Source organism: Nilaparvata lugens, chromosome 3 (assembly GCF_014356525.2).
Source record: "Nilaparvata lugens isolate BPH chromosome 3, ASM1435652v1, whole genome shotgun sequence".
Lineage (NCBI taxonomy): Eukaryota > Metazoa > Arthropoda > Insecta > Hemiptera > Delphacidae > Nilaparvata > Nilaparvata lugens.
The window spans coordinates 62382091-62507914 of NC_052506.1; the positions used below are offsets into that span (position 1 = coordinate 62382091).

Here is a 125824-nt window from a genome sequence, read left to right on the forward strand (position 1 = left end):
GAAGAATGTGTTGCAAGGCTTCTAGAAATTCCAGGAGAAACTTCGAAAACTGAAATTTTTCCATTTTTGCTTGGTGAAAACTCATTCCACTGAATCGAATAAAAAAGCGACCAAAGATATGTTATAAAATACTAATAGGTATCATTTATTTTTCTTGTTGTTGCATTATTCTAACGATCTGCGGCCACTGTTGTTTATGGCGTGGCACCGTTCACACCGGGATCTCCATCTTTCTCGCTTCTACTTCTCTTCTTGCAATTGCTGTTTCACGCCATCTACCTGTTCCTGCAGGCAGGCTGCCATCAGAGAGTAGAATGTCTCCTCACGCATCGCCGATTCTGGCACTCGGGGCGGGCGGACGACTGATATCAACCCTTTCTTACTCACTCTTTCTCTCTCCTTTCTCCCTCTTCCTGTCTTCTCTCCAACGCAGTCTTCCATAAAGCCCTCCGTTGCCAGCCCAGCCATCATCCAATCCCTCGTGAATTTATTTTTCAAACAATACACCCTAATATTTCCACCGAGTTCTACTTTCCTTCACAATTTCTCGATCCCATCTCGACCTCTCTTCTGCTCGCATTCGCATAATGTGCTCTCCTTTTCTTAAGCCGTTGTTCGTTCATCCGCTCGTCGAGCAATCTAAAACTGTTTCTTCCAAACGACCACCAGTGTCTTCCCGTTGACCTTATAACTTTCTTTATTAAAAAATGTCTCAGCTCTTTTCTTATTAAAATATCGCACTACAGTTGTTGGACTCGCAAATATTTCAATATCCACTGAGTATTATGTGAGCGTAAAACCGGCGCCAGGGGAGTATCACACTTCTATGAATTGCATTTCTTTGTTTTATTTGATTAAAAGGTGAGCGCATCTCAACCTGATAGTCGCAGTGGAGACTTCTTCCGGAAGTATAGAGTGGAAAATTCAAAATTCTACTGAGAAGAATAATTCCTCGAATAATAGAGTTGAGAAATAGTCTGATGCATTTGTTTTCAATTTTTATCAAAAGAAAAATCTGGATAGAAGTTCCAACATTAAACTCTCCGATGTATATTAGCTATACTGTTTGAGGAGCATTTACTGTTAAGTTTCTTTAACATTGGAGTCATTCAAATACTGTGTTCAAACAATGTTCGTTCCACTGCTACAAAATGTACTTCGAGTACTTTGTACTTTAGAAATTCCTTTGCTCCAATGATAATCAATGTTATGTATTCTTTATTAATATTGTGTGTTTAAAATGTAAATTCCATCAATATTTGTTGAATTTCGTGTGAGACTTTGATCTTTTATTGCTTTTAATTCTAATTTATATTTTTAAGAATCAATTTCGAGTGTGTTGAATTTGTATATTGGAGAACGCATTTATAATTAATATGTACTGTAATGTACTTTGATTTTCCATCAATTTCAATTGTATGACTACAACTGATTGATAGTAATGTGTGATGTGTGATTGTAGTGATGTGTGTGTTTGTAGAGCTGCTGAGGCAGGTGGCTGGGGTTAAGTCAGCATCGCAGCTGAGCCTGTACGACACACAGGGGCGGCTGGTGAACTTGGGGGAGCCACTGCAGCCCAACTCTCCCGCCACCCCCTACCGCCTCCATCTCGCCGCCCCCACCACCGGCACTGACAACTGCAACGGTAAGCACTTCATAACAAACTACCATGAAAACTGTTGCAACGGTAAGCACTTCATAACAAACTACCATGAAAACTGTTGCAACGGTAAGCACTTCATAACAAACCACCATGAAAACTGTTGCAACGGTAAGCACTTCATAACAAACCACCATGAAAACTGTTGCAACGGTAAGCACTTCATAACAAACCACCATGAAAACTGTTGCAACGGTAAGCACTTCATAACAAACTATCATGAAAACTGTTGCAACGGTAAGCACTTCATAACAAACCACCATGAAAACTGTTGCAACGGTAAGCACGTCATAACAAACTATCATGAAAACTGTTGCAACGGTAAGCACTTCATAACAAACTACCATCAAACCTGTTGCAACGGTTAGCACTTCTTAACAAACCACCATGAAAACTGTTGCAACGGTAAGCACTTCATAACAAACTACCATGAAAACTGTTGCAACGGTAAGAACTTCATAACAAACCACCATGAAGACTGTTAGACTTCATTATTCATTGCTATGAAAATATTCTATTTATGGTAAACTAACTATTTGAAATATTGTGATCACATATGATATTGCAACACAATGTTATGAAAACTCAGTCTTCTCTGTTCATTGTAATGAAAACTCAGATGTCTCAAAACTAATTATATCTCTGAGTAAGAGCTATTAATTCAAAACCGCTACATTAGCCATATCCAACTATCGTAAACATTTTGGCCACAATAGATACTGAACTCAGGCTTCTCAATTCATTAAAGCTTCCCAAAATCAATTTGACGTTTCTTGCCAAATTTATGGATTGCAATAAAATTCTCATTCTATTTTTTAATATTATCAATCTCACTTTCAATAAAACATTTATTTGAATTGATTGAAAATTTGACTGTATCCACTCTGGGATCATAATACTCTGTGTATTTTAGTTATCAACTAGGCGTATTTTCTAGATTTTCTATATCCATCCATACTTCATTCTACATTATTCTATTTTGTCTTCCAGGGATGCTTGTTGATGAAGTTACAATGGATTTGGTGTGCTTGGAGAATAGGTAAGAAAATGTCAGAATTTAATAACTTAAAATATTATATTTCAATAATCGATTAGAAAATGGAAGCTAGTATGTTATTGTGATGATAATATCGAAATTGCTGAAAGGTTATGACTGATTCGCCCAGCTATGTTTGAATTGAACTTGAATGCTCTTCATTTCAGAAGATTGCAGAAATGTACAGTATATAATTCGTTGACTTGTACCTGCACTATCGGGACGGTGCTAGAAAAGGTGGGAGCGGTTGTTATGCACAAGTGAATGAGTATGAGAGCATTTAGAAATCCATTGTCACTCATCACCTACAACTACTCTACATTATGTTGTGAAATATTTATCCAGTGCTCTGCTGAATGCTATCTAAAAATGAGAAATGTCACCTTGTTGACGGGGATGAAACGTATCAGGGCTTTCGACCTGTTTGAATTAAATTTAGTGAACAATAAAGTTTCTATCGGAAAGTACTAGCAAATTGACATTGTCGCTTAAATCAACGACTAGAATAAATACAGCGCTCCTCTTATTACCTGTTCAGTTGAGTGATTCTGATTCCATGAAACTCGTTCAATAGTCGTCAACTGATTGAAAATGTTAAGTGATATCGAGTGCTGTTCATTCATTTTGATTTGCTATAGTTCAAATAATCACATTGCAATTAGAATTGATAATTTTGATTCTACAGATTCTACTTTTTTTTAATTCTATAGAAGTCAACATATCAAATGTAACTCGTGATGAGATGTGAAATTTCATGGAATTTCAATTACAATTACGAATTGTTCTGATGCTCTTTGAAAATCATTCGGAATGACTTGACTTCAAAAATTTCAGATTCTATAATAAGAGTTTGTAAGTATACTGTATTTGGCATTTACTGGAAACTGATTTGATAATTGAAGTTTTGATTGACATGTTAAATTTCAATTGATTTTCTTCAGCGAATTGTTCTTGCATTTTTAGAGTATCGGAGTTGGAGAATCAGCTTGCAGAAGGGAAGTCTGAGCCACCTTCAGTTGTCAAACAATTGAAAGAGGACATTGAGAAGTTCCGATTGAGGCTGGAGACAACTAAACACCTCAGCTGGCTAAGTAAGCTATAATATTCTCGAAAATATTTTTCAACTTGCTTCCGAAATGCTTATCAGTGTAACTAATCAAATGTCAGTGTAACTAATCAAATAGTGTATCCTATCACATTTATCCACCCTGAGATACCCTTATCTGATTGATATCACATGAGAAGTGTTCCATTATAAGAATAGAACCTCAACAAGAGGAAAACCACTAAGACCTCATTGAAAATTCACCATGAAGAAGATTAAAAAGAAATAGCCCATCGGGGAAAAGTGGGAAGTTACTGCTGGCGTGGGTGAACTTCTGCACACGTGGAGCTGTAAAGGAGGTAGTCTGAATATTCTTGAGCGAGAATCATCCCTTCTCTTCTTTTTCATAGTTTATCACAAGTTGAAGCTATACTTTTTAATATTTCATTTACTAAGTTTACCCAGAAAAATATAACTTTAATACTACTTCTGATTCAATGAGGATACGAATTGGAGAATTGTGATGAAATAATCAGAATTACAAAATTAGTTGAATAATTTATTGAGCCATTATAATATGGCTCTATAAATATGATACTTGTATTATGATGCTTATAATATGAACGCTCTTGAACGCTGAACTCTCGTGAGGAAGGTAATTCCAATTTATTCTCACATTCATCTTAGTATTCAATAACTTAATACAAATAAAATAATATGGATTCATTAGAAAAAGTCATATGATTATTTTTCAAGTGACATTTAAAAGTTATTTTAAATACAGATTATAACTGACCATTTTTGTCTGATACACTATTATTATGAATATATTATTCACTATGCGAAATATTCAGAAAACAAATCTACTAAAAATCATTATAGATTGTAAAATACTCTATTATCACTGAATTCCTCTACCATTTGTGAATTGTTGTTTGTTGAATAGCATGATCAATAAGTCAACTGTATCAAAACTGCACTCCAACATCATCAACATTCAGGACCCGCGATGTGTGAAATAATCATAAATAAATTAGCTCGAAAATCACAAAATACATACACCTCCATCCACTATTACCACTCTTGCTTGTCTCGTCAAATTTTGTGCTTTCAAGTTTTGCAATTATGAAATTTATTTAACACCAGTTGTATAATACAGTAGCGGCATTGAATGCATTAGGTCAACCGATATTTATATGCGAATCATAATGGGAACAGCCGATTTCCAGCTTTTGGTGTGAATCAAATCAACACAATTCGGGCCAGTCGGATGAGCGGTTTGAGAGGGGATGGGGGGGGGCGTGCTAATCATGGTAATTCAGAGCGCGGTGGCTGATTGTGAGGGATGGTGCAGCGAATTTCAGTGAGCCGTAAAGCCTTGGTCCGTGGTACCTGCTGCCGAGTGCCGAGTGCCGAGTGCCGAGTCCCGACTGAAGCGGCTACCGATGAATTGCTAAGCTCCGGTGATTAAAAGCACATCAATAATAGTCCACTCTGGCCGAGTCACATTCAACATTTCCACGTCCAAATTCATCCAGCGAAGGCCACAGTTAACCAGTGAATAGTGCTGAATGCAATCGCCCTCTGCCGTATGCGATGCGACCCCGTGGTTTGTTGTATTCGATGATATGTCACGTCGTCTTTTACTGCCATGTACTCGACAGTGCATTTCTGTTGGCTACACAATTGTCAAGTGTTAAATTTCACCTAGATCAAGGATGGATTTCCAACGTACCCTTTTAATGATATGTGGTGGTATAGTAATGGGTTGGGGAATGGAGAAAATATATAAAATTATTTCTCCGTAGGATGTTTCATTTACATAAGGTCATAAACAAGGGACATTGCTGAAGTATTGAATGATTCCATTTAGTAATACAATACACTCATATATTTCCACGTATGTCAGTCAACAAGCAATAATATCTGCTTTACGAGTAGCATGAATATATTATCTCTGAATAGATTTCTAATAAAGATGCAGCAATCTTGCTGTTTGTACATGTAATAAGAATCACATCAATAACTTACCATAAAGTATGAGTGCGCCAAGACAATAGGTGTTATATTTGAATCGAAATAATGATTCAGTTTGAAGTTTTACATTCTTGACACAAGAATATGGTTGATGATCAACGGGATTTGCAAAGTTAGTTAGGCGAAGCAAGCAATCAGAGATAAGCATATTGTGATTAAGGGCCAAGCCACATGAAGCGTTTTTTTTCAGGCGTTTTCAGACAAGTTGGCAAGGCAAGGCAGGAAACTCTCCAATTGCCTGATTGGGTTGGTGTTCGGGAATCAGTTGATAATCATCCATTCTAATCTGAAAATACCTAAGAAAACGCTTCTTGTGGTTTTACCCTAAATGTTGGGGCCTGAACACAGGAGGAGGTTTCTCACACTAGTCGGCACGGCACGACTGGAGAGCAAGCTCTCCGATTGGCTGATTCTCGATACGCCAACCCAATCAGCCAATCGGAGAGCTTCCGGTCCTATCGTGCCGTGCCAACTCGTCTGAAAAAACGTGTCATGTGTTTCGACCCTAAGGCTGGTTACACACATATTGTTTTTTGGACGTACGATTTTTCGCTGTTATCATAAATTCTATTTGATTAAACAGATGATGATGGTCAAGCTATGTTTAATCCGATAGAATTTATAAGGACGGGAAAAATCGTACGTCAATAAATCTATGTGTTTGTATGTATAACAGCTAGCTTAAGGCCCATTTCACACCAAAGCTGAGCCGGGCCGAGCCGAGCGGAATCGGCCGGAGGCGGATCGGCCGAGTGGAATCTGCCTGCGTTCGCACTGAAGCCGATTCATTCAGTAGGTTTTCTAGCCTTGTAGTGAGAAGTCACTACTAGTGACTTCCCACTATACGTGGGAAGATCGAACTAAACTGAAAGGAGGCAGAATCCGCTCGGTCGAAAACGCTCGAGTTGGGCGTCAAGCCGACTGCACAGATCCGCTCGGCTCGGCCCGGCGTTGATTTGAATGCTCCCGACTAAATCCTGCATTGTTAGCACGCACGCGGATTCCGCTCGGCTCGGCTCATCTCGGCCCAGCTTTGGTGTGAAACCCAACTAACAGTTAGAGCCAAGCCACAAGAAGCGTATTCTTAGGGGTTTTCTGACGAGTCGGCAGAGAAGGAAGTTCGTGTTTTTCGGCCTTTGAGCAATCATTCCCTCTGTAGCATATAATTTACATTCTTAAGTAGTCATTCTTTACCACTATATATTCTGCAGTTCTCAGTAGTAAAATAATTTTACTTTCAATATTTTGTTTTATAATCTAATTTTTCTCATGTATCCAGATTATTATATAAATCATTTTTGTTCATGAAATGATATTGATGTAGTGTAGCTCACAGTAAGAGTAAGAATAATTTCTAGTTTTTTAGTTGGAATCTGGTCGAAGATAAATTCAATTTTCAATCACAGTTCAGATTCTATTGGGAGTATGGAGAAAAGAGTACAATATGGAGAAAATGGTGAAATTTAAAGTTTTGATGATTTCGAAAGTAGAGGATTGCTTCATAAAAGGAAGCCTTGAACAGAAAAAAGAGAAAGATTCAGAATTGTTCTGAATAGCTGGTCGAGAAGGAAAGAAAACAGGTGGAATATCTCCGACTGGAATCGAAAGCATGTCATTGCTTTGAGAACCGATTTATACCAGAATAATTGCTGAGCCCGTCTTTCTTGTAATGCTATTCAGAAGGTAAACCTTTCATGATTTATGAGTGCTCTCAACGAGCTCTAAGAAAGAATGATTTCCCAAATCGGAATCTTGAGATTGCTTTTAGTAAGAATTTGGAGAGAGATATCTTCGAGAATTATTTCCAACTTTTACGTACCGTAGCTCACAAAATATAATTTATTTATTTTGCAAAACTTACCTTGCAACATTTTTTAAAATTCATTCTGTTAATTTCAAATTAGTTGCTAGAAGTTGTAGACCTGGTGAGAACTTATCTTATCAATATTTAGCCCATCATTATATTAGGAAAAAAATATTTCTAATTAGTCTTTCCAGACTAGATTGCAATGAAAATTGAAAAACAATTTAATCTACAAAATGTAAACAATCTCGCAAAATTTCTATTTACATGATCGTGATTAATTCAATTAATACCCACAATAATACGAACAAAAATCTACAATAACTATAATATTATTGATAGTATCCAACGTGCGATTGCGAAGAGAAAAACAATATTTCAATTCTCTTGGAACGGTGAGAAAAGTCTGACTTCATCACAAAATCTGATCACTTGTGACTTGTGTGTATTTTTTCTCTTGTGAAGCTAGATGCTTGAGATGCCAGTTTGAGTGTTTGTTAACTCTTCAGGCCAGAGCCAACACTTGGTTTTGTGTCTGCAAGTGCTTCCTATGCTGCAAAAAGACTACAGTGCAGTTTATACTTTTCAGCTGGACTACTCATTACTCATAAGGCACCTCTCCAGTCTCTTCATTTTAAATGACACTAATTAATTTGCACTTCAAATCTACTGTTCATATACTAGAAATATTTTTTATTTACTAGGAAATTGAGACAAACAGTTCCAGGCATGGAATTTGAAAAACTATAATAAATTGTTTGAGAAACTACCCGATTTATTTATTTATTTATTCATATACAGATACAATCCAGGTAAAAACAACAGGCATTCACCCAAAACTGCTCTAAACCTCAATTTGGAATACACAGCAGTCTACTAGAGGTTATGTAAACGATTGTTACGAAAGAAGCTTAATTTCAAGTATAATATATGAATAGTTACAACCTCATGAGGCGAAATTCAGGAAGAGAGCATCTTTATTGATCGAATTAGCCAGATTCATCCACGGAATAGTATCTGAGAATAATTGTGATTTTGATCACATTCATTTTGATAAGAGTTTGATATAGGCCTACGTTGAGCTGTACACAGTTCACATGTTTAATCTAATATTAAATCTGAAATACTTGTCGAATTTCGATGAAAATATAAAATGCAGACAAGAAATGAAGTGGAATATTTTTCATTCCATTCATTTTTTTCAAAATCTTCCCAAATTACAAATATGTCCCTTTTCCCTTTATTGTTCTTGCAATGTTCAATTCCTGTATCATGAGTTTTACGATTCATGGAGTTCTGTAATTCATACCTATTTTAATTATGATAATTTCCTATATTCTTTACTCAGAGAAAATGAGAATTTTAAATGACTAATGACTATAATACTAAATTTGTTAATTCTAAACTTACTTCGCTGATAATATTTTTACGAATTAATTATTTGTTTGAGCAGGCTGCTACAAGGAACTTCCCCCAAGCAACAGGCGATTGCAGTACAGAAGACAAAGTGATGCTAAACAGAAACTAGTGCGAGAAAACTTCCTGAAAATATGGTGAGTGTACGCTAGCAAAACCTTCAGTGTCTCACATGTCAAATAGTTTTTTCTCATCAAACGAATAAAATTCATCTATTCATCTTCACAATCTAATCCCAGTGTCATCATGAATGTTTTTTCCCGATTCAAGTATCAATTCACTTGATCAAGAGTAAAAGAATGTAAAGTATTTTACTTTCATCACTAAAAAACTAAGAATTTTTCCAAATTTATGTCTGCAACTTCCATTTTCATCTATAGGAGAGATAAAATTTGAGAAAATGTTCAACTAAGCTACTAGTGGCATGTAATTTTCTCTCAACTTTCAATAATTCTATCTAGTAATCTTATGGCCAAACCTAGTTTCGCAGTAAGTGGATTTCCACTCATGCCATAAAAGCTTCTCACAAGGTGAACAAAGAGGTAATAATGCCTTCCTTATGGTGCAAGTGCATAGCTGCATGACACCGGATAAACTATCAAAATGGCTCTTTCAAGATGAGATGTCATAAAAAGGATCTCATCTATGTTGCTGCTTGAGCTTTGGTATTGATGTAGCGTTGAATTAATGGGCCGTGTGTTGTTGGCGACTAAAGTGAAGAGCCTGCTTAAGCCTTTTCCGCCCCCACCCCCCCCCCCCACCTGAAAGCTCTTGCCGCCTGTATTGGATTTGAATCCAATTTTGCAGTGCCCATGCACAAGCCACCACTCCCCACTGCTACCCATCTACCCTCAATACTTGATTAGAACGCTGTAAATAGGTTACTCACGCAGAGACGCTATTAAACAGTGATTAAGATCGTATATTTTCCTTGCACCTGTTGTTCAATTTATCAGACGCTTATTTCATTCGAGTGCCCTACTACTTGGGGTTCGATAAAAAGCTTATCCAGGGTAGCTCATTCCAATGTCTCTCTCTTGAAGGGCTCTGTTGAAATAGCCGTACGCACAAGAGAAAAAACAATTGAAAGGATTAGTTTAATTCACACATTATTCATGAAATATCTAATCATATTCATATTTTTTAGAAAAATGATCTTATATAGTTCTTTGATCGATACCAATAATGTGAATAGTGCATTGTTCAAAACTTTTTTCAAATAAAATATTGCACTTCCAAATATGATTTCATTTTCTCGTCTTAGTATTATGTACCAAAATGGTTTATTTAATATCACCGCACTATTATATTCTGGATAAAGTGTTGATAATGATTAGGTGAATTTTTTTTTCTTTGAATAATTGAGTGTTAGAGAGTGGGGAAAAGTCAATTGTATAATAAGTGATAGACTCTACTCGAATTTTATCAAAGTTTGCTGAACGAACAAATCTGCCAGACCGATTCCTCCCAAGGTCTAAAACTTTCCCAAAGTTGGAATATTTCACCAACAGAAAAGAGTTGGCAGAATTTCTCTTTGAAACAAAGTTAATTATCAAGGAATATACAGATAAACTGTTTGAGAAACCGCACAAATTTCTTAATTCCAAGCTTTGGCACAAGTTTCGGCTACGCCAAAGTTTACTTGGAAATAAGTTTTTGCAAGTGCGTAATCATAGCGTCTCATCGCCAACAATTTACTTGAAATTAATTAATCAAATTGCTGTTTACTTGAGAAACAACTCTCATTCTTGTCAGTAAATTTGAGGTATAGTGAATAAGTTGTCGCATGCAACAGCAAAACCACAATGAATGGTCTTTGATAATGGGTCACATTGAATTTATCATATAATCTTGGAAGTAATTATGTTGTACTGATTTGAATCCGATTATAGACAGAGTAATAACATTTCCTGTTCTATTTTGATTGATACTATGTGGTGAGATGAAAATTATCATTTAAAGAAAATTTTTATTGAAATGAAAATTCAATAATAAAATTATTCCATTCAAATTCTAGTCAGTTATTAACACAAATAGTTGCAAAATTATAATTATTAAAAAGGAGCACGACGGAAATATCAGTGATAATATAAGAATATAAGAATCGGAAAAATTATCATAAAATTCCTAATTTTTTGAAAAATTTTCTATGTACTGAAGTACATAAGTGAGTCTATCACTTATTATACAATTGACTTTTCCCCACTCTTCTAACACTTAATTATTCAAAGAATAAAAAATAATAATTCACCTAATCATTATCAACACTTTATCCAGAATATAATAGTGCGGTGATATTAAATAAACCATTTTGGGAATTCTATTATTGTAAGAATTGACTAGAAAGAAATAGAATTCAAATCGCTGCATTTATGCACAAATTAATGTGATAAGTATTTCAGCTTTTATACCCTTTTTTGCATACCCCACATGATTTATTTAATCCATCATTTCGATACAATCAATAATATTTAATCCAAATTTAGTCCTGTACGATTATTCCGTATTATATAAAAACATTATCATTATCGACTATTTTTCACATGGGATTGTATTGTATTGAGTTCGTTACAACGCAACTATTTTTATTCTCATAGGTGGAAAAAAATGTCAGTTAACGTTTTTCACAGGAGAAGAATAACCTATTAAGAAGAATATCAACTCTGTGTTGGATATTTGTTCATCGTTAAACTTTAATAAAATCTTTATTTCAATACTGTATGAGATTTGCAACTACTTTAGATGATTTACTGTAATAATTATATTATTAAATATATTCTTTAATAAATATATTATTGTTCCTGTTATACGCTTTGTTTACTCAAACTTTTCGTGTATAATGTAGCTTTGTTTGTTGTATATATGTTACAGCGAGCAGTCAATTAGTGAGGAGGTGCGGCAATGCCTGCGTCTGCCGTCGTTCGACTGTTCAGAGTGGGAAGACCAGGAGATCCTCCTGCTTCTGCAGTTCATGTTTTTGGACTTCGATCTGCCCAAGAAGTTCAACATCGACATGACTACATTGCGCAACTTACTATTCTAAAAGAACTACAATATCATGATATATTAATATCATGTCCAATCAAAGAAAGATATTAAATATATATATATATATATATATATATTATATATATATATATATATAATATATAATATATATATATATATATATATATATATATATATATATATATATATATATATATATTCAAATATAAGATATTCTGGTCTTGAAATATAATGCAGTCACACAAATAAAAACGAACAAACAGAAATGAAAAGTAGCAGTAGTTGATACAGTATTTACTTAATGTAGGTACCTCAACATAATATTAATAATTTTACAAAGTCCTAGCCAGTTCATAGAACTCCTGGAAAGTGTAAATGGGGTTACTGATTAGGAATATCTTCAGCCTCTCTTTGAAAACTAGATTTGGCAAAGATCTAAATTGTTCAGAGAGCATATTAAAAAGCTTCACACCAATGAATAGAAATGTTTTTTGCGTGCTAGAATACTCGTAGCGGCTGGTGATCAAATTATTCCTACCTCTAGTCTGATGCTCATGGGATACTCCCTGCTCAACAAAACCATTCAAATTCTCCCTCACATAGGTCAGACACTGAAGAACAAAAATAGAGGGAAATGTCAGTATTTCCAATTCTTTGAAGCTCTCTTTGCATTGAGCACGTTTTGGCAGACCACAAATAAGCCTGATTGCCTTTCTTTGAATACGAAATAGTTTTGAGCTATATGCCTTTGACCCCCACAGTACAGCACCATAAGACAGGTGTGACTGAATGTGAGCAAAGTAAACTACCTTTAGAACATCAACACTGACACAAGTCCTTAACTTTCTTAATATAAATATTCCTCTATTAAGCTTTCCAGCGGTTTTATCAATGTGCCTGGACCAACTCAAACAGTTGTCCAGAGTGAATCCCAGAAATTTGGCTTCCTTTTCCGCATCTACCACCAGCAGTCTCCTATTATAAGTGAATCTCAAATCTTGAACCTTGTTGGAGTTCACGCACAGCAAGTTTGAGTTGCACCACCTCTCAATCGACTGAGTCACCTCTTGTGCAGCAGCATTCAGGGAAGCCTCTGTTGACATGCTCAGAAACACACAAAGATCATCAGCAAAAAGATAACTCTTAGCTGGAGGGTCAACTATAGTTGGGAGGTCATTAATGTAGATTAGGAATAGTATTGGACCTATTATTGACCCCTGAGGAACCCCATGAGAGACAGGCAAGTACTGAGATTCTGATCCATTGAATGCAACTTTCTGAAAACGATTGCTGAGATATGATTCAATCATCCTTATGGATCTGGACTGAAACCCATAGAATAAGAGTTTATCTAGTAGGAGGTTGTGAGAAACCGTGTCAAAAGCTTTCGACAAATCAAATAACTTAGCCTGATGGAAGCACTTATTCTCTAAGGAGTCCAAGCAATCCTTATAGAGATCCTCACCAGCTCTAATTGTGTTTCTCCCCACTCTGTACCCAAACTGAGAGTTACTAAAAAGGCCATTAATCTCAAAATAGTTTACTATTTGCATATTCAAAACACTCTCAAGAACTTTGGACACAGTGGTGGTTATATTTATCGGCCTGAAGTTATTTAAGTCGGATTTGCAACCTTTTTTATGGACAGGTAAGACTTTACTCAATTTTAAAGTCTGTGGAAAAACACCATCAATAATTGAACTATTCACTAAATTTATCAAAGGATCTATAATATAATCACAACCCATTTTCAGCATTTTTGGACTTATATCATATACATATGTGCTATTGCTGGCTTTCATTTTCCCAAGAACACGAATAACATCGTCTTTTTCAATCAAATCAAATTCAAACTTAGAAGAGGGTTTACAGTAACCAGAATTTAAAAAATCAATTGGACTACTTGTTGAATTCCTATTTTCAACCTCAGCAACAACTTTACTAATATTTTTTATGAAGAATTCATTGAACTGGTTTGAACTTAATGGACTATTGTTTTTCACCAACAATGATTTACTAGACTGTTTTTTAATTACATCCCAGATTGCCTTGCTTTGTTCTTTGATTCAGAAATTATCTTGTCATTCTTATTTCTTCTGATAGTCTCTAGTTTGTCCCTAACTCTTTTTGTTTCTCTTATATTGTATTTTATGTCATTATTACCAGTAGCAAGGTAAGCGCTGTACAACAGATCACAGGTGTTCTTTATAGCAAGCAGTTCTAGATTGTAAACCTTACTGGGTTTGGGAGCAGTTGATTTAATTTTAAGTATTTTCAATGGAAAAGCTGTATCTACTATTTTTTTCAATGTATCTAGAAAGAATGACTTTTTCAATTCTAAATTATTCTCTACATACAAACTAGTCCAATTCATTTAAATAAAATATTTTGGAAAACTGAAATGTTATTATCGTTTATGTGCCGTATTGTCTTCGTTTCATAATATTTCCTTTCGTCTGTTTAGTGGAGAGAGTATTCATGATAACCAGACCCCAATGGTCAGAAAACCATGTTCTCACAACTTCACATGTAAATGAATCTCAGGAATTGTAGTTACAATGTTATCAATACATGTCCCTCCATTAATGCACTGGGCCTAGTTATACTATTGAAACCCACCCTGAGACCAAATGAAACTAGAAGCTCTTTTAACCCTTTAATATTATTATCATCACTCATGAAATCATAATTGAAGTCTGCACATAAAATAAGTCTGTCAGTGTATTTAAAGGCATTTTCCAATACCCCACTTAGTCTTATTCATTATATTATAATAAATGAACAAGTGCTAGAAAAGCACTTGTGAACAAGAGCTAGAAAAAGAAATTATTCACTTATATTTTATTATATTATAATAAAATATTTCTATTAGGTTTGAAGTGGGGCGGAGCAACTTGATCGGATACAACTTTATCATTGTTTGTGATCAATAAGCTGACCCGTTGAAACATTTATTAATTGTCCCATATTAGTCATAGTATCGCCAATAATTGTCGTTTTTCCTGTAAATATCAACTCCATCATCAGGATTGGTGTCTCTGATCTTTGGATTTTCAGCTCAAAATAAAATGTCAATTTCGAAAGACTTATTACCATGTCATACTTGTGTCTTCCTACTTCTCCCTTATATTCTCCATGACGAGTGAAACTGTCCATATAGTTCTCTTTTATATTTAATCTCCTGAGTTTCTACAATTCTACTCAATTGTACGGCTCGCAATGGTTGGGAAAGAGTCTGATATATTATTTTATTATCTTATCTACGATGTTATTAAAAGCATGTTTATCAATGACCAATGACTATTATGCTCCTTTTATTCCTTCACTTTCTGAATAATCAATTCTTTATCAATGACTTGATGTGATACAGAGTACCTGTACAATACAAATATACTAATAAACTGAAATACTTATAGGTATAGGTACTGTAAAATGATACTCTGACAATAAACATATCATATTGAATGTTCTGAATCCTCCAGGGATGTATGTAGTACAACAATAAAAACCACCTTATAAATAACTGAAGTTTTCCTGCAGCTCATTTTGGCAGAGTTTTCGGACCTGCAAACAGTTTGAGTGACATCTCTTCCGTTCGATAAGGGTGTTGTCTGCTTTGATGACTTCCCTTTCTCTCCCACGGGCGTCTTCCTGTGCTTTTTCTCTCCATCCTTCTCTCTTCCACTTTCTTCAATATAAACTTGCCACAGACTTTATTATCTCTCCCCCTGCACATACCAACGCTTCTATTTTCCTTTACACCTTCGAAAAACAACAGTTCTGCAATTTACTCGAACGAACCCTTGACCAAGCTTTGTAGATTGCTCTATCACCCGTCTTTCCCCTTTCCACTTCTCAATTTTCTACTCCCACAACATTTTCCTGTTACAAATTCAGCCTCTCAATCCCATTATTACACTTATTTTCACCCCATCAATTCATGTCTGGTAGGAATGGGGACTTTTGATATGTTCTCCTAACTAGTCTCAACAAAGCTGCAAAGTCAAAAATTTTGTTTAAAACATTCCCTCCAAATTCCTTTGTCAATTGGTCTATTGTTGCAAAAATGGAGATTCCACACTCAACACTAAAGCTGCTGCAAAAGGAGTAGGGAAATTCGTAAAAGTGTGAAATAATACTTCAAATTGAAGAGAATTTGATGCTCTATAAGCTCATAATCAGCATGGATTTTTCCCGTCGTTTTTCAAAAGGTTATAAGAGCAAAAATAGAAAAAAATGATGGCAAACGTGTTTTTTTTCAAAAATGTCACACCTTCAAGAGCGGATGTCTCGAAACTAGGTGAGATTTAAAAACAAGTTATGAAATGGATATTGTAGGGAATTATGTGAGCTTCAATTTGTTATAGAACAGTTAAGTCCTTAGGAAGCATAGTTTTCGAGTTTTATGCGAGAAACCAAAAAATGGTACCTTTAAACCACCCCCACCCCCTTAGCAGATTGGATAAAGGTGGGGACTTTTGATATGTTTACCTCCTTACTACCCTTAACAGAACTGCAGGGTCAAAAATTGTCTTCCCAAAATTTCCCTCTATACCCTTTTTTGAGCATTCATTGCCTGGACTATTAATTAATTGGGCCTTATTAATTATTATTCATATTAATCACAACCTTAACAATATATTCTATAGGTTCTGTATTGAATTTTATGAGATTTATAAGCTCTATTGGATGATATGTCTTCGTTTGGAAATGGTCGAGGAGCTAGTTAGAATCAGAATTTTTGGCACCTCAATTTTAAGGTAAAAGAGTGAGGAAGAAAAACTTCAGGAAATTCACTCAGTTGGGGAGTTGACCACACCTAGTTACCAAGCATAATAGAAGGGAAGTTGTTTTTTAAAACCTTTTTCTCAGGTTACAACATTGAAAATTTGCCTCTCAATCTGACTAGAGCTATAGCTGTGTCGCGATATGGTTGTAACAATTTTCGATTTCCCTGTATGGAATAGGGAGTGCTCCCAACATCCCCATTTATCATGGCAGGATTGGCAGGGGTAGGCAAAGGAATTCATTCTGTGCTTTGCAGTTCTCGATCAAAATGCTATTCAATATTGTGTCCAACACATAGAGAGCCTTCCACTTGAACCTTTGTTATTACACACAACACAAAGATTCAATTCTTCAAGCTCAGTTGATTACATCTTGTATGGCGTTTCTGAGCTTTTCTCTGCTAAGGTACACTTCAATCAACTTTCAACTGATTAGAACACGATAAAACGATTTCTCTTTGTTCACGCTCAAGTAGCCTACCACCCTTTTGCTTGATTGCAGAAACAGCACTCGTATCACCAATTTATTTTCACAGAGAATTGAGTAACTTTGTACATTCTCGATGAAACAATGTAACAATGTCCATTTCAAACAAAATATTGTTAGTAAAAACGATGCTGAATTGAATTTCCTATCATTAAAGATGAAATCTTAATTTTGAATGAGGTATTCAGTAAAGCCATGCACAGTGTAACTGAATAGCTAATTAATATTGAAAAGAAATTTGAAAGAAAATAACATTCTAGCACATAACCAATACGGCTTCCAAAAAGATAAAAACACCAATGATGCATTATTTCAGGTAAACAAATACATAATAGAGTCAGTTAAAATTAAAAATAAAGTTATCATGACATTCCTGGACCTGGCTAAGGCGTTTGATTCAGTAGTACAAGCTTCTTAATAAACTTGAAGCTATTGGAGTTAGGGACACTTCTCTCCAGTGGTTCAAAAGTTATTTTTGTGAACGCCAACAATTTGTTCAGATTGATGGTGAAGACAGTGATAGGAATGGTGTAGACTATGGCGTCATTCAAGGTAGTACGCTGGGTCCAGTACTGTTCTTAATATATTAATAATATTTCCCGGCTCAATACTACAAGCAGGATATTCCTATTTGCTGACGATACAGTGGTTATTTCTACAGGTAGGGAATGGGAAGAAGTTTATGAAAATGCCACTAAAGATCTTTCCAAAATAAAAAAACTTGCCAGTTGTTACAAGAAACCAACCAGACCCAGGGCTGAGACAGGTGAAAATGCACTCATGTGGGGATGTTGGATCTTTATCATGTGCTTGCGGGGTAATTGACAGAGTGGATCAATATAAATATCTGGGGGTCATTTTTGACCATCAGCTGAGTTGGGCACCACATATGCAGTGTGTCAAGCAAAGGCTACGACAGATGCTGTATGGTCTATATCAGTTGAGCCAAGTACTTGATACCAGATTAAGTAAAAGAGTATACCATGCTTATGCACAGTCAGTGTTACAGTATGGTATCATTGTCTGGGGAGGGTGTCATCTGCTAGCCTGGAGCCTCTCTCGGTTACCCAGCGCACCCTTATAAAAAAATTCTTAAAAAAGAACCCAGATATCCCACGTCGCTGTTGTTCTCGGACTTCCCTGTGCTCAATTTAAGACAACTGTATATTAAAACACTTCTCACATATATCAGGAAACACAAAATAGAACTACTCAGCAATATTCAACATAACTATCAAACTCGACACAGAAATAACCATGGATATTCAACACCTCAATTATATCACGGAATAGAACTTAGGTCTCCTCACTATCTAGCACAAATCGTCTATAGAAATTTGCCCAATGATATCAGGGAGGCTGAGAGCTGCAGCGATGTGGTGTATAAAAGGAAGCTGTTTAAATGGTTGATTGGCATAGGTTGGGCTGGAACCGAGGGCTTACTTCATTCCTATGCTTCTTAAATCTCTACAATTAATAAATAAATTGTCACAGTCTTGAGTCCTCTTGCTCTTTTTTTTAGATCTTTCTTTCCATTTAAGCACTCTTCACAAATGGTCACAAAAACAGTGGTAGGGAAGTGCAATAGTCTGTAGATTGCACTCTATCATACTAGCATATAAGTTAGGTTAACTTAGTATTATGAATGTATATTATTTTGCTTATAACTATTTCAAACTTAATTTACTTTTTGTTATATTCTTGCTCATAGGAACTCTCCCCCATTCACAGATGTATAGTCTTCTTGGGGGATTCCACTTTTCAATAATGTTGCAAGTTTAAATAAAATAGTAAAGTAATTTATCTTTATATTCATTGCATTATTGTAACTTAACTATATTTACAAATTTGTAATTTCATGTGGAAATAAATTGAATTGAATTGAATTGAATTGAATTGAATAACACTGTTCACTCAGTTAAATTTCAACTATCAATTGAAGATGAAATGGAAAATATAGTACAGTGGGCCTTAATTAATTGATTTTTCATTTAGCCTACTCACAAATGGAATATTATTACCGGAATTTGAATAATTCATTCAATTGGAATACTATTACTGGAATTTGAATAATTTATTGAATTGGATAAATGAATCGGATTCATTTCGTTACTTGTAATGGAAAAATTCTGAGATTTTCATAATCAATTTTAATAGTAACCTATTAATTAACAATATTCTTATCTATGCAAGTCTTAATAGAATTGCTTATTTTAGTATCTTACTAAGTGCTAGGCTATAATAATGATAAAAATTATAACTTTGTGAATTAATATTTCAGATGTATGCGATGTGCTGGAGAGTCGATCTACCTAGTCGAATAGGTGACTTAGAAACGTTAATTCTTATCACTTCTTGTATTTGCCATGATCTCGATCACCCAGGGTACAACAATATTTACCAGGTAAGATTTCTATCAATGCGGTGTTCTATCTGCTTCCACTCCAGCTGATCCTTATTTATTCATATCTCATAAATAGTACTACATACCGTATCGACAATAATTATTATCATACAAATAATCATTTAAAATAAATTATATTAAATTTATATTATAATTTAAGATAATCGAATAATTACAGTTAACAACATCAAAAATACTATACCGATACCTTAATAGCATACTATACCTTACTCTGGCATACAGCAATAGGCTACTATTATTTTTCTCCTATTAAACTAAGGATCTTCATTATTGTGTTTCAACACTAGGCCTATCACGGACGATTCGTAAATGGCATACATTTACGATCAATAATAACACAGTTTTTATTCTATTACAAGGAATTACTATTACATTTTTCTTTTCTTTTGAACACTAGTTTCTTGGTAATTCTCCATAATTAAACTTTCAAGTAACCTTATCAAAATACTATTATAATTTGTTTGATTTACAACGGGTAGATTTTTTTTTATTAACTTAGTGCTTTTAAGGGCCGGTTTCCGAGCTCGGGATATAGCTAATTTCTAGACTTTAAACACCTGGAGTCATAAAATTGGCTTTCCGAAACGGGGCGTAGTCTTAGTCATAGTTAAAGTCAGGTTCTAATTAAGTTTCGAAAGAGTAGAAAATTGAACACAAAATAAAATAAAGAGAAAGTAGTGTAAAGCTCCAGCTATTTTGAATTATTTAGGAATGTTTCATTTCGTCAAGGATAAACGTTTCCAAGTATGGAAATGAGAAAATAAATATTTATTTTTCAGCAACTATTTACTGTGACTACGCCTCGTTTTGGAAAGCCAATTTTCTGACTCCAGCTGTTTAAAGTCTAGAACTTGGGCCTACCTAAATCCCGAATTCGAAAACCGGCTCTTAATCTCCGTATTTTGTTACAGATTAACGCCAGAACAGAGTTGGCATTGCGTTACAATGATATTTCGCCGTTAGAAAACCATCACTGTTCGATGGCATTCCGAATACTCGAGTTGCCAGAATGCAATATATTTCGACAGCTGGGCGCAGATATGTTCCGTGTGGTGAGGGAGGGGATTATCCGCTGCATTCTGGCCACAGACATGGCCAGGCACAACGAGATCCTCGCCCAATTCAGGGAGGCATGCGAAGAGGGATTCGACTACACCAATAAGACGCATGTGAATCTTGTGAGTATCTTACTGCAGCGATCCATTATTTATCCACCTAAGGATAGAATATGTCTATTCCTTGAATGCATATAGGTTCAAGTACCTGAATACGTTGAAAATATGTAAAAAAAAGAATTATTCATAACTAGTGACCCCCCTGAGTTGGAGAACTCGCTCAAGAACTGTTGTATTGAGAAGTCCCTCAAGAACTGTTGTATTGTAATCTTTGAGATCCGCAACTTTTAATTATACAGAGTTGATGAAAATCATATAAACAGCTGAATATATCTCTAACAAGAATAATTTGACATTGGGGATACTATTTGAAATGGAAAATTACTATGTCGCTTTAACATCGTTGACCCTCATATGAATCCAAATTAATTTTTGAAATGAGAAGGTGGTCTGGTCATGTGATACATGATTTTTTGATACAGAGTTTAAGAGAAAATGAATGGCGAAAACCGCACATTGATATCTCAAACCGTATCAGTTTGTTGATGTAAACAACGTTGTAAATTATGTTGTATATTAACCAGCGCATGAAGGACTGTCTGTGTGAAGGTTTCCAAATGGCCTCAGCTGATGTTAAGAATGAATTAATGGAAAAATCGTAGTAATTGCATGCAATGAATTCTTCCGCTGACCAAGTCACATCAATTTTTCTTATGCACTTTCAATGTTATTTTTACATCCCGAAAAAGGACGAAGAAGTGAGCCAATTTTGTTGTCCAACGAACGTGACCTGTAAAAACGTTTGAAGAATATGTGTTCAGAATTCGAAGCTGATTAATGTATTCTTTATAGAGTTATTGTATAACATACAAACAGGGACAACGACTTCGGCCTTCAGTAATTCAAAAGTAGGAACTCGCTAACGCTCGTTCAAAAACTCTAATTCCTTGATCAAATGAAGACTGGTTTGAAACGAAACTATTTCTAGGCGTAAAACGGAAAAAATCCCTAAAGATTTTTAAAAAACTGACGTTATAAGTTCAAACACAAAGTGGAAAAACCCTACAAGTATATTTAGCTCAAACGGACAAATCTGTAACTTAGCTGTTCGAGTATACGTCGTATCTGTTCTATAGTTTTCTGTTATATCCTATCCAAAATAACTTCTTTAATGTTGTTTTCCATCACGAACTGCTTATTATTAAATCACTTTTTGCTATTTTGAAAAAACGACTAGCAGTCAGATATTTTACAATAAATGAATTAATCACTCACTGTGACAACGAGATCTTTCGGCAGGTCCGCCATCTTTTTGGTTGTCACCAACAGTAGCTGAATTAAACAACCAAAATAACTAATTATCGGATGTCCATAAAACTAAATCGAAATTGTTGAGCTCTTTATCTCGATCTATTTGTTCTATCATCTTGATCAGTATTGATCTTACCACTAAATTTCTTTGTAATTTCGTTAATGAATGAATAATTTTTTACAATTTCAGTTATGTATGGTGCTTATTAAAGTTGCTGACATTTCCAATGAGGCGCGCCCGATGGAAGTAGCTGAGCCATGGTTGGATAAATTATTGCAGGTAAGTCTTGCAGAAAACTCATCCCTTCCTTCAAAAATATTATTTGATTATTCGATTGTAGAGCACAGAATTACGGTGAGAGTGATTTTGAATTATACAAGTAGAATGTGAAAATCAGAAGATTAAAAACAAAAATCCCTTCAAATTTTGATTATTCCGAAAATTTTACTCTTGTTGAAAAATTGTATCCCAGTACTCATTCAAGCTATAAAACTTCGAATGATTCCATTTCATTAGTAATGTTATTATCCAAAGAAAAGGCAAAAGTCATTTTTTCTGTCAGATGACTCGATTTGGCGAAAATCATAGAACTTTTTGTGTAGTTGAGAAGTTGATATTGTTGTCATTATTCATAAGAAATTGTCAAAACCACATATTTTATTAAAAGTAGAAAGACCGGTTTCGGTTGTTACACCATCTGATAAACATTTTTATTTTTATTATTAAGATCATAGAACCCTGGTAAAGTAACCGAAAATCCGAAGATTTTGGGGCAACCTGTAAATAGCTCCAGAGCTAAAAGGTTAACGTTTTGTATTTAAGTAGTGAAATACTCCAGAATTATTGCATGAAGAATTCAGCTTTTTCGGAATTTATTCCCTAAATGGTTTCAGACCCATAACTGTAGGCCACATATCTCTCACCATCATTGTCCAATAATCCTAGGTCTTATATTGCTATCATCCTAAAAATAATTCTTCAATGTTGAATTAAGATGATTCTTCAATGTTGAATTAAGATGATTCTTCAAAACTCTCCATTTCTTCAACACGTCTTTTTCATGTATTTGCAGGAGTTTTTCACTCAGAGTGATGCGGAGAAACAGGAAGGACTGCCAGTGACTCCGTTCATGGACCGAGACAAGATCACCAAGCCGAGTTCGCAGTGCAGCTTTATTGGATTCGTCCTTCTCCCGCTATTTGAAGCTCTTGGAGATCTTTTTCAAGAACTTCAGGTCAATTTAACTGTCACTGCTGTGTTGTAAAGAGCAAGTAATAGCTTACCATTTTAAATTCAAACTAATAACTCACATAAAAAGAAAACGCTTCCTCAAACAAATATAATAACCCTCATTTCTTCTATTCAAATTCATTTCTTGAATTCATTTATCAACTTATTATTCAGAAGCTATATTGTTTTCAATAAACAGCTTTTAATTTGAAAAATGACTGTTATCTATAAAACTGAATTACTCGTTTTTCTAAAAACTCAAGCTTTCCTTAATTATCAATAATTCATGTTGCTTCAATAACTCTAAAAAGATATTTGGAAGTAAATCTGATTATATTTCATGATAATCTTTATTATATATAATCATGATTTTATTTTCATCTTAATCAAAATTCGATAGAGGTTCAGTCTTTGAAACAAATAAGTCTTCAAATTTTATCAATTTTCTGAAGTTTATTGCTCTTTTATGTTTTACAAGATTTCGAGAAGCATGTTGTGTTTAGAATATAACTTAGATTGGAATTTTTTTTTAATTTGTATCAAATCTCAAGTAGTTGAGGGTTTTCAAAGCTAATGATGGTAGTAAAACTCTTCAATTATTTAAAAGCTATGATTTTCTAAATCAAATATACAAATTCGTGATCAAGGGCACGTCTTCCTGGATAAATCGTGTCAAATCATTCAAAAACATAGCACATGAACTGTAAGCAGCGTCATACTCCAGAAGTTTTCATCAAAAAGTCCTCTTATTGATAGAAGCTCCTTCCAATGAGCCACCTTGATAATGAGTTTTTGAAGACATTGACTGGGCGCGCCTTAAATGAGTTCTTTCACTAACTGAGAATCTCACAGTTCAACATTCGGACAGCCAACACTGGAAAAATGTCCTTCACTCTTGACAGGCGACAGCGCGGCACAACCATCCCTCGAGCTCCATGTAAATGCACATTCTCCCTTCTAGTAAATGGGCAGATGTGTTTCTTGACATGTAGGAACAAAAATGATAACAGTTAATTCATCAAAAAAACTACTTAGTAGCCTTTAAAAGAATGCATTATAAATCGACAAATTAATATAGATTGTGAGAGTCTCCCAATTGATATAACTAGAATGCTTTTTATTTATTACCAATAGTCACATGTAAATTTTATCTGGAATAGAGTTCACGGTATATCAACAAAAAATACTGAATAGCCCTGAAAAGAATGCATTATAAATCGACAAATATAGATTGTGAGAGTCACCCAATTGATGTAACTAGAATGCTTTTTATTTATTACCAATAGTCACATGTAAATTTTATCTGGAATAGAGTTCACGGTAAATCAACAAAAAATACTGAATAACCCTAAAAAGAATGCATTATAAATCGACAAATATAGATTGTGAGAGTCTCCTAATTTGTATGACTAGAACGCGTTTTATTTATTATAAATAGAATTTTAATCTGGAATAGTTGACAGTGAATGAACGAAAAGTGGTTGTGATTATTGCAGGAGATGCTGGTGGAGCCGGTGAGATACGCACTCGACTACTACAGAAGACTGAACGAGGCGGCCAAAGACGAGCACCGCATGCACCGCAAGAGCATCGTGGCGGCCAATCTGGGCGGAATGTCGGCGGCGCTCGACAACTCGAGTGTGTCTGTGCCCACGTCGCCCACGCGGCCTCCCCCGCCCAATGACATCGTCAAGTCCAGCAGCGGCACCAACGTCCGCAAGCCTTCCATCAGCTTCTCGCAGATGGTTTGTGATCGTTTGTTGAAGCATCTAATTATTAAATTACACGTTTTTATTTTTCATATTCAGACCTTAGGCTTCATTTGTCCCATGGACAACATTAACATTTTTATACAAATTTTTGGAGATGAATAGTACAGGCTCAGCCTAGTTTTTCCTTCAATGTCAGAATTAGCCTATATTATGATTATAGTGTTTTGTACAATAAATAAATAATTTATCATTCTTCAGGATTCAATAGCTAATGAGGAAAGAGTCAGGCTGGGGGATCGTATACCACTGATATTGGGCCGTACCCGTAAAAAACTTGGTCGTGATGATGAGATGTTGGGCTGAAAATCTGATGATCCTCTGCTCAGCTGGGTGTGAGGGAATAGAGGGGAGGTGAGGTTTATAGAGGAAAAGGATTTATACACTTACGTGACGGAGCTCACCCAAATGCACTTTTCATTAGGAAGCCTCACCCATTTCCCAGGAGCCCAGCCCTACATTTTGAGTTGTAGGTCTGATTTCTTAATTGCCTCAAAAAGACGGGGTCAACTGTTCTGTTATGAGGCGAATCTTCATTGGATCCTCAATGTAACTACCTCTGCTCAGTCGGAGCTCATCGCCCCTCCTTCGGTATGCTCGCTTCTCTGGTCGGTGATGTACAATGCATCCCAGGACTCTAGGTTGCACTCCTCGACCTAGCTTGGCATTGTGGTGGTTGGTGCGGATTGGTTTGGATGCCAGTAGAGACGTATGAGGATTCCAGCCCATAGTATGAAACCGCTTCCACCTCCTATAAGAGAACATCCTCGTCTTCAGTAGGGGCGGGGGTCAGCGAGATCCCTTGACAGCTTCAAGTCCCTTCTCCTGATTCAGAGTCAGGATGATGTTCCTTGATCACAGGAGGGCTTACTTCTTCGACCCCAGTCGTGATCACCCAAATCTGTGACTTCACAAGGGTTGGATATTTCACATGCATGCGTTGTACTGCCTCCTCGGGGGGGGGGGGGGGAGACGTTCCTCAAAGGTCATCTGTTTACGGAAGCAAAATAGTTTATATACAATAACCCTCTCGATCTTCCATTGAGAAAGATCAATATTCGTGCCTCGATACAATTTGTGCTGGAAAACTGGGTTTTTCTCAGGCATTTCACTGATGTGATTTTTTGATAAATTTGTCTAGTGCTCCAGCATGGCAGAATCCATTACCCACATGGGATCAAAGATGTGTATAATGGCATTTGTGTGGTAAACGATGGCGAGTAACCGGGAGAGTGGTCCACATAGGAGAGTCTTCGCGCTCATAGTCCAGTGGAGTGCCCCGTCTTGAGTTCTGGAAGGCCAGATATCGACTTTGATATATATTAGCCCAATATATCTTATTCAGTTGACCTAGGAAATAATACAGGAGAGGAAACTGAATATTGTTATAGTATATTGTAATAAAATAAAATAAAAATCGCCATTATGATAGCCGACTTCCGCCAAGATAAAGAAGAGAAGGTACATACATGAAGAAGAAGATATTCTAATAGGCTTGGCGTTGAGACAATTAAACTCTACTCTTAGAAACAGCTTAGAAAATAAGCTTGTGAAAAAATAAAATGAATGCATCACTTTGTATTTTTATTGTGAAACTGTGAACGTAAAGGCAAATACAGAGGTGCTTCTGTTTGCTTTATCTGCTTACGTCTGCATGCAGAAGTTTTTTTACTCCATCTGTGTGTTGCTGTGTGCGTTGGCCTTTAATTGGCTGCCGCTATGATAAAATAGTGATGGAAATATTAACAAAACAATAACAATAATAGAACTCACGAACACGACTACTAGAATGCTATCCAGAGTAGGTGGGCGAATAACATTAGAATTCAATTCAATAGTAGACATAAGACATACCGAACTCGTATTATCACAGGTTTACCCATCTCCAGACTTCTCTCATTGTACTCCTAGTTTTCACTTCTCAACTAATGCAGACCATAGGCTACATTCATCTTTCTCGAAGAATGCCAAGTGTATATCTTAATGAATGCTATCGTTTTTCTATAATACAATTCAATTGTTGTTTTCTAACTTAGTTTATTATTCTATTGTTTTTTCAGTCCCGTTGCGAAGATGACAGTGAAGAAATACTTGGTAGTGAAGAGGTGCTGCCCGATCTCAGTGAAGACTCCGATGAAGAAGAAACTGTTACTGAAGTAGCCGTCAGTGAGAAAGCTCTCAAGTTCAAAATTTCAACTGAAAGTTCAAGGTGAAAAAAATATTTTCGTGATTCTACTTAATATCTTGCTACCACCTTCTTAAGATAATCTAAAATATCAACTTCCTTCAAATTTATACACAAAGAATGAAGAAAGATTGACGATAACGATTCATAATGACAACCTACGAAACCACTAACATTGATTCATGAAATACTCTATAGATTAGGTGACATTATAATGTGATTCATGAATCACTTTAAACTTTTAACCTCTAAATATGTTTAAATACAATGTAACCTGTTGACCCTAACGCTCACACTAATTAGCACACTACGATAACCTGTTGATACAATGTTGATCAAACATGAGTATGTATAACCATAGAGAAACGAAAGCATGAGATAGCATACCTATACCAATATCTTCTTATGCTATCTATTTGACAATACATACATGTTTGATCAAAATTGATTCATTATGGAGGATTCTCCGAGATATAAAGTTTAAAGTTTCAGTAATCACGATTGATGTGCATTTTCCAGTAGCTCCGGCCGCAAAAGCTACCCGGGCAGCCGGAAAGGAAGTCGCGAGAAGACGTACCAGTTGGCAGAGCAGGAGATAGCGCGGGTGCTGAGGGGTCACGACCGCTCGATCCGCAGCAGCGACAGTGGCGAGAAGCGCAGTTGGTCGTCGGGCGAGCAGACCAGTGCCGACAACTGCTGTCTGTCGGCCGACGGCGCAGGCAAGCGAAACATCAACGAGGACAGCAAGGACTCACGCAGCTACTCGCTGGCCGAACAGGAGTGGCGGCGAGACCTCGTGCACGGCCAGTACAACAAGAAGACCCGCTCCATCTCGGCCGGCAGTCCCGAAGGCCTCAGAGAGTTCAGAAGCGCCCGAGAGTTCCGCGAGGTCCTGCAGCGGCGCAGCTCACCAAGCAGTCCCAAAGACTTCAAAATGGAGAAAGACTCTCCCAGAAGGGAAGAAAGCCGCAAGATTGAAGAAATCATTGTTGACAGAGAATTGAATAAGTTGGATGTGATTAAAGAAGGCTGTGCACAAGGTTGTGTGGATTCGGATGTTTGTCTGAAAGATGAAATAGTAGTAGTTGTAAATAGTAATGGAAATAATCAGTTACCTTGCATGATGGTTGCTGACAACAACGGTAACAATACCGTTAGTGAAGAAGTTGTGTCAGGTAGCTCCAAGCTGGACGAGAACTCTGATGGAGTTCGAGACACGTCGAAATCAACGTCACCCGACTTGGCTCCTGACGAAAAAGTACAGAAAAAGTCGCCGTCCAGTCTGTTGAGACGTTTGAAAACATTCAGCGAACGGTTCTCGAAAAGTAGTGACCTGGGATCGCCAAAAGGGTCGGTTGAGCGAGTGGTGCACATTCCCGCTTCACCGGCCTCCCTCAAAAACCAGAAGGTCGAGGAGAAAGTCGTACTGGAGAGTGAGAGGCGCGCAATGACACTTCCGAAAACCACCAAAAAGAAGCCTGGAAGCGGCAGCCGACCGAGTAAGGGCTGGAAGGGAATGCTCAAATCGAAAACGTCCATCGACAAGGAGTCCAGTAGAGCTGATGATGACAAAGAGAAGCCATTCACCGAGAATGTACTCGAAGAGAAAGTTGGCAATGGCGTAACTCCACCAGATGAAGACAAAGGTTAGATTAAATAATTTATCATTATTACATAACAGTAATGTAATATTCTTCTCATAAAAACTGAATTGATTCCACTTCAAATCTCTTCTTGATGGAATTTTACGGAAAAATAGATAAATTCCATTCATTCAATCGAGTGATTTGAAAAAATCCACATGCTTCAATCAATTATTTATTTATCAATACAATTATGTATAGTATATTATAGTCAATAAGGTGATGTAACCGCCCCCAGATGGGGTCTCTAATACTAAAGGGCGAGTCATGAGACTTAATTAACAACAATCTTTTTCTTTTATTTAACTTCTAAATTTTATTGACGGAACTGAATACTAACAATTTTGATAACAAAGAATCTGTAATATTTCATTGCACGTTCTATAACTCAAGAAAAATGTATGTAAGAGTTTGCTTACTGATCGGGGATTCTAATTGTTAATGAAGCACTTGATAGGAACTTATCTTTTCCACTCAAATTATGTTCCCCTTCCACCAACAAGACGACGTTCCACGTGGAGACAGAGCACACAATTCCGTGGAAAAGAAAAATGCAAGTTTGAATTATTCCCAAATACTATTGTATTTTTCATCGCTAACGGAAATACAGTTCTGTGAGAATACCTCAAGCCTGCATAAAATTAAAAACTGACTGTCCCGGACGCAAGTTAGCAAAATCTTGATGTGAGAAAATTGTTTTTCAACTGAAAAACAAATTACTTACGATAAAAATTGATACAGGAAATCCACTAAAGAGTCTCATTGACAGAGTTCTAATTCTACACTTTTCAAATAAATTTATCTCAATATCATCACCATTACAGTGACATACACATAATCACGCACTTCACATTTCTAGTCCGAGAAAATACTCATTGAGAATAATTGGCAAGTGCTTAGCAATGTTGCTAGAAAGCTAAAAAAACACTTTGATGTTTAATAATTTCAATAATATTGAATTTAAAAGAAATTGTTTATCCTAAAATTTGAACAAGCTGCAAGCTAAATTTACCAAAAAAGAATTATTTGTCTCCGGATTTTCAGAAAAAGATGATCAAGCTCGATATTTGCAAAGTCTAAAGTTATTTTTCAATTGATGACTGTACGAACAATAGAAAATTTAGATTAAATAATCAAAGGACACTCGATGCCTGCGCTTTAATTTTTAATTTCCCATTTTGGGTATTCCAAGACGTTACTTTTTACTCATACAGCGGCCTCCACCTATTTTTCCTCGGGAGCACGCATATTGCAAAAGTTGAATAATACATATAAGTTACTGGTACAGTAATCTCTAGATTAATTTTAGTAAAATTCTTCATTATATAACTTCATAATCAAATATATAAAACACAAAGAAGCAATTCGTGATCATGGTAGGCTTCAATTCCTAACTTATATTTTTTATGTACCTCTAGTTGAATGCTGGATAATTTTTCTAAGTATGACTTATTATTCCTATGTGACTTATTATTTTATCCCCATCATTCTTGTATCATGATTTTTCATAGAGCTTTAAAATCCCCACCCCACGAACTATAAAAGATGTGTAGCTGAAACAGTAAAAGTTACTAGAGTAGTAATCATTATCATGTGCATAACTATTATGTGGAGCCTAAAATTAAATAGCCTATCTTCGTAATGTTATGTAGGTAGTAAATTGATCGTAATTGTTTGTAATAATGGATAGACATTTACTAAAAAATGTATATTATATTGATTGTTATGGCTGGTCTTAGTAGGTGCATATTATATTGCAATATGTTGATATATCAACTACAATCATAGTTATAAGTCTAGACCTTCTTGTACACTATATTTCTAGTTGGAGGATCGGATTTCCTCTGGACCACTTCACAACTATTTCATAATGACTGGTTAAAATAATTTAGAGTTTCGCCAATTATCTGTAATAATTCCCTTATCAAAGTGTTATCACTATTTTATATTTTAATGAAGTGCAAACGAATGCCTAGGTCAGGTTTAATACTGAATGAAAGGTTCCTAAATATTTCAATTACAATTGATCGGTTGTGTGTTTTATTTGTTCATAGGTAGGTCTGCTATCCTAATATAATGTGTGGAAAATAAATTTAAAAAGACAAGGAAATACTGTAATAATATTATAGACGACAAGGTAGGAACTCAAAAATTAAAACTGTAAACAAATACCATAGATGGTAGATAACAAACCGATCTATAATATTATAAAGGAATGGATTGGCTTATAATGCACGGGATAGGAAATAAACGAATAACGCATCATCAAGTCTGAACTACTGAACTGATTAACTTGAAATTTTGCAAAAAGATTCCTTATTTACCGGGGATGGTTATAGGCCTATTTTCAGTTCTTCAAGATTTAAGTAGGGTAGGCCTACGTCAAGTTCACAATTCAATTTTTCAGTACGTCAAGTTTTCAATTCGTCAAGTTCCCAGTTTGTGATACTTTGCTTCATCTATCTATCTATAATATTATAAAGGAAGGTATTGGCTTATACATGTACGGGATAGGAAATACACGATTGACGTATCATCACTTGCGTGAACTAATGAACTGATTAACTTGCAATTTTACATAAAGATTCTGAATTTACCCTGCTTTAGGCACATTATATTACCGCGATATAAGCTTGTTTTCCTATAATTTTTCCTATTTTCCTATAGGCTTATATATAAATATAAACATGTATATTACGGTACCTAATTAATTAATTTCAATTTGATAATCGATACAAGCTTATTCAATTTGTACAAATTTTACGTAATTTTGATTAAATAAGTTCACGAAACAATAAAAGCCCAACCAAACAGAGCTTTCTCAAAGTATATAGGCCTATCTAGTGTAATTGGTAGAAAGCGGCGTGACATGAGTGAAAAGTTGTGGGTTCGAGACCAATTAAACTCATATTTTTGAAGAGATTTCCAACTCTTGTGAAGATTATCAATTATCAATTTTGACAAAATAATAAATAATTATTCTATTTTTTCATGTTTCCAGGATATAATGAGATTGAATTTTAATTAGATTGTATTATCTAATTGAGGAACAAATTTATCAATCAATGCAATTTTTTTAGATAGATTCGAAATTGAATGTTTGCATTACTTTGGTACCTGGTCTGTAAAAGTTGAAGTTCTCCTCAATAATGGTTGATGGTCACTTTCTTATAAGAGACTTAGGCCTATGTTATCACATAATTGTTAAAAAGTTCACATTTGAAGAAGACATTTTCTATGATTTCTATTCTTCAATAAAAATCAACCTAAATCTTTTACCCTATTCTTGAAATATGAGACATATCACGTAAAAATGTATACCTAATGGAATGAACAATAATAATTTCAATCCTACATTTGATTAGGCCTACGGTAGTAAATTTTTTTGTGAGTTTAAATTTAAAGGCTGGATTGAAGAAGGTCCTACTAGGCCTATTATATTACTGTATAAGAATATCAACTTGATAATGTGGCATATCAGAAAACTACCTTTTATGTATTCTTTATTTAATGTATACTACCTTTAATGTATTCTTTATTTCTTCTTTCCATTTCAGACAAATGAAAGGTACGTTTTTGGCATTTCAGCAAATGTTACAAACTGAGTATAACGCCAATAATTTCAACTGAAAATTCTCATTAGAGTCATTCCAATTGCAAAACTTCTATGTCATTCGACATTTTTTCTCAAATACAAAAAATAATGTACCTAACTGACAACAACTTACTCCGTATAAAGAAGGTGAATGTTGATACAGTACTCAGATAACCTTGAAAAGTACCCTTTTTTAAATAGTTTATTTACAATTTTAAGAAAGGGTACTTTGATTTTTATTTTTTCTTTCTATTCAAGAGTAGCCCTAAGGGAAGAAGATAATTCGAAGGAAAGTACATACAATTGATTGTGTGTTTCGATTTGAAAAATTAATGTAACACTGTCATACGTTTGTCATGTCCCCGCCCCCTATTATATATATTGTAAGAAAGTCTGTCTTGCTCATTGTCAAGTATAAACTAAGGTATTTAATTCAGTTCTTGAATACGTTACTGTATTCTGAAACATCTTATTTTCATTGTCTTCAAAGTTGATGTGGAATGATGTTGTTATTTCGGTACCAAACTATTGTAGAATATAGGTATAACTCTGTACAATATAATGTTAAAGTATGAACTATATGTTTCTACTGATGTTCTCACTGCCATATCGTTTTGTATAGTGGAACCCCAGTGTTGCTGTTTTCATATTAAATATATTTTATAACTTATGTGGATTACCAAAAAAGATCATGATGATGACGATGTTACTAATTCATAATAAGATTATTGAAGTCTAATATTGTAATGAAAACAATGTTGACACATTCAGTGATAGCATATCACAAACCCATTCAATAAAACACTACAGTTCCAATCATCCAAACTAGGCTAAATATTACTTACTTCCAAGACAATTTAATCACTACAATTATATAGCCTAGTCCAGAGATGCCAATTCAATCATCCAAATCGATATTGTTTGGAATCAAACATTTTTAAACACTAAATTAACGTATTATTAATCATTCATGCATAGTTAATTTGATCAAATTCTGAAATAATTTTGAATCAGACGCAACACGTACGTTTTTTGCTATTATATCGAACAGATTACAGATGAGCATTCTAATTTTTCCAAACTTCTTTTAATATTTCAAAATGATGCATTTATGCACACATACAAACAGGGCTGCTTAGACTTCATCTATTAACTTTGTGTTCAGCATTATATGATAAATGGTTGTTACCTTTTTTTACTCATTTTATTTTTTATTGAAACTTCATAAATTTACTTAAATTTGAACATGTTTAGTAGATGGGAGTGGTTTAAATGGAGAAGATTAATCTAAATAAACGGTGTTCTATTCTATAATAGACGTTGGTCTAAAACCACTGTCATAAAGTACCTGAAAGTGTTTCTAACCGATGAAGTGTTCTATTCTGAAGATAATTGCATTTTATCAACGACTGAAGTTCATTTTGTATTTTTATATGCCTGACTTCTGAGGAAATGAATAATAACAATACAAGCGGAAACTATTACTGAAATAATGTAATATGAGAATTCAACAATTTTCAATACCTACTGTTCGTGTATAGCATTGTTATCGACAGAGAATGTTAAAAGGAATTAATATAACCATAGAGAAACAACAGCGTAAGCAGATATCCCATGGTATAGGGCGTTTATATCGCAACCTTTACTGTTATCTCAAGCCGATTATTGTCTATTTTACTGTTTTGACCGGGTAAGAGTGTATGAACGGTACAATATGAGAGACTACCAGCGTCATAAAGCTTCACAGAAAAGAACTACGTGGACTATCAGCTTGAGATAACAGTAAAAGTTGCGACATAAACGCCCTATACCATTGGATATCTACTTATGCTATTGTTTCTCTATGATATAACTCTCACCGATACCGTTCAGGTAGATCAATATACTTCGGATATGTATTTTGGATATATATATCCAAGATTATATTTGGAAGATATTCTTCTAAAATATACTGAATCGTCTAAAATTAATCCACTAATATCTTGCTATCTTTTCTCTTTGCTAATATCCTGATTATATTGCACATCTACTCACAGGTGTTTATTGCGGTTAAAAATTAATCATGATGAAATTCGGGTGAATATTACAATCGTTGGAACGTCTAGTGCTATATGAAAAAATTTCTTTTTTCTCTGAATGGGGTTCAAATTATGATTTTCCTCATTTCCTGTGGATAACATATCATATCAATGCTAATCTGGTTGGTGATATTATAACTCTAGAGGCGGAAATTTGTTCTTTCCACTGAATTTAATTGCCATTAACTATTATTGTGCATAGATAATATAGAAAGCCATCGAATGAAGATCTTACAGCACCAGAAAATTGCATGATGATCGCATAAACATAATACGATAACTTATAATCATAAATAAATCGATGAGCTACATTGAAAAATTCACAAGTATATCAAGCTGGAACAATCTTTGAAAACGAATTTTGGATAAGTATAAATAGAATCTTCCCAAATATCCTCCTTGAAAGAAACTATAATTTATCTATTGAATATTGTTACTAGGAAAATGTAGATTGAATATTTTTCTATTCTTTGTCTTAATAGGTACCGTACTTTATGAAGGATTTTCTAGTATAGTTTTCTCCTTAAACTCTGTTTATTGATCATCATTCAATACTCAACTGTTTCCAACAAATTTGATGCAAAACTATAGGAAGTACAGTATAATATATACGATGGAGACTTTAACGACTAAATGTTTTGAAAATAAATCTGACAGTTTATTGAATCAATAATGATTGTTATACTAATTTGAGAGATGTGATGATTTATTATATGTGTCTATGTACTATTTCAAAGACTAGTATGAGGTATAACTAACTATGTGTTGTACGTATTTAGATAGCAAGTTTCCTTGTAAATAATGAAACACTTGGCCTTTGAAACCGATACTTCTCTGTGAAAAATCTGAATTCCTAAAGACAATACATCTTATCAAGTGTATCTTTACTGTAGTATTGCCACCTTAATAATTATATAAAATTGTCAGTTTTCTAAACAAAATGTTCAGTTAATGTAAATGATGTCCTCAAAATTATCAATCACCTATGAATGTTGTGGAACGATAAAAATATGTGTGATATGAAAACGAAATATATATAATATATAGTAAGTCGTAGATTCATTTTTCAATCACTATTTTCCTTTCCTTACAAATGAAATCCTACGCTCGAAAAACTAAAAGGACTTTTTGAATGGAATCTTTTACACTATTCAATGGTACGGTATCTCGTCACTCTTTGAATAATCATAGGGTACTACTCTTACAATATACATATAGACGAAACATTGAATATTATTCTTTTTTTAGACAAAGTGATAGTGTTCTATTTCTTTCTTAATCATATATTTATTTACGAACCTATTGCATCAAATGAATAAATTATTATAATAATATTTACTTTATTATAATCTTATAATAATACTTATTCACTTTTGATAACAGTATTATTAATCGAGTCTTTTGTATGATCAGAATTTGGTTATAACATTTAAAAACTATAAAGTCATTGAAAAATCATGAGATTTTTTGTAAAAGTTCATTTCTTAGGCGTTCAAGTAATTTACAAACATTGCTTATGTAACAAAGCTCAAGCGGAGCTTTACTCTGCACGGAGTGTTTTTTTTATATAATTGGAATTTGCAAAACCTCCTACAAAGGGCTCAATGCTTTTCTACTCTTGGTGGAGAGGGGGGTGGAACCAGTAGCGTATTGCCAAAATTTTGTAATCGGGAACAATTTTGGAGAGGTTTTTGGATCCTCCCCTTTAACTTCTTATTCTTATTTAGTCAATCTAACTAGAATTTATTGATTTAAATAAATGTTGAAAATTTCTTTCTTTACTGCCTTGTTGATTCATTGGAATTTCAACATGATAGAATGATAAACATTATGACAGTGTAGATATTTTCTATAATTATTTTGCCAATAAAACTCATGTAGGCCTGTAGGCCTATTTGTATGTTTTTCTTAATCTTATTTTGAATTCAAGGTTTCTAGTATTGTCTGATATGAGTTGAATAAAACAACATTATACTATGATAAGTTTACAATATGAAAATTTTCTATTGTTGGACTTTTACATACACATCGATTTTTGACGTAAGATTCAAGTTTTGTACGTCCAAACACCAATAGTGGCGTAAAGAAATGTCTTTACCCACTCATTGATCATCAAACTTTATCGTACGGACGCCGTGTGCGGTCGTCTCTGTTGTGTTGACTATACACGACCGCCGTCTAGTGGTCGTGAAGACAGTGGCGCATCTGACCAAAGCAGTGTCTTCATGTTCATACACATCGAATTTTGTTCAAACGTCCGACGTCAGATTGGCTTCACTTGAGGGCCAACTAGAATTTTGAGAGCGTCCATGCTGACAAGCAACTGAATAAGCGAAAATGTACCGGTACTTCCACGATATAAATATTATTGATCTTGCTAAGAGTATAATATTATATTTACACGAACGGCCGGTTTCCGAGCTCGGGATTTAGCTAAGCTCTAGACTTTAAACAGCTGGAGTCAGAAAATTGACTTTCCGAAATGGGGCGTAGTCGCAGTTATTATGATAATCTTTATTTTCACATTTCTATAACTGGAAACGTTTTTCCTTGACGAAACGAAACATTCCTAAATAATTCAAAATAGCTGAAATTTTACACCATTTCATCTTTATTTTATTACGTGTTCAATTTTATAGTTTTTCGAAATTTAATTTAAAACCCGTTAGTTGTTTTACTGCGACTACGCCCCGTTCCGGGAAGCTAATTTTCTGACTCCAGCTGTTTAAAGTCTAGAACTTAGCTAAATCCCGAGCTCGTAAACCGGCCCTAAAATGGTCTTAGTTTAAGTAAATTTTTAGTTGCCATCGATATAGTAAAATGCGTGTGTTTATTCAATCAATGTACGGCTACCGTTGGTTTAAAGCTGATAGTGGATTTTAGGTAACCAGAATGGACCACCAATAATATTCCTTCGAGTGGAAAACTTGTGATTCAATAGCGACCTCTGGGGGATCACTAATACTTCTACTTGTGTCCATCGATTTCTGCAGCCCAGTCTCGTATCCATTGCCCCAAATAACTACATAGGTAGGCATATCAAATATAGATCAATGGCCTATCTAGGGGGGCCTAATTGAAATTGGCTTCCAATGTAATATTCTTCCATACATTTTCTAAGCGGAAAATGTACGAATAATATAAGTGTTGAGTGCTAGAATATCGCAATGATAATTAATTATGGGCTACAAAGTGAATGGTCTAGCCTACTGTGTATAGGGACTAAAGAGAAACAATACGGTTCTTCAGATATCGGTCTTTGATGTAGCGTAAGTCAACTGTGTTTCTTTCTACCATCTAACAATAAAAATGTCAATATACATTATTATATTGATAATAGTTTATTTAGTTTCATGCAGGTGATGGAGACGTAGTTCCCTTAAACGTAGGTAGTTCTCTACTTTAAAGCATCTTTTTCTAGATGCTAGTTAGGTGAGACCTATCGACCAAGCGATTTCAGGGCGCGCTGAGGGGATTGCTTGCTGGTTGAGAACCCATTGCGTATTACATCAGTGAGTCCTTAATGTTGGACAACACACTGGTGAGTTCGTATTTTTGATTTTCTGTTGTTTTGGCTAGCTATTAGGTATTAATCTTTCTCGCCTTGTGGTCTTGTGATCACATTATGGACCTAAAATGCTAAAATAGAGTACGGTAACCACAAGATTTTCCAGCTACGGTCAAAAATCGTAAATACCACCGGGGACAGGAGGACACATCCAGGACCTCCTATTCACTACTGTATCCTATACTATTAAACGAGCAATTTCTGTTTATATGTTTAGATATTTAGATGTTTATATATCTGTATGTGACCGGATCTCGAAAACGGCTCTAACGATTCTCACGAAATTTGGAACAAAGTAGATTTATGATATGAAAATTCGATTGCAGTAGGTCTCAACCCTGGGATAACTCGCTGAAGGACATCAAAAGGATAAATACGTCCTTGGAATAACAGCTGGAAATTTTTTCGTATGTCGATACCGTAATGGAAGAGAGTGAACGAGTGCATAAATGTGAGGGATCATCCAGATGATCTCACGAGAAGAAAAATTCAGCAAAACTTATTTTCGTTCATTTCTCTTTTTTTATAAAACATGTTTACTTCAGAAAGTCCAATCTAGTTACCTAGATGGATATTCTATCCATTTAGTTGCCATATATACTACCCACCCTCAATACTTTATTTATTTTATTTTGTACACTTGAGTAAAAAACATAGGTTTGAAAACTATACCGGTAAAATTTGTTTAAAAGTTGTTTTGGAACCAATATTTCAACATGCTCTCTTTGACGATTCCCCGGCCACCAGACTGCGGTGAAGACAGGACAAATAACAAGTGAGTAAGTAGGCTGTGCGAAGCACTGTTTTTAATTCATGCCTCTCCCCAAGTTATAATAGTAAATTTAATACGCAAAAGACTGAAGCCATTATTGTAAGTGAGTTAGCGATATTATTTTCTCTCTGTATGATGAACGGCCATGACTTCGAGTTTCCCAGGATAGATATTTCAAAATTGTGGCTCCGCGTCGTCGAGGAATGTAGATAATGGAATTATCTCTCAAACTTAGTCTCCCTGTCGCAACATAGAGTGCAATAAGGAGTAAAACTGCAATATATTACAATTATAACAAACTAATGATTTTGCTGTTACTGTTTGGTCCTAAGGCTCTAGAAGCTACGCGATGATTGGTCAAATTGATTCCCTTCGCCCAATAGGAGACCTCTGTTTTTAAATACAGTAGTGGGGTGATTCCCCAGCCGAGAGACCATATTACGTTTCGGAGGATACTTTGCTAGGAGCTAACGAGAGTAAAGATATAGTCATTATGTTTCGCCCTTTTTGGGAAAGTTTATAATCTCATTAGTTAAGGTGAGAGTTGGTTTATTTTCATTAAAGTTTAAATTTTCTAGTAGTGCCACGTCCTGAAAAGTTTGATTGTGTTTCTTCATCATGTACAAATAATAATTGTTTCTTCAAATAACCGCTAAGGTACGTAAAATAAGGTTAAAATATTATTTAGGGAATTAATTGAAACTACCATCAGAGTATTGTATCAACAAAGCCTTTTATTGTTCAATGTAATAATATTGATTGAGAATAGTCCTTTTGATTTTATTAGGTAGTGATTGAATATAATAATATTTTTTTCTGAAGAAGTACCTACAGAAAGTAGAGAAGAAAGTTTTCAGTAATGTTACATTTGAGTTATTGTTTCTAAAGATATATTATTGTAGAGTACTGTACTGCTGAAAATCAGGAAGATAATCTTTAAATTGGAATGTAATTTTGAATATTATTTATGTCAAGTTAGAGACTTGCTAAAGTTTTATATTTTTCTGACTGTGTTTTCTCATGGCGTTAAGGCTTTTAACTGAACGCCAATTTATTAATTTATACCAGAGCTTTTGAATTATTTGTGAAGGAAGATCTATTATTAATATTATTCTGATACAAAGAATCAGTACGGTAGTTTAAAGATAAAAATCTATATAAAATGAGGATTCAAATAGAATGAGAGAATTCAAATAATCTGTAATCAATAGATAACTCCTTTTTTAGCTTTTGATGAATTGTAGGAAGAGTTAGAAATTAATGCTTTAATACATTTATTTACAGCGGTTCATGTGTGACCCCAAAACAACTTCATGTACCGTACCACCCCTTTGGTTCCGCAACTTTATGTAACACTGCTTCAAGACACCCGTCCAGATGACAGGTCTAAGGACGTAAGATGACGTCGCTGTCAAGCCAAATTCAATCGGTAAAAGTTCACCTACCGCTACTCTTGAACAAATTAAAAAAATAAAATCACTTCCTTCAATTTCTGAAAAGCTTTTCAACTTTCAAACAATAGCGCTATATAAGATACCACAAGATGGCGTATTTTGCAGTGCATCACTCCAAATCCAGGTGGCATTGCGGCAAACGTATATCAACTTCTTTTTGGAATTTGGATTGGGTCAGGAATCCTGTTCAGGAATCAGGATGTCTGCAACGGAAGGAGAAAAACTTTCTAAAAGGTTATATTCTTTTAAGTTAATTCATTACAACTTTGCTTCTACTTACTATTTTATAATGTACACGTTTTTCATATGTTTCATTCATCTCCCAACTAAGAATCTTACCGTATAATTATCCACGTTTTGATTTGAGGTTATGGTTACGGTTCAATTACTTTTTTAGTTTGAATACCTTCTGTAATTTAAAGTTTAGTTGCATTTTTTGCACTGCGACATATTAAATATTATGCTTACTTTTTCTGAATTCTGATTAGAAAATAGATCATACTATTCATATTTCTAAGGAATCAAAATATCCAGTTATGATTATGATGCAACGATAATACTTTTGGTAATGTTACCGTACCATGTTACCTGCCGTGTATGTCCGGCTTTGAATCAAACATATCACTTTAATTTGCTGCTAAAGACGCATCCTGATTGCGTTTACCTTATTGAATTGAACTCCTATCTCTGCGGTTGGAAGGTATTGATCTACATCTGCAATAAATCATATGACAAAAATGTTTTATTATGATTAATATCTTTCTTATAATAAACTTTTTCCAATTATATTAGTCAAAACCTTAGTTTTGTGATTATAATAGCTCGTATTACATTCAGACACCAGTTTCTCAGCAATTAGTGGGTCGCCAAGCGTCCGGGGGTGTCAGCTGTATTGGTACTTATTGCGCTCATTACACTAGGGAGTAGGGAGTAGGGACTAGGGCCACGGAATACATTTATGTATTTTGTGCTATGGTCGCCAGATTCTGAGTCTTACTCGTGTCACCAGGCCGGCAGTCGGTCTTGGCAACTCATCAGGAACACTTTGTGACTAATCTGTCGCTGCTCATACTGAACACCACCAGAAAGATCAGATTTGGTGTGTCTATGGTTGCTCTCTGGTGATAGTGACCCACTAGTAGCTAAAATGCAATACAAGCTTTAGAAATCTGACAATCAATCCTATATGCACTGCACACTTCAGCAGTAGTATCCATCCATAGAAGCAAATTGAACAAATTAAATAGGAAGTCATAAATCTCAGATCTAATGTGCAATATTTCAAATGGTCATAAGTTGATAGTCTCTGGGAACATAATTTATTAGCCTTTCAATAATTTTAATTTATTAGTTTCAAAGATTTATTATTTTCAGTTGTTTTGTAATTTAATATAAATTGCTAATTAGCATCATTCTTTTAGTTTTGGATTAAAATATTCCAGGTTATACTGCTGTCAATATTTCAAAATGTGACGAGTTAGGAAAACGGTGTCTGGTATCTTTGCCATGCTGAATATGATATCTATAATATGTAGAGGCCAAATTGGTCTGCAGTCATTTCAGAAGTCTGACTTGCTACGTCCGATCTCCACAACTTATAAATGCTGGAGCAAAGGGTGGGTTTACGATATGTGGCTCTATACTTAAGATTATGTAACTTATTATGTTGTCAATAACTTGATTAATAATAAAACTGATAAATGTTACAATACCTAGCCCATAAAAAAATGTCTGCTATTTCAAACTCATTGGTGTTTTCGCTATGCGCTAGATATGGATTGAATCTAAATCTTTATCCATCTATTTACTCTTGAAGTGAATCATTCATCAAGTTTTATTATATATAGCATGATTGGTCTATCAGCCGAATGTTGATATTTTGATAAAACTAAAAGAAACACATTTTCTGTTTGCGTTAAAATGCTGTAAATTCTATGAATGTTTGCCAATTAATTATCATTAACCAAGATTTGTATGATGAGAATGTGTATATTTCATGTGAATTGTGTATTTTGTTATGGTACACCTAAATTAAATTTGGAAATATTTATTTTGGAACTCTATATGGAGATTTATCATTTGATTTGGTCACTATTCAAATTCATTTTTCAGTGAATTGAAACGTCGGCTGAAAGCTGAACAAAAACAGAAAGAGAAGGCTCAAAAGGAAAAAGAGAAAGAACAGAATCAACCAGCATCTAATGCGGCTGCTGCAGCCAAGCCCAAGTCAGCTATCGATGAAGCGGATATCAGTCCTAATGTAAGAAATTTTATTTCCATTTATTTAATACATTTTTCATTTTTTTCAAGTAGATGAGTTTGTTTAATCAGGCAAACAAATGTTCGTTATATCCATGACTAGTTTTTTCACTGAATGTGTATTTATTTTGTAGAATGTGTCATGAAGTAATTTTGGTAATGTAATTTCTCCGCTATACTAATGCAAAAATATCGTTTTTGAAAAAAAACAAATATTATAATATCTGTGTGTTTCATTTGTTCCATAATTTTAATCGTCAACTGATCTTCATCTCACTTGACCTAATTTAATTTTCTAAACAGGAATTCTTTAGGCTGAGAAGTCTGGCTGTGGAGCGGTTGAAGGAAACCGACGCTCATCCTTATCCACATAAGTTCGTAGTGACGACATCCCTGGAGGAGTTCATTGAAACCTACAATCATTTGCAAGATGGCGCAATTGTTGAAGATAAGGAAGTCAGCGTCGCAGGTATTCTATCATTTTTAACCAACTCAAGTTTAGATTTCCCTTTAAAATGGAGGGATGATGGGTATTGATGGATGCCCTAGGACCCTAGGTTATTTAGCTTTCACCAGTGAAATCTAAAGAGATCTAGTAGATTAGTAGATCTATAATGAGATTCATGCTGTAAAGTCAGTGCAAATGATAAGAAGGCATAGTTTCCAATTCTCTTTTTCCACCGCCTTCTATAGTAGGTAGCTGTGATTCAAGTCATCCCTGTATATCGTAATAATATTAATTATAGATTCTTGTTAATATGATCAGTTAAATCTCAATTATGTTTTCATCAAGGAAACATATCTTTCCACGATTTAATAATTAATTTTCGTAGTGATTGCAATAGATATAAAGTCTATGTGGGAATATATATTCCCTTGATTTCTTTTTTTTGTAATAGGCCTACTGTATCGTATTAATTTATACTGTTGTGGAAATAATTAGAATTGAATTTGATTTGAAAATAGCACATTCAAATGTGAGAGATAGTGGATAGTATTGCCAACTAGCGGTAATCCTTCAGACAAGAGTACTCTATGCTTATGACTTACCTGACCAAACACATATGGGAATAAAATTGCCCATTGCTGTTGTTTCTTTTTGGATTCCGATTTCATTCTCTTCCTTGGCAAACAAAGGCTTATTCCAATAATTTCATAAAATTAATCAGTGGTGTAATTTAATTGCAATCTTTCTTCCATATTTGATAAATAATGAAATATCAACATGGAAGTAATCTTTTTGGTCAAATTACTCAATCTTTTGCAATTTATGATGAACTTTGTTTGCCTAAAGATTGGTAATTGATTTATTAATGGATATTTGGTTAGGATTAAATTATCTGATGGTATTTTTTCGAAATAGGAAGGGTTCATGCTATTCGTGAATCTGGAGCCAAGTTGATTTTCTACGACTTACGAGGGGAAGGAGTCAAGATACAAGTGATGGCCAATGCTAAACTGTACAGCTCCGAGGCTGAGTTCAATACTGACACTGAAAAGCTTCGAAGAGGCGACATTATAGGATGTGTTGGTCATCCAGGAAAAACTAAAAAGGGCGAATTATCAGTAATACCGAAGAAAATCACTCTCCTCTCGCCTTGTTTGCACATGCTTCCTCATTTGCACTTCGGATTGAAGGACAAGGTGAGTTTCTATTGCTGTATAATTGTATAATATCGGGGCACCGAGCTTCGCTCGTTATTTTTATTTATTGATAAACAGAACAAAATTCTCTAAAATGATCGTGTTTATATTCCACAGCTGGCTATATACGTCATCTTATGAATTTCAGGGATGCGATATTTTGATTTTTCACATACTCACCTTTTTACTATCCACAGACGACGAAAGTCTCAGCTGTTTCAGCCAAGGATGAATTGACTTTTAATAAGACTTTTAATATCTTTCAGCGATTTCTCCCATGGATGAGGCCTAGTGCAAACGAATTTTTATATCATAAACCCACTATGCTCCAAATCTCGTGAAAATCGTTAGAGCTGTTTTGGAGATCCGTTGAACATTAATAACCAAATATAAACTAAACAGAACTATACAGAACTTACTATACAGAAATTGCTCGCTTAATATAATAGGATGCTAGATTCTATTCACTTGAGACTAGAATGATGTGTGTGCTTCTATCGAAACTTGATTAAAATCCTTCTGATGAAAAGTTTTTTCAAGTCGTTAAACTCAATATTATTGGAAACTATTAGAAAAACTATTTGATTTATTTTACATGAAAAATGAATCAGTCGTTTTCCCAGTTCGAGTAGGTTGTTGTTGGTGGAAAATTAGTGTTTACCACATATAAATCAAGCTATCAGGCAACACATTACTTATTTTACCAGATCAAATGCAAATTGACAAAAAAAAAATTTTCTGAATGAAATCTTTCTTTTCTTTTTTATTCAGCGCTACAGCCCTAGGTGAGCTCTGGCCTCCTTCACAACACGCCTCCATTCTTCTCTGTTCATGGCTCTTTCTTTCCATCCTCTCACCCCCATCTTTCTCAGGTCATCCATCACTTGGTCCATCCACCTGTTCCTTGGCATACCTTTTTTTCGTCTGCTATGAAACTTGCTATTGAATACTATTTTTGGCATTCTAGCCTCACTCATCCTCATCACATGCCCCAACCACCTTATTCTTTGGGCCTTAACGAAGCGTACTATATTTTCTCCTTTTATTAATGTTTCTATTTCTTCATTTTTTCTTATTCGCCATTGCTGCTCATCAACCTGAACGGGACCGTAAATTCTTCTTAATATGGATCTTTCAAAGATTTTTAACGCATTTTCGTCAGCCATATTCATCACCCAAGTTTCTGCCGCATATGTTGCCACTGACGAACCAATGTTTTATATATTGTTATTTTGGTGCTCCTGCCGACCAACTTACTTTTAAATAATCTAACATTGGCATAGTAGGCCATATTAGCTGCTTGAATTCTTTCTTTTATATAAGCATTATTACCTGTGGCATTTATTGGGCATCCTAGATACTTGAAGTTCTCTACACCTGCAAACTTTTTGTTATTCACTTTCTGAATAAAATGGCTATTGAAAATTTGATATTACTGTATTTATGAACTTTTTATTTGAAGGATTATCATTTATTGACTTTAAAAACATTGAAAAATCAATTCAAATTTTGTTTTATTTATGTATTCATCATTTACAATCAACCTAAGGACAAAAACCAGGCTACAGTCCAAAACTTCTTTTCATAAAATAAATTGTCCAAATGAAGGTTAAAGGTTTTGGCTAGTTTAATTCACCCAATAAAGGAGGTTATAGCTGTAAAAGAAAGTAAGTTATTCATATCAACTAACATAGGCCTATACAGTATTAAGAAAAAATGGCAATGAGGGGCATGGGGTTACTTTCAGATTAGAAACTCGCTACATATTGTTTTCAGTATAGACATGGAATTCCTAAGTGATTTATGGTTTATTCATTTCTACTCCAACATTGTATACGAATGAAGAAATATTAAATTTCTGATGTTATTTTCAAGATAAAGAATCTCGCCTATTATCTAGTTTCTAGTTGTGGTGAAGGTGTTTTCAAAAAAGAAAATTGTCTCCATTGTCTTTTAAAACCTTTCAATTATAATGATCTCTACTGATATGTTTTTTTAATGTAATTTATGAAATTGAATTTTCAAACCAATCTGAATCTTGTCTATTATAGGAAACTAGGTATCGTCAGAGGTATTTGGATCTGATTCTGAACGAGAAAGTGAGGCAGAAGTTCCTGGTGAGAGCGAAAATAATAGCCTACGTTCGAAAGTATCTGGACTCGATGGGCTTTTTGGAAGTGGAAACGCCTATGATGAACATGATCGCCGGTGGGGCCACCGCCAAGCCTTTCGTCACCCACCACAACGACCTCAACATGGATCTCTTTATGAGAATTGCTCCTGAGTTGTATCACAAGGTAAATACACAGTTCATGAACTTTCTGCCTTCTCTGATACACAAATTTACAATAACATGACAGATGAATTAAATTATTCACATACTATAAGACTTAATTACAGTACAAACTATAAAGAATGTCCCACGAAAGTTGTAACAGCCGAAAACCATACATTCTACATGAAATTCGCTATAAGAAATGTCCAGTGAAATGTTCTTATTTCAACCTTGGTTTTCGAGAAATATAGATTTTTTGATACTTAAAAAGACAATAATTAGAAAACTATCAGTCAAAATCAAATGTTAATTGGTTAGGAAGAGGAAAAAATATCCAATTAAGTGCCGGTTGCACAAAAGCAGGTTAAATTTTAATCGTGATTAATTCAACGAGAGCCAATCAGAGAAGCCATCTTATCAAGAAGGCCTTCTCTGATAGGTTCTCGTAAAATTAATTACGGTTAAAATTTAACTGGCTTTTGTGCAACCGGCACTAAGAGTCTTATAATTTGCTCCTCTGTTTGATGATTTGAAATTTTTATGAGCGTTCAAGCCGATTTTTTTTATTTCAAATTTCATGTAAAATCTATGGTTTTTGGTTGTTATACCTTCCGTGGTACACCATGTATAATAATTTGATGAAAAACTTCTTAAATTTAACACAAGCAGTTCAAAAAACAGGAAACAATTTTTTGAAAGTGATACATCACTTAATGCATTAAACATTTTTACCTTCATGTTATAGTTGATTTTAGCTTCATCCTGTCGAAGTAATTATCTCGTCCTACAGATTCCTTTCTGATAAAAACAAGTTACGTAATGTCAATATTAAACTTGTTACAGATTCTGGTTGTCGGTGGAATTGATCGAGTCTATGAGATAGGCCGACAGTTCAGGAACGAGGGAATCGATTTAACTCATAATCCTGAGTTCACGACGTGCGAGTTCTACATGGCCTATGCCGATTACAATGATCTTATGGGTATCACTGAGTCCATGCTTTCTGGTTTGTATTGTAACATACTTTTATCATTAAATTTCTACCATAGGTTATTGCTGATAACTTTAAAATATTCAATTTTTATTTAATATTAACTATGGATGCTGCATAACGAGATAGTCCCGGGCGAGGGTTTTGATCTTACAAACCCACACCGACGTGTTTTGCACTGCTGGTTGGCATTCTATTCATATATTTATACATTTAGTGACCACAAATCCTAAGGATAGTTTCCAACTCATTCTTTTAGCACTAAAATTGAAAATGAGTATTGTCTACGTAAATAAGTAAAATTCATTATGAAGTCATTCTGAGAAGGTTGGGTTTTACAAAAGATTTGAAACGGCAATCGTTGAAGTAGCGTTTGGTAATAATTACATTACAGCAGCTGTATATCGGTATGATTTTTGAGCTTGAATATCTCCTGCCAGAGTCGTCTTCGGATGTAGCATCTACATCAACTACTCTAGATGAGTGCCTGCTGCTAGTGCTTACAATTAAAAGTTTCATTGTTTTATTAGTATATTTCTGGAATATATTACATATAATATTACTGTTGATGTACTACACTGCATTTTGCATATTATATTTTTATAAGTGATATTATATTTTTATAAGGTATATTTTGATACAAATCTTGAGAGATTTATTGAAACTACAAATAACTTGATCAACAAACTTCTATTTTTAATGGACTATAATATCTAAATTTGTGATTTTTAATGTGGTTGGACTATGTTATTTTCATTCGGCAAACTGTAAATTGTTCTCAAAAGTATAAAATTATTTAAAAAATACACGGTATTATTGTGCAAAACATTTTATAATATTTATCATTAATTAATAAATTTATAGTTGCACATATCTAGTCTTATTCAGTATGGTTAACTACCACACATTAATATTAAATTATGATTATATTCTGCCCTCAGGTATGGTCAAGAGTATTTTTGGATCATATAAGGTTACTTATCACCCGGATGGAGAGGAAGGCGAAGCGGTCGAAATCGATTTCACACCACCTTTCCAAAGAATAAAAATGATACCCTACTTGGAGCAAGCTCTTGGCGTGGCGTTCCCTCCGCCTGAGCAACTTCTCACACCAGAATCCAACGAGTTTCTGAGTCAGCTGTGCATCAAACATGAAGTGGAATGTCCAGCGCCTAGAACCTCAGCTAGATTGTTAGACAAGGTTTGTACTAGAATTTTTAGAAAACTAGTCACCAGTGACAGGTGAAACAGAATAACTGAAACTTTTTAAAACGCCATAAAACATTGAGAAGGGGAAAAATGATTTAATATATAAATTTATGAAAACTTGAAACTTTCCATTCAAGGATCATTAATTACATTCATTTTTTTCTAATTACAACCTTTAGATAGTTTCCACCAGCACAGATACACTCACTCTTGAAATCTGTTTTAGGTTGGCCACTAACGGTAGAACATGCATGGTCATCAGCGAGAGGCTTCTAGCATAAAATAAACAACCAATAACAATAAATAAACCACTGGAAAATTACAAAATTATGATGCTAGAAAAATAATTTAACCTCAAATAGAGCAGCAAAGAATAAATGAACAACAAAAATCGGAGACACAAAAACCAAACCCACAAAAAATTTAGCTCGAAGCCTTTCGTCGTGATCACTGCTGTGATGTCACAACAATGTATGTCGACTGTGTATCACGCATGTCTATAATTCATGTTCTATGGTTAGTGGCCAGCCTTAGATTCCTTATCGATCGCTGCAACATTTCAACTGGGATATTGTGATTTTCATTCAAAATTATATGTTTTAATACAACCACAGTTAGTTATTGTTGGAGTTGTGAAAAATTTTGATTAGAGATAATTTCACACAAAAAATAATCGCTGGCGGACAAATTTGGGGCGATCCATTGTGCCAGAAAACTTGACCGAATCGTGATTACACGGTTGCCAAACTATACGCATGTGTTTAACTGCCATTGACTGCCGTGCAGTGTGGATGTAGCACACAATTTTTTTACGTTGAGACGTTTTAGCGATCGATGAAGAATCTTCAACACAGATTTCAATAATGTATTCATGCAGGAGGCAGCCTTCTAAAAGAAGTAGGTAATTAAAAAAAAGATGAATGTCATTAATGAATCTTAAATGGCAAATTTTGCTTCTACCCTTGGAATTCTATTATACATGACCATTTATTTTTTGTATAAATGACCATTGATATTTGAATTGACCATTTGTATTTGTTTAATTATATAATTTAAATTTTATAAATCATTGGAAGAAAATTTTCTTTGTTATGAGATACCACTGTCATCTGGATTGAATCTGGCTAACATCAAGCAAGATCGATTTCAATATGTGATCGGTGTTATGCTAAGTTGGTTTTCTTATCTCAAGATTATTAATCCCGTTTCGTGCACCGTGCAATTATGCAGTATCATATAAATTCAACACCTTTCTTCCTACAAAATAAATGTGTAGGCTACTTATGATCCTATATTAAGAAACTATGAAGCAGCTTTGTAGAAATAAAAGATCACACTATTTCATCTTTCAATCAAGAATCTTCAGAGTGTTGACGACGCACATTCATCATATTCTAGTCGTACACACGCATGCAAAACAAATATAACCAAATAATGAATAATATAGTCGAATATATTTATATCACTGTGTATAAAGTCTGTTTTATTATTCTCTTGATGTGTGTTCTGTTATCTTCCGCTTGAAATCTGCAATAGATTTTTCAATACTTAGTAGTTTAGCTTATTCTGCAAGGAAGATTTCTTCATTGCTCCGAATTGTTTCTACATCGTTAAATATTACTTGATTCACTTGTATGCTTTCTATTTGTAGTTGGTTGGTGACTTCATAGAAGAAAAATGTATCAATCCTACTTTCATCTGCGATCACCCGCAAGTGATGAGTCCATTGGCCAAATGGCATCGGTCTTTCAAAGGATTGACCGAGCGTTTTGAGCTTTTCGTCATGAAGAAAGAAGTGTGCAACGCCTACACCGAATTGAATGATCCTGTCGTGCAGAGGGAACGCTTTGAACAGCAAGCAAAGGTCAGTCCAGTCAACTTTTAATCAATCTGGATATCTCAATATTGGTGCTTAGAATACAATCAATTTTCTGCTGAGTTAATTACCAAATACATTTTTCTTTATGTTAGAGAGAATGCTTTATTACAAGAATGACTAACTTGAATATCCAAAATAATTCTTTTTCAAATTTATTGTAAGCCATAGTAAGAGATCTGGAAGAACAATATGATTCTTCTCAAAATGATATTTTGAATAAATTCAAATTTTAGAAGGATGTGTAGAAGTAGAAGGATCATTAATCTTCTGTTAAAAATTATGAGTGGTTGCTAATTGAGAAACATTACACAATGCTTAATGATCTGAAATTGTGCAATTTTACAATTAGCTAATTCTCTCGAATTAGACCATATCATATAAAAAACATATGTATTATTCTTTATCCACTATGCTAATATCAATAGTTCAAAATGAAGTTGTTAAGCATTTCCCTTTTTATCATATTTGGAAATAAAACTTTTTACGATAGCAAGCCTGTTGATTTCAATTAATGAAGAAATGCCCTTCCAATTGTAATACTCCACAGTTAAAATTATACAATTCACACAAGAGTGTCTTTTTTAATAAAAATCAATTTTATTGTACAGGATAAGGCAGCCGGTGACGATGAAGCACAACTGGTTGATGAAAACTTCTGCACAGCTCTTGAATACGGTCTTCCACCGACGGCTGGATGGGGCCTGGGCGTTGATAGGCTAACTATGTTCCTAACTGATTCAAATAACATCAAGGTACTTTTACAAAAGTTATAATGTATTCGTCAATAATAAATATTCAGTCAGACCTAACTAATTCCATCATTAACTATATTTATTTTATTTCATTTTTACAGCAAGCACTGATCATTGGAATGATATTGGGAGAGGAAACAAGCAAACCTTTTACTAATCCTCTCTCGAATTAGACCAATATCATATAAAATACATATGTATTATTCTTTATTCACTATGCTAATATCAATAGTTTAAAATGAAGTTGTTAAGCATTTCCCTTTTTATTACTTTTTCATTCTCAAGTGAAATCGATATTTGTTGTCTCTTGACCAGATATTTTAGAGGATTTAGAAGATGTAGATTCAGAAGGCAAAACTATTGTAAGGAAATGAATACATAATGAAGCGGCACCCTAACATGCATAGATAGAGAAAACTGTACTAATTCTCTATTCGTGTTCTATAATAGAGCACAGCTTAACCTTGGTTTACAAAAACAGCATTAAAAGCAGTACAGATTATTCTGCCATGGATAAAAACTACAAGAAGCATCGAAACTAAATATTTTAGTTCAATGAGAATAGACTGGTAAAATACAGGGTCTTTCTAAATGATGGACCCATTTTCAAAAATTGGTATTTATTAAAGTAAAAATGCAAAATGGACAACCTTTATACCAATGGAAAGAGAAAGTTTCAAAGTTTTTTTTAATATCTTACAAGTGATCAATGAGAAGCCTCCGGCTGCTGCACAATCTGCGGAACCGTATCACTGCTGCCGTGCACTCAATAACACCAGATACGCTTTCTCGCGTGTGGGACGAGTTTGGCTACAGCGTAGATGTTTGCCGTGCAGCAGCCGAAGGCCACATTGAAATCTTGTAAGGTATTCAACTTTGAAACTTTATCTCTCCATTGGTATAAAGGTTGTCCATTTTGCATTTTTACTTTAATAAATACCAAGTTTTGAAAATGGGTCCATCATTTAGAAAGACCCTGTAGTTTATTGAAACAATGCTTTAATAAAGTTGGTTTCAACAGCTTCAAGCCTTTTTGAAGATGGTGTCCTATTATAGAATACATTCTCGATAATGAAGACTCCTGTTATATTGTAGGTTTTAGAAATTTGTAATTTTTTCATGTTACATTCAGACTAGAATAAACGTTTCTTAACCAGAATAATCTTAACTAAAATGGTTATTAACTAGAATAATTGAACAATCATCACTTGTATCTTTTTTCAGGAAGTGCTATTCTTCCCAGCTATGAAACCAGAAGATAATAAACCAAAAAGTGAAGAAGTTGCAGAAAGTGATCAGAAAGGATCTTCTTAGTTTTCTGTTCAAGTATTCATCTATTTATTGTAAGTGGATTGAGAATAAGAATGGATTTCTGTAATATCCAAAGAATGGATATACTTTTAATTCATTTTTGGTGAATAAAAATTGTTGAATCGGCATCATTTTCCTCAATTCTAAATATTACCACTCAACTCGCCATATCACATCATTGTTTTTTCATTTCTTAATTGATGCCAAAAGGCCAAGACGAGTCAAGGCCCAGCCATCTCTAGAAGAAAACTGCAGCTTCCGAAAACTGTAACGTCACATAGTAGGTTCACTCACAGAGCATTCAGATACGTTTAAAACTTATCTCAAACAAAAATGTTATAGTAATTGTCATTAATAGTAATAACTAGACTTGGTTTGGACCTAGTGAATAGCATTGTCAATTTTTTGGTGCTAGACGTTGCTGTGCTTAAGGTGAAGAGGAGATGCAGAAGTTTCTAGAGGTAAGGAAAGAACTGTACCTGTACCTATTACACAATAGTTTCAGGTTTTCTCTTTCCTTTGGAGATAGAGGTGTGTGTTCTCATCTTTCTTCTCCCGATCGTCTAAAGGACTGAAGTCCTAAATAATGTCAAGAAACGTCTTCCACGAGGTTGTGATATGCGTTAGACATTTAAATCGAGGACTTTGTCAACTGTTCAGTCACAAAGACGATTTAGTGACATTTTTGAACCGATTATAGATTATGAAAACGATGCCAGCACGACTCGGAAGGCGAACTTTCAGATAATTTTATTTTCTGGCTGAACTTTTTCAACAATAAAATGCCTCATGTGGAGATCCTATTCAATCAATTACAAAAAGGATTGATTCACTGCAAATGAAGAGAAGTGTTCCGTCTGAAGTGGAGAAAAAACTAACGTGTTTATTACAGCTTGCCCGCTTTAGCTACAACTAAATTCAACTAATGAGCATAGCAGTGAATATAGTGGGCATTTGGGTGGATATGTTTGTTTTACAATTACCTGCACACCATTAACACAGCCAGACATAACCGAAGTACTATCGTACTATGGTAGCTCTGTTCGATGGATTTTCAGGTGCTACAATTCTTTCAAAATACATTCTGGTGCTGATCCACCAGAATGCGATCATCCATTCCCGTCCCCAAAAGTTTTTTGGGAAGTATCCCCAAAACATTTCATAGATTTAGTTGCATATCGAGTATCTAACAAATACTAATTGGTTTTTCACTGATATATCCGTGGCTTCATCCGCTTGAACAGCAAAAAACTCGGTTTGTTCCATCTTAGTCCGGGCGCAAATGTAGAAAGTGAAATAGGCTATTGTCCCTGAAAAATTTATGTTTCAAGTTTTTGAAGTTAAATAATCACGAAAATAGTAGTTCAAATGAGACGATTCTATCGAATATCATAGATTGGTTAATTCTAAACACTTTGGTGGTAAAATCAATCCGATATCTCTCACATTAACTGAATAGCAAGCGATATGAAAATTTCTGTCAATAATGACCGCCATCTCGAATTTTTTAATGATGTCGAATATTTTTGTTGTTTCCATCAGAAATATTCTTATTCGGCTTGTTGTAACGAAGAGATTGAGGCCATTTTCAAGTCTCTATCTTGAAGTAGTCATGAAAAATCGGTTTTATAGTTCTAGCTTGTTATCTTATGTGTATGGAAAAACGCTCCAGAAATCATGCAAGGTTTTCTTTGGATGGCGCTGGAGAACACATTTGTTGACGTACAGCGCATGAAGAAACATCGTTTTGAAGCTCAAGAAACGATCTAAATTTCCTAGATTTGATATTTCTCCGTATTCCTTGTACAAAAAAGTTATAATAGAAAGAAATTTGAAAAACCTATTTTTTTTTTGCTTTTGAGGTTATAACTAATAAAATATGCGTTTTAGAGGGAAATTGTATGGAACAAAATTTGTAGAGGGAGATTATTAAAATATTTTCGTTTAATAAACGGTTAAATATCTTGAACGGTTATTGAAATACAAGCGATGTAGCAAAATTCTGAAAATTTTGGCGGCCATCTTGTTTTCGAGGTGTTTGCCTGTGATTTCCACTTATCATCATCACGATCCTTATTATGCTAGACCTAACGAAGAAATTGAGACATCTTCCACGGCTGTTACCCAAAAATGACCACGGAATGACATTTGCGCCCGGACTATCTCTTCAAGGATCAAATGTCGAGCTACAGCTAACATTGAATCAAAGAGCTCGTTCTGGATTGTTTTTGAAAGACCTTGAAATGAGTTCTTTTCTGACAAATGCTTTTTAAATATGCTAAGAGCAAGCTCAAATAAGCCACAAAATTTGATATACTCAATTATACGATTTGAAATGTACCGGCTATGTTTGCCATTTTCATTATGTTCATTAATCGACTGTCTATAAGCTGAACTTAGCTGGCTTTGAATATTCACTGACCCCAAAAGTGATTACTCTATCTCACAGTTCAAATATTTTTCACTGCAAAATGTTTTTGTACGAGCTCACTCCTACAGTCTAGCTACATTCGCAGTCTAGCTTTATTCGCGGCAGCAACATTTTTGAACGATTCATATCAACCGTCTTGACTTTTTAGAAGTAAAAAATTATTAAAACTAAAAATTTGAAATAAAATGGATTATTGAATCTCTTTAATTATTAAATTTGCCTTAAAATGGCAGTGTCTGAGCGCCTCTCTGCTGCTGTAGCCGCCCCTTTATGCAAACGTTGTATTAGGAGAGCTTCAATTTGTGAGATATTCACGAACAACACACATATCACTTGTTGATTTATATAAATAATTATAAATACATAATACATCGAGTAAAACCGTTTCATAAACTACCATTATAGTATACAGAAACCCTGGAGAAAAGTAATAAAAATTAGGCATCTAGTTATGAAAAAACAAATAGCTTGAGAAATTATAAATTTATTTCACACTCACATCAACTCACATTTAATTCCATACAATAATAGTTATATAAAAGATACAGTTGCAAGCAATAACGTACGATTCATCGACGCTTGAATCCATACTTTTTCCGTTCGTAGAATAGATCCGTTTTTGAACTTCCAAGGTTTACTATCTTGGGGCATCCATCTCTCTGAAAAAAATAAAATAAAATCAGCATGATGTTAATCAGACGAATTCATAAATGTATTAGGGACATGACATCTAAAATAACCAAAGTGACAAAAATCACTCAGTTGTCCAGTTTGTAACAATAAAGTGAGATAGTTCTTTCTCACACTCTGAACAGTTAACTCATTACTTTATTGGCACACAATAATATACGGTACTTGAATGGCTGAAGATTTATAACGCTAAATGAAGAAAAAAAGCAATGGTACAAAATGTAATTATTATTATAATGCAAAAAAATATAGTGTAAAAAACGTTGAAACTTAGATGCAGTACACACAGATGCAACTTATTTATTTGAATTTCACAATGGTTTCCGACAAAGACTATGTTATTTTGAGGTTGAAAAAAGGACGAGAAACAAACATATAAGTTTAATCCCTTGACCGTAAGTTGGAAGCAGTTAGTCCATTAATATAAAAAAAAGCACCAACTAAAAGCTAGAAAAGGCTAAAAGAATAATTAATTAACTAGTAATAGGATTTTAAATAATTAAAATGTTGTCGAGTTAACAGGCTACTGAGGAGCGTGGAACGAGTTTTAATAATATCGTAGATTTTCAACCGTTTCTATAAAATATTTCAAATAAAATTTTTGAGTTTCCTCGAAACTCTTTGTGCACTGATCTGTAGTGAGATTCAGGTTATAAATTCAGTACCTAATTAACATTGGTTTGGCATCCTTGTCTGTCAGTTATGGAAAAAGAAAGTGGCGAGACTGTCGTCCTATCATCTTCACTAACTATATAAAGTAAATCTCAATAAAAGTTGAAATCATGGAGAAAGCATGCACTCATGCACATGCATGCTTATTCCATGCTCTAGGCCTATTGGCTTCACTGAAAACAAATTTAAAGCTTCATGAAAAACGTTTCCTAGGTGTGCATCCTGTCTTAGAAACCTGAGTCGATTTCTGGAATACATAAAATATTATTTTTTTAAGAATTAACATCACTAGGCCATTGCTTATGCCATTTACACAAAATAGTAAGGTAATATAAATGGTATGTTCGATGTTATTTTTTCAGAAGCTAATCAAATCAAGTGAAATTAATAAAACTTGAAACAGCCTGCTAACAGGGACATAAGAAGCTGCTACGGTAACGCGGGATTGGAAATGATTAAATCTCAAATGAACATGGTATTTTTAATACAGAGTTTCCGCGACAGCTAGAGAATGCTTAGTTGACGATAATATTGAATCTAGGTGCAGGCTGCGAATCATGCTTCCATTTCAACTTGACATATGCATCTCCATTTTATTTTCGATGCATTATTGTTTGTGGATATTTATTTATCATTGTCGATGTACATAGTGTCCCACGAAGAGGTTTACACGTTTGATTTTATATTACCTGCCCATTCATGCACCGAACGTTTTCAAATTTTACACAGTTTACAAAGAAGGTTCTGAAAATATACTGAGAAAATTTCAGCTCCCTAACCTTCGTAGAAACAAAATGGCGGCATATTGAAAATATTATCAATTCGCTTTCTATAAAAACTACTTTCATGAGTTATCTGATTTCTTTACTACGTTGCGTTAGTCTTGCCTCAGTTGATGCTACCAGAAATGGATCAAGCAATCTTCCAATGGTGTTCCACCTCATTTCACAAATCATGTTGAGCAATTACTAAATGACAAACTTCATGGCCGTTTGTGGAAGTGATTTTTTAGATTGGCCACCCCAATCACCAGATTTAACTGTTTGTGAATAATTTTTATGGGGTTACTTGAAGGATAAAGTTTTTATCTTTATAGTTTTAGCTTCAATAATTTATTATGTAATGATGACGAACAAAAATTAACAATAAAAGAGGAACTCTCCGGTTACCGCGGAGTTTCTTTGTGAGAGCTTACGAATCATTTCTTAAGTGCTGTTATCAGTGTGTTGCTATGGATGGGTATCAATTTGAATAATTTTGGACTTCAAGTTTTCATTTGACTATGATCTAGTTTTATCATTTAGTCAGTCGTATTGCCCTAAAGTGCAACAATAAAAATATTTTATAAAACCATAAACACGTTTTTAATGTTTTTGAAGTATCGTTTTTCAATTAGCCGCCATTTTGTTTCTACGAAGGTTAGGGAGTTGAAATTTTCCCAGAATATTTTTAGAACCTACTTTGTAAACTATGTAAAATTTAAAAAAGTTTGGTGCATGAATGGGCACGTAATATAAAATCAAACGTGTAAACCTCTTCGTGGGGACACCCTATCTCGTATCTCGATTATTTGATGATTATCGTTATAAGGGTATAAGTTGAGATTGCCGAATTAATATTCGACTATTGCAATATTGACATTGGACCCGTACCGTACGCAAAATGATTTATTCTGCGTTCAGATATTGGGACTAGTTATTACTGAACATAATACCATAGAGAAAAGAAAGTAAAAGAAAAAGTATTTTTTATTTATGATAATACGTAATTGTATATGTGTGTTCGTGTGGAAGTGTTCAAGAATGATGATAAATTGACATATCGATTTTTTTCAATATATTATATTCATTTATTATGTTCCTTATCATATACTATTTACGTTTATATATTACTATTTTATTATATAATATTAATGTACCCAAACAAAGTAGCCTATAGGGAACAAAAATTATTAATTAGAAACAAAAATACAGAAGTAAAAATAAAAGTTGCTCAAAATTTTGGCTTTCGATGTCAGAGCTTCTTAGTCACTATTTTAACAAGATTGTTACACCTCCAAACAACCTGACAAACTTAGACTCAATTATATCTACTGATAGTAGATATTGGATTTTGATTTTAATAGAAAGTATAATTTGTAGTAAGAGATTGGAACATTAGAAATACAAACATCTTTCTCTTGTATTGTGCACTCTTTGCAGTAGTAGGCATCTGATACGCCGGGACCTCCACAGATCACACATCGGCCCTGATAAGAGCCATAGTTGCATTCGTCGCAGATCCTCACCAACGTACACGGGCGCACGTACGAGTCACAGATCACACATTTACCGTCGCATTTCTCACACAATCGACCAATAGCTGCACAAAACGAAACAAAAAATCAATTATTACTAATAATAATAACATAAAATGCACTTGATCTCTTGCATTTCAATAGAGCTAGTTGTTGAAAATATCATCACATGAATCTAAATTAGCATTTTTATACAACTTAAAATTATTATTGTTCAAAATATGACATTTTTGAACATTCAAGTTATAGACAAGATCTATCCTTTTGAATAATATACATGAGCCTATATTGTAGTACTTATCAGTATTATCAGAATCTATAAGGGCAGGTAGCACATGCAATAATTTCGTAGAAGGAGACTATGTTACAGAAGTTCATTAAAATGTGATAGAAAGAGATTGTGTGCATGTATCATATAACCATACATATAGGCCCATGCATATGCGCAGAATCGCCTACAGAATGCATTACCTCTTAAGATGCGTACAGTCTTATGCGCCACGAACACGCGAATTTCGCTTTTCAGCAGCTGACAGCTGTTGATATGCTTATTATATCTACACAAATACTGTTATGACAAGCATAATAAACATTTTCCTATTTCTGTACAGATATAATTATAATAAGCATAGCATCAGCTGATGAAAAGCGAAGTGCGCGTGTTCGTGGCGCTAAAGTCTGTACGCACCTTTATGGGCGCGTCAATTCAGTTCCTATGCTGTTTACCATAGCCATGCGTCCTGTTAACGAGCGGAAAATATTCTGTGCATTCATTCCGCTAATATAGTTTGAGCCTTAAGGTCGGCACACACCCAGCTAAGTGTAGCTAAAAATACGTCTTCGGAAGACGTAGCCGTCCTATCTTCCAATGTTGAAAGATAAAGTGTAAATTCGAAACCAAGACAACTGGTTTAAACTGGACACATTCGTAGTGAGGATTCAACATTACTTACTTACTTGATACTTGAGGTCGTTGCCAATGACTGGGGTTTCCAGATAGGCAGTGTCGGAATTCTCAATAAAATGACCTACATGGTCATTCACGCTGTGGAGTTGCTTGACTCCCAAAAAGAGGTTCACTGTAAAAATCCTGCAGTGAGTAGAGTGGCTTTTCCATGAGTTTATTTTTCAATGTGGTATAGAACCAAGAGTCCCGTGTTTCCTGAATTTGTCTAGGAAGGCTGTTAAAAAATATTATTGCCTGCGAAGGAAAGCTATTGTAGTTACCCGTCAGTCGGCTCCGGGGCACCTTCAGTCTAGTGGCATGTCGCATATTGTGGCTGTGTATATCACACCTTTTTTGAAACTACTACAGGTTATTCTTGATATACATCAGCGAGCATTAAGAGATAGGACGTCTTTCGAAGACGTATTCCTAGCTACACGAAGCTGGGTGTGTGACGACCTTTAAAGGTGCAATTCCTTAGCAACGAATCGAACGTCGTATTTCATATTGTCCAGTAGCCTATTTCTTTTCGTTATTTGTGTTTATTATCTAAAATTATCAAGACATTCCTAACAATATCATCATATTGTCATTCAAAATCAAACACCTAACCTCCCTAAACTTTCCTTCTACATTAAAGCATAATTAATCGGAATTTTTCTTCATACAGTATGTTCATCTAATTTTATATGAAAGACAATTTGAAATCTAGCCAATCTGAGGTTGAGGACATGAAAAATAAATTCATAATTTATGATTGATTAGATATGAATCGTGAAAGCAATATACAGTAAAACCTTGATACTTCGCCCTTTGTAATTCGTAATTCTCTATCATTCGTAGTGGAAGCTCGGTCTCTTGAAAAACCTCTATAATTTGTAGTAAAGCAATGTACACCTATTTCGGTTCCATCGATAATAATTCGTAGTAGAATAAAGCGCTGGTTTTCCTTCGACCTCGCTCTATAATTAGTAGTTTTAAAAGCTATGACTATCTACAATTCGCATTTGCGATTTGGTGCAGGTGGTGCTGTTCTTCAGGCCCTCCAGTCTCATTTGAAGGATTGAAGGCAGGTCATAAAGTATCTAGAAAGAGCTAATTCAAGGGCTCTGCCTATAAGTCATGGTGACCCACAGGGTTCGGTGTTGGGACCCGTATTATTTTTGATCGCAATCAATGATCTTGATCTTGAGGGTAGGGCACTGAAGTTAGCGGATGATACCACATTGATATCTTCTAACTTCTAACCCAGGTGCAGCAGGAGGCTGATGTAAAGTGGCTGAAAAAAATAAGTTACTGAATGTGGACAAGACACAAGGATTGGTTTGTAAACTGAGTCGCAGTCAGGCCATCAGCACTCACAGTCTGTCTCTCTTTGGATTCATCATCGATCCTGGGTTCCATATTGAGGTCATTGAATATTTATCATTCTAAACTTCGAAAGATTTCTTCATCAATATCTATAACTAGGCTCCTCAACTTTCTCCTCTCCCATCATATTATTAAGTAGAGTTTCATATTTGAACATTACTTCGAGTTATAATTCTCAACAGCTCTAATTCATCACAACCCGGTCGTGTGTTAATGAGAAGGATATTTTATATCCTTCTTAGAGAATCGAGAATTATTTGTTGAAACACCGCCGATTTATGAAGTTACATTACATTGTTATATTATTGTTATTCTAATTGCATTCTACCTTTATTCTCATTGATTAATTATATTCATACTTTTGAAATTCGTTGAATAACTAGCATTATCGTCATTTAATGTAAATAAGTGTATAAACCAGTAAATATTGTAACATACATAAATAAAGAAATCTAATCTAATCTAATCATAGCCTTATTTTCGTAGTAAACGCTTAATCCCGTCAACAATGAATTAGGCTATTTATAAAGGTTCTTCATTAGTAATCAATTCATTCATCTGCCGAAATGCCGCCATCACATAAAAATCTAATGAATTAATAGATTTGTTCTCCAGCCGACTTACTAAGAGACGCGCGGCTGCAGACGTGCAGCTCGAGTCGTTGTTAAGGAATTTAAACGGTGTTACGGGATTAGAAAGAAAATCAAGCGAAGGAAATATTTTCTATGATTACAACAACAGAGATTAGTCAAAATTTTAGAAACATAAACAAAGTAACTTAAATGTACCTAATGCAAATAACAAAAGATTACTAAAGAACAAGAAGAGCTACAAATCTACACCCTCACCCAACGTAAAAGTAATACTGTAAATATTTTAAATTCAACTTGAAAATGAATAATAAATGGAATGAGTGTAATGCATTATTGCAATCTATTACAGTATTAGAATTGGTTTAAAATAGGTGTACGGTGTACTACCAGCGGTACTTAGGCTAGATAAATTATCTAGATGATTACATTAAAATTATAGTGTGAAATCTGATCCACAAAGAAAATAATATTATTCTAACCTGAATTGTAAATATTCACTTTATTTTATGAAACAAATACAAATAACTTAAAATTAACTAGAATTTACAAAACAATGTTATCCTCTACTTACCAACACCGGGCTGTTTACGACAAAAGATCAAGTCAGGATGATGTTTAGCCATAATATATCTTTTAGAATAGTTATATTATTACTATGTGGATTGAAACTAATCGTAATTAACAGGGAAATTTTAAAAACGGTATATTTCTTCAAGTACAACAAACGTTTGAATGAAATGAATCTTAACCTATAAATTAAATTCAAACAATCATATCGATCAAATCATGAAATAAAATTTTGATGTCGACAGTTTTGACTATCGATATTTTTAGTCCGATATCATCATCAGCAGCAGTATACGATATATGGGTATAATAATTTAATGGTATAGTGTAGTCCACGTTATAATGGCAGTGGATAAACTTAGAAGAATAGCGATGCCGATTCTGTGCATTAATTAATTATATTTCTACACCGTCAAGAACATAATTGTCATCGTTGTGGACCTAGAAAAGGATAATACCACCGGCTTTGTCGAATGATAGACAAGGATAGCAAAACCAAAGTTGATCAAATACTGTCATTATAACGTGGACCTCACTATAGAGTTGGTAGTTTCGATCCGAAAATGAAATAAAAGCTAAATCTCTCACCATCGATAGAACCCTCCTTGAGGGTCATTCTCCCAAAAGTCCCAAGAAATCCCCTTGGAGCTTTCCCCCTAGCCACCCTCAAAGTTAAAAATGAAGGTAATTACGGGAAATCAATTATCTCAATAACCATTGATCGGGAAGAGTCCAAATATATGTCATTCGATTCCTTACATTATGGACTACAATATTAGTGATATTCATTTTTTCAATAAAATGAATAGTTTTCTTGATTAAATAATATATATGCAAAAATTTAGGGAGTTTGCTATTTGATTTTTTTGTTTTCTTCGATTAACTTCGAAGAAAGTATTTAAAAAAATGAGCCAAATAAAGAAATAATTAATGTAGCCACTCTCATTGCAAATCCATTTATGTATATTATTATGTATTTGCGATTCGATTTGACGCCGTGGAAGGGGAAACAGCCGACGCGGCTGACTCCCTTCGCCATAGTAAACAGAATAGTACCGTTAGTACGGTACTGCTTTCTACATTGCATCTAATTTACACTATAGCGCTCAATACAATTAATTTTGTCTATTGTTTTGACATGCGCTGAATCTAGATTTTCATTTTTCAATACTCTAAAAAAATATTATAATTTTCTTGATTTAACACGCTGTTGATAAACATCAGGATTTCGTTGTCTGCTCACATAATTTATTATATTAATTTGAAGAGTGTCTACTCAATACGAGTCAGATTTATCACAATTTGATAACTCTAGTTTGAGATATTGATGTTTTTCTATAAAGTTTGATGATATAAATGTGTCCGACTCCTTCATCTTATCCTTATTTTGTGAAAAATAAAGATTCAAAATTTCATTTCATAGCTTTTTTGTGTTTTTTCTTGTTTGATTACTCTTTACAATTTGAACACTTGATGATGGAATGCATATCATCACATCATGTGAACAAAGAAAATAAAATGTTAGGCCTACCTTTGATACTATATGATAACACTGTACTCCTGATGAGTTGAAAATTTTCAAGCTGAAAGTGGGTTAATTTGTTGCTCATTCGGTTTAAATATTAAAAAATGTTACCAAATATTACCAATATTATCACATACAGTGAGAACAAATTATTCTGAAGCTTTCTATTCTCACTGAACATAAAGAGGCAATACCAAGCCAGAATTGCAATTTCGTTCACAATCATTATTATCAGAGCATTGAAATTGATGCTATGTGAATTTAACTATGGGATTATCCCCATATCACAATTTCCCAATTTTATCCTTATCGTGATTTAGAATAAAGTAGTTTATGTCTATGATCGTGATTTAGAATAAAGTAGTTTATGTCTATAATCACAAAAATGAATGTACAGTACCTATAATAAAACAACATTATGTAATATTATACTATATTTTAATATTACAAATAACAAAATTTCTTGTAATAAAGCAACTTTTTCTAGGTACGAATTTCAAGGCTCTCAAAAAATAAAGCTTCGTTTACACCAAAGTTATTTAAAAAATGTTAATAACTTAATCCTTATAGATTATATTAGATTGAATATAACTTATCATACACATGATGAACATATGTGTTTGTCAAGTTCCGTTCAATCTAATAGAATCTATAAGGATTAAGTTATTAACATTTTGTTAAAAACTTTGGTGTAAACCCAGCTTAAGGTAATCAACTTATTTAGGATTATCATGTTTATGAATGAAAGCGAGACATATATAGATTAAGACATTTATAATTAAGACATTTTATAATTTATTAGTCAAACTGAAATATAAAAATTATAGACAATGCATAATAAATGAACTCAAATTTAAAATGATAGTATCAAGCCGAAATGAATTGAGCAACTGAGTTCCAAAGTGCACTGTGATTTCCTTTTACAGTACTTCCAAATGGATTAAATTGCTTGACTCTTCAATGTAACAATTATTGTAAAAACCCAAAGGAATAGCACTCAAATTTGAATTTTCAGATCATGGAATTCATAACAAACTAATTCTTGAGAGAATAGTGGTGAATTTAAAACAGTGCATGTAACATTTATACAAAGGGATACAATGAAAAACAACATCGATTAATTTAATACTGGACTCATCAAATTCATATTACCATACCGGTACCTTTAAAGCTTATAAAATGTAAAACCAACATTTTCAATTTTCTCTTCTGGAGCAAAACATCGATAGAAAATAAAGAAGAGCCCATTATAACCACAAAATACTTGTACTAGAATTCACTTGAACTAACTCACTACAACCCTTCAACAATCACAATGAACTAGAATGGTATAAAAACTATAAAATTGATAATCAGGTACATTTTTCAAATAACTTCACCCAACTAAATCCGTGAATGCCAAGTCATAAGAAATAATGTTCAATACTTCAATAGATTTAATTTGAATGCTTCAACATATAAATAGAAATTGATCTATTCTTTTGGTGCCCGAATCAAAATCAATAAACATTAATCGACATCAAGAAAAGCTTCTCCCAACCTTGTAATTCCAGTATGATTCTCCTCATGCTTTACTTCCATTTATGAAGTTCTCATTAATGCCCTTGTGTAATGAATGACAAGATGGGTGGAGTTGAGGCATTGATGTGTTAACAAATAATAGAATATGATGAATCATCTTAATTCATCTTATACGGTAGGCTACTTTGTACTTGGTTCATGATGGTATACTATGACTACTTTGTACTTGGTTCATTTGTATGCTTGCATGATATGTAGATTCAACTAGTAATTTAAGTACGGAAGATGAGCTACTTTACAGAGAGAATCATAGAAAGTTTCAACTCAGCAAACTCTTTCCATGATTAATTTAGTATCAAAAACTTGGAATATACAATCTTCGGGGACGAACTTTCACTTTCCACTCTGTAAATGTATTCACAGTGAAGTGACCATAACCTAAAACCTACTATTCATGGATATTTTTCTCCTACACATGATGACAAAGAGATTGATACAATTTTCAAGTCTGTACCTTCAAGGATTATTGAGATACACGGTTTTCTAATTATTGTCAGGTTTAGCATAGGCCTAATATGGAGGAAAAATGTAACTTTGGCTGCAAACCATACTTTTCTCTCTTCCAATGACGCTCCAGAAGTGAAAAATGGACTTACAGCCCTCAACTAGATGTCATTTTGAAGCTTTGGGAATATTCTACAACACAGTCTCAGTAATAGTAGGTTATGTTCACTGTGATTACATTTACAGAGTGGAAAGTGAAATTTCGTCCCCGAAGATTGTATATTCCAAGTTTTTGAAACTAAATTAATCATGGAAAGAGTAATTAAAATTAAATTAATATCTAGATAATTATATTTTGGGTAGCTATTTAACACTTTGGTGGTTGAATGAATCCGATATCTCTCACTATAACTGAATAGAAATCGATATAAAAGAATTTATCAGTTATGACCGCCATCTTGAATTTATCAATTATGAAAGATATATTCGTTGCTTTCTCATCAATATTCTTATTTGGCTAGTTGTAACAAAGAGATTGAGACCATTTTCAAGTCTTTATCATGAAGTAGTCATGAAAAAATCGATTTCATAGTTCAGTTTTAGTGATAGTTGATTGTGTCAGCGGCTAGAATGACATCATAAAAAAATCATAACTCCAGAACAAAAGGTGATAAAAGCTTGAAACAAACGCGAATAGATCATAAATTCTATTTCAAAGAAGTTTTCTTTGGCACTTTATATCCAAAAATTGTCATTGAAAGTAGTTATTCAGAAAAAACTCTCGTGAAAAATTGAATGTTTTTGAAAATGTGCATTTTTGTAGGGTAATATCATGTTTTAGGTGGAAATGTGTGATAATAAAACTTGGTAGAATAGTTCATTGTGATTCGATTCGCGTTTACTGGAGGACTCTATAATGGATGGTAACCATTCTATGACCGTTTTAATTAATGCTGGATCCGCCATTTTGAATCGGCCATTACGCGGCCCAGTCGCGACCCCCAAATGCGCATCAAGTGGTTCGGATATCCTGAGGTACCCTACAATCAGAATGTTTGGTTATGTTTTCATCTTCACAAAGTGCCCACGAAATCCTTGACTAACTGGACTGTAAATTTTGACATATATATTATTTTATCAAGGAAACTGTTTGATTTATGTGTTGAAGATATTGCAGATCTGATGTGGGTCAGTGATTTTTCTCCCCTCAATAGTCAGGAGGAGGTTTTCTTTATGTTTGCATTTCAGTTTATTCCTTTCATCGTTTATTGTTGTCCATAGCGCTTTGGGTTTATTTACTGCTTGGTGAATCTTTCTGCTTAGCTGTAATTTCTTTTTGTTTTTTACTTCTTGATCATAGGCTTTTTTCTTTTCTAGGTATGTTACTTTGTCATCTGTTCTATCTGTAAGTGTGTATTGATCATTAGCAATCTGTGTATTTCTTTTTAGCATTAACGTTTCATTATCCCAGAAGATATGATTTTTAGTTGTTTTCATCTTCTTTTAGAAGATAAGTAAACAAACATTCAAGGATGAAACACTTGGTTTGTTCACTGATGCTTGTAACCACTCAGTTGGAGAATGCTTACAACTGGTTGAAAGCGTATGGCAACCACTTGCTTTCTTTTCAAAAAATTATCTTTGAAAGAAAGTTGCTGGCCAGTATACTATGGCAACATCTTGCTTTCTTTTCAAAAAAAAAAAAATATCTTTGAAAGAAAGTTTAACTATCGCTAGCTACTTGTTGTTTATGTAGCGGTACAGCATTTTCGCCACCTTCAGAACATCCCTTCACTATCTACACAGACCACAAACTCAACCAATCAACTTCCACCAATTCAAATCAACTAATTATTATTCATCTCTTATGTTAAAGGTATGTTAAAGGTACCCAACTTCAGAAGATAATACCAGAGAATTCTTCTCTATCATTGGAACGTTTACCCATTCCTGGATCACCACTTACTGTGCTCTGTGATGTATCTACAGGGAAACCTTGACTGTTTCTTACACAAACTTTTAGACGACAAGTCTGTGACAGCCTCCATAACCTGAGTCATCCGGGTTATGGAACCAAAACCCGGGTTATATGGGCCATGACCGGGTTAAAGGAAACAAAATTTCCACAAGGAGCATGAACATGTTGAGTAATCTTTGATCGTTGACAACCAGTACAAGCACGAGCCCAATCTCGACAGTTCTTGTTCATGTTTGGCCAAACAAATCTGTTGCTGACTAACTTGAGTGAAGCATTGGGTTCGGGATGACTCAGGTTATGGAGGCTGTCACAGACTTGTCGTCTAAAAGTTTGTGTAAGAAACAGTCAAGGTTTCCCTGTAGATACATCACAGAGCACAGTAAGTGGTGATCCAGGAATGGGTAAACGTTCCAATGATAGAGAAGAATTATCTGGTATTATCTTCTGAAGTTGGGTACCTTTAACATATTTTATATCCGTCGAGAACTCAGAGATGATAAGCCAGCATACATCCTTCAAGACGACTCACCTCAGCCTTCCCACCCTGTTCCAGGAAAAAAGTGAGCTTCAAAATTTCGGATGGCCAAATCTTCTGCCCAGGGGGGGGGGTAATGTGGCGAATCATCTGATATTTGCCACCAGTGATTAACAACCTGTTTTCAACTTGCATTAGTTTGTTTATTAATTGTATTAATTTATTTAATATTTTCTCAATTCAATTTTGTCATCTCTACATTAAATTTATCCAGTTTTCTAATCATTCATTCAGTTTTATTCAACTTATTTTATCATAGGAAATCCACAAACCAAATTTCCTATATACTTGAACTTGAATGTAATTGAGACCGGATTGAATAAAATAAAACCACATAACTGTGACAACATACTTTTAATTTCAACAATAAAATACATTCAAAATTCTAATTACATACACATTTTTATGAATGCACAATATCATGCACTCAATGACAATTTATTGATATTTCAATCACACTGAATGATTTATTATGAATATTCTGTTATAAACTAACTATAAAATTTCACCCAATAACTAATTTATTCCTTTGAATGGGTGGGTACACTGATATAGATCCCACACAAATTCTTTTGAAAGTTTCTTTAAAGATTTTTTACACAGATAAACTAACTTAAATAGCACAGACTCATACTTACGACTTCCATTTGACGATAACCGAATAATATTGCGTGACAATTCTCTTTAATAAAAGTAGTTTTGAAAAACATTGATAGGCCTATATTTATTACATACTATTTTTAGAGATCAATTTCCTCTCACTCTCTTACCTTATTGTAATGGACGGAATGTTTTTGTTTTCTACCTTCATCATCCTCTATATTGATGAGGTTTATGTTGGTTTACAGTAAAATGATAATGATTTCTATAATAGGAACATCAAGTTTGAAATAATAAATATCAACTCAGGTCAGGTATTGGTCCCGTCGGATTAGGCGTGTTCAGTCTTGATCAGAAGGTTGAAGTAGAACCAATGGATCATGCTTCAGTTTGAGATCATGAAGTTCAATGTGTTCTGAGCACATCGGGCAGTTCTCTCCACTTTCAACGAGCCTAGAACATTAGTAATGAAAGGATATTGATAAACTAAACTTCATTTGATAACACTTCTATGAAATTTTTAACATTATCCATGATTGCAATTCACATTTTCTGAACACATACTGTTGCTTTGCCTAGTAAATTATACAGCCAAATTTTCTATTACGAAGCATATCTCAATATCTGTGATCACAATAATCAACCAACAAGAAAAGAAAGAAATAAAAATGCAACATTCTTCACCAAAACTGATTCTCTAATTAAGTTCAGATAAGCGTTTCTTTTAATACAATAATTTAATGAGTAAATATTCACAAATTGATACATTAAAATCTATGATTCAGTAAGACATTAAAAGTTGATAATAATAGCAAATTTATGAATTTATTATAGCAAATTTATCCATTTATCCATCCAGTGGAGTACAAAAACTCATAAGTGTAAAGTACAAAACATATGCAAGGTATATGGGGAGATCGTATGATTTTCATATACAGTAGATTATAATTATATGATTGAAATGGAATGAGTAATAATTTATTGGAAAGCGAGCATGATTATGCTGATTAAGCAAATTATGCTGAAAGTGAAGCGAATATTACCCATATTAAAAAAATATCTCAGATGCTATTAAGAAGAATCAAAATAATTGAAAAAATGGATGTCTATAATCTGAATAATATTGTTTGAGCAGCATCTACATGTTGGCTCAATGAAGGCCAAGTGTGTGAATGGGTGGTTTGCCAATGCTGGCTGCCGCTGGCCTTGATTGGGTACTGGTCACATTGCAGGCTAAGCCAGCGACTGGGCCAACATGAAGATGTGGCATAATATAGAGCAGGGAGCACTTAAGTCATGGAGACATAAACATGTAAATCAAGTATCAGGAGGAATGACTAATTGTGAAAAAGACACTAATCCCATACTAAAGAACTTGAAGAGAATCCCCTGTTGAATGTCGAATAAAAAAACACTGAAATTTGTTAGATAGGGTGTTCACAATCTCAAGAATAAGAATTTAATCGAATGTAATCAGTTAACGCCAGTAGATATAAAAGGCGCCTTTATTTCAAGGTCATCCAGGCGCCTCAAGGTCATCCAGGTCAACCAACCCTAACCTCAAGGTCATCCAGGTCAACCACCCCTAACCTCAAGGTCATCCAGGTCAACCACCCCTAACCTCAAGGTCATCCAGGTCAACCACCCTAACCTCAAGGTCATCCAGGTCAACCACCTTTACCTCAAGGTCATCCAGGTCAACCACCCTAACCTCAAGGTCATCCAGGTCAACCAACTTAACCTCAAGGTCATCCAGGTCAACCACCTTAACCTCAAGGTCATCCAGGTCAACCACCCTGACCTCAAGGTCATCCAGGTCAACCACCCTAACCTCAAGGTCATCAAAAAAAAAAAAAAATTGAAAAAAAATTAAAAAAAAAATTGAAAAAAAATTAAAAAAAAGAAAAAAATTAAAAAAAAAATTGAAAAAAAAATAGAAAAAAAAATTAAAAAAAAAATTGAAAAAAAATTAAAAAAAAGAAAAAAAAAAAATAAATAAATAAAAAAAAAAAATTAAAAACACATAAAATCGGGAATAAATGGGAAAAAAGGGAGAAAAGTGGCGGCGTGTCCATGAGAGCACAAGAGCACGTGAACCCCCTATGAAATTGCTACAATAAATTAAAGTTCAAATCAATAGAAAATTGATTGAAGTAATAGTAATACTCAAATTTCTTGTAATATTAAAACAATAAGGAGCGCACCAAGCAAGGTACACGCATTGAGATAACCTTTTGAATTACGCGCTACAGCAAGCAGGATCACTGCTCCAAGCGTTAGTATGGGTTCAAATGGTAGCTGGGCGAGTTCAATTCCCTCCCCGTGGGGGGTGGGAGACTATTTACATTAGCTTTACGGTGAGCTGCTTTCCAAGCAGCTCATAGCTGTGATAGTGTGCTTTGCATTGGCGCCATTGCCTTCTAGAGCCGTTTCCACTTATGAACTGTTCTAGCTGGCACTGGCTCCTACTTTGTTTACTGTTTGCAGTTTCGCGTTCGCGCTACATGTGTTGTCGATTTTGAGGTTAATTCTTGTTTCTTCTTTCTTGTGTTTTGAAAAGTGAGAATGGAGGGTTCAAGAAAGGTTTCAGTTAGCTATTTAAAAGAGATAGTGTTCTCTAATTTATCAATCGAGGAAAAAATATCGATTAAGGAAAGTGGTAGGCCTACACCGACAATTGATATACATCAGACTTCTACATCGAAATCCAGGACATACAAGAGAGATTTCAAAGACCAACAATATGAAAAGACATCTTGGCTGTGTGGTTGTGAAGAAACTAACAAACTTTATTGTTTTCTGTGCTTGTTGTTTGCTCGCGAAAAAGGCGATCCAGCATGGATTAAGAACGGTGTGTGTGATTTAGCTCATTTGACTCAAAAAATTAAAAAGCATGAAAACTCACATGCGCATATTAGTGCTTCATTGGATTTCAATTTACTTGGTAAAATTGATGTTCGTCAACAGCTTGATAGTGCTTATCGTTTGAGCATCAGAAAACATAATGAGCAAGTCACCAAAAATAGGTATGTGCTTTCCAAACTTATAGACTGCATTAAATTTTGTGGTGCATTTGAGTTAGCTCTTAGGGGTCATCGAGAGGACGACAATGCTTTAAATCCGGGAATTTTCAAAGGCCTTGTGAATTTTACTGCAGAGCTTGATTCGGCTTTGAAAGAACATTTAAATAGTGCTACAGTTTTCAAAGGCACCTCCAAAGACATTCAAAATGAATTGCTGGACTGCATGCTTTCTGTGTGCCAAGAAAATATCAAACAGGAGATTAAAAATGCTCAATATGTTCCTCTAATAGCAGATGAGACAACTGACATTTCGTCTGCATTTCAGTTAGTTTTAGTTTTTCGGTATATTTTATCAAATGGTCAACCAGTAGAGAGATTTTGGAAGTTCGATAATCCTGAGGGTCATGATTCACAATCGATTGCAAAATGTATTTTTTCAAGTTTGGATACTGTCATAACAATTCCAGAAAAACTCATTTCTCAAAGTTATGATGGTGCAAATGTGATGAGTGGACAACATGCTGGTGTGCAGACAATTGTGCAACAAACCTATAAGCATGCTTTTTTTGTGCATTGCTATGCACATCAACTCAATTTAATTGTAGCACAAGCAGCGAGTCAAAATCAAGATGTAAGAATTTTTTTCTCAGATTTGAGTGATATTACTAATTTTTTTTCAAATTCTCCTCAAAGAATAGATGTTTTAGACAGAGTAGTCGGCAAACGTGTACCTAGGGCGTCAGCAACAAGGTGGAATTTTAAAAGTAGAACTGTGAATACAGTTTTGAATATAGAGAAGAGCTAATCGAGTGTATGGAGGAGATTCAATCCACATCAAAACAACCTTCTAGTATTATAAAAGCAGGTGCTATTGCTCGTCTTCTCAAAGATAATAGATTCATTTTTTGGCTCTCGGTTTTTCACAGGCTAATGCCTCATGTTGACATTTTATATAATCAGCTGCAAACAGTTAAGACAGATGCTATGAAAATCAAATCAAATGTTGAACATTTTATCAAAGCTGTTGAAGAGGAAAGAACTAAAATGAATGATTTGATGGAGATGGTAGCAGACTGTGCAGGAAGTGTGCCCAAACGTTCAAGGCGCGAAGAGGACACCTACCTCAGTAGAACAGTGGCTGCCAAGGAAACCTGTGACATCATCACCACTCAAATCAAAACCCGGTTCTCATTCACAACATTCTATTCAGCAATCTGTTTATTGGACTCACAAAAATTTGAACATTTCAATAAGGATTTCCCAGATACCTTGCTTGAAGATACTGTTAAGGTTTACTCATTTCTTGAGAAAAATCGCCTAAAAACAGAACTTGAAATAATTTTTAGAAGAGTAGACTTCAGAAATTTGCTTGGTGCTGTCAGTTTGCTACAATTTTTCATTGAAAATAACTTAACTTCGTCATTTTCCGAAACCTATAAACTTTTGTTGATAATTTCAACCATCCCAATGACAACAGCTGAAGCTGAGAGGTGTTTTTCTACACTAAAACGAATCAAGACGTTTTTGCGCTCCACAATGAACCAGGACAGGCTATCAGCATTAGCAATGCTGACTATTGAGAAGGAAATGATAGCAAATATCATTAACTTCAATGAGAAGGTGATCGATGTTTTCGCAGCAAGGAAGGAGAGGAGGATGGATTTTATTTTCAAAAAATGCTCTGTAAATGCCAACTAGAAGGAGGGTGAGTGTTAAAAAAGTCTCTAAAAGCATGTTAATCCTTATTTCTTTGATTGGAAATTATCTTACATCGAGGAAAAATTATTGCTGTTTTCTGTATAATTTATGATTTGTACATGAATTATTCAATGGGAGTATGGGAGTACATCTTCTAGGTTGAGAATCCTGAGTATATCTAAATACTTATTATTATTAAACGAAAATCCAAATTATTATATAGGTACTTAATATAATACAACCCATTAGAATATTTTGTTACCTACGTAATAATATGATAGGCCTAGTACTCTTCTAGGAATAAAAAATTACATTCTACTACGTGAAACGAACAAAATTCACTTGAAACATGGGGTTTAACAAATTATTAAAGATCTAGATCTTGTTGCTCATGTTAAATGTGAACCCCCATTAGTATTTGCACGAGCCGCCACTGACAGTAGATTATAATTATATGATTGAAATGAAATGAGTAATTTATTGAAAGGTGAGCATAAATTATGCTGAAAGTGAAGCAAATATTACCCATATTAAAAATATATCAGATACTATTAAGAAGAATCAAAATAATTGAAAAAAATGGATGTCTATAATCTGAATAATATTGTTTGAGCAGCATCTACATGTTGGCTCAATGAAGGCCAAGTGTGTGAATGGGTGGTTTGCCAATGCTGGCTGCCGCTGGCCTTGATTGGGCACTGGTTACATTGCAGGCTAAGCCAGCGACTGGGCCAACATGTAGATGCGGCATAATACAGAGCAGGGAGCACTTAAGTCATGGAGACATAACTATGTAAATCAAGTATCAGGAGGAATGACTAATTGTGAAAACTACACTAATCCCATACTAAAGAACTTGAAGAGAATCCCCTGTTGAATGTCGAATAAAAAAACACTGAAATTTGTTAGATAGGGTGTTCACAATCTCATGAATAAGAATTTAATCGAATGCAATCAGTTGACGCCATTTGCGTTTGAAATGTTTCCGCTGTATTTACATGTAACCATTTAGGAGCTAGCTGTACAGGTTGGAAGTGGAGCGCTTATCGTTCAAGCTCCAGGAAGCTAGTTGCCTGGGGGGAGTTAGCTCTAGCCGGGGTTTGCCGGCCGGAGTTGCCTAAAGGAATCGCCTGGAGGAGTTTTTGCATAGCTGTTGGGCAGTAAGCAACGCTCGTTCGTAAGCATAGTTTGGCTTGGCATTGGAGAAATTCGGCTCCAATCCAGCCTCTTGAATTCGTTTTCTCGGGAAATAATTAGTGTATATTCCCAGGAGAAAATTCGGTCTCCAAAATTAAAGTTTCGAGAAGTTAGCACCGTCTAACTAGCGTGGACAAACTGTTTGCCAAACAAATATTCCTAATTTTTCATCTAATTTTTTCAAGTTGAAAATACACTAGTATGTCTCAAGAAAACCAGTGTTTGGACACAATGTGTAAATAGTGAAGGAGACCAGTATGTATTGCAGTTTCGAAAACCCCGTCAGCTCCTACTTTTGTATCCTCACCTACATCCACCCCACCTTTAATTGGAGACTGCAAGGTACCGTATCGAGCAAGGGTTGTAACCTGGTTCACTTGATGAGCTAATTCTTTCTTTCATGTATGTTGTGTTGTTTGCGCGAGATTCCTGAAGAGATATTTCTACATCGTTTACTAATTAATAAAAGCAATATAAAACTTGTAATACCCTTTTATTAAAACATTTTAAAAACTTTAAAACATGTCGTTAAAATGTTTTAAAGTTTTTAAAATGTTTTAATAAAAGGGTACTATAAGTGTTATATTGTTTTTATTAATTTGAATAAAGTAGCCCATATAAGTGGTGATTTTATCGTTTACAAATTATACAATCATTTCACTGGTCACATTGACATACCAGTTAATATTAGAACCCGAAATTGAATTCGTTAGAGGCTTGGCGTCTACAAAATCATTGGAGCCAGTATGTTTCACTCATATCAATATAGCAATGAGTACCGTATTCTTCTAAAGTGATCTATACAATTTTAGATGATAAAATATTCAATTAATTATCTGTCAAATTGGTAACAGTTGTTTGAAGATAGCCTTTGTAGAGAATTCCTCACTCTAGAAATGTCGAAGGTGATTATTTCTGAGCTGAGTTATAAAAACATATTTTAAATAGTAAGTACCTTGATCGTGATTTATCAATTCATGTTATTGTAGAATTTCAAAGGAATGAATCACACATTTAATTTAAAATCATCAAATTGTATATTCTGCCAGTTTGATCTTCTGTACCAAAAATGAAGACCTATGTCGTTCTTTAGGTAAATGAGGACAAATCTAATCATTTTTCATAAGTTTGCAAAAGAGAAGCGTAGAAGATGCTTTAAAATAATGATTGTTCTCACAAAACTCATGAACTTCGACATTCAACTTTATAGGCAAAAAGTAAAGCTCAATAATTATATCAATTTGATAAAGTTATAACGATAAAGTATGATAATTAAACGCAATGCTTACTGTAGTAGTTCAGACCGTATGGCAGGGAAACGACAGTGAGGACAGACAGTTAGATCCCCTTTCACAATGTGACGACCCTGAAAGAAATTATTTCATATGAGAAAATATATTTCAATTCAAAATAAAATATAAAAAATAATTACAAAGACAGACAGGTAAGCATTAAATGCGATTGAAAAACTATTTTACACGTCATATCTATAATACAATGATAGATGAAACAATTTACTCAAGTAGTCAACTATAGCTATCAACTCGTAGCCTTTAGACACTTTTCTAGAGTTTGGCTTACGATAAGCGATGAAAATTGCTTCATTCTAATGCGCAAATTATGTAACGGTAATAATAAAAACACAAAAGTATTTTGGGAGCCAAAAAATACAAATAAAATCCCCTGTAATTGTATAATGCACCACTTTTTTCAATTAAATTTGAAAAAGAATGATTGTGATTGGAAAATTTTATCTCATGGAGATCTTTGGAGAATGAGAAATCATTCCTTCATTCATGAGTTTCATTCCTTACATTTGCATGAACTGCTACACGATCGTAATGATAAGAAACAAGAGACAAACTGTAAACTTCATCAACACACTCTATTATAATATTCGAGATAATGACAAAATAAGAAATCACTTCTTCATAATCCGAAGCCCACGAAAAATTCTTAGATAAAATATTTTTTGCGAGAAACAGCAATAAAGAATTCAATTGACATCTGGGGAGAGAATGTTCTTAGAAATTTGTTGAGAGTTTGCGGTAATTTGGAGTATTGAGGCCAGCTTTAAATATTATAGTCTGTTGTTCAGATTTGATTAAATTGAAATGGAATAATACGTTTTAGAAAATAAACTGTAAACGAATGAATGAATCTCTACCAGTTTTCGGTTCATCTTCCAAATATTATATTCAGGATATTTTTTGCTTCGAAAACAATAATTTAGTATTCTAAGGGCCCTTTGCACAGTGTAAGTTAAAGCTAAAGCTTAAACCAAATATGGATTTTTTTTAAACTAAAATTCCGTTTGCACAGTATCAGTTTAAACTCTGTATTGAGTTTAAACTCTGGGAAAGTTTAAACCTCCAAAGCAGGAGGTTTAAACCAAATAATTTGTATTAACTTGACATCTGTAAAGATTTGATGGGGAAACAGCTGATAGTGAATTATTTTTCGACGGTTGTTTTTAATGCTTCTGTAGACGATAATAATTATTAATTTAGGTTATAGTGAATCATTATTTGAATGTAAAAATAATTATAATGGAGGAATTGATAAAAGTTTTTAATGCGATTGATGAAGATGACTGCAAAGACATTTTAAAACTGAGAAAAATTGGGCAAAAACGAATGATTTAAATTTCTGGGATAATACAAAAATTTTTCAACGGTTTTGCTTGAGTAAAGCAACTGCCAATCCAGTATTTGATTAAATAAACCACTTGATAGAAAATAAGACAATTTTCAACAGTAGTCTTTGATTAGGGAACATATTTTTAATAACTCATAACTGAGATATTTTGATTTCGAGAGATTTCTAATAAACGAGGAAGACCGTAGTAGATTTAAGAGTAACAAAATCGCTTTTCTAAAAACATTCTGAGATATATTTTTTGCCAACTAAATATAAGTTAGTATCTAATAGTAATATAGCATTCATCATTTTTTGATCGCTTCTCACTTTTATTACTGTACAGCTTACGGCTCTGTGGATTTTGAACAAGGAAATAGTAGCTACATAACCTTAATTTTCTGATACAATTTCCTGTAAAAACAGCCTTCATGACATGACAGCCTACAATAACGAAGACATTCTATTACCAACTTAACGCTAAACTAGTTTAACTTAAACTGGATTAGTAAATGCCCTGAGAAAACCGATTCAAGTTTAAACTTTCAGATTAACATAAACTCGATTAACTTAATCGAGTTTAGCAATCTATACTGTGCAAACGGCCCTTAGTACTGTAATTGGAAATTGAAATAACTAATCTACATTAATACAGTAGTTAACTGATTTGAAAAAGCATATGTCTTGACAGACACATGCAGTTTATAAATAGCATTTGTTGAATTGTTTAAGAGTGATTGTCTTACCTTATTTTGAACTATCATATTTTATCTAAATATCCCAATATTGATTTTCTTCTCTCCGTCTTGATAGACACATGCAGTTTATAATTGAAATCTGTTGAATAGTGTGAGAGGATGGCCTTGCCTCACCTAATTTTGAACTAAATATTTTATCTGAATTAGCTCAACACTCATATTTTTCTCCCCATCATTATTTTCTACCATGAATATTTATACAAATGAAGAGTTTTCCCCCACACACGTACCAATAGTCTATGTGGGGATATATTTATTTCCTGAAATTCAAGCCTATGATTTCCTGGGAGGGCCTGTATCTTTATTTTATAAATATCTTCTTTTTCTTCTTCTAGTTTGGTTTTACAACCCAGTACAGGTCACAGTCTCACTCAATGTTCTCCTCCAGTCATCTCTGTTCAATGCAGCACGTCTTCATCCCTGCACTTCAACCTTTGCCGCATCCTGGTCAGCCAAATCCATCCATCTTGTCCTGGGTCGCCCCTCCTCCCATTTTATTAATATAGTAAAATATTATTATATGTATAATGCATATTTATACATATCATGTATATTTTTGAATACTGCAGAATTTTTTTTCAACAATAATAATAATAATAAATAATAAATTATTATTGTTGAATTTTTTTTCTGCAGTATTCAAAAATTAACAATAATATTATTAACATTATAATATTAATAACATTATATTATTAACAATAATAAAGAATAATGGCGTATTGAATGAGCGCTGACCGTAGCAATGCAGAAGGGTATGTTGTTCTTGCACTGGTTGCAGTAGAGCTCGGTCTGAGGCAGACGCTGCTCGCAGAAGGGACAGGGCGACACCGGTTCCGGTTCGTCAGCGGCCAGCTTGTTGTTGGCGCCACGCGGTGGCTTCCGCACAACGCCCTCTATCTTCTTCTTGTACTTGGGCTCCACCTGCACAACCAAAGACCACCACCACTTTTATTTCATTACAAGTTCACATGTATGAACATATGAAGAAGATTTGAGATAAATCTACACAATGATTTTCAAATGGAAGAATGATTAGAAACATGAATAGTGTGAATAAAAAATATCATGAACATTGGAAGATTCGCAAAAACTAGACCCAGAGGTTGTTTGTTAAGGTTGATAAAATGAGGTCCACGTTATAATATCAGTGGAAAAGATAGGACAACAGAGTTACCGATTCTCTGCCGAATATATATCCGGTATATCTGTAACATTAACTGTTTATTTTTGATGAAAATCATGAATCATATTTTATTAGTCAATAAAATATATTTTTCAATGATTTGATATAATAAATTTTCACGATTGAGATTGAATATTTTGTTGATTAATTGAAAAATGATCTGGCAACGTAGCGGAGCTAGAAAAGGATAGCAGCACCAATGTTAATCAAATGCTGTCATTATCATGTGGACCTCACTGTAGCTAAGTGAGCAAATTTGTGATGATTTTGGGTTTGTAAAGCAATTAAAGTTGCTGCTAAGATTGAATTTGTCCTTGATAATAGAAACTTAATCTATTTAATTACCATTAACATCAAATATTCTACAGCCAAAATCCAGAGCATTATTATTTTGGAAAGCAATACTTTTCTTACAACGGTAAAGTTGTGAAACTTATTCAACCTTACTTGACCTATAAGGAATGTGAGAAAATGTCGTCTATTGCATTAATACTATTGAATTGCACTATGTTAAGCGGCCCATAGACCTGCAATATATAAATATTGTACCTACTTATAACCCCGTGTGGGGACTTGCCAGTTACCTCCATCGGGCGCGTCCCTGTTGGAATCGGGGAATGCTCACCGGCCCTGCAGCCAGCAGCGTCGGGGGGTAGTGGTGAAATAAAATAGCCACCGTGAAAGAAAAACTGGACTGGTCCTCCAGGTTGGGGGTTGGGGTAGGGCTAACAATCCTACCCCGTAAAAAGAACTACGTTACGAAAACCACTAAATGTGCCTCGGAACAGGACAGGAATTACAGGATTGATTTGGAAACAGACAATGACTTGATTAGGAAACGGATGGAAAAACGAAAGAGGAGAAGAAGAGATATGTTGATTGCTTCTTGGAATGTCACAAGTTTAAATAGAGCTGGTAGCACAATGAGACTGAGACAAGAACTAGAAAAGTATAGAATTGGAATTGTAGCTCTACAGGAAATAAGATGGAAAGGGAATGGAATAATGGACCTAGGTAATCATACCATATTCTACAGTGGACACGACCATAACACATTTGGAACAGGATTTCTTGTACACAAGAACTTTAAGGACAAAGTTATAGGATTCAAAGCAATAAATGAAAGGATTTGTTTGCTGAGAATAAAAGAAAAATTCTTTAATATAAGTTTGATATGTGTTCATGCACCCACCAATGAAGCAGATGGAAATAATAAAGATCAATTCTATGAGAAACTGGAAAATGTCTATAAAGATACCCCTGAGTATGATGTTAAAATAATCCTTGGTGACTTCAATGCTAAACTTGGACGAGAACAGTGTTACAGGCCAACTATTGGACCCTACAGCCTACACAATGAAAGCAATGAGAATGGCCTGAGAATGATTGATTTTGCAGGAGGAAACAACATGACCATTAGTAGTACCTTTTTTAAACACAAGGACGTTCACAAAATGACGTGGTTATCCCCAGATGGACGGACAAAAAATCAAATTGATCATGTTATGATTGACAGACGTCACGGCTCAGATATCCTTGATGTGAGAAGTCTTCGTTATAAGTTTGATTTGGTTGCATTGCAAGAGGTGAGATGGAAAGGCCAAGGAAGAATTGATAAAAGCAACTACTCTCTCCTGTATAGTGGTCCAGAGCAACGAACTGGGATGTTCGGAACAGGGTTCATTGTGGCTAAGAAATTGAGAGGAGCCCTGATGGAGTTCGAAGCATTAAATGAGAGAATGTGTCGAGTACGCCTTAAGGGAAAATTCAGAAATGTTTCTGTTCTGTCAGTCCATGCTCCCACGAACGAGAAAAATATTGCTGAAAAAGAAGTATTCTATGAACAATTGGAAGAAGTATGTGCTGAAATATCTAAATATGATCAATTAATCGTTATGGGAGATTTCAATGCCCAGATTGGAAAGGAAAGTTACTTACAACAAGTGGCAGGGAAGTATACTCTTCATGAAAAAACAAATGAGAATGGGTTTCTTCTTGGTCAGTTTACCATCAGAAATGACATGCAAATTAGGAGCACTCAATTCCCACATAAGAGTATTCATCTTGGAACTTGGAAATCACCAGATGCAACAACAATCAATCAGATTGATCACGTGATAGTTGACTCCCGTAATGCATCATCAATCATTGATGTAAGAAGCTGTAGGGGACCTAATTGTGACTCTGACCATTTCATTGTGAAGGTAGTAGTGAGACAGAGGCTGTCAATGCTGGCGGGTAAACAAAAGGTTGTGCCTATAAGATGGGATGTTGAAAAGCTGAAGAGTGAAAGAGTCCGTAGTGAATACCTCAGACTAATACAGGCAAAAACTTTGAGCTCTTCAGAAGCAGATGGTGTTGAAGAAGTATGGACAAAGCTAGCCAATGGCCTGAAGGAAGCAGCAAATGAAGCAATTGGTCAGAAAAGATGGAAAAGGAATGAGGGATGGTACGATAATGAGTGCAGGGAAGCAATTAGAGAGAAGAATGAAGCCAGATCTCGAATGATACAACGAGAAACAAGAAGAAATTATGAAGATTACAAGGAAAAACGAAGAATTGCCAATAGAACATGCAGGACAAAGAAAAGAGAAGCTTTGAACAAACAGTTAGAAGAAATTGAAAGCTTATATAAACAGAATGAGACGAAAAAGTTCTATAGAGCGATGGAAAGAATAAATAAAGAATATAGACCAAGAATTATTTCATGCAAGGACAAAAGAGGGAGAGTTTTGAATGGAGAGGATAATATCATGGAGAGATGGGCAGAGCATTTCAGAGAACTGTTAACAGTAACAGATATCAATGAGGAGAATGTACATGAAGGAACAGGGGAGCCACTTAGTATTGAAGCGGAGTTTGTTGCAGGGCCAACATTAGAGGAAACAGAAATGGCTGTAAAGCACCTAAAGAATGGAAAGGCAGGTGGCCAAGATAATATATCGGCAGAAATGATAAAGTATGGTGGTGATGACACAGTCAAGAGAATACATGAGCTGATAAGTATGATATGGAGAGATGAAACTATGCCTCAAGATTGGAACATAGGTATAATATGTCCAATTTATAAAAAAGGCGATAAACTGGACTGTAATAACTATCGTGGAATAACTCTTCTCAGTGTAGCTTATAAAGTCTTATCAAGTATTCTTAACAATAGAATTAAGGCCTACACAGAACAAGTGCTTGGAGAATATCAATGCGGATTCCGGCCAGAAAGGGCAACAGCAGATCAAATCTTTACAATCCGGCAAATCGCAGAAAAATTTTATGAGCATGACCTGGATTTACATATTTTATTTATTGACTTCAAGCAAGCCTTCGATAGCATAGTGAGAAGTGAGCTATGGAAAACATTGGAGCAATACGCCTTACCAAAAAAGCTCATTAATCTAGCAAAAATGACAATGAGTAGGACTGCAGCAATGGTCAAAATTGGTAATAGAAGGAGCAGCACTTTTGAATTTAACACAGGTGTCAAACAAGGCGATGGACTATCTGCAATCCTATTCAATATTGCATTACATAGAGCTATTGAAGGATTAGACAGGGGAAATATTTTCCACCGAATGTATCAGGTATGTGCATATGCGGACGATGTAGCAATAATTGCAAGAAGGAAAGATGTCCTACAGGAAACGTATTTGTTGCTAGAAAGAGAGGCGAATAAGATTGGCTTGATAGTGAATGAAAGAAAAACGAGGTACATGAAAATATCAAGTAGTCAAGCAAGAAGAGTTCCACAAAACCTCCGAATTGGAAATAAAATCTTTCAAGGTGTAAGGAACTTCAGCTACTTGGGGGTTGAACTAAATAACGAGAACAAGATGGGTTACAGCATAAAGCAAAGAGTATTGGCTGGAAATAGAGCATACTTCAGTAACATGAAACTTTTGAAGAACAGGCTCATATGTAGAAACACGAAACTTAAAATATATGAGAGCCTAATTCGACCTGTTGTAACGTACGGCTGTGAATCTTGGACGTTAACAAAAGAAGACAAAAACCATTTAGGCGTTTTTGAAAGGAAAATCCTAAGAAAGATTTATGGTCCAGTTAAAGAAGGAGAGGAGTGGAGGAGAAGAACTAATTCAGAGCTCGAGGCATTGATGAAAGGCCGAAATATTGTAAAATTTATAAAGGCACAGCGGCTTAGATGGTTTGGACATATCTGTAGAATGAACGAAAACAGAATGCCTAAAATAATATTCAAGGAGAGGCTACATTCAAGAAGAAAGATAGGAAGGCCGAGAATAAGATGGGAAGATGAATTGACCATATGATTTTGACTTGGAGAATTTTGAAACAGATAATCACGATATCAGTTTAAAATAAAAACAAAAAAGGCAAGCTTGTGTAAAAGACTTTGTTTTTTCCGGTTTCCCTAGCAACGAATTCGAATATGATGAAACCTGTTCGTGTCGAGGGGGCGTTCGGTGCTATGCGGTTGCTATTCGGTACCGAATTCAAACCGAATCATCGTTTCACACTTATCGGAATTTGCCGAAACCGAATCGAAAACGAAACGAACCGAAAGTGTGTGAAAGTAGCGTCTCGCCAGCAACGAATTGAAACCTGATGGAATTTATTAGTGTCAAGTGGGCGTTCGGTTCAATGCGGTTTCTATTCGGTACCGAATTCAAACCGAATTACCGTTTTACACTTATCGGAATTTGCCGAAAACGAAACGAACCGAATAAATGTGAAACTAGCCTTATGATTTAGGTATTCGTCAATTGTATAAAAAGCCTATTTTTTGAGCCATTGTGGTACTGTAGATGTAAACTTTTTTTGTGGTAAATTTTTTATTGTTGTGGGTAATTTATTGAATAATAAGTATTGTTGATAATTATAGCGTTTGAATGTTTTTTGCAGTCTGATGTATGGGGTAATTAGGTTATTCCTATTTCTAGTTCTATGTTCATGCTGATGGCTATGTCTTGTTAATAGAGTTAGGTTTTTTTAACATGGACCAGGTTACAATAAATGTACATTGAAGGGAGAGTCATGATTCCAAGCTCGATAAAACTATTTTTACAGCTTTCAACACTCCTTAGACCAACAATACAGCGAATTGCTTTTTTGCCAAATAAATGCCTTCTTCATATCACTAGTGTTACCCCAAAGACGGAGCCCATAATTGATATGGGAATGAAACAAACCATAGTAAGTCAGAATAAGTAGGTACCTCCCTACTGATACAACATTTTAGTTTTCTTAGTGGGTACATAACTCTGGACAGTTTCTTACACAGATGCTCTATGTGGCTACTCCAACTCAATTTACTGTCTAGGACAAAACCCAGCAGTTTAATCGGCTTCAGGTACTCCTGGTGCTCCCTGCTTAAATTATTTCTAAGCGTGAATAAAATATTTTCTGTTTTACTCTCATTGAGAGTCAAACAATTAGCAGCATACCACTCCCTGCAGCGTTCAACCGAGGAGTCAAGCCTATCAAGTACAGCCTCTACACTAGTTTTAGAATCAAGTATGGTAGTGTCATCAGCATAGAGCACAGATAAACATGGAACATTAACACTAAAATCATTCATAAAAGCTAAAAATAGAAAGGGTCCAAGGACTGATCCTTGTGGAACACCTGCCAATACTTTTTTTGGTTCTGAACATTTATTATTTTGCCTATTCAGTCGAACTATTTGTGTTCTGTCACTAAGGTAACTTCTGATCAATTTAAATACCTTATCTCTAATGCCATAATGTTCAAGCTTGCTGCAGAGAACACTGTGAGAAATTGTATAGAAAGGTCTACTCAAATCCAGCATTTTTACTCCAACTATCATATTTTTCTCGAATACCTGAAGAATAGAATCTACAATCTTTTCTACAGCCATAGTGGTTGAGCAATTAGGTCTGAGCCAAATTGGTTTTCATGTAAAATAGAGTTGACTGTCATGTACTCATAATTTGTTGGAAAATACAGGTTTCAATGATTTTACTTATTTGTTGAACGATTCACCAAAAAGAATGCGTAACCAACTTCTACATACTTTAATTGATGATTAATTAGTCTTTTTCAATTATTAATATTGCCTAGGATATTTTTAATAATCGAACTACGGTAGGGCAGGTATACATTATTCGTTTTCACTACACCAATCAAAACGATACTGTAATACAAATGGTGTAGATCTGTTCTAACTCAAAAATAACTATTCAGAGTTACAAATAAAATCAGCACCGATAATACAAATAAAATGGCATTTTGAAATAACTCTAAATACGGCTTTAAAATTTCATCAACAGAGTGATTGCACACTCCCTATTGGCCGTATTCACACTTACCGATTGTCAGTCGACAATCAGAACTGTCCTCCGATTGGCTAATTCTCATCAACATCTGATTCTCAGCCAATCAGAGGGCAATTCTGACTGTCGGCCGACTATCGGTAAGGGTGGAAACGATTAATCGCGGGTGCCTACTAGCCTAATCACGTATAAAACAAAATTAAAGGATGATATCGTTCTTTAGTTGAATTAGTATATTACAATTGACTACTAAGTTCATGGAGAGGATATTTGAAAATAGTTTTCATCGTGCAATGTTTGAAACAATCATCTCAGATGATGAGATGAGATTTGAATTAATTCAATTTATCCACGTGAATACAAGTACCAAGAAAATTTTCAAGTACTCCAATTCAAACCCACTATGAGATATTTTCTAATAATGTTATATTTTCTATAAGAAAAGAAAGTCTTCATTAGACAACCAAATAAAATTCATGATATCCCACCAAAGGTGTAACAGCCGAAGAATTTGCGACAAAAAATGCTTAGTTTTCGATATATATTGATTTTTCGATATTTTTTAAAAACTTCAATAACTAGAAAACTATCCGTCAAAATCTAATTCCAAGGACATTGTTGGAAAGAGGAAGGAATTTCCAAGATTCATATAATTTGTTTCTCTGACGTTTTTCAACTTTTTATGAGCGTTCTGTTTGAAATATGGCTTTGAACTCGACGAATGTACTTTTCAACTTTGAGCGCTCATAAAAAGTTCAAAAACGTCAAAGGAGAAAATTATATGAATCTTATTGAAAATTCCTTCTTCTTTCCAACCATATACTTAGAATTCGGCGGATAGTTTTCTATTCTAGTTACTGACGTTTAAAAGAAAAAAAATGGAAAAATCTATCTCCAAAACTGAGGTCCAATCAAAAATCAAATTTATTTATTTTTATAAAAAGTTTTGGAGAACGATTTTTCTACTTTTTTTTTTTTTTTTTTTTTTTTTTTTTTAAAAAACGTCAGTAACTGGAAAACTATCCGCCGAATTCTAAGTATATGGTTGGAAAGAAGAAGGAATTTCCAAACGAAGAAGGAAAAATCGTTCTCCAAAACTGAGGTCGATAAAACAAAATTTTACTGGACATATTTTGTTGAAAATTTCATGAAGTATGGACTTCGGCTGTTACACATTTCGAGAGATACCCAGTATATGCAATCTAGAAACTAATGAAGGTTGCAAGATTGAACTGACGTGATGGGAATTTGGAGATGTTGTCGGCGACCCTGATGAGCATCCTGGCTGCATTGAGGTGACTGCCGCGGCGCACATGCAGTCGCACCAGGATGTAAGAGTGCAGCAGCATCAGGTTGCTCACCAGCTCCGTGCTTATCCTCAGATTGTTTTCGCGCAGCTCTTGGCACATGCCCAGAAGAACATCGTGTGCGCTTCGATAATTACCTAAACATCAATAAATATTATTTAGATATAGTTAAGACAACATTTAGATATATAGATAGATATAATTCTAACAATAATATTCGCAACTAAACGTATCTATATGTTGTGATTAAAAAACTCTTCCAATGAGTAGAAAGGGTTAGCATACGGAACTTCAAAAATATACTTTATGAACCGAGTAATGGGGAGATTCGTTATTAGAAGTAAAGAATATAAAATATGAAAAGTCTAAAAGTAATCGGTAGGATAGATTTCAAGTGTGAAGATCTAGATAGCTTGAAGCTTAAAAAATCATCTAGTAGTTTTGATTTATGAGAAACGAATAAATCTTTAAGAATGAATAAGCATCATTAATGAATGATCAGTGGTTTTAAATATTCAATTTTTAATCAACGTGATAGTTTAATATTATTAAAATATATTAAACAAGTTGAACATTTTTTACAACGTTTTAGTTGATTAACTATTACTAGATTTAATGCTATTCATAATATGAAATCATTAACCGTAGTAAATCATGAATATGAAATCACTGTAAAATCATGAGGTTTTGGTAAAAACTATGAAGTTTGGCCTCTATCTATATGTGTTGCCTTTAGTAGAATATGAGAACTAACTGAAAAGTATACTGTAGAATAGTGTTATCGGATGGGCACGTTTTAAAGTGTCGGTCCCGGCTGAAGTATGACAGTCGTAAGGTCCATTGACAGCTTAAATGATATATTCAGACGAGGTGGAGCTCCCCACCAATATACGAATATTATTATTATTTAACTATAGAAGTGGCGCAGTGGTGTAGCCGTGTGTTTAAATAATGTGACCGTAGTTGGCTCAAATAATATTGTGAAGAAACTTTTTGCTACTAATTTCAACTGTACTACTATTGAATTATTAATTAATATTATTTCATGTTGTGGACAATGTGAGATAATTTATCTCTTTTTAATACACTCAATTCACAATTCTTAATTGTCATCATGTGAATTCGGTAAATGCTACAGTTACTAGTTTTACAATAGATAGCATATTTTTGATAAATACTGGAAATTATATGGGTAATACGAAAACATGCCAACGGGTGATAATAATTAGATAATGGAGATTTTTCCGAATGACTAGTATAATATTGAAAGTAGCTTCTAGTTATCAATATTACATTAATTTAATACATTGGAAATAAAAGTAATATAATGTTTTAAATATAATACTACTATTGCGATCTTACCGTTCACTTGTTCTTCTCTGGCAATTATAATGGCCGTCTTAGCTGCATCCATATATTGTCTACGAGCCATGTAAAGCCTGAATATGTATTTCGGATCCTGGAAAATGTACGACAGTTAATTCATTTTCATCAACATGGAAACTATCAATTATGGACAAAGCCATTAACAACTTTCAATTAAATTTTCGAGATTCGACGTTACCATAGATATAGCCTCATTAGTTATTGCGATTACGAAGTAATTTTTAATTGCGAAGTAAGTTTTAAAATATTTTCAATTATTAATACAATATTTTTCAGTTACCAGTGATGATTTAGTGAAGTATTCTTATTTAATTTGCTTTTCAACTTTTTTAAATTCTAAATTCCTAGTTTATATAATTATGCTTTGGACTGATAATTGGACAAAAATTATGAAATGTGATCTAACCTATTTTTAGACAATTTCTATCAAAATTTGGGAAAGGAACAGTTTTGGGCTTTAAGCCTGTTGTTCCTTTCCCAATCATTCATAGTTGAGAATGATATTGTAACCTACGTATCAATGTATTACAAATGGTATTAAACTTTCAATAATGGAAGTATATAGTTATAATTGGTAGTTGTATCCCATTATGATAATGGAAATTGTTATTGTGCAAAATTGAAGCAATATTCATCAACAATAAATCATTCAGTAGTTTTATAAAACACAACTTTTGTTGATATTGTAACCGCCCCAAGATGGGGGTAGAAGAGAGATCTCTATATTCCAAAGGGCGAGTCCTGGGACTTAAAATCAAACTTTCGCATTCTATTAAACTTATAAATTTTATTGACTGAACTAGCTACTAGAAATAACTACTTCAAAATATACTTATCCAAGAATAATACATTTTAACAAATTAAACACACTAATTTTGGGCCCTCGAGGCCCGAGGCTACCTCTGGATTTTAATGTTGATTCGAACTTGAGTTGCAACGCAAATTATGCACCAACGAGACGACGCTTCACGTGGAGTCGGAGCATAATTCCGTGGGAAAGGAAAATGCAAGTTTGGAATATTCCCCAAATACTCGTGCATTTTCCATCGCTAACAGAAATACAGTTCCGTGAGAATACCTCAACCCTGCATAGAATTGAAAACTGACTGTCTTCCCGGACGCAAGTTAGCAAAATCTTGAGAAAATTATTTCTCAACTACAAAAATAATTTCTGATGATGAAATTATTTCTCAACTGACTAGAAAAATAAATTTCTCACTATAAAATTTCACACAGAAAATTCAACTAAATGATCACTAGAATCTGATTGTAAAAGTCCTAATCCTACACTTTTCAAATAAACCAAATCAATGAATTTATTTTCAATGTTATCACCATAACAATATACATCATTAAAAAGGATAATAAATTAGATACTTACTCTAGCCACTCCATCAGCTTCTCCAAGCAACAACTCGATCAGTTGATTGGCCATTATATCATCATCCAACGTGCCCACAACATCAATTGCTAAAGAGATTGCTTCTTCATCATCTGGATTACTTCTAGCGGCAATGAGTAGATTTTTTAGTGCCTGCATCGAACATTAACAAAACAATCATACATCGACATTATAAGCGCCTTATAAACTCATTTAAGAAATTAAAACATCTTCAGTTAAGAGGTTTTAAGTTCTCTAAAAAGTGTCTTACTTTTATTGCGTTTATAAAAACAGCGTGAAGAACTCCTGACCTGACCCCATATTTACAGAATAAGATCGATATATAGCACCAACAAACCTACGTTTTGCACTTAGCTACGCCACTCAATGGATTTTTTTTTGTCAATCGAAAATCAAAGATTGTCTTCAGTCCTCCCTCCAAAATAATTCATGAAAATTCATAACCTTGAATATAACTGACTATAACTGATGATGGATTGCTAGATGCATAGCTCATCGAATCTTGAATGGAGTCTACTATCAGTCACTATTTTGAACTACAGATTAGATGGGAATTGTAATAGTTATTTGTATATCTAGAGTGAAAAGTACGACTTTTTCTCCCTGTGGGAAAAAGTTTGAAGCCCGAGGCGAAGCCGAGGGCAGCAATTTTCCTGAGGGAGAAAAAGTATTTTTCGCTCGTGATGTATACAACATTTTTCCTCCATCTACATTTTTTTATAGAAACTGCAAATAAAATCATTCTAATAACTTACGTATTGGTGACAATGATTCCTAACAACATAACCTAAATCTAAAACCTAAAAACCGGTCGTCTGATTGGCACTGCCGATTGCGCTATCTATCGGCAAAAGTTGTAACAATTATATCAGCTGAGCAGCTACCAAAAATGGCTGACTCCAGATCACGCGGTTCAGATTTGAATTGCAGCTCAAAAATATTTTTGTTGGCTGGTATTTTGAATAGAATAAAATATTTTAAAAATTGTATACATTTTTATCGTCTACTAATATAAAGAATATAATAATTATCATACAAACATATATTTCATGAGTTAATCAAATTTCTGGTTGTGGTAATGAATTCAGTTGACTCAATGACAGACACCTCTATTATGCTTTCTCATCTGAGCTTAGACCTTCTAACCTATTACAATGTAAGTTTCAAAATAGAGATGCTCCCCATGTTATTTAAATGGAGTCACTTTTACTCCCTAGGGAGTTTTTATGTTTTTTACTACCGAGAGCGAAAAAGTGACACTTTAGTATTAGGTTTCAGGGAGTAAAGTAAGTAGCCTACTTTAGACAGTAGGTGGAGGAAAATCAAATTGTTGCAGCCTGAGCCTAGGATGAAGTTCCCAGGATAACCTAGATAAGTTATAAAATTTCCAGCTAGAAGAAAATACACTAAAATAGCCTCTTATTGTACAGTTAAATAAAATTTGCTTTCAAGAAACATTATTAAATAATGTTAGAAGTTTCGAAAGACAATGATAAAGAAGATACCTTTTTGTATTCGCCTGCATGATAGTAATATTTTCCACAAAGGTAGAACTTGCTGAGAGACTCGAAATGCATGGCTAAGCTCTGAAACTCTTGCTTTGCTTCGCCGTCAAACTCCTCCACAAGAATATCACCGTACAGCTCCAAATGGTTGTGGTCTCTAGATAATCGGAATGCTTCGTTATGGCACTTGGACATCACCAGAAACCTGATGGCTGATACGTAATCGCCAATCTTTTGAAAGAACCTGAAGGTAGAATAGAACAGAAATTATATTTTTGAACTGTAGACAAATTACTATAAAAAACCATACAACCTTCTACTTTTTATAGCGAAATGATAATTTTATATTATTGATAATGGATCGTGAATTGACAATGAACTAGGAAATTTCAATGTATTATTCTCTCTCAAGAGAAAAAAAATAATCAGTTTGAATATACAGTATAATAATGAACTGACATTGGTTTACGAATATCGTAATGATTTGAATTACAGCAACTATATTATTTTAGCACCAGCTTTTTAATAGTACTAGAAGAATATTAGTTCAAATAATTACAATGTTATATGATTGCAGAGCATGATTGTTTTGTCCATAAAGTATACAGTACATACCGTATTAAATGTTTTATTAAGAATATATTTACAAGTTGGTATTGATAAATTGAGCCCTAATAAATTACATGTACCAGCTTATCACTGTGGAAATTTCTTCTATAATAGTGAGGTCCACGTTATAATGGCAGTGTTTGATTGGCAATGGTATTGCTATCCTTGTCTATCATTCAACAAAGCTGATAGCGCTATCTCTTTCTCGCTTTGCTCTGTTGCCAGACCATCTTTCAACAATGTAGAATTTATAATTAATTAACAAAATATTTCATCTCTATTATGAAAATTCATTATGAAATTATTCAGAAATATAATTGATTATTTTAAATGAGAATGAACAGTTGATATTACATCAATAAACCTGTATCAGCTACCGTCTATAGAAGGAATTGACTAGACAGAGGATCGGCAACGTTGATCTCTTATCTTTCTCCACTGCCATTATAACGTGGACCTCACTATACGGCTCCTGGTGTCAGCACATTGACCACTAACATACTTGATGCAAAGTTTATAATTTTAGCAAACTATACTATAATTATTATAAAATGGATGGATAATTGAGCACTGGAGGAAAAATGGAACTCTAGAAATTGTTAGATACGATAGGTAAATAAATGAGAAGTGAAGAGAAGTGAAGGGTGAATGCCATTTATATTGATCATTACCAAATAGTAGGTAAAAATGACCATCAGTATTCACACCAACGTCAATTTCTCCTTTCTTGGTGAAAACGTTCTTCAAGCTAATCACATCGTTTTCGAATAAAGTGAATAGTAGGAAAGTGCTAACTTACTTAGCTATCATCTTAGCACCCTCGATACTCCTAGTTTCTTGTACTATTCTAACTGCACCTTGGGGATCATTGAGATGATCCAAGTCAAGTCTTACAATACTGTCGAGATCATTCGCCATTTGGTAGGCTTGTCTTGCAATGCGATACTCCCCCATTGCTTCTTTCACCTACAAAATTAAAAACAACATCAATAATAGAAAAGAATTTGTGTTACAGTGAAATTCTATTGGTTATATTACAATTCAATTTGGTTTTATCTACTTAATTCTAATTGATAGAGCAAATTAGTAAATATGAAATCAGTAATTTTCCTAGTCAGCCATCACAATATTAAAACGTTTACTTTTATCAGGACTTCCTATATATATGTAGTATATAGGAGGTTCTGCTTGTATCTTATTTTCAACACTGATATTTATATATTCAATACACAGTGTTTTTGATACTTATCGAAACATTAAATAAACGTTTTATGGTCTTATGGCCTTTAATAGAGCCATATGCGACCAATTGCAATATTATAGATTTTCTTAATTGGTATTAAAATACATAATAATTGAATGTTCATAATTTCATCCTGTATGAATGATTTCAAGCATTTCTTGGAAACATTAATTAACGTTGATTATGTATTTTCAACTGATTAGAATAGTTCATCACTTACTTTGCCGTATTGGTGATGGATCTTTGGAGAGGTAACTTTCGGCAAAAGCTCACCAACTTTATGCCAATTTTTCAGATTAATGTAAGCTGAAGCAGCTTGGTCAAAATTCTCAGCTTTTTCATATAGCAAAGCGGCTTCATTCAATTTCTGAAACAAGAAACAGCAATTTATTGACAAAGTTAAATGAAATCACGTATCTTAATTAATATAAATATAACTTTAACCGTCACATATTGGAAAATCTTGCAAGGAACATAGAAAATCTCTTGAGAGAGAGATAGCTAGCTTCTAGAATGATTCGCTACGAAGAAATCAAAGTGTAATTAATTAATAAATTGATAGAATAAAAATTTGAAGGATAATAGAGACTTGCAAAATATATTTAAATAACATAATTCCCCAAAAGTCTTGAATAACTATAAAATACGTTGTCTAATGACAGTTTACAAGAAATTACCAGGCAAATAAAATATGTTCATGTACAATGGATGAATAATCACAACCACCACGCTTCTTGAATTATATTTTTTAAATAGTTACTCAAACAATACTCATAACTCAGGCAAAAATGTTAGATGTCAATGAGAGTATGACATTATACTCTCATTAATGAGACATGTATAGTACTCTACTACCACTTTAGAATATGAGCTGTACAGGGATACTTCATAGATACTATATCTTCATAACTGATTATGCATGATTGGGAAAGGGACAACAGGCTTAACGCCCAAAACTGTTCATTTCCCAAATTTTAAAAGAAATAGTCCACAAATAAGGATATCACTTCATAAGTCTGTCCAGTTTCGAGTCCAACATAAAATATATAAACTAGGAATTTTTAATTTAGATAAGTTGAAAACCAAATCAAATAGTAATCCTAGTTTCCGTAATTTTATTCATTTTAGTGTTATGAATAAGCTCTATTTTCTTTCTATTGCCAAGTTTGCTGTACCTAGTTGTTCGAACTCACTGCCGGCGCAGAAGTTGTTTTTTGCCGGTAGTGCCATTTTGTAAGTTAGAATATTTATTTTATCAATGTGTAATATTTTATGACAAAATAAATGAATTTGAAATGAAGAATAGAAATAAAAATATTTCACTAAGGGCCGGTTTCCGAGCTCGGGATTTAGCTAAGTTCTAGACTTTAACTGGCTTTAAACTCTGGAGTCAGAAAATTTGCTTTCCGAGTCAGAGCGTTAACGTAGTGGAGGACTTGAATATACTCTGGAGTTTAGAGATCACGTTAGACCCTGGAGTTTATAATTTCGCTTTCTGAGTGAAGGGCTTATAAGTCCAGGACTAATTAGATTCTCGCCTCTTTCCGAGTCGTGGATTTATCAAAAATCGTTAAGTCTAGAACTTAAAACAGCGTAATTTTAAACCCTCGACTGGGGTAGGATTTAAATTTAAGTTCTAGACTTAACTGAGCAAACACAATTCAGTTATTGTTTTGGAGTAGATGAAAAGCCAAATAGATGTCATGGAATACCTTAATTATTTGGATTAGTACATCTAAATTCATAATTTATAGTTTGCAAGTTTTTTTTGCAATAAAATAGTATCAGAATTATGCGTAAAAAACTAACCTTATTTTACGGATGAGACATAACCTAAAAATGTTCAAGAAAAATAATCCAAGGATTGGCTTGGAATTTATATTCCAATTTGAATGTTAGTAATCAATGTCATATTCAACATATTAATATAACAATAATAAATTATTATTCCAGTTTTTTCAAAACAAATAAGTTTTCAAACTCAATAGCCTAATGCAATTTTTATTCCAAAATCACTGGTTAGGATCAATGATCAATAATAGTATAGAGTAAAATAAAATGTTTATTCATTCATCTTTCAAAAGGTTAGGTTTTGCTTTGAATAGGCCTACAAAGAAATCGAAACGTATTCTCTCAAAATAGTTTGGAGAGCATGCTCATTTGAATTATCCCGCTGCAATCAGTTCTTTTCGTTTTGCTATAATGCCAACAGCAAAATATTGTGAATTTCCCTCATGTTTACTACATTAAAGTCCTGGACTCTAATAAGTCAAGAACTTTATAGACCCCGGAGTTTAGAAGAAAATTGTACTCAGAAAGTCGGAAAACTCAGAAAATTAAACTCAGAAAGTCGATTTAGACCCGAGCGCTTATTTCAGTCCTGGACTCTGTAAGTCCAGAACTTATAGATCCCGAGCTCGGAAACTCAGACATTTACTAGATCTGATAATCACATTAAATTTTGTTATTCATATGTTGTATTCATATAGTGTATTCGTGCAATACCTTGGTGGCCTGCAATATTTCGGCGCACTCCTGCTTGAGTTGTTGGTCTGCGCGCGGATCGGTTGCCATGGCAATGCCCCGCCTGTAGTCGCCGCACCGAATGGCGGTGCGTGCAATGCCCGCCCGGCACCGGCTGTTGTGCTCCTCATCTCTCCCCTCCTCCGTCAGTCCCCTCTCGTAGTGAGACAGCGCTTCCGTGTACTGCCCGCTGTCACAAACATCATTCAACAATAAACCTAATTGATTCAACTCTGAGAAATACGGAGACGGAGCAAGAAGAATGGAAACAATCAAGAGGCTTTATTCAAAACTTCTGTTCCTAATTGTAGTCCGATAATAAGTTGACACCTGACCGAACATACCGATAAAATATTAATTAAATCAAATCAAAATAAAATTATTTCCCAAATATTTACATGTGAAATGTATGATACCTACTTACACAACAGAAATTTATTGTTTGGAGGCCTGGAGTAATCTGTGCTCATCTAATATGTGCTGCGATGTAGTAATCAAGTATAGATTGATTCTTGTAACTGATTGAATGATTACAGCTACCTCAAATGAATCTTTGAATTTGGATAACAATTTCTGTATACCTTATTATAAGGTCCTTATTAATGAACAAATTCTGCTGCATCAGGCTGACTAGTGACGAGTTAATGGTGGCTGTATTTCTAATTAATATAACCCAACGGATTATTTTTCTTCTTATTGGCAAAGGTTTCAAGACACTCAATACAGTTTATCGTAAAAAAGAATAATGCGAGCAACGGGGAAGTTATTGGTAAACAGCTCTTGGGGTAAAACTTATTCATTTGAACTAAGTTTATATACTAAAACTAGCTTGCCCGGCGAACTTCGTACCGCCAAAAAGTCAATGCATCTCATGTCACACTTAACTGTATTTTGAGAATCATTAAATTTATCTGACAATCAATATTTTCATTCACATCTCAATACGGACTTCCTATGTGCTTAGTCATGCAGCATTTATTATTCCGAAAACATATTCTTCTCAATCAATTGGTAGTAATATATTTATCAGTAAAGTGTTAAATAAAATAAATATGAGTTATATCAGTGTTTCAAAGATGAATTTAATGCGTTCATAGCATTTGATTGTCAATAGATGGTCCAGGAAATATGCGATATAGGATAAATCACACAGAATCCCATATTCTTTCCATCTTCCATTTTAGGATGAATATCGTAAGCTAAGCTGAATTAAAAAAAATTAAATTATTCTGTCATTCTTCAGTAATTAATGAATGCAATACGAACAACTCTCTTTCATGAGGTGAATAATTTTTTCCCAACATTTTCCAGTTTCTCAATGATACGGGAGTGATAATTATTTGTATAGGTCTTCTGACTAATCATCATCTACAGCTGGTAGCAATCAACTAAACTTCAACTCCAAACTACCATATTAATACCAGTACACAATTTATCTGTTCATTACAGCTGGTAACTTTAGATGCTAAATCATATTATCACAACATGATCTTGAATCATAATCATCTTCCCGTTCTTCGGTAACCGCTCGGCCGACAAATTCAAAAACATAGGTCTGTAAAGTGATAAATAAATAATTTTTATTAGCCTCCCTATTAAAATGTCTGGTCAGAAATCATCCCCAATATTCACACAACATATCCTTAAAGTTTCATGCCGTTCTGTCAAGTAGTTTTCAAGTCTATAGGGAACAAATAAAAACACACAGACATTCATTTTTATACATATAGATTAATAATTAATTAACTTGATTTTAAAATTTTACATTAAATTCTATTTGCATTAAAATATTATTCGATGAAATCAAAGTTTAATTGTAATGAAAACAACTTCCTTCAAAAAATAATTTATAATAATACGTTTCCAGGGAAAAAATTAAGAACAAAAAAATCTAAAGTTTTGGGATTTAAACCGAGAATCTTTCACTTTAAAGCCGAGTGCTTTACCACTACTTCACGACTTCGCTTGGAGATGAATGTCTTGTAACAACATTATAACTCCCATTGCATTATCCTTACTCTTATTTTGCTTCAGTATCTTTTCAGTGATAAGAATGAAAATAAATGTAGTATATTTCATTTGAATAAAGATTTAATTTGTTTCTGTCTGATAATTCATAACGATATTAATTAATATCCACATCTATTTGTGAAGTGATACAAATAAATTGCAGAAAATTCCGGCAATATTGAAATATGCTGTTAAATTTTAGGTTGGGCCGCGATTGAATTCGCCACCAAAATAGATAGAAAATGATTATTTATAGCACTTTGATCAAAATAATTAGACACATACCGGTATTATTTTAAATGTTTGTTCAAAAAGCTCAATAATATAGCTGTTCAATTGGGTTCAACAAATTTCTGCTCCTGATAATCAAATTTCAGTACATACGGTACCTAACCTCATCATACTTGAAATAAATCTTTTATGTTAAAGAAAAAGTTGTCAATATTTCACGGATTTAGGAATTTGTCAGTGGAACAATATTGTATGTTGGCTAATTGGCTATATTATTGTATTGATTTAATTTAAAATCAAAACTTGCAATCCACAAGTTGACATGTTTTGATGCGAACAAACACAACCCTACTCTCTCTTATTATATAGATAAAAATGAATGTCTGTTTGTGTGTTTGTTCCCTATAGACTTGAAAAATACTTGACATAACGGCATGAAACTTTAAATATGTTGTGTGAATATTGGGGATGGTTTCTGACCACAAATTTTATTAGGGTGGCTAATAATGATTATTTATTAATCCATTTTACAGATCTATGTTTTCGAAATTGTCGGCCTAGCGGCTACCGAAGAACGGAAAGATGATCATGATTAAAGATCATATTGAGATAATATGATTTAGCATCTAAAGTTACCGGCTGTAATAAACACCCTATGATAAATTGTGTAGGCTACTGGTATTACAACGATAGTTTGGAGTTGAAGTGTAGTTGATTGGTACCAGCTGTAGATAATGGTTTCTTAGAAGACCTATACAAATAATTATCACTCCCCTATCATTGAGTAACCGGAAAATGTTGGAAAAAAATTATTCACCTCATCGAAGAGAGTTGTTCATATTGCATTCATTAATGGCAGAATAATTTAGAATTTTTTTTAATTTAGCTTAGCTTATATTCATCCTAAAATGGAAGATGGAAAGAATATGTAATTCCTGGTAATTCATCGTACATCGCATATTTCGTGGACCATCTATTGACAATCAACAACTATGAAAACGTTGAATTCATCTTTGAAACACTGATTTATCAGTTTCTATTTTTTTTTTAATTGAACACTTTAGTGTTAGATATTACTACCAATTGATTGAGAGGAATATATTTTGGGAATAATGAATGCTGCATGACTAAGCACATAGGAAGTTCGTATTCAGATGTAAATGAAAATATTGATTGTCAGATGAATTTCATGATTCACCAAATAAAGTAAAGTGTGACATGAGATACATTGACTTTTTGGCGGTACGAAGTTCCGAATGTTTGAAGGACCAGTAAGCCATTAATTTTGAGTAGTTCAAAATCATTTCCATTATGGATACTGGATACATTATGGTCAATCAATACCCATGAAATTTATTTGCTACAAAATAAAAAACCTTGATTGAAGTGACCCCGACTACTACAATATTAATAATCATTTAGATCAAATATAAGAAATTACTCACATCTCTAATTAACTCGTACTTTTTTCACAAAATATTAACACAAAAATATAAGTTATATTGAATGAACTCACGGCTAGTACTCAAGTTTTTCTTTTTCTGGCCGTGCTACAAATGAATGTAGGTTTATGTTTGACATCTCGTTTTTGTAATCTTGTTGTCTATTAAGTAATTTTCCAATGTGATTTTTGTTTGCAATAAAATTTGAATTTGAAAAAAAAATTATCAACAAACTCCCAACCAAAGAAAATCTCTGTGCTCTGTTCTAATCGGGATGTATGAGACTCCATATACAGCTGATAGAAGGCGCAAACCGAACTGGCCAAGCATACAACAATGGAACAAACACGTGGCAAGCTCGCGCTTTCGATCCACAGAAAATTAAATTCGATCAGGTGATTGATAAAATCATTTTAAACTTTCCAATGATTACAACATATGTTAGAATACCATGTGTCAATTATCTCAGTTCCATATGGCATTCACCTTACCATGTTCATAACCTTACTAAATAGGATCCTTTTTCATCCTTTGAAACCCTTAGAGGCAAAATATCTCAAAATCCGTTCTTAGTGCGCGTCTAGCATGTTTGAAGAATATTTGTGTAGAGTTTTAAGTCTGTAGGCCAATTAGTTTGAGCTGTAGTGTGATTTTACATGAAAATTTTCAAAAAATGCCCTCTATTGGACCTCTCTCTGCTCCTGGTCGGTATTTTTCTGCATAGATCTAATTTTTTTCGTAGTTGAACAAAAAAGTTCCTCATGACTTTTCTGTGCAATGAGCGGTTAAAAAGTACAAACTTTTTAGGGGTCCCAGCTCCCTCAGGGGGGGGGAATTTCTGAAAATCCTTTCTTAGTGGATGTTTTGAGGCTATCATGAACAATTGTGCAAAATGTCAAGTTTGTAGGCTCAGTAGTTTGGGCTGTGGTGTGATTTCAGTCTGTCGGGGCTTAGCCTTTTATAGATATAGAGATGAAAGAGTTTTAGACAATCAATCTTGTTACTATCATGACAAAGTAGGAACAAATACAAGTATGGAACTGTACTTACGTGAGTTCCAATTGTTGTGCATACTCTCTTGAAATGAAAGGAATCTGCGACGGATCCAAGCTTCTAGCTAGCTGCAAGGCCTGATCCCACTGTAGAATGTCTTGTCTCATGATTAGCGCTTGTATAGGGTTGCTAGATTCCAAAAATAGTAACTGAAATTTGAAAAAAAACATGATGATGAATTTAGCTATTTTGATGGCTGGTTTTTATTCACATTGAATGATATACTGTATTACTGTTTTCCATTTGTTAAAAATAAAAGATCAAATTTTCCTGGTATTATCAACATTCGAAAAATTATAATTAAACCGTCATTTACTAATGAAAAATTCCCTGCAATTAAGAAATAAGTTTTCCACAAAAAAAATGAAATGTATCCATTGACAAATCGAGTATTATAGGAATTGGAAATGTAGTATAGTTTGGTAGTTGAATTTAGTCTGCTTATTATGTTTTAGGCTTATATATTATGCACTTGTATTTACATTAACATTTACATTATTCTATTGGAAAGTTTCATTCTACAATTTAATTGACAGTAATTAAATCTATATAAATAAAAATCGAGCCTCAAATTTTGACGTTCAATAACTTTTTTATGTGTGCACCGAATTTGATGATTTTTTATAGTTGTGTTCGTTGTGTTCAGGACCAGGTTTATGGCATATCAAATTTATAATCCGACTTCAGGACTCTTTCCTACGGTCCTTCAAAGTTTACATGTAATCCTTATGGGAGAATATTTGTGAGCTGGCCACACACAGAATTAAAAATCAGCTGTTATAATCATTGCGTCATCCAACAGCCATCGATAGATAGTAGACAAGAGTGTGTGCTGCTCCATAACCACCCATGTATTTTATTCTAAACGCCCGACTAAAAACAAAATGATTGTTCTGTGTGTAACCATCCAGCAGTGCGGCCTCAGGTTAAAGACATTGCTTGTTTCGAATAATTGTGCTGTCTTCGGTGTTTAGAATTAATTGATTTGTAGTAAATTATTTATTTTGGAGTTGGATAATTATCTGTATAAATGAAACCCATTAAAATCCCCCGAAGACAGTTACTTATTCAAATATCAGTTCCTCATTCAGTTACATTTATATTAGTTACAGTTATTACATATTTTAGTTATTAGTAACATAATATATTCAGTTACTTATTCAGACTTATTATTAATCGATCTTTTCCAATAATTAATTTACCGAGGATGATTAAAGGCCTATTTTCAATTCTTCAAGATTTCAGTAGGTCAAGTTTTTATTTGGACCCTTGCGGAGCACGAGTTACCTGCATGTTTTTAATAAAAGTTGGTATTTGGAGTTATTACTGATAAAAATCATTAATTTTATACCATTGATTTCTATCGAAACCCTCGATTCTTCAATTATAACTCCGACATCAGGGTTCATCGTCACTCACCAATTACTTAGAAAGTTTGTGAAGCAATTAATTTTCCAGCTATTTTCCAAGGTCACGCATTAGATTTTTTATAAGAGTTTTAAATCCCCTGCATGTTTTGAGTAAAGCTGCGTTTACACCAAAGTTATTAACAAAATGTTAATAGCTTAATCCTTATAGATTCTATTAGATTGAACGGAACTTGACAAACACATATGTTCATCATGTATATGATATTATATGTTCAATCTAATAGAATATGTAAGGATTAAGTTATTTACATTGTGGTAATAACTTTGGTGTAAACGCAGCTTAAGTGAAAGGAGTGAACGAGGGAGCACATGTGATTTATGCAAAAAGATAGCATAGCTTAAACTACACGTCGATTAATGATATGCGTGATCAATTTAATTTCTCAGTTATGATTTTATCGTACACGCACATGGAAGAGTATGCTGATTATTTGGTCAATAAAATATAATAGGATAATGGTCTGGATTCGAGGATTGTCAGTATGAATTATAGATTTTGAGGTGTGCGTCAAGTTAGTCATGAGATGCATAAACTATTTGGCGGCGCGAAGTTCGCCGGGCCAGCTAGTGAATAATAATTAATTAGTTTCAAATAAGAATAAGGTAAACTGGAAAATTATTGTTGGAATTGGGAGAAGAAATCGTACCTGAGCTCTGTCAAAGTCCTGCAGGAACATAGCAACGTGTCCAGCGAGCAGTTTTTTGTCCTCTATATGCTTCACTCTTTCCAGAGAATGAGCCATTCCCACATCTTTAATATGCCGGTAAACTCTTATCGCTGGAAATAAAAAATAATTATTTTACTTTACGTTATTAAAAAAAATTGTTCAATCTTCGTTATTAATGTAATTAAATGTTTAGTCAGAAAAGTAATTTTTTTATTATTCTTGTATTGATTCCAACTTAGTCTTATAAATAATTTGGAACACCAATTTTTTAATTTAATTTGAACAAATTAAAAGAGGTTAATTTAGTATTACTAGTTATAGAAATCAAATTACTTACCAAAGTCGATTTCCAAGCAATGTAGAGCACGAATCACCAATTTTTGCCAAGCTTGTTTTCTTCCAAGAGAAATGCAAGTATTCCATGCTTCTTGAAACCTATAAGTGCCAGACAATTTCGACCATTAAACCGGGTGTTTCATAAGACAATTACCGAGTAAGAGTATTTAATAAAAGCAAGTAACACACCTATTTATATAGTATTATTGAATATAAAGTGAAATTATACTACACATAGGTTGTAAACTTCAAATAATTGATCAAAATGCTTTCCACCAACTTGAATGCAATTTACAGCGTTTTTAGACTTGAGACAATCTGTTTACTTATATTTTTACTGTTGTTAAAGGAGTTTATTGTTTTGAGTTTTATATGTTGTTCAAATTCTCTTGCGATGACAACTCTCCACCTTGAGAGCATTGTGTTTCATTCAGCTGAACACGGTTGATTGATTGATTGATTGAGTACTTTATTTATGTAGATTACAATATATACTGGCTTATACACTTATATACAATAGCTTACAATACAGCAAAATTATAGATGAATTTACATAATATAGACTAAGAAAATAATTATTGAACTGTATATGATATGAAAAAGCAATTTGTAATATAATAACTATAGATAATAATCATATTGTTATGCATCTACATAAATTGGCGGAGCTTTGGACATATCAATGTCCATTCTTCGGAAAGAATATTAAAAATATCCTTCCCACTAACTCTCTACCAAAACGTTAATTTCGTTATTTAAACTAAGGATTTATTTATTAATGGAAATATTGTAAAAGTTTTAATCAATATGAATATTAAAGAGAAAAAAAACAGAAAATTGATAAAGTAAAATAATCATATAGGTAGATAAGATCAAATAATTGATTAATAAAATGAAGTAGGCTGAAAGTAGATCAGGGTTATCAACTTTCAGTAATATACAGCAGTATGCAGTGGATAATTGAAATAACATGAGTTTATATAATATATATACAATTCGTTCTATAACATGGTTTAAAGGTTTATATTGGTGGAATGGGTGAGGGATGGTTGTCATGTGATCGTTCTAGGGCCGGACAGTTTCAGTCATTTGTTCCAAAATATATTTTTTTAAAGTCAGGATGAAGCTCGCTCGGCTCTCGATAGACCTGATAGAAACAGGAAGTGTATTCCATGCACGACAGGCACTGACTAAGAAGGATTTTGTGAAAATAGTAGTTCGATGATTGGGTATCCTTAAAGTACTTTCTCCGGTTCTAGTATGTGAAGCATCTATCCTCCTACCTTCAGAGACAAATTTGAAATCATCTTTAAAATAGTTCGGATTACCGTATTTCAAGATATCTCTAACAAGCTTGACTATTCGAAAAAGCCTTTGATCGGGAAGCTTTAATGTTGAACTAGCAATGTGGGCTGGGGTGATATGATCATGGCGTTTGAGAGAGTAGACGAAACGTAGACAATAATTTTGGCAACGCTGTAGTTTATCATTCAGAGTGACTTGCATATCGTTAAGAACAGAATTAAAATACATTAAATGTGGGAAGATGAGAGATTGAACCAATAATAATTTAATGTTTCTAGGGAGGATATCGTGCATTTTCTTCAATGCATGCATGGCTGAGAATACCTTTTTACAAGTTTTGTTCACTTGTTCTGACCAGTCAAGAGTATTATTCATAATAATGCCTAAATTTTTAACTGAGCTACAGTAAGGAATGTCATTACCGTCTACACTAATTTTGTGAATCGATTCAAGGTCAATATTGTTTATAAGACGAGAATATCCAATTATAATGGGTTGTGTTTTGATGGGATTAAGCTTAAGATCATTTTTCTTTGTCCATTCCACTATCGAATTGATATCCTGATTCATTATTCCAACTGTTTCGGTTGATTATTTATTCCAACGGTTAATTGATTTATGAAAAAACCGGTGTTTTAAGCATTTCAACTATTGGCTGAATCTGTTAAATCTCTTCTACTTGATCATTCAACTATTATGCTTTTACTAGGCTTATAAAAAGAAGCGTGATTTCAGATTATAAAAAAATACTAGGAACTCTAAAGCTAATTGAGTCGTTCATTTGTATATTTTATTGTATATCCCCTCATATTTCAAAGTAGCTTTCCAAAGTATAACTTATTCTTCAGGAATTTCAACCGAGAGAGAATGGATGGGAGAAACTAGATACACTTTGAATTATACTTGGGAAGTGTTTAGCGTTATACTTGCCTCAACAACTCGAGCCGCTTGTCAAGAGCCAGCTCAAAGCACTCGGACTGAGTGAGCTTGTTGGTTGGAGTTGGCATTTGGTGACTGGACAGTAAAATGGAGTTGAGCTGCCCACCAGACGTTTCCAGGGTCAATTCACCGGCATGGAGCACAAGCGGCTTCTGGTCAAGTGGCACTTTCGTTTCTCCAACCCTTGATACAGTCGGCCCTTAAAAACAATTAAAATAGGGCCAGTTGTTTTTATTGGTACAATGCTTTTGTCGCAAATTGTTTATTAGTAGAATGCATTCAAGTCATAACAACACATTTCATAGATTTTTGTCAGGAAATATATTACTCCTGGTTATGAAAACTAGTATAGTGAATCCAAGGCATTATTTATTTATTTTACATTATTTATCCACTTATAAAACCAGTCCACTATCTACTGGAACTGTAATGAGACTCAAGTTATCAAGTAAACTTCTGAATAAAATTGGTTTGCTATACTTGTCTTGTCCGTCATTAAACAGAACAGATAGCTATATCATAGATAAACGATAAGCATAAGCTATATTTCTTGTCTCTCGCTCTATCCTCCTCCAACTCCGCACCGTTGCCAACTTGTTTTTACGCTGAAGTAAAATGTAACTAGAAAAAAATATCCAATCTGAATTATGAAAATGTACTATTAAAACATGAAAATATATTTTATTATAGATGAATAGAGTATATTTGAGGTAATCATTACAGTATAAATTCCTCTCAGAATGCCATAAATCCCATATTGCACCAGTTGCTGTAGAAGGGAAATTTGGAATCGGCATCATTTGATCCATTACCTAAAAGCAAAAGCAGAACCAAGATTTGAAAAGTAGCAAAATCTTCCAGACTATTACATTGGTGAGATATTATAACAAATTGGATACTTTCGAACAAGAAATGTAGTGAGTGATATGGATTTGAACTTGTACTGATTGTATTTAGAATCTGATTCAACTTAGTGCCATTGAATCTGAACTCTTAGGGCCGTTTGTACAGTCAAAGGTTAAACTGAATTCAATTAGCTAGCGGCTTAAACTCAAAATGAACCACACTATAACGAAAGAGACTTGGTATGGATTTAATCCAGTTTAAAATGAAATTTAGTTTAAACTGATTATGTGCAAACGGCACTAAAACTGAATAAGTTTAGAGCCGTAATTCTAATTTATTCTTAAAACGTTGTTAGACAAGCACGCTTTGGCTGCCTAGCAATAAAAATAAACACCGATCAAAACAGTTCTAGTTGCTAGTTCAACGATTCTTAATGGTTTCAAGACCGTCCTTGGCTAAGAAAGTTCCAAAACATTGAGTATAAATAAGGCTTCAAGTCTTCAGTCTCCAATCACACTGCTATAAAATCACAAAAGTCACGTTGTAAAATTGAAAAATATTCTATTATTAAGAAAATCGTTAGTAAACACATGTTAGAATAAGTAAAATACATTATTAGGTTTAAAAATATTGTAGAAAAAGGAACTATCTTTGAATGCCTAACGTAAGGCATTAAGCCTTACGCCTAAGTTAGGCTCAATCATAATTTAGCATGAATTGGTTTCTATTATTAGGATATTTAAGTAGCTTTACTTACTGGATTGTATAAGTAGCCGTCATTTTTCGAGTCGATGACTATGACTTTTGTGCCCGAATGATCTGGGAATATTTCATTGATGCCGACCGTATGGCGATAATCGATCGCCTGAGTCCAGTCCTCCAGCAGAAAATACCTCAGGTGACCCATCTATAATAACCAAATCATCAACTTGTAACATGCGATACCCATCAACAAACTTGGAATCCTTACAAGTATAAAGATATTATAGTAAGAATTCACTGATACGTTTTACTGAATAACTAAAACTAATAATTCAAAACCAGCAACCATTCATTGTAAGTATTTCATCATTTCCAACATCATAGTACATAGTTTAATTAAGTTTGCACTGTAGAAAATTTTGAGAGCTTCTGTTAATTTTTTAAAGTATGTGTTCTAATTGAATCACTTTTAGTATAATTAAAGTTTATTGAACAAAGCTAATCATATTTATTTTTTGATAAATTTATAGTTCAACCTGAAAACAGGCTGGCCAAAGAATATTGAACTTGTATCCTGCGTAAGATATCAGACTACAAATTTCGATTTTATAGAATCAAGAAAATTCAAACTGTAACACTTTGGCTTGGTAGTCTAAGTAGGCGATTTCTCACATCTGAAGCGTAGATGAGAAATTCAGCACTGAGAGCGTGGCATGTAATCGTGAGGTGTTCGCCTTCTTCCGGAAACAATTTCATTTCCCGACCTTCGTGATCAAATCCATTGACAGCTCCATTCAGAGGTTCCGTCTGCAAATTCAGTAAACAAATTAATATATTATAAGTAGATCAGACAATCGTAATTATTCTTACTCTACCAAAGGAAAACTTTCTCAACAAACAAAGCATAAAAAAACATGGGATGCGGAAGACTAGTTTTTCACCATACACTAAAATAAAGGATGTCCCACGAAAGGTGTAACAGCCCAAGACCATACATTCTACATGATTTTTGCAACAAAACGTGACCAGTAAAATTTTCTTATATCGACCTTAGTTTTCGAGATATATAGATTTTTTTTAAAAAACTTCAACAAATAGAAAACTATCAGTCAAAATTAATCTAATTCTAAGAATATGAACTTTTTATGAGCGTTCAAACTATTTGAAATTTGGCTTTGACTCAACAAATAATGTACTTTTTTCAACTTTGAGCGTTAATAAAACGTCAAACAAAGGAACAAATTATATGCATCTTATTGGAAATGTATTCCTCTTTCTAAGCATATTCTTAAAATTGGATTTTGACAAATACTTTTCTAATTATTGACGTTTTTAAAGATATCGAAAAGTCTATATATCTCGAAAACTAATGTTAATATAAGAACATTTTTGTTGTAAATTTCATGTAGGGTCTATGGTCTTTGACTGTTACACCTTTCATGGGACATTCTGTATAAGTTGTAATATTGACCCTAGTATACCCTAGTATGACCTAGTATTGACCGTTTTATAAAGTGACTAAATGAGAAAAAAATGTAAAACTCACCAGATGCAATTGCAGTTTGCCCTCGAAGAGAGCCGAAGTGTACTCTGAATTCAAGCATATCGATTTGATTGTGCCCAGATACTCGTGGTCGGAAATGAGTTGTGGAGACCTGAGCACGCCACTGGCCGTTGTCGGACTGAAGTCAGAAGGCGACTGCACGTTGTGACTCAGCTCATACAACCACGCCCTGTTGTTCATGCCTCCCACTATGTGAAACGGCCCTATAGCGAGAAAGCTGGGCTCCACCTCCATTTCCAATGTTACTGTCGGAAGAGATTTGCCCTGAAAAAATACAACCAAACGTTGTTTCAATAGCTCAACATCCGGTTTCAACGACACTTATTAAATCATTTGTTTAATTCGTTCTGGAGAGATACCATATCAAACGAAGCACAAATACATATTTGATAATAATGACCTAATGAGTACAGAATTCCTAAATTCCATCTAACATTTCTCAAGCGTTTTGTAAAATGTATATAGACACTGGTCCTCATCTTGAACGTTCAGGGTGAACTAACAGCACATGGAGTATGAAAATAGGGAGTATTCTCAAATACTAGAGTGAAATATAGTAGAATAATATAAAATACTAAAATGATATAGAGTTTTATCAAATTTATACTAGTTTTATAACTAGTATTTATACTTAGTTAGTAAATACCAAGTACTACTTACTGCAAGGTACGTTGAAGATTCTTTACTCTACCCATAACTCTACTTGATTTACTTATCGAATGTTAGTAAGTAATCGTTTTAGTAGTTAGTTTTGTTATTTTTATATTTACCAATTGATGTCATCACATCAATTCTGATGATGTGATAAGAAATACACTAATAAATAAATTCCACTCTTCCAAAAGTGCAATACTAGGAAATATGTTTTGTAAAATCCTGATGAGCTTACATCATCATAATAACCTGTTATCTGGTCATAAGCTCAGGCTAACATTAAGTACACAAACTTTTCACCAAGACTCAATATGGCCAGAACTCTTTCTATAGACCTTGCTGAAACCGAATGAAAATAGGAATGTAATCTAAGGCTGGCCACTAACGGTATAACGTGCATGAGGTCATCACAGCAAAAGATTTCGAGCAATTTTTTTTAGGTTAGGTTTTTGTACCTCCGATTTTTTGTTGTTTCTTCGCTGCTCTATTTAAGGTTGAATATCCTATCATTATAATTTTTGATTTTCCAGTGGATTTTTTATTGTTAATGGTTGTTTATTTTATGTTAGAACCCCCTAGGGATGACGAACATGCATGATGAACATTTGTGTGCATGATAAACATGCACGTTCTACCGTTAGTGGCCAAGCTCAGACCTCACTTCGCTCTGATTTCATCATATATATCTGGTCATAAACTCAGATTAACACAAGTAAACCAACTTTTCAAAAAGACTAAATACCGCCGCGAGTCCTCATCTCTTTTAATAGACCTTGCTGAAACCGAATGAAAAGTAATTGATACTTATTAGAGTGACCTTTTGAAAGGTGAGCTGATGCAGTGTGAGCTGGGTGAGGGCGGTGAGGAGTGCGATGGTGTTGCCATGAGCGACGGCAAGCATGGGCAAGCGTGTGAGGAAGACGCGGATGTGGCCACTCCCCGTCGACACGCCCAACAACTGGCCGTCCTCGCTGTAGGCCACCCGGTCCACCCCCGCCTCGTCGTCCACGCTCATCACCACCGGGCTCTCTCCCAGCTGCGACATCTCGTGGATCTTCACTCTGTCAACACAACAACACAACATCTCAAACAACTTCAATAGTTATTGCTTCTTCAATCATTTCAATATACAATAGAATAAGCACAATATAGAAGCAGCTAAAATAAAGTTTTACAACTGATTAGTTTTAAAATTGAGTACAGTACCGTATTAAGCCGGATTCGCATACAACAGCGACAGTGAACATATAATTCCCATAAGTTCTAATAGTATTATTCATACTCACTCGGCCGGGCTGAGAGGGAATAGTTGAATTAATTTAAACATGGAAATTATATTTTCACTGCTCAATGTCAGTCACTGTTGTGTGCGAATCCGTCTTCAAACACAAGTGACAGTGAAAGTGACCGCTACAGTCACAATATTATTCCCATAAGTTCAAATGGGGTTATTCATATTGCTATGCCGTGCTGAGTGGGAAAAGTGCAATCACAACTCATGGCAAATTATATGTTCACTGTGGCAGTAACTTTCATGGTTACTCATGTGGGAATCTAGATTTATTAAATTGCATTTGTGTCAGATATCATATATTCATTTGGACTCTATCCATATCTATCTTGTATTCTATTCATGTAGTCGGTATTCTGTAATACCGTTTTCCTCAGGTCAGTTGCGTCCTTGATTCAAGAAGGATTCACTTTCAACTATCAGCATTTGTAGCTGTCCAACGAAATGACAACCTTGTTTACTCGCTTCAAACTATATTTGTAGTCAATTGAACAATGATCATGTTAGGATGCAGCAAAACCTAGTACCACAGCCATCTCTAGTAGAAGGCCTTCGCTTCTGAAAATGGCAACATCGGATAGTTCAATTTGTTAACTGTTAACTGGACAATTTTTTTCACAACCCGAACAGTTTGTTGAAGTTTGTTCATTTCAAACCAGACACTTTTGTCATGTGATTCAGCATGATTCATTGTTCGATATAAAAATTTAATTCTGTATGTGAATGTAAATATATAATGTGAATCTGTATAATATTATAATGAAAGCTGTTCAACTCACAAGTTGTCACCACAGGACGCAATTTTTCCCAGAAGCTGTGACACTGCTATATCGCTAAACACATCTCTATGGTTTTTCACTTGAAATAGTTCTTGGCCCACTTCACGAATATGCGTTGAAATAGCAATCATGTAGCCCAGGCTGAATCCAACTAGAATATAGCCATCGCCAAACCTGTCAATCCATAAAAAACCTACTAATGAATAATATCGAATAAAAATTGATCGTTCAGTAGAATAGTAGAAATATCATGATTAAGATTTTGCACATACAATAAGATTTTTAATCATTTTACAGAATGATTCAGTAAGATTAGAATAATTACCTGTTATTCTCACCAGAGGAATCAGTATTATTCAAAATTGAGTTCAAATTTAGGGATATTTGTGACTTTACACTAAATCTCTGTGTTCACTGAAATATACTTAAAGTACAGTTATTTACAAATTCATAACTAAAGTCAAATGCACATCAATCTTCCATATTGCTAGATCCTAATACTCTATTTCATCTCATGCTACTCAACAATTTCAATATTTTCCAGTTACATCATTTAGATAAAACACCATATATAATTTGTTTAGAACTCAATTTTCATGTTTTTCTTTCAATTTTTCTAATTTTTTCTCTCAGTTCCTAGACTCTCATTCACTAAAACAAACTTCATGTTACATCAAATGCTATTCAGAACTAAAAACTCAGACTATAATAACTCAGTAGGCAGCCTACTGATTGATAAATTGTTATCAATTATTTATTAAGATGGGTAAGATGTGAAACAATCTCAAGACTCACCATTTGTAGGTAACAATATTTCCATATCGTGGCTGAAAGGCTAGTTCAATCGGGTTCTCGGGATCTTGCAGATTATACAAGAAAAGAGTTTTCTTTCCAACAATCACACTCACCTGCAAAGGTATTGGGCATAATGGGTCATATGAATAAAGTTAAGCATTTGCTTATACTTCTAAAATATAGAGCATTTGCTTCATTTTCTATGAATAAACATGAGCAAAACCTTTTGCTCATGCTCATCAAAAAAATAGTTTGAGCATTTGCTCAAGAGTAAAACTTATACTCAAAACTGTATGAATAAACTAAAGCATTTGCTCAACTTTTGAAGCAAATGCTTCAAAGAAGGTGAGTCTAGTCTAGAGCAGCTTATCACCTTTTGCTCATAGTAAAATGGCTCAACTAATTCGTATGAGGGAGAGGAAACTATACCAGATACAATCATAACTTATAGTTGAGAACTATAAAACTCTTTTTAGATTCAACCATGATATATCACCATTATCCCTACAAAATAATAAATACAAAAGATACCTGATATAAAGATAGCCATCACAAAATAGGAAATAGGCATTTAAGAAGATGAGAGTGTAGACGATTATAAGAAGGCTATTGATATTATAAGAATATGCTGAAGAATATTATAGAGATTACATTTTTTCACGCTATTATTTCAAAAATCTAACTCAACTAACCTAAAACTCTATTCATAAATAGAAAACAGAGCAGACGACGCAAACACAAGCGGTGCACCCTGCTTGCATATTTAGCGCTTCCGTGAGCTATAAAAACAAATTAAGGCAACAAAAGCGAATCAGCTGATGAAAAATCTATAAAATACGTGAGCATTTGCTCCAGAGTTCAGGAGCATAAGGTAAGAGTATAAGGTAAAGCTTATTCATATAGAAATGAGCAAATGCTTTTGCTTCTACCTTTTGCTCATGAGCAAAACCTTATGCTCCATGCTCTTGCTCATGAGCATTAGCTCTGGTTTTATTCATATGGGCCAATAAGTAGGCTATTAGCCATGATGATTGATTACATCTTACACAATTGTAATGGTTTTCTATAATGAATTGACACACGCAACAGAATACCCAAATAAGAAACACATAAAATAAAAAAATACTTAATGGAAAATTATGAAAATTGATAGCATAAAACCATATTGTAGGGTATCAGAAGTAACAAACACTATGTTTTTATATAAAACATTACAACCATGGTAATTAAATATGGACTCAAGGAAATTATATACCATTCTTCAAGGTGGAATGAGAAAATATATTTTAAATCCCACATATAATTTATTCAAGCCAAACTAGTTTCAATACATTCCGGGAATCATCTTCAGTGGTCTAGGGTAAGAATCTAGACTAGGGGTTAGGCAGGCAAATAAACTACAAACATATTGTAACTATTAGTTGTTGAGACTGTAAGACAAATTTAGTTATAGGACAGGAATCAAAATTTCTATGATCATTTTTATTGAGTTTAGTATTCCGCCTTTGTTTGAGAAATGCAGATATTGTATATCAAAACTGTATATTAGGTTATGATCATTTTCTATTAAGTGGTTTGAAAAGTTATAAACCCCAATATGGAGAAATTCCACGACATATCTGTATCTAGTGTAAACTGTACCACTTTTTCCTAGAGTAGAAAAATAAGAATAGAATTTTGCCATATAAATTTGATGACACTTTGGTCCCAGAACCACGATCGTCGTAAAACAATTGATATTACGAAAATGTAAAGGTACATTAAAAATGTTTTTTTTCTTGATCGAGGTATTGCTTGTTTATTGTATATTGATACACTTGTTGTTGTAGTAGTATTAATGAACTTACAGTATTTTCGCCGCTGGCCCTTTCGTCAGTCTTCATTTCGCTGAACTGTATGATGGCTGGCTCTGACCGGAGCTGGATGACACGCAATGAGTCGCCATCAGCGCTACTGATTGACAGAGTTCTGTCCTCTGAGCCCAGGGCAAGAAGGCCTTCATTACTCCAGTCACCACTGGTGATTGCTTTTGTATGCTTCCCAAGAATGGGAATTCGCCTATTAGAGAAAATTTATCAATTACAGCCATTGAGATTGGCGGATAGAAAAGAGCCTTTTTTCATTATTGAATCATCTATTTTGTAATTAAACATTTGATAATTGGGAAGAAGAACCCCAATTGTTGAGGTTTAATAAATTACTTAAATGAGAAAAGCAGTGATTACTTGAAAGATTATAATTATATTGGAAAATTGGATTTGATTTGATCATAACATTTCAGGATTTAAATGTTTCATCGATCATAATTTGAGTAAAATTATGGGCCGGTTTCCGAGCTCGGCATTTAGCTAAGTTCTAGACTTAGACAGCTGGAGTCAGAAAATTGGCTTTCCAAAACGGGGCGTAGCCGTAGTAAATAGTCGTAGCAACATAATCTTTATTTTCTCATTTCTATAATTGGAAACGTTTTTCTTTGACGAAATGAAAAATTCCTAAACAATTAAAACTTTACACTATTTTCTCTTTATTTTATTTTGTGTCTAGTTTTTCGAAATTTAATTTAAACGTGGACTGCGACTACGCCCCGTTTCGAAAGTCAATTTTCTGACTCCAGCTGTTTAAAGTCTAGAACTTGGTTAAATCCTGATGTCGGAAACCGTCCCATAATGATTGTGTGATGAGGTCATGAATGCTGAATGAAGAAGGCAAGCTGCAGAAATAAGAGATCTATGGAGTATCAAAACTTTGATCAGCTAAGGAAAAACTTGAAATTATCAAGTTCCTTTTAAAATTTGAAGTTCCTTCGAAGAGCAAACCCAAATAATTCATTGAATCGACTATAAAAGTAGCTAATTCCAGAGTTTGCACTTTAATCATATCAATTCTAAAACGATGAAATTTGTCAGTCCTAACTTTGGTTATGAGTATAAATAAATAGATGAGGAGCTCCATAAATAAATAAACCGGTTACGTATAGCATTCATTTGAATCATACAAACAAAATATTTAAATTAGAATCTACACAAGCACAAAACAAAATAATTGTACACTACAAAAAGCCGTTACAAAAATACCAACATAGCAACAAACAAACATCACAAAACAACAATGAATCCATACACTAAACAAAAATAACTATACATCCCATCAAAATGTATTATGAGAGCTAGGCTATCGATTTCATAGTGTGTACAGCTTGTAAGCAACATAAATATATAGAGCAAAAACATTCAACAGGCAGATGAGCTAGCAGAGTACAAAATTATATCCTACCGACTCAGAAATCTCTACAAGATTCATTGTTGTGCTCCAATCCTGTGAATCATTGGTGCAAGATGAATCAGTGAAGAAGGAAAGTGCCTTAGAAAAACTCGCCTCCTGGTTTGACATATACAACATTTTCACAAGATAGCTAATACAAACTATGGTGAATCAAAAGTGAAAATGAAGTTTATAAAGCCAAGCTCAACATAAAATATTTGTCAGTGATAAAGACTAACAACGGAAATGAAATAATGACTGAGCAAGTCATATGATTGGATGGAAATTGAATTGAACATGAAGTTATAGAGATATCAATAACTTAGATAATATTAGAAAGTTGCATCAATGGATGATTGTTTGAAGGTTCAAAGTGGAAAACTTTTTACGAGTAATCAATTCAGATCAGAAGATATACTCATCGATAATCATGGAACCGAATGAAATTCTCCTGATTTAAGTTGTTGATAACGTTTTTCAAATAGTAATGACCAATTTTTGAGCTTACTTGCAATTAAAACTTCAATTTTAAATAATCCCCTTTTACAGATGCACACATTACATCAAATTACGAAATGTTGCTGATAAAGTGATTTTCCAGTAAAATAGCTGAATAATTGATTTGATAAATGAAATCTGGGAGCTGAAAATAAGTAGTTTCAACTACGCTGTAAGAGAAGAAATAGATATTATAATGATTTCTAGATTAGCCTAGTATTATTTATTAGTTCATTGGGCATATTATTAAATTATCACATTTGGCATTATTTATTATCATCAATATCATTCACTAATTGGACTATTTAATTAGATGTCAAACATAATTTTTTTTCGGAAGAATAAAATAGTTATTTTTTATCCTCCTAGAAAACTATTGATATTATAAATCTATAATAATAGTTCAAATAAAAATCTAACAAAAACATTTTTTCAAATGTTTAAAAATGTTTTAGTCTAAAAATGAGCAACAGTTTTTGTTTAATTTCTTGTGAGATTGAATGAAAATTATACTGGGCCCCTTACTTTGTAGTGCTGTGATGATAGATGACGACATTGCCTCTTGCGGTGGCAACAGCCACTGTGGGTCCGTTCTTGGCCCAAATGAGGCACGTCAATGCATCCCTGAATCTGGTCTCTATTACGTTCCGCTTTGTCGTGTTTGCATCCCACAAAATCAGAGAGCTATTTCCGTTGCAGATGACTCCAAGCAAGTCACCATCACTGTCCCAGCTCAGAGACAGACAAACTCTGGGAATTGAAAGTTTTTAGTGAGTTATATCACAGTTTCAAGTCAAGTGATTACGAGTTGGGAATTGATGAGAAATTGCATTTATTGAAATGCTAATCGATGATAAATAATTATTATTAAACGAAAATTCAAAGTTAAATGCTTTAAACAACCCCAATGACTTCTGCTACTGCAAATATTGACAACTGTGTTAACAGCTAGATGCAAATTCGATGAGAGCTACTATTCAAAACTTATTTTCCTACCCGGTACCTACCCGGTAGTCAGGTACACTTACCCTATATTTCCAGTAGCTGAAGTCATTGGGGTGGTTTTTAAAGAATCAAACTTTGGATTTTCATTTTATAATTGATTACGAGTTGTTGAAGTGAGTTAAAACGTTGATTAGAGCAAATTAATGAGTAGCTTTTATGGTACTTTGATAACTTACCCTGGCAGCTGCAATTTTTGTACAATATTTCCAAGCCGGTTGTATATTGAGAGACTGCAGTCCTGGCCAGTGGTGGCGAGGTAGTTACCACTTCCCTTCTGCCAGGCAAACTGCACCGCCCCATGCCCATGAGGGTGTTCAAGGTTGAACAGCTCCTGCCACATAAATTTCAATTGATAATTTAATCCAATTACATAGGCTACTATGGCAACAGACTGATTTCCACCTATCAGTGAAAGTGCCCGATACAGTTTAACCATATAATTGCCATTAGTTCTAATGGGACTATTCATCCCAATCATACAGGCCGAGCGACTACAAATATAGTTCCATTAGATTGTATGGAGATATTTTCAATTCAATTCAATTCTTCATCAATCCTTGGACAGCTTGTGCTGGAAAGATTTCGTCATTGAAAAACTAAAACATAAAAGTCTACACTGATCACACTTAATCAAGATGACATGCCAAATAGGTGGGCAAAACTAATGATCTCCTTCTCACCCAATAATTAGAGTGGGAGACTAAGTGCCGGTTGCACAAAAGCCTGTTAAATTTTAACCGTGATTAATTCCATAGAACCAATCAGAGAAGCCGTATTTTAAAAAACGCCTTCTCTGATTGGTTCTCGTGGAGTTAATCACGGTTAAAATTTAACCGGCATTTGTGCAACCGAGCCTAAGCAGTTTATCTCAAAGTACTTTTCTGAATGATTTTTCTTTCAATTCAAGAATACATTGGAGGGGTCTATTAAATTAATATCTTTACTCTTTAATGTGCAAATGGAATAGCTGCTGTGTTACTTACACAGTAGTCTCACTGTAACCTACAATTTCACTGATATTGACATGTGGGAATCCACCTATAAAGAGTATAAAATAGCCTATCTGAAGATAAAGAGATAAATGATATAGCACTAACATCAAAGAATGCTATTTGTAATAACTTGACTTACCCCTATATCAAGATTTAAGAGAGACATTGCGGTATCTTGCGGACCATTATACTATACTGAAGTTTAAACAATTTCAATGTGTTTTTGCCCAAAAACAAAGGTTTATGTTATTGGATGTACAATTCGAATTAAAAAAAAAACATTTAGTCAAGTTAATTGAGTCGAAAAAATTATAGAAAACTATTATAAATCCAATCTTGGCGTTATAAAATACTGGATTTGAAAATTCAAAACCTAAATAAAATATTAAATAAGGATGCAGACAGGTTGCATAGTACAAGTTCAAGCTACCTATTAAGTTGAAAGAAATGAATTAGGTCTAATTAAAAATTACGTGCAGTGAGCAGATATTTAGAAAGACTGAATCAATAGATCAATAAAAAATAAGACACATTTTGCAGAAAGTAATTTTTAAAAAAATTAATACATTTCCAAGCACTGACACTGGAATCTCAAGTAATTAAAGAATTAGAAAAGTTTGAATATAAGAAAAATATAGAATTGAAACTGTAGATCTAAGCTTCTAAAAAATTACATTTTTTAGGTTAAAATCAACAAACTCAAAAATTACAGGAATACTGTACCTTTTCGTGAGACATGAAGACACAATTACTTTGAATCTTTCACATGAATTCAAGGAGAAGTTTTCCTGACCAAATAATATTAGTATTAGAAATAATGGATTTTTTCATTTGCATTCACAACACTGCACAAACAAGCTTTCTTCAGTTTTTGGTTTTTGTTATTTTGTTTCTTGATTCTATTTTATATGTTCCCTTTTCTTTTTTACTTCCCGCAATAATATTCCTAGTTCCATTAAAAATAAAACTTACAAACAGCTGTTTGGAACATTATTCCTTAGACCAGTTATAGAATAGACACGCTGGGAAGTCTAGCCTCTGAAGCCAACATCTACTGCCAAACCCACCCATCTTGACGTCACAACCAAGCTAACAACAATGCATTGAATAACAACAATGTAGGTTGAACTAAGGAACTATAAAGACTTTATAAAGGTATTTATAGTTCCCTATAACCACAAACCCTTACCCTTACCACAAACTCAAAAAAGTTTTCTATAATTTCTATACGATTCGTGACGTCAAGATTGGTGGATTTAGCAGTAGATGTTGGCTTCATCGACTTTCAGTATGAATATACAATGAGCCGTGTCTATTCTATAACATACTGGTCTAAAAAGCCTTGTACACACGTCCGTACAGATTCGCGCGAACAATCGTATGTACATGCCTCAGCATTCACTGTACGTCCTTGTGGACGCGATCCACGTATGCCTCGGCATTCAAAAAGCTATCTGATTTGCAGACGACACGAAGACATGGTAGATGTAGATTTTCCACATGACAACAATGGCGTCATTCCATCATTGAAGATAGTTATCACAAATTGCAGCAGTATCATTTTATTTCAATGACTTATATAATAAAATCAAAAATAAAACTTGACAAACGATGTTGGTGGGTTGAACGATTGTAGGTTGAAGTAAGGAAATAAATTGCTACATGACATAAGATTGACAGTTCAAACTTTATTAGGTTGTCAAAACATTATCTTGTTAATATACTGAATCTAATTCAACTAGTTATCTAAACAAGAATGATATCATCATGAGGGAATCAATAACTCCACAAGAACGATTGGCTCTAACTTTGAGATTCTTGACATTAGGCGATTCATTTGTTGGTTTCCAATATCTTTTCTGAATCTCAAAAAAAGAAAATTTCTACAATAATTCCAGAAGTTTTGATGACCTAATCAAAGCACTTAACACTGTCTCACAAAATTGACAGTCTTCTTTAAGGAAATTAGCCATAAATTGAATCAAATACTAAATTGCTGCCCATTTTAAACTAACTCTGCTCATAAACATGACAAAACAATATTCTCCAAAAGATTAGCTTCAAGATTTACCTTTGAGGGGATACTAGTTCAAAGTTTGAATAAATCTCTCTATAGATAGCCTAGCTATCTGAAACGTATACCTAATATCATATTGAAGATTACAATTTTAATTAACAACTCTGATTGATAACATGAAACAAACACAAGATGATTTGACAGCCACAGTAAAATAATATTTGAGCTATACTTTCTTGTAGGAACCCTTTAGAGAAGCTTTTTTCACTTAAATTATGCAGTTCTAAATTTGTTAATCATGATACAAATTATATATTCCATGCATGTTTCTATTTAAATATTTGACAATCCACATATCCTACAAAATTACAAAAATCCTACAATTTACAATTAGTTATTGGATCACAATTTGATTTGTCATTCATTAACCTAATTCATTGGAATTGGAATTAGGTTATGACGCCTTCAATGTTTACGTTTTGCCTCACCCGTATGCAGGGGTGCCCAGCCCCCCCAAGGGCAATGGCGCAAGCCCCCCCCAATCCAAGTGTAATGCCCCCCCCCCCAAAGTATCCCAATTCCCAACCCTTTAGTTTTTTGCATTAGTCAGTGTATGACAATAAAATTCACATCTTACATTCTAATCTTCCAAAGGGCATTATTTACCTTTGTTCTTGTGAGGAATTCTTTCTGTTTACAGAATAATGTTTATGACAATAAATATTGTAAAAATATATACCATCGTTTCTTATCTCTCTTAAAATATAAATAAAGTATTTTTTTGAGACTAGCAGTGCACCCGTTCTTGTTCGGAAGGACTAAAAAGTACTACATTACATCAGGAATAACTACATTACAAATATTTTAATAGGATATTGAAAGATAAGAAAGGGAGGCTTTGCTTTTTAAATGTAAAGGTTACTTATAAAAAGTTGAATAATAATATCATTGATATTCTTTTATTGCAAAAGAATATTGCATAGCAATTTTGGTTAACATTCATACAAATTTGGAACGATTTTATTCATACAATATATAATGTCGGCAAGTTTAGGTATTCTAAATCCTATACTATTAAACGAGAAATTTCTGTTCAGATGTTTTGATGTTTAGATGTTTATATGTTTGTATTTCACCGGATCTCGAAAACGGCTCTAACGATTCTCAAGAAATTCAGAACATAGTATGTTTGTAATATAAAAATTCGATTGCACTAGTTCTCATCCTTGGGGAAACTCGCTGAAGGACATTAAAAGAATTTATCCTTGGAAAAACAGCTGATAATTCCGACGTCTGTTGATAATGGAAGTGAGTGAGCGAGTGCATGTGTGTAGGACTCAGACAAAATTATGACTCAGCTGTTGAACTTTTGTACCTAATTCAATCGGGTACTTAGTGGCAGTTGTACAAAAGCCGGTTAAATTTTAATCCTGATTAATTCCAGTAGAACCAATCAGATAAGCTATTTTTTTGAGATGGTCTTCTGTGATTTGGTTCTCGTGAAATTAATCAGGATTAAAATTTAACATACTTTTGAGAGAGAAATTTTTGCATTCCTCTGCGAATTAATCTCAATCCACTGTGATTAGATAGAACCTTTCTATATGAACTATGAATATTTATTATAATTTCTTCTTTCTTGATAATTTTTATATGCTTTTGTAGGTACCCCAGAGCGGAGCTCGGTGCCCTGATATTTATCATAAATTGGAACAGGTTGTCCCTGATGTTGTGTTGTTGGTAGTATTTACTTTTTAACATTACAGGAGTAAATAATAACACAAGTCGAACTTGTATCTTCAAATGGTTTGGTTTTTGGAATAAAGATACCATCTGAACAAGTACATTTTGTAAATTCTATCTATTAATATCTTGTTCCACAAGATACACAACTTTGAATGTGCGAGAAATTTGTGATATTTCCCCCATTTTCACAGCCTTGCATATGCAACGTTGCGTATCTTGTGGAACACTTCAGATAAAAAATCCAAAAAGTGGTCGAGGTTGTGATGAATTTTCTCTTCTTTTCACTCCCATGAATTATACTTCTGTTTTCAATGCCGTTAAAAAGTTACAGCCAATTGAATGATCTCTATTTTCTCACTTTTCTTGCGATTTTACTGTTATTAAAGAGTCTCTAAAATGAGTACAATACATGATAGAAACTTGCGATTGGTCTTAAATGAGAGAAAATTTCATGCTCTATAAGCTGAGTTGCCATAAATTGATCTTGCATCACTGTTTATATCGAAAAACTGTCGAGACTGTAAAAATGAGAAAAATATCGAAAATTTCTTGATTTTTTGAATCAAACGTATCTTACTTCACGATTATATTTTTACAAAAATCATTCATCTCACATGAAAGAGGAGATTCTTTTAGTTTGCGATGTTGTTTATAATTGCATTCCCATTTCAGAGACATTAATATCATCATAAAACGCCATCGAAATTAAAATAATTATTAGATTAAAATGTACATTACAATTTAACTTATCATTGTGCTTTTAAGAAAATTAAGTTGCAACAGCAAGGAAACTCAAACACAGGACCATTAAAAATTAAAATTAAGCAAAGGAAATCAGAATAATAGTGGATGATGAAGTTATAATTTATTTTTTTCAAAGATTTACCTTCAAACTCATAGGCTTAAAATTAGGTACTAAAATTCCTGCATACAACATATTACTATCAATTGTATTTTTTATGCTTTATATTGAGTTACACTTTGCAGAATATAACATTGTAAAGGTGGGAAAAAGTATTAAAATTAACTACATTAGGATATCTCTATTTAATACCTTGATTTTTTAGCCATGATTCAAAATGTTGACATAAAATATAAAAAAATCATGCCCCCCCCAAAAATGTTGATGGCGCAAATTGCGCCATGCCCCCCCCCCCCTTGTGGGCACCCCTGCCCGTATGGCAAAATCGCGTCCACACGTACATTCAATGCTCGCCCGAGGCGCCTTTGAGCACGCCAAAATACCGACAGGGTTCCGGTTCGCCCACATGCCTCAGCGAACAGTGTCCACACGTGCGAATGCAAGCCCATACACGTATGCTCACCCGAGGCAAACGTACGTGTGTACACCGTTTAAGCATTATTCTTATCAAGCCCAGTACCCACAGACATGAAGCCCAGTACACAGGTTTGTGCGAGGCAAGCCTCGAAAGCCACACGCACGCCTCGGCGAGGGGAAAATTTCACCACCGACTTCAAAGCAGCTGTAACAATGAGAGGAAACCATGAAATAGTGGAATTTTGATTGTAGAAAATTCATTGGTCTACTAATGTACGATGAACATTAATTTTTACGATGCATTTTTTAAAAGTAAAAAGCCCTGAAAAGCAATAAAAAAATGGATAAAAACCTGTTATTTTTACAATTTCACACTTTCAAGAGCAAATATCTCGAAAACTGTTGGAAATATCACAAAACTCCACTGATCAAAATTTGTAGGGAATTTATCAAGCTTTATTTTAAGTAGATGTCGGTTGGACACATTTGCCCATGATTTATAAGAATGTAAGCAATACTTTGAAAAATGAAACTTTTAACCACCCTCACTTCTTCAGCACAAGGGGCAGGGATGAGGACTTTTGAAATGTTTACCACCCAACTGGTCCTAACAAAGCTGCAAGGTCAAAAAATGTATTTAAAACATTTCCTCCAAATTCCTTTGTGAATTTTTTCTATTGTTGCAAAACTGAAGATTTCACACTCAAACAATTAAAACAATAGTCATGTGGAAATGCGTAAACTTGTGAAATTATACATCAAATTGGAGAGAATTTAATGCTTTAAAATCTCATAATTGGCATCGATTTTTTTAAATTTATAACAGCAAAAATAGTAAAAACTTCAAGGCAAACAGTTTGTTTCAAAAATGTCACACCTTTAAGAACGGATAAGTTTATCTCGAAAACTATGGAAGATACAGATAAAATTGTTATATACCGTAAATATTGTGTCGAATTAAGTTACGTGGAGCTTCAACTTCGTATAGGACAGTTATGAAACATAGTTTTGGAGTTATATGCGAGAAACCAAAAAATGGTTCTTAGAACGATCCCCACCCCCTTAGCACAGGGGGAAGGGGTGAGGACTTTTGATATGTTTACCTCCTTACTACCCTAAATAGAGCTATGGGGTTGAAAATGTCTTCCAAACTTTCTCTCCATAACCCTTTCATGATAACTATATGCTCCCCTGCACCCTGTAGGGAGCTATGCAGTTATCGGTAGTGCCTTCTCAAGGCCTGTCTAGTATAGATTGCAGCAAAATAGCCAAGTTTTTATATGAATATTTTCTGCAGACAACAAGCATAGACGCAAATTTCTGCGCTCTCTATTGCTCATTTTAGGGGCGATCAAGGATATATTTTAATTCAAAATCATCAAGATATAAATCAACATGGTTTTGATTAGTGGGAGAGTTATATCGAGCTCATATTATGATGATGAGTTATATATTTCATCTCATTGTGAACTTCTATTAGTACATGAATACAGTTACGGTACATGTTGTAGCCACCATTGTATATAAATGACTATAGAATAAGAAAATATATCTAGTAAGAAAATAATAAGGAAATGCGGTCTCAGAGATGTAAGGTAACACTGTTCATCAAAACACGTCTAGCCTAATGGGGAGTGTACTCAATCATTTTATATTTTGTTATTGTTTGTAAAAACCATTGTACAATGAAGTGAATTTGATTTGAGAATAGAATAGGCCAACTTGAAAGTGCTGGTATTACAGTATTTCATTTGACATGAATATCTTCTTCATTCACATTATGGAATCTGAGAAGAAACAAATTGAAGATGATAACTCGATTACTTCAATACTAATAATTTATTTGAAATTTTTGTTGCATTTTCTAGAAAAGAGCAAACATGGTGACCTATTTCCGAATTGAATGAGAATTAATTATTGTTATTGTAGGAGTTCTTCTAAATTTGATTTTCTATGAAAATGCACCACATTTGAATATGTACATTTTTATCGTGTCTTTAATTTAAAAAGTATATATATGTATTCCTTGAGAAAAAGTATCAATCAGAAGACTCGCCTGATCAACAATGAAGCACATCGACCGATGAACGTTAAAACCAAAAGACATATTGATATCTAAATATGGCGAGTTATTCTAAATTATGGACCCAATATAAAATATTCATACTCACTATAGTACAAATCTGAAATTTCTTACTTATGAGCAACACATTATGCAGAACATATCTTTACAGCCAGAGACCAAATTATTGAACACACTTTGAAACTTTCCTTTGCATTATAAATACTTCTCATTTCTTATAATATAGGGTGGGGTAGAGCCGACTAACAAGTTTGGAAGGGTTATAAATAATGAACATTAAACCTTAGAAAAAATGGTTTACTCCATTCAATTCGGTAGAAAATATAGTTTCTATTGCTAATTTTAGAAAATTATATCACTTGAATGGCGGCCATCAGTTCTTCCAAGGTGTGTGGGCGATGTTTGAAAACTTATCTTTAAGGTAGCCCCATAGAAAAAATAGCATGTACTTGAATCGAGTGAGCGTGCTGTGGGTGCCGTGCGTGCCTCAGGGCGGCTTATCTCACTGAGAGGGGACGTAAGGTGGCCAGCACGCTCACCCGATTCAAGTACATGCTATTTTTTCTATGGGGCTACCTTAAAGATAAGTTTTCAAACATCGCCCACACACCTTGGAAGAACTGAAGGAAAAAGTCAGATTTAGAGATCCAGGCCTTACCAATCGCCGTGTGCCTAAATGCGTTTGAAAACTTTAAAAACCGGCTATATCAATGTATAGAGCTGCTGATGGCCGCCATTTAAGTGATATAATTTTCTAAAATTAACAATAAAAACTATATTTTTACTGAATTGAATGGAGTAAACCATTTTTTTCAAGTTTTACTGTTTCCAAACTTGTCGTTAGTCGGCTCTGCCCCATCCTGTAAAAAGAATGTTCATTTTCTATTTTTAAATAGATACTTAGGCATGGTTGCACAAAAGCCGGTTAAATTTTATAACCGTGATAAATTTTATAAGAACAAAAATCAGAGAAGAATTTGTTGAAAAGACGGCTTCTCTGTTTGGTTCTCGTGGAATTAATCACGATTAAAATTTAACCGACTTTTGTGCAACCGGCACAAAATTTAATCATAATAAATTAATTTCACGTGCTGATGTCGCACATTATCTAGTCAAACAGATAAGTCGCCACTATTAATCATGTTATTTTTCACTCAAAAAAGTATAACCAACAGTATGAATACT

At 34.0% G+C, this 125824-nt stretch overlaps 4 protein-coding genes across 5 annotated transcripts in view; 2 read left to right on the plus strand and 2 right to left on the minus strand.

Moving 5' to 3' along the window:
* Positions 1–29104, plus strand: part of LOC111049893 (high affinity cGMP-specific 3',5'-cyclic phosphodiesterase 9A) — a 271239-nt gene extending 242135 nt beyond the window's left edge. The window contains exons 4-15 of the mRNA XM_039422858.1: positions 1481–1645; positions 2651–2699; positions 3660–3787; positions 9036–9135; positions 11870–12035; positions 19563–19685; positions 20618–20884; positions 22323–22412; positions 23206–23367; positions 24860–25108; positions 27193–27341; positions 27837–29104. Coding sequence (XP_039278792.1) covers positions 1481–1645; positions 2651–2699; positions 3660–3787; positions 9036–9135; positions 11870–12035; positions 19563–19685; positions 20618–20884; positions 22323–22412; positions 23206–23367; positions 24860–25108; positions 27193–27341; positions 27837–28968 — 2780 coding nt within the window. The 3' untranslated portion in view covers positions 28969–29104. The remainder of the gene's footprint in view (positions 1–1480; positions 1646–2650; positions 2700–3659; positions 3788–9035; positions 9136–11869; positions 12036–19562; positions 19686–20617; positions 20885–22322; positions 22413–23205; positions 23368–24859; positions 25109–27192; positions 27342–27836) is intronic.
* Positions 29105–40523: 11419 nt separating this feature from the next.
* LOC111049894 (lysine--tRNA ligase) lies at positions 40524–52875 on the plus strand. Of its 2 annotated transcripts, XM_022336075.2 has the most exons (11): positions 40524–40661; positions 41870–42043; positions 42540–42687; positions 42990–43155; positions 44050–44330; positions 46382–46627; positions 47449–47611; positions 48538–48797; positions 50457–50669; positions 51293–51436; positions 52661–52875. In XM_022336075.2, exons 2-11 carry the CDS (start codon positions 41934–41936, stop codon positions 52748–52750), a joined length of 1821 nt encoding a protein of 606 aa, XP_022191767.1. In that variant the 5' UTR covers positions 40524–40661; positions 41870–41933; the 3' UTR covers positions 52751–52875. The 2 variants fall into 2 exon arrangements, with proteins under 2 accessions (XP_022191767.1, XP_022191768.1); XM_022336076.2 differs by lacking the exon at positions 41870–42043 and having other exon boundaries at positions 40534–40661; positions 52661–52873.
* Positions 52876–55642: 2767 nt separating this feature from the next.
* Positions 55643–62541, minus strand: LOC111061924 (PHD finger-like domain-containing protein 5A). The gene is made up of 3 exons (XM_022349618.2): positions 62318–62541; positions 58711–58901; positions 55643–55837 (listed from the first exon to the last, which is right to left on the minus strand). Exons 1-3 carry the CDS (start codon positions 62367–62369, stop codon positions 55748–55750), a joined length of 333 nt encoding a protein of 110 aa, XP_022205310.1. The 5' UTR covers positions 62370–62541; the 3' UTR covers positions 55643–55747.
* Positions 62542–68715: 6174 nt separating this feature from the next.
* Positions 68716–118533, minus strand: LOC111049890 (WD repeat-containing protein 19). The gene is made up of 28 exons (XM_039422859.1): positions 118238–118533; positions 116699–116853; positions 116043–116267; positions 113606–113816; positions 111759–111871; positions 110964–111137; positions 109711–109954; positions 108222–108503; positions 107348–107482; positions 106731–106880; positions 105793–105939; positions 105705–105732; positions 105119–105326; positions 102885–102982; positions 102527–102657; positions 100447–100598; positions 95696–95903; positions 93411–93557; positions 92747–92913; positions 91339–91582; positions 89813–89965; positions 88408–88504; positions 86949–87182; positions 84890–85028; positions 80098–80206; positions 79025–79210; positions 76184–76260; positions 68716–69429 (listed from the first exon to the last, which is right to left on the minus strand). Exons 1-28 carry the CDS (start codon positions 118250–118252, stop codon positions 69318–69320), a joined length of 4341 nt encoding a protein of 1446 aa, XP_039278793.1. The 5' UTR covers positions 118253–118533; the 3' UTR covers positions 68716–69317.
* Positions 118534–125824: the final 7291 nt, after the last annotated feature.

Bases quoted from the DNA above. Each gene is read 5' to 3' on its own strand.
- LOC111049894 (XM_022336075.2), top strand. From the start codon at position 41,934: ATGCTGAATATGATATCTATAATATGTAGAGGCCAAATTGGTCTGCAG. The intron at 42,044-42,539 runs GTGGGTTTACGA...TTCATTTTTCAG, and splicing joins TATAAATGCTGGAGCAAAGG to TGAATTGAAACGTCGGCTGA. The intron at 46,628-47,448 runs GTAAATACACAG...AACTTGTTACAG, and splicing joins CTCCTGAGTTGTATCACAAG to ATTCTGGTTGTCGGTGGAAT.
- LOC111061924 (XM_022349618.2), bottom strand. From the start codon at position 62,369: ATGGCTAAACATCATCCTGACTTGATCTTTTGTCGTAAACAGCCCGGT. The intron at 58,902-62,317 runs GTAAGTAGAGGA...CGTTTTGTGCAG, and splicing joins TCGTAAACAGCCCGGTGTTG to CTATTGGTCGATTGTGTGAG. The intron at 55,838-58,710 runs GTTTGTATTTCT...TATTTTTTTCAG, and splicing joins GCACAATACAAGAGAAAGAT to AGAGATGGATGCCCCAAGAT.
- LOC111049890 (XM_039422859.1), bottom strand. The intron at 108,504-109,710 runs GTCACTCTAATA...GTATTTTTTCAG, and splicing joins ATCAGCTCACCTTTCAAAAG to GGCAAATCTCTTCCGACAGT. The intron at 88,505-89,812 runs GTAAGTATCTAA...TACATTTTCCAG, and splicing joins AAGCTGATGGAGTGGCTAGA to GATCCGAAATACATATTCAG.